Raw genomic sequence first — 144,179 nt, 5'->3', positions numbered from 1 at the left:
TTGTATTTCTTTGGCTTAATGTGGTTATGTAATGGGTTATTGTACTGTATCATTTTAACAACAGTTCATATACACTGCTGGCCAAAAGTATTGGCACCCCTGCAATTCTCTCAGATAATGTTAAATTTCTCCCAGAAAATGACTGCAATTACAAATGCTTTGGTAGTTATATCTTCATTTTTTTTTTTTTTGCTTGCAATAAAAAAACACAAAAGAGAATGAAAAAACTTTTAAATCATTATCATTTTACACAAAACACCAAAAGTATTGGCACCCTCAGCCTAATATTTGGCAGCAAAGACAAAATAGACAAATAGGCAAAATAACTGCGAACAACCGCTTCCGGTATCCATCAATGAGTTTCTTACAATGCTCTGCTGGAATTTTAGACCATTCTTTTTTGGCCAACTCCTCCAGATCTCTGAGGTTTGATGGGTGCCTTCTCCAAACTGCCATTTTCAGATCTCTCCATAGGTGTTCTACGGGATTCAGGGCCGGACTCATTGCTGGCCACTTTAGAAGTCTCCAGTGCTTTTTCTCAAACCATTTTCTAGTGCTTTTGGAAGCTTGTTTTGGGTCATTGGCCTGCTGGAAGACCTATGACCCCTAAGGGAGACCCAGCTTTCTTACACTGGGCCCTACATTATGCTGCAAAAATGCGTTGGTTGTCTTCAGACCTCATAATGCCATGCACACGGTCAAGCAGTCCAGTGCCAGAGGAAGCGAAGCAACCCCAAAACATCAGGGAATCTCCGCCATGTTTCACTGTGGGGACCGTGTTCTTTTCTTTCAAGTTATTACCACCACCTGTTATGTGCCACAGGTAAGTAACAGGTGCTGTTAATTACACAAATTAGAGAAGCATCACTAGATTTTTCAAAGGGTGCCAATACTTTTGTCCAGCCCATTTTTGGAATTTCGTGTAAAATGATAAGGATTTCTTTTTTTCCATTCTCTTTTGCAAGCAAAATAAATGAATATATTACTAGCAAAGCATTTGTAATTGCAATCATTTTCTGGGAGAAATTGAGCATTATCTGACAGAATTGCGGGGGTGCCAATACTTTTGGCCAGCAGTGGAGACAGAGTTTTGCTCAGAAAAAAAAAAAAAAAAAAAAAAAAAAAAAATTTTTAAAGAAAGAAAAAAAAATCCTACAAAAATATCAGCAGTTACTCACAATGTTACTCATTACTTGAGTACTCTTTTTACCAAATACATTTTTACATGTAATTGAGTACGTTTTTTGGACGACTACTTTTACTTTTACTTGATTAATATTATTTTGAAGTAACACCACTCTTACTTGAGTAAAATTTTTGGCTACTCTACCCACCTCTTATCAAAATGAAACAGTTTTCAAACTAGAGGAGCACTCTGATAGAGCAGACCTCTGCCTAAGCAGCCAAATTCATAGCATCGCCATATTTCTGATATCTGTGACCTCTTCCGTTTCATATTGCAAACAAATCCTGCAAGTTTGATAATAATGCCTTTATTTGTTTTTGAGATATCGTGGACATACAGATATATGGAACCAAATACATAACCTCAACCTACTATAGGTTTCCTTAGCGATCATTCACTGCCACCCTCTCTCAGTCAAAATGGATTGGACATCTAGTGCCATCAGTGGCAGCCGATGACTTACCGATGCCTAATAATGATTTAACATTCCTAACATTTATTTGATTGATTATTAGTGTGACACTGGAAATTACAGGATGTATTTTCCTAAACTTGCTGTAACCCGCATGTGTTTGTGTTTTGGCTTTGTAATCAAATAACATGGAGTATTTTGGATATATTCGTATTTGTCCTAATTATTCCACAGGATTCCAGACGGATGTCCTTTCCTCAACAGCTTGTCCAAGTCCACCTTCGTTCTGTTGCTTTGATTCTGCCTGTTGTTGAAAATGTTCCAATCTTGTTTTATTTCTATCTGTGCTGTGTATACATATTTGATAGTGGAATGCAGTCAGCAGTACACACAGTAAGGCATTCCCATTCAGGACACCTGCTCATGACTTCTTTACTAGAATCTGTTCAAAGCGTGAAATGCCTAATGCCAAAATAAATCCAGCACCACTGAATAATTTAATTGATGCTTATTATAGATAGTGCTCGACTCACCCAGATTTTGCCGGCTGGCTAATCCTAACCCAAGGCATTTGGAATATGCTCGTCTGAGTAAGTCTGTGATGGGCTGCCTCGTGTATGAGTAACCAGCCTTTTCCTACGCTCACATTACTCCTTTCACAGTTAGGATGTTATACTAGAGGCAGAATGGGAAGCCTGTACTGTATAGAAGTGATTTTTTTTTTAAGTCATAGAAGTTAAAACTGTATGATCTGACAGGAGAAAATTAAACTTTGTCATTTCTAGCCCTAAAATAATTATGAATTATTCAGCTAAAAAAACAATATTACTCACTTCAATCATTTATAATTATTAATTTAAACAATGCCTCTAATTTATAATAAATCAACAATCTGAGACTTTAGAGCAGTGGTTTTTAACCTTGCTATAGGTACCAAACCCCTTGAGTTTCACGCTTGCATTAACTCAACTTTTTGGAATTGGAATTTTTTTTTTTTTTTCAAATTCAAATTCGATTTATCTAAACTAGCAAGCTAAAACCTAAGTGAATTTCCCTTCAAATTACCGCATTGGCCCGAATATGAGACAGACCTGATTATAAGACGACCTCCTCTTTTTCAAGACTCAAGTTTGAAAAAAGACTTTTTGAACACCAAATTTAATTTTTATACATAAAATAATTACAGTACATCCAAAACAAATGATTATAACGATATATTTGAGAGAAAAAGCATGATATTTTGCTTCATTCAAATCTTAATATCTGAACATTTAAATATGTAAACTAAAGTGCAATCACATTCGTAAATGAATGGCTTCTGGTTTTTGAAATGTAAATAAACCAATCTATTGTGATAAAACAACAAAATAGCAATAACTGTATTAACCATCAAAGTGAAGTCTAACTAACTGTAGTCTTGAAACAAATCTGAAAAAGGAAAAACGTTGCAATAAAATAATGCAAACTGGTTAAACTTCAGAGTAGCTGAGATCTGTCATGACAGAACATCGCTTCAATGATACCTGGCACCATCTAGCGTCGTGAATGGGGAGAGTAGCTGAGACCTCTCATGACAGAACATCGCTTCAATGATATCTGGCGCCATCTAGCGTCGTGAATGGGTATAACGTCTATACCGCGAATATAAGACGACCCCCTCTTTTTCAGTGTTATTTCAATGCAAAAAACACTGTCTTATAGTCGAGCCAATACGGTACTTCACATTTAGACCGCATGTCTTTAAACAGGCCATTATTTTGTTTAACATTAAACCTGTTTGGTTGCATTAACCTTGACCGTGCCATTTCTGTCATGTTTACATCTAAAAAAAAAATCAAATGTAATGAAAAACCCTGCACAAAATGATTGCCAAGTTTGTACAGAAAGTCATTGTTAAAAAAAATTAAGTAAACATTAATCTTCTCACGAATCCAATAAACAGTGTGAATTCACTAACAAATAATTTTGCCTTTTGATTTGCTTTTCACATTAGAAAATGAAAATAAACTCGATTTATTGCTTGTGTTTCATGTCGACATTCTCATTCTATCACATCCTTGCCGCTAATGTTTTTATTTATTTATTTATTTATTTTTCTTTTTATGTATACGCAGTATACGTAGGTCTGTTGTCATACCAAGTGAAAGTTTACCTCCCACTGAGCAAACCAGTTTTTCCTCCCGTCACAAAGAGGACTAGCAGTTGAAAGAATTGGAATAAAGCCTGTAAATTAGGGACTAACCAGTCCAAAACCTGGTCTAAAATGGCACTTTGCCTAGATTTAGTCAGTGTCCAAAAATAGGGCCCTGCGTGTCTTAACCTTCACCGAAACCCTGGGCTTCGATCGAACCCAGGTTAAGAACCACTGCTTTAGAGTATCAAGGCATGACTGATGGCTGTTTTCAAGGATTTGTCATGCAAAAATAGGCTCTCTAAAACTGTAGAGAAACAAAGTTTGACGAAGAGGTGTGTCAATTATTTTCTGTATGTGCAGCCTGCGCGGAAGTGGTGAGTCACATCCTTAAGAGTGAGGTGAAACCATACTCAAATTTTGCTAGCAGCTTGAAAACTGCATCATCCACCTTTAAAATTCATAGATTCAGAAAACCCAAAAACCGCTTGCATGAGCAATAGATTGACACTCTGGTAAACTAAAAATAGCCCCAAAAAATCGTGGAGGTCTTAAATAAGAGAAATGGATTTTATAAAGTCTTGTGCTTTGTGATCTTATTAAAATTCCAGCAGAATTTTCAGAAGTATTTAAAGATATCAAAATGGTTTTAATAGATGTCTTTCAGTACTTCTAAATGCATTTTCAATCGAGTGATCATGAAGCTCAAAATGCTACAAAATCCATTGTAAGACATGATGATCATTTGCATGTTTCTGAACCTCGTTCTTCTTTTGTTTTTTTCCTGCACAGCGATCCAAAATAGCGGTATATGAGAAGATGTGGTCATACATGAAATCGGCCGAACCATCAGTGTTTGTTAAGACCACACCCGATGGCGTGGCCCGGGTACGAAAGTCAAAGGGCAAGTTTGCCTTTCTCCTCGAGTCTACCATGAACGAGTACATCGAGCAGCGGAAGCCCTGCGACACCATGAAAGTGGGCGGGAACCTCGACTCAAAAGGCTACGGAGTGGCGACGCCCAAAGGCTCAGCATTAAGGTGGGTGGAATAATATAACAATATCCTCCATGTTGTTATAATATTCCACCTACCCTGATGTCCCCTGTTGTCATTCTCTTCTCATCCTCTCCTTGTTTTTTTATGGACACAGAGGTAACGGTAGTATGCTTTTCAATGCACTTGGATACAAAGGTTAAATTCTATAGAGGTACTCCCCGGGTTGCGACGTACCAGACTTACGGGATTTCGACTTTACGATGCCTGTGAGTCCGGCATTTTGTCTCCAGTCGTTTTATTTATTTCTTTTTTTTCCAAGTCGCGTAAACAGTACCTAGTTCCCGTTGCCGTTCTTCACATCAGGATCCCATCCTCCCCCAAGCAGCGTCGCCGTTGTCCTGCAGTTGCTATCGACCAGGAGATCCGCCTTCAGATTCCATTTCCTTGTTCTTCTGAGGCTGCTGCTGCTTCCCCACCGGCGCAGACTCCTCTTGCGAGTCTCAATCCGGATTTTCGAGTTTGGACAGCAGGCTCGCGTTGAGAGAGGCGACGCTGGTGACCTGAGCGGCCATGATATCCCCCTTCCCTCGCCTCCCCTTTTTCCTACAGCGCCCTTTTCTCTCAGCACGGCGACTCACTCGCGAGTAAAGCCCGAATAGTCATTGAATATAACGGGATTTAACGCAATGTACCTCTATCTTATTAATATGACATATACTTTATTGGCCCGAATATAAGACGGTGTTTTTTTGTACTGAAATAAGACTGAAAAAGTTGGGGTCGTCTTATATTCACGGTCTAGACATTATACCCATTCACGACGCTAGATGGCACCAGATATAATTGAATCGATGTTCTGTCATGACAGATCTCAGCTACTCTCAAGTTTAACCAGTTTGCATTATTTTATTGTAATGTTTTTCCTTATTCAGATTTGTTTCAAGACTACAGTTACAGTTAGACTTCACTTTGATGGTTAATGCAGTTATTGCAATTTTGTTGTTTTATCACAATAGATTGATTTATTTACATTTCAAAAACCAGAAGCCATTCATTTACGAATGTGATTGCACTTTAGTTTACATATTTAAATGTTCAGATATTAAGATTTGAATGAGGCAAAATATCATGCTTTTTTCTCTCAAATATATTGTTATAATCATTTGTTTCAGATGTACTGTAATTATTTTTTACATAAAATTTAATTTTTTCAGACTTGAGTCTTGAAAAAGAGGGGGGTCGTCTTATAATCAGGGCTGTCTTATATTCGGGCCAATACAGTAATACATGTTTTTGGATAGTTATTTTGAGATTTCGAGGTACTTACTATACCTACTTATATATATATATATATATATATATATATATATATATATATATATATATTTTTTTTTTTGTGATACTTAAAGGTAGAGCCGTGCGAAATTTCTGATTCTTAGATTATTCGCGATTCAGCCGTGGAAGATTCGAGAACGATTCACAAACATCCAAATTCCGATTATTGAATTATACCAGGTAAAGCAGAAGTAAAACACAGCGCGGTCTTCGGGACCCAATGAGGAACGGACCGAGAGTAAATATCATGTTCAACTAATGCTGCTAGATTAAAAAAAAACTATAATACCTGCATGCGGCCGACAGCTGCTTCAAACAACGCCTAGTTGCTAGTTGCTACAAACACATAGCCACATACGGCTACGGTAGACATGACATATATGTAGAACTAGAGGTGAAATGACAGACGACGGCGGCGTTCAAACATCTAAAGAGAACTAGATGCGAAATGACAGACTTGCCGTTTAGTAGTTGTTGCGTTAGTAAACAGCCGCCATCTTAAAGCAGTTGACTTCTCTGGAAGGCTCTGTTGTAGCGAACCTAATTAACTTTTTATCTAAAATACTCCTAAATCGGCAAAATCTTGACTTGAATCTATCTTTATATGATGAAACCGTTTCAAAACTTTCACATGTCGAAAGTAGACAGAAGGGAAATTATGGAATAACGGGAGCAATTTTAACAACTTTAACGGTTGATTCACATTCATTAAATTAATTGAATATAGTTTAAAGCTGCTGATACAGAATGGTGACTTGACTATTTTATTTACTTTTTTTAACTGTTAACTTGATGCTGTAATTTTAGTTTGGTTTAGCCTGAGAGGATTTTTGAACAATTTTGGAACAAATGTATAAAACATTATAAGCGGTTGGGGGGCATTTGGGTTATCATTAATTGATTTATAATCCAATCGGAGCCTCTGAATCGTAATCGAATCATTAGGTACCCCAAAGATTCCCGCCTCTACTCAAAGGGTTAATTCCGACTTAAGCAGAAATTTCAGGTAATTCAGGTTACGTCTCCAGTGCAGGAACAGAACTCGTTCGTAACCTGGGGACTACCCGTAATTGTCTTTCATAGGATTTTTCTTTTACGTGTTAGGGTTGCTTTATTTACTTATTTATATATTTCAACCAAATCCGTATAATACGGCTAAAGCTAAAAATCATTTCATTTGTCTTTGTCTTCCTGTTGCTCTTCTCTCCCCCTCCATCCCTCCTTCCGTCCTACCTGACTGTTGTGTTGTCATTTTTAATTTAACGGTTCAATGCTTTTTCAATTTAGCTTTTTAAAAGCTGTGCTGTCACTTGTGACAAATGTTAATTGCATGATGTTTGTTGTTGTTACTTCTCTTCTCAATGACAAGTGTCCCCATCCCGCACACTTCAGTTCTAAACTACGTAACCCCTCATGCCACCTTTTCCAAGATTGAACACTGTCTTTACCTTAAGTAAGCCTCTATTATCACTCCGCATTCCTAAAATTCTTAAACCGCAATTTGTCCTTTCCCAGAACATTCTGATTAAGTGATTCTGTGCGTAAGCCCCTGCTACAGTGGTAGCCTCTCTACCCTGACCTATCTTAATGATGCTTGGTACACCCATTACTTTGCATTAGATTTCTCACGGACCTGTGCATTTTCTTACAAGTTATGTTTTATCGTTTCAAGAAATGCTGTTAACCTGGCAGTTTTAAAACTGAATGAGCAAGGCCTCTTGGACAAATTGAAAAACAAATGGTGGTACGACAAGGGAGAGTGCGGCAGCGGGGGAGGTGACTCCAAGGTCAGCCTCGATGTCACCACAATCGGGTACTACAGTGCAGAGTAATCGGCAAGGCTGTTATAGCAACCCAACCAGAACCGAACCAAATGTCCACTTCGGACAACCTGCCGCTGCTCTACGGCACATCACCAAATTGACTGATGGTCTGACCAGACGGTTTAACACATCAGCTCAAACAAAGGAGCCCTGCTTAGCAAACAGGAGATTAGTGACAACAAGTGCACATGAATCAAATCAAGAGGTGAATATGCTGCCCTGCAGTCATGAAAGTTTGGCGGTCTTTATTCATGCTTACAGATCTGCATGGCAGCTCATCTCATTTGGGATTGTAGTCTATCAAGCTTTCTGGAAATAAAATTAGTAATCTGATAGGCATTCATCAACCTAAGCCAATGCTAAAATATTTTTCCTGGAAGTTGTTAACATTTCTAGCATATGCTTTCAAATCCAGGGGAAAAATGGTTCATCTTTGATTGAACCGGCAGCTGCTCTGTACACATCCAGGCCCAGAATCCATGTGTTCTGAAGCCAACGGGATCAGTCATTCCCAGTGGCTAAACAGTTTCGTGGAGGCTGTCAGAAAAGCAAGGGGAACAGCGGCGTCTTGAGGGGACTAAGCATTGCACATTGCAACGTGAGAATTCTAATAAACATTTCAAGGATCATGATTTGTATTTAATGGATCAAATGATAAAATACCTTCGGTCCGATTCCTCGATTGAGCTCATTAATAACCCAACGTTGACCCTTTTGATCATCCCTCCCCTCTTCTTCTGTGGCTAAATGAGGAATGATTTTCCCATTATGGAAGCTAATGGTGCAAGTGCTAGCACCTCCCTCAACCATGACAACTAAGTATAACATTACTGAGATGATGTGCAATCGCATGGGGCTATTTTCACTGCATACGTATGAGACAGCTGCATTATAGTCTTTACATTGCAGGTCACAGTCAAGACAAATGATGCTGTCACCTCAAATGTGATGATGTAGGTCAGGTAATTGGTTAAATATATACAACCTGCAAACGTCTGTGGACCGCAGTTGTATTATTGCGCCCTTAACATTATTTGTCACCATTGGCCTTGACCACAATTAGCAATAAAGCAGGAGTGAACCTGTCTCGTAGACAGTGATATGCCTTTACCGACTCTCTGCCTGGACCACAGAAATGATGTCAATGGAAAGTCAATTGAGATTCGAAGTCATTGACAACACACACATTCTCGATTTAATGATGTCACACAATGTGTAGTGTGTTTGGGATATTGAAACAACAAGAGAAAGTCATTCAGCATCACGTTTAGAAAAAGAAATGTCAAATTGTGACTGATTAGAACGCAGTTGCATTTTACAATGTAGCATAAGAAACGATACAGCGTTATTGTAATACTATTAGTGCCACAAAGATTAATCGATTAGCTCGAGCAATTGAATTTGAAAAAAGCTTGCTGCTTCAAGTATTCGTTTAATTAGAGTAACGTTATGATGGTTTGTTTTGAAAGTGTTTGCATTTAGTTTTATTGATTTCAGTAGATACACTGCCCTCTGGTGGCAACAGTGAATATGACATACCTCATTTAACATAGCTGAGTCCAGCTGCTCCCTGTTACGACCAATATAAGCTAATGTTTTTTTATGCATTTGTAATTTAGTATATAGGTATATTTTGCTGTTTTTTGAGGGAACATATATTTGAACAATTTGTAAGCGTAATGTAAAAAAAAAAAAAAAAAATGTGTCTTATAGCATTTAAGCAAGCAGACTTTTGCTATGCAGGTTGTCTAATTGTTCTTTTTTTGTACTTAGATCCTCATCCATTTATTTTTTTTGTTAATACCGTTTGAGGCTAGATTCAGGTATTTTCTTTTATTTTTAAATGAAAGTGCAATTCTGCATCGTTTGAAGAAACACTCGGGAATTTAATTTCGTGTCCATATTTAATGTTCTTTTGAAAGTACAATCTTTGTAAGCCTTTGTTTTACATCTCCTAAAATTGATTTTGCAACGCATTAAATGTTTCTAATCCGATTACTCGATTATTCGAACTAACTAGCTGATAATCGACTACTAAAATAATCGATAGCTGCAACCCTAAATATTATTCGAACAAGAATTTCTAATTAATCATGGCATGATAAAATATGAATTGAAAAATATGTCAATAATGCATTTAAAATCGAATTCAATTAGAAAAAAAAAAAATTATACTTTCCCATAGTTTGCTGGGACGGACTCTACCACAATAGTTTAAACTATGGAAAATGAAAAAAAGAAAACATGACCTATCAGAAATCATGTGTATATGTTTAATTGTGTTCAGTCCTATGCCTAAAGTTTAATTAGTTTATTTTACACTTAAATCAAGGAGTGATGTTGCATGATATCAGTGCAGGATTTTGTCCTGTATCTTAATTCCATTATACTGTATATGTATTTACATATAAATATATTAGTCAAGTCAAGACAAAGAAAAGGCTTAAAAAACACAGTCTAGATAAAAATATCATACACAAATACATGAATAAGTAACTAAGCAATAATAATAACAATCCTAAACATAAAAGAAAAATAAGTGAGTGTTGTGCATGGAAGCTGTCATAAACTAAATAGTTCATCAACCAAAGATTTTTTTCCCTCCTTTTTTTTAATGATGTTTGTTAATCAGTTTGCTCGTTTAACTAGAGTTGGACTATAATGGCACAGCAAGAATCACTACATTACCCATTGCAGTCTATTATAGGACCAAACGTTATTCTTTACACCACTGTAAAGAATCGTTGCTCACTATTAAAAGTATTACTTACCTTCCATTGACAGTTTGCACAGAGCAGGCACCCGTTATGACTCGGCTGCATAACATTGTGTTAATAGGTTGTTTCTTTCAGATAATGCTACTGAAACAATAGATGTGGAAAAGGTGACGAAAAGATAAATGGAAGAATTCTTGAATAGATAATCATGAAAAGAAGCTTTCGTATGGCTGCAAATATGCATAATGAGTACCCAAGCAGCACTATTAGTCTGCACAAGGGATAGATTAAATATTGTCCTCCTAAGGTTCCCTCTTGAGTTTTGCACTATTTGCATTGCTGCTATGTCGCTAAACTCATTAAGTGCCGTTATTTTATTACTGAAAGCATACTCAGGAGCCATCATGCCATTGTCGAGTTTTTATAATGCTCAGGTATGTGCTCTGTATTTGTTTGCCAGATTGTTTAGCGTCTTCAGGAGTCATCAGAGAGGCCCGATTAAGTGTGGCCCGGAGCGCACACTTCCAAACAGTGCAGTGCTTGCATCATTCTTACAGCTTGCACTTTCAACAGACGTCACACACACAATTTTATACACACACTTCTTTCTTGCCCTTCAGCACAATACAGCGTAACGTGGATTGAGTTTCAGACACAGAGCATGTTATGGGGTAATTGCATTGTTAATCAATGTCTCCGCAAGCCAAAACGATGCTCAGGTCATCAGAAACTATTTCACAGGCGTGTCTTTGAGGCATACAGTGGTCTATTCTTCTCCCTTTGCATTATGCACTGCCTCGAATTGCTCAGGGGACATTGTTCCTTCAGGGGGTAGTTATTGTAAGTCACTCATTTATCGATGCACATTATTTTATACTTCCTATCCATTTGCTTTCCATGGTTCACCGAAAGATAGAGCGGAACCACGTATGACCCTTACTTGTGTGTATGGATAAAAATGTCATTTTGACAATACACTGCACTGCAGATATTAATTTGGTTCTATTGCATACTGTATATTAATGCAATAGTAAGTAGAATTGTAACTTTATGTAGTACAAGTGATAGCGCAACTTTGCTCTGTTCTTATGTGGTGATGAAAGCAAAGAGGAAGTTATTTAGCATACACTATTCTTTTGTTATTATTTTCGACACATTGCTGAGTCAGCCATATTGCATCTGGATGATGTATGTCCTCAACGACTGATAGTGTGGCTAATTTATTTTAGAGAAAAGTCGACTATGCACTGAGGGCACCAGTGAGGCAGATGTTGATTTGCCTTCAGAACTCACTAAAAGTGCTATTTGTTTTCTTTTATTATTAGCAGTATTGCACTGAGCAAGGACAAAATTATGTGTATATTTCTTTCCCACAAAGTACAGTGGTACCACTACATACGAAGTTAATTCGTTCCAGGACCTTGTTTGTAAGTACAAATGGTGATATTTTGAGCAGGATTTTCCCATAAGAATACATTATAATTCAATTATTTTCGTTCCAGAGCCCAAAAACTTACACTGAATCGTTAATAAATGCTGCTGGTATTATTGCAAATAGCAATTATACAGAGCAAAACAAATAACTTATTAATAACATTTACAATAACAATATAATAGTAATAATAATAGGGCTGTCAAAATTATCGCGTTAACAGGCCGTAATGAATTTTTAAAAATTAATCACGTTAAAATATTTGAGTTGGAATGTATTTATTCAGATTTGCCGATTTGACAAAGAACAAAAATTACAGGAAGATCCATAAATGACTCCCCCCCCCCCTCCCAACAGAAAAAGAACCCCCCCCCAAAAAAACACATTTCCCCACTGTCACAGGCGTATACATCAAACAAATATTTCAAGACCATAGGCATATGTCACGTTAAAATATTTGACGCAATTAACGCACATGCCCCGCTCAGACAGATGAAAATGACAGCACAGTGTCATGTCCACTTGTTATTTGTGTTTTTTGGTGTTTTGTCGCCCTCTGCTGGCTCTTGGGTGCGACTGATTTTATGGGTTACAGCACCATGAGCATTGTGTAATTATTGACACCAACAATGGCGAGCTACTAGTTTATTTTTTGATTAAAAATTTTACGAATTTTATTAAAACGAAAACATTACGAGGGGTTTTAATATAAAATTTCTATAACTTGTCCTAAAATTTATCTTTTAAGAATTACAAGTCTTTCTATCCATGGATCACTTTAACAGAATGTTAATGCCATCTTGTTGATTTATTGTTATAATAAACTAGGGCTGTCAAAATTATCGCGTTAACGGGCGGTAATTAATTTTTTAAATTAATCGCGTTAAAATATTTGACGCAATTAACGCACATGCCCCGCTCAAACAGATTGAAATGACAGCACAGGGTCATGTGCACTTGTTACTTGTGTTTTTTGGAGTTTTGTCGCCCTCTGCTGGCGCTTGGGTGCGACTGATTTTATGACCATGAGAATTGTGTAATTATTGACATCAACAATGGAGACCTACTATATTTTTTGATTGAGAATTTTACAAATTTTCTTAAAACGAAAACATTAAGAGGGGTTTAATATAAAATTTCTATAACTTGTACTAACATTTATCTTTTAAGAATTACAAGTCTTTCTATCCATGGATCGCTTTCACAGAATGTTAATGTTAATGCCATTTTGTTGATTTATTGTTATAATAAACAAATACAGTTCTTATGTACAGTATGTTGAATGTATATTTCCGTCTTGTGTCTTATCTTTCCATTCCAACAATAATTTACAGAAAAATATGGCATATTTTATAGCTGGTTTGAACTGCGATTAATTACGATTAATTAATTTTTAAGCTGTGATTAACTCGATTTAAAATTTTAATCGTTTGACAGCCCTAAATAATAATAATAATACCTGTAATAATGTAACGAATCGCGTTCTAATGTGGCGGATGTGTTTCGCGTGGTGTACCTGAACGTGGCTGACTTGACTTGACTCGTGAAAGAGGGACTTTTTACTTTCACTTTGTTCAGCTGCAACGGACAGTAGGCATGTTGTGTTGCACAAGTTCTGAAATAAATGATTAAAAACCTCACGAAGCTGGGGATTTTTTTGGCGATGTTACCACAATAATAATTGTCACCTTAACTTATAAAGACTGGCGAACTGAGGTCGGAGTAGTACCGTTGAGATCGTAGACATTCTACGAGCGTGTTGTCGAGCCACTTCACGGATGCGAGCACCACGCTCATATTTTTCTATCATTTCCATCTTCATTTCAATGGTAAGCCCCATCTTTTTCCTTTTTTCACCACCTGCAATGACATTCTTAGAACCAATGTTGATTTCTTTCACAAGAAAATACGCCATGCGTCCGTCTTGCAGGAAAACAAAGAAAGTGCGGCGCTGTCATAAATCGTCGTATATCAAGCATATATCAAACATCTCGTCGGATGTAGAAACAAATGGCGAGTCAAATTTTCTGTCGGATGTCGAAAAGATCTTGTGTCGAATGATCGTATCGTGTCGTATGTCGAGGTACCACTGTATGCCCCTTTCTGATAGAGTTCTGGTAGAGTGTCATTAAAAACTCTTATCCACCTTGGAAATATGTTGGGGGGGGAGGGGTCATCAAATAACGGCGTTATTTGTTTCAGTAGTGAGTAATCTAATTACTTTTCTCATCTTGTCAACACCTTTACCGTTACTGAATATGTAAAGGTGTGCATTACTATGTGTTACTACGTTGGTTGAATGATGCGGGAAAAGTCTGAGAGACACGGACTCATGGAGATGAGAGAGCAGAGCGAGAGTGGGGAGGAGGGAAAGGAGTAGTGACGCCGTTGCAAATGCGATGCTAGGTGGCTCCAATAATAACTGTAGCCGATATCCGACAAACTATGCCAACATAATGCTACGGTAGATATCCCATGTATATAGAACTAGATGCGAAATGACAGACATGGCGGGGTTAGCACAAGTATGGAGAACTAGATGTGAAATGATAGACTCGCCAGCGTTAGTAAACAGCCGCCATCTTAAAGCAGTAGACTTGTCAGGAAGGCTCTGTTGTAGAGAACCTTCCTAGTGAACCTAAGTAATTTTTTATCTAAAATACTCCTAAATCGGCAAAATCTTGACTTGAATCTATCTTTAAATGATGAAACAGATTTTAAACTTTCACATGTCGAAAGTAGACGGAAGTGAACTAATGCAATAACAGGAGCAATTTTAACAACTTACACAACATTAAATGACTTCAAAACATAGCAAAGGTTACTATGTTTTTTTTTTTTTTTTTTTTTGGGGGGGGGGTAAAATACATGAAAGGAACACCAGTTACTTTGCCAAGTAACTAATTACTGTTACATTCAGGTAACTGTGCTACTAACTCAATTACTTTTTGGGAGAAGTAATTTGTAACTGCAATTAATTGCTTTTTTAAAGTAAGATTAACAACACTGCCTGTGATGTCTAACTGAAAATTTCCCGCTCTGTTTGTATGTAACTTTCAACATTCGAATTTCAAGTTATAAATTATTTGTGTTGGTTTTGGTGGTCAAAAGTATCCATAAAAGTCATAATTTTGGCAACAACACTTATATTTGGCTCACATTTTTGCACTCGAGTCCCTGTTACCTGATTTTGCTAATCTCCCAATACGATTCTACAACAATGTATTTTAGGGAAAGACCAGATTTAGTATAAATCACCTTCATGCAAGAAAGTGTTGCGCTCCAGAAATCTAAATATGCATATAATGAATTTCTTCGAACTTTGATGTTAATACTATGCGTTTGTACTATAATGTTTAAACACACAAAATGACACAGCTCATAGACGCTGACATTTTGGAACAAATGTGACGTCAGTTAAGCCCCACGGTCTTTTGTGCTTGGTGGTGACCACAGAATGTAAGCTAGGAAGTGTCCATACGCCAAAGAGGGCTGCGAGGTTTTCGGTTTTTAGGCTGTGAGGCAAAATAAAATAGTGGATGAAGTTCCTAACTCAGTATCTAATCGTGTGAGCGGTTCAGGGTGGAGATCTTACTGTGGCTGGTGAGTGTACAAACAAAGAGAGCTGTTAAACTATAATTAAAATTAAATTTGTACATTTCAGACAAATCTGACCATTATTTAATGCTTTCTCTTTTGTTTTAATAAAAGTAATGGTTAATATACTGTATCAGTCTCCAGAGGGAAATTATTTACTTTTCTATTCACATCCATTCCACTTGACACCAAACCATGCATGGATTCATTCGTTCTCCAACAGCATGGAAATTGGTTTTGACAGACTCAATCGATAATACCCGATGACTTGCGTTTTGTTTTCCTCATATGCGGAGGAGAAAGAAGCTCACTGTTTGACACGGACAATTCTCAAGCATTACAAATTATAGAAATGTGCACAATGTCTGTTTAAAGATACAATTATTCTTCTTTGTTAAGACAAAGCTCCTTTTGAACTGATCTTGTTGAACGCTGTTCGGAGGTTCTTTTAAATGCATCTCCTGCCCCCCAAATCACCCAAGTACAGACTGGCTGATCGTACTTTAAGTACCTGCTCGTCGCCATGGTAACAGCGTCTGCCGATTACTCGAAGCGATATGGGTAGGTCCTGGCTCTGTAGGTAAGGGTTTATAAAGGTGATAGGTAGAATGCCTGCTCTCTGACATGTTGCCGTGGCCAGGAACCCTGCTTTATCGCTTTGTAAAATATGTAAGTAGAAAACAAGTTGAATAACATAAAATAACATATTATAATGTTATTTATGTTATTTCCCACGTGAAGAACTCCTGTAAACCTTGCAGTATTGAAACTCAGTGAACAAGGCATCTTAGACAAGCTGAAAAACAAATGGTGGTACGATAAGGGTGAATGTGGAACCAAGGACTCTGGAAGTAAGGTCAGTCGCTGCAGGTCTTTTGTACTGATTCCAAATTGCATTTTGACGTACTGTTCATATGCAAAACAAACCTATCCAAACATTAGTAGCTCACATTGTGTTAATACGCTGCACATAATTCATTTCTTTTGACCTACCACCAACCGTAACATGGTTTGTGGCTGTACAAGGCACTCCTTCCCCTAATTCATTTCCCATATGACATTTTGTACACCATATGAACCTATTGAAAGAATCTGTAATGATAATCCAGTGGGGAAATGCCTGACAATTTCAACTGATTCACAGCAGTTGTTGAGAAATGCTACTTATGTTCATTCTCACTTCATGACACTTTAACCATTTTGCTGCCGTTTCTATTTGCCAAACTGTTAATGAAAATTTGATTTATTTGCGTTATTACTACTTTGCAAAAGAGCTGTGTCTTTTAGATTTGTTGGCCTCCTGTGGTGTGAAGAACAGCCAAAGCCTCTCAAAATTTAATAACTTTGACAAATGCAACTTAGGCGTACGATTTAACTCATGCCACAAGAAGTCAGGGAATGTAACACACTCACAACTTAACCCTCTGAGATACTGTTTATAGATTGTTACAGAGCCGCCTAATCCGCCCACGCTCAAGGGGTTAAACTGCAAATAGTAAAACTCTGATGAACAAATTTTTAATGAATAAGTTCGGTAAGTAAGCAGCAGCAAAATGGTTTGATTTGATCATCTCTGACTGTACTGTATGACAATGTTGCCATAAGAGTTATACGTACATGTCGCTAAGGAGACAGGGATGGTTAGAGCTGTCGACCGAAGCGATGCTGACCAGCTTCCTGACATAGTCAAGAGTAGCGCTAGAATGTAAATGTAAAGAAAGGAAGCATTAACCATCAGATATAACTTCAATAGTCAGTTTTTTTGTCTAAGGGTCTGAAATTGATGTTTTTAACTTTAAGGAAAATATATCTGTAAAGACTAGCAAAGTTTCTAGGGTAGTTACTTGTAGCTGTTAGTATTAAAAAACTATTTACAGTTGCTCTAGGTTTACCAGTTCAGGTTTATTGGCCAGGCTGAATTTTGTTCTGCTGCATTCGCTCCACTCCGAAATGCTTAACTGTGTTGTTCACTTTCCCGCAGGACAAGACAAGCGCTCTCAGCCTAAGCAATGTGGCTGGAGTCTTCTATATTCTGGTTGGAGGGCTGGGGCTTGCCATGATGGTGGCCCTCATAGAGTTCTGTTATAAGTCACGGCAAGAAACAAAACGGCTGAAATTGGCAAAGAGTGCTCACAATTTTAAGCCAACTCCCCCAACCAACACCCAGAACTTTGCCACATACAGAGAAGGCTACAATGTATACGGAACAGAGAGTGTTAAGATTTAGAGGTACGTCACCTCTCCTTAATGTCCTCTATCCACTTGAGTGTTGCATCATTTTGCTTCCTTTCATATCTGTTTGACTAAATTATTCATTCGTAGAATATGTAGTTCTGTGCTACTGCTGTTTATGGAGTTGTTTTCAGATGTCATGTCGGAAGAATTCCAACACAAAAGCTTACTTAGATATAAATCGCATAGCCGTTGCTTATGACTTGTAACATGGAGCCTTGGGGATGCAATGGCGAGCAAACAACTCAAATTCTGGAACATAAATTGAGTGAATAATTTACATTACAGGATAAGGGTGGCATACTTGCCTGTTGTTTTTCAAAAGTGTAAATAGGCAAAATATCCTTTTTTCTCTTTTAACTACGTATATCGTTGCGCCCACTGCACAGCTGAATTATGAAATCACATAAAAATTACAATAGGTGACTCAAACCTATTTATCAGACATTCCAACATTAACACCCTAGTTTTCCCAGAAGTACCCATTATCCAGACAAATCATTGACAACATTGATACATTCAAAACAAAAAGTAACCTTCTTTGCCCTGTACAGTGGAGAAAATGAGTATTTGAACACCCTGCTATTTTACAAGTTCTCCCACTTAGAAATCATGGAGGGGTCTGAAATATTAATCGTAGGTGCATGTCCACTGTGAAAGAGATAATCTAAAAAGAGAAATCCAGAAATCACACTATATGATTTTTTTTTTTAATCGATATATTTGTGTGATACAGCTGCAAATAAGTATTTGAACACCCGGGAAAACGAATGTTAATATTTGTTACAGGAGCCTTTGTTTGCAATTACAGAGGTCAAACGTTTTCTGTAATTTTTCACCAGGTTTGCACACACTGCAGGAGGGATCTTGGCCCACCCATCAGTCAGGTTTCTGGGCTGTCGCTGAGAAACACGGAGTTTGAGCCCCCTCTAAAGGTTTTCTATTGGGTTTAGGTCTGGAGACCAGCTAGACCATGCTCAAACCTTGTTATGCTTTTCCAGGCTGTGTGCTTTGGGTCATGGTCATGTTGGAAGACCCAGCCACGACCCATCTTCAATGTTCTGACTGAAGGAAGGAGGTTGTTTCCCAAAATCTCACAAAACAGGCCCCCAGTCATCCTCTCTTTAATACTCTGCACTCGTCATGCGCAGAAAAACACCCCCAAAGCATGTTGCTACCACTCCCATGCTTCACAGTAGGGATGGTGTTCTTGAGATAGCACTCATCATTCTTCTTCCTCCAAACACGGTTAGTGGAATTATGACCAAAAAGTTCTATTTTACTATCGTCTGACCGCAAAACTTGCTCCCATGACTCCTCTGCATCATCAAAATGGTCATAGGAACTTAAGACAGGCCTTGGCATGTGCTGGTTTAAGCAGGGGAACCTTCCGTGCCATGCATGATTTCAAACTATGACGTCTTAAGTGCATTGCCAACAGTAACGTGGAAACGTTGGTCCCAGCTCTTTTCAGGTCATTGACCAACTGTTGTCCTGTAGTTCTGGGCTGATATATCACCTTTCTTAGGATCTTTGAGAACCCACCAGGTGATATCTTAAATGCGGATCAACTCCAATTGAGATTTACACTCATGTTTAGCTTCTTCCATTTTCAAATGATTGCTCCAACAGCGGACCTTTTTTCACCAAGCTGCTAGGCAATTGCTCCGTAGCCCTTTCCAGCCTTGTGGAGGTGAACAATTTTGTCCCTGGTGTCTTTGGACAGCTCTATGGCCTTGACCATGTTACAAGTTGCTACCATGACTCCTCTGCATCTTCCAAATGGTCATAAGAAAACTTAAGACGGGCCTTGACATGTGTTGGTTTAAGCAGGGAAAACTTCCGTGTCATGCAAGATTTGAAACCATGACATCCAGTGTATTACCAACAGTAACCTTGGAAACGGTGGTCCCAGCTCTTTTCAGGTCATTGACCAACTCCTCTCGTGTAGTTCTGGTCTGGGCTGATTCATTACATTTCTTATGATCACTAAGACCCCACAAGGTGGTATCTTACATGGGGCTCCACTCCGATTGAGATTGACCGTCATGTTTAGCTTCTTTCATTTTCCAATGATTGCGCCAACAGTGGACCTTTTTTCACCAAGCTGCTTGGCAATTGCTCCGTAGCTCTTTCCAGCCTTGTGGAGGTGAACAAATTTGTCTTTGGTGTCTATGGGCAGCTCTTTGGTCTTGACCATGTTACAAGTTTGAGTCTTACTGATTGTATGGGATGGACAGGTGTCTTTGTGCTGCTATCGACCTCTAACAAGTCCATCTGATTCAGGATAATACATGAAGAGTGGACTTTTATTAGGCAGACTAACAGGTCTTTCAGGGTCAGAATTCTAGCTAATGGACAGGTGTTCAAATACGTATTTGCAACTGTATCGTACAAATAAGTTCTTAATAAAATCATACATTGTGATTTCTGGATTTTTCTTTTGAGATTATCTCTCACATTGGACATGCACCTACGATGATTCAGACTCCTCCATGACTTCTAAGTGGGAGAACTTGCAAAATACCAGGGTGTTCAAATACTTATTGTCTTCACTGTATGTCCAAAACATTGTTTTCCCAATATTCCAACAATTAACACATTCCCCAACTTTGGCATTTTACAATAAAATTCCTACATTAAGAGGTATTTTATACTTGTACATTCCTCTATCGCATTTTTAAACAGTTAAAGACAGCCAACTTAGGAAATACAGGGAGTCCCATTCTCCAAATTTTCCAAACCTTCACTATAAAAATTACTATACTCCACTTAATAGAAATTTAAGTTTAAGTATTAATGATTAACTGCTCCCAAAGAGACTCTGTAGATAGCACAGTCTGGCCTCCCATGAAACTACTAGACATAAATCAATCATCCCACTGCACAAACTGTGGTAAACACTGTTAAATACACAGTTTCAAGTGTTAGTTTAGCTTTTAATTAGCTTGTTTACATGTGTTTTGTCCAGTCAAACATGAATGTACACCAAAGCCCTGTAAATATTGTTTTTACCCCCATCCTCATTCGCATTGCACGCAGTGAACTATCAAGAGACTACTTGAGCCTTTAGAATGATAGCTGCTTTTCAGTCTAAATATTCACATAATGTTTTATTTGATCAAGAATTGAGATTGGGCAACTAAAGCATAATGAAGCCCATTGAGATAAGAAGTAAATGTGTGCTGATTATTGGATAACAGACAGCTCTTCACTTTCTTTTTTTTGGATTAATTGTAATTGCAAACAGTGCCGAGGGCCCCCAAAATTCTGCGTATTAATTATATCTTGTTCATGTAAGATCTGTATCACACAAAGATAATAAATTAGCATACACAAGAAATTTGATCCATCTTGTTTGCACAAGTGAATATTTTAGGAACCTAGGAGCTCCCCTGTTCGTGTTTGCTCACTGTGATTTATATAAAAGATCATCTGACAATCATACAAAGTCATTCATGTTCATGTTTGCTTTTGCTTTGTATCCTGACACAGGTTTAAAATGTTTCCATCGTCCCGTACAAATGTGATTAAGTATCTCTGAAAGGACAAGGATTACGAAAATTGAGCCAAATCCTTTTGGGTCGGACACTGGTGTAATAATCTGCAATGACGACACGACTGGACTGGTCATGGGAAGAGACGATTTCCCTCCTCTCAGTGCCTTATGGAAAGTCCAATCAATGCAACGCATTCTCAATGATATTGCTTTTTGCTTGAAACTCACACAAAAGAGAAGAATTGAGGATCAGTGGGGTAGAATTATACAGTATATACAGTACATATTGAATACATGTGATGTGAGAGAAATAAAGCCATCATTTTGCAACCCTAAGCACATTAGGAAGTGCCAAAAGACGAGGGTCTAATTGGTTTCTTGTAAAAGCAGATTATGCCTCATTCTCCTGCTGCCAGGTTTTCACTAGTTATATGTATTCAAATGTGTTCTTTCTATCTTGTCAGTGCCAGCCAGACACTGACTATTACACAATTAGCTTTTATACTAACCTTGCCACTCCCTCTCTTAATTGATTCGTTTTCATGAAATGCCATTCAAAGCAATTCAGAGTGTGTTGTATGTACTCCTTGGTGCTGCCGACACACTCCACTTCCAATACTGCCAAGTGTGCGTGTGCGCGTATGACTGAGTGTGTAAAATATTGTCCTAAGTTTGCTCATCTCCCGAAAGACCTCCACATTCTCTATGATGGAAGTACAACCAAAACAATAGAGGCTAATTCAATTGTAGATGAACTGCTTAATCTTACAAAGACATACCAGTAATGGCTTTCAAACTGTACTATGTGGACTATCTTACCATTTTCTTCACATTTTAAAATGAGCTGTGCTTTTCATTTTGGTTTCCTGTCAAGAGCATTGCATTGTTTGGTGATTTCACACTGTAAACTAATTAAATTGATTAAAAATGAATTAAAGGTTGCATTGGGGCGGGTCTGCAAGCTTAGCACATGTCCATATTGCTGTAATAATTACTTTCCCAAAAAGGCTGTGATTCCATAGGGTTTTTAGGAAGATACTTAAATTACCTGAAGCTGTGGGAAAATAGTTTTATATGTTAAAAAAAAAATAAAATAATGTGAAGACAAATGTTGAAATGTGTACATTTAGATAAATACGAACTATTTATAATACATGATGAACGATTTTCCTGTTTTTTAAACAAAAAATAAATGCATGTGATGCTTGATGAGCCCTACAACTCACAAAATGACTTTAGATTAGATCTCAAGAACTGTTTCTATTTTTTATTTTACTTTTTTTGTAAATGAGTTCCACTCTTCTTTTTGGTTAGGCTCACCCTTTGGGAGATCACCAGGTGTTGTAGTGGGTACAAAAGAGCAAGAGATGCATGAATAATTTACTGAACCTCATTAGAGAGGCGCTGTACAGAGAATTTTAATACATTTTGTAAATAAAATGTACAGAAAGGTTTTGGTGTGCGTGTCCATGTGATTAAATAATATGTCTTCATCAAAGTGCAGCCAGCCATTCTAATTTGGTACATGGATTCGCAAACTTTAGAGGTAAATCTGTATCATACCACTGCCTATTTACAATTGGACTGCTATTGTTGCTTATATTATGAATTCAGCACATGCAGTAGGTATTAAGGCTGCTACCACTTAGCCTATTCATCTACTTCCTTGCATGAACCAAGGACAAACCTATTCAGCATTTATCTCCAAAGTCAGAGCACACTGTCTACCAACAATTGAGACACCCATCCTCCAAATCAAAAGTGTCGCAAAATCAACCATTATGTAGACCAGGTGTGTCAAAAGGTCATCTTTGCCGCTGGCAACATGCTATGGTTTCAGAGGTGGATGCTTGTCTTTCAATAAGGGGGGCTCAGCGCACCAGCTGTTTGGTAGAGAAAGAAACTAGAGTGCCAGAAGTCAAGTCTCCAAACACAAGTACAGTGGGGCAAATAAGTATTTAGTCAACCACTAATTGTGCACGTTCTCCCACTTGAAAATATTAGAGAGGCCTGTAATTGTCAACATGGGTAAACTTTCAACCATGAGAGACAGTATGTGGAAAAAAAACCTGAAAATCACATTGTTTGATTTTTAATGAATGTATTTGCAAATCATGCTGGAAAGTAAGTATTTGGTCAATATCAAAAGGTCATCTCAATACTTTGTTATGTACCCTTTGTTGGCAATAACGGAGGCCAAACGTTTTCTGTAAGTCTTCACAAGCTTTTCACACAGTACTGCTGGTATTTTGGCCCATTCCTCCATGCAGATCTCCTCTAGAGCAGTGATGTTTTGGGGCGGTCGTTGGGCAACACAGACTTTCAACTACCGCCACAGATTTTCTATGGGGTTGAGATCTGAAGACTGACTAGGCCATTCCAGGACCTTGAAATGCTTCTTACGAAGCCACTCCTTTGTTGCCCTGGCTGTGTGTTTGGGATCATTGTCATGCTGAAAGACCCAGCCACGTCTCATCTTCAATGCCCTTGCTGACGGAAGGAGATTTTCACGCAACATCTTTCAATACAGGGCCTCATTCATTCTTTTCTCTACACAGAGCAGTCGTCTTGGTGCCTTTGCAGAAAAACAGCCCCAAAACATGTATCCACCCCTATGGTTCACAGTGTGTATGGTGTTCTTCGGATGCAATTCAGTATTCCTTCTCCTCCAAACAGGAGAACCTGTGTTTCTACCAAAAAGTTATATTTTGTTTTCATCTGACCATAACACATTCTCCCAGTCCTCTTCTGGATCATCCAAATGTTCTCTAGCAAACCGCAGACAGGCCTGGACGTGTACTGGCTTCAGCAGGCGGACACGTCTGGCAGTGCAGGATTTGAGTCCCTGGCGGCGCATCGTGTTACTGATAGTAGCCTTTGTTACTGTGGTCCCAGCTCTCTGTAGGTCATTCACTAGGTCCCCCCGTGTGGTTCTGGGATTTTTGCTCACCGTTCTTGTTATCGTTTTGACGCCACGGGATGAGATCTTGCATGGAGCCCCAGATCGAGAGAGATTATCAGTGCTCTTGTATGTCTTCCATTTTCTAATAATTGTTCCAACAGTTGATTTCTTTACACCAAGTGTTTTACCTATTGCAGATTCAGTCTACCCAGCCTGGTGCAGGTCTACAATTTTGTCTCTGGTGTCCTTCGACAGCTCTTTGGTCTTGGCCATAGTGGAGTTTGGAGTGTGACTGACTGAGGTTGTGGACAGGGGTCTTTTATACCGATAATGAGTTAAAACAGGTGCCATTAATACAGGTAACGAGTGAAGCCTCGTTAGAAGAAGTTAGACCTCTTTGACAGCCAGAAATCTTGCTTGTTTGTAGGTGACCAAATACTTATTTTCCACTCTGATTTTCTTTTTTTCCACATTCTGTCTTTCATAGATGAGGTTTACCCATGTTGACAGTTACAGGCCTCTCTAATCTTTTCAAGTAGGAGAACTTGCACAATTGGTGGTTGACTAAATACTTATTTGCCCCAATGTAGCCGCAATAGAAAAAAAAATCAACAGTAATAAGCTTGACTTTTTTTTTTTTTTGCTAGTTGTTTTTAACAAAGCAAGTGTCACTAGGATGATTATGACTTAGAACAACGGAATGAAAATTGAAAAATGCCTCCCGCGGATGTTAATACGAAAAGATTACGGATTTGCTCATTTCCTTGTCAATCAAAAAGGGATTCAGCCTCGGTTAGAGCATACAATCATCATAAAAAGAAGCCCCACACATTGCTCATGGACTCCCTTAAACTCAACCTTTAGTCAATGGCATACCTGTCAAGTTGTACGTTTTCAGCGTAATTCTTACAAGTGAGCACTAATTTTTAAATGTGTACGCAGTACGTTCAAAATCTGTACTTTTTTCGTGCATTACGTTTTTTTTTCTCCGTTCGGATTTTGTCACCGTTTCGGCAACGAGACAGTGTGCGTCACTATGCGTTACGTTGGTTGAATGACGCGAGAAAAGTCAGAGACACGGAAAGAGAATTGTTCGTTGTGATGCTGCAGCAAACGCGATGGTAGGCTAGGTGGCGCCAATATTTCCTGACTGTAGCCGACAGACTACAATCTACGCCTAGATATCACATGCATATATAACTACATTCATAACAGAGTTACTAACTCAATAACTTTTTGGGAGAAGTCATTTGTAACTGTAATTATTTTTTTAAAAGTAAGATTAACAACACTGGTCATAAAGAGGAAGTCTGCAGAATGAAAAGTGACAATAGCGGAGATTGTATTCTGCCAATTTGTTACCGAACACGTTTTTTGTTCTCCGTTCGGATTTCGTCACCATTTCGGCAACGAGACAGTGTGTTACTATGCGTTACGTTGGTTGAATGACGCGAGAAAAGTCAGAGACACGGAGAGAGAAGTCATTGTAACTGTAATTATTATTATTTTTTTTTTTTAAGTAAGATTAACAACACTGGTCATAAAGATGAAGTCTGCAGAATGAAAAGTGACAAAAGCGAGATTGTATTCTGCCAATTTGTTACCGAACACAATTTGCCCGCAACTATTGCTGATCACGTCTCAGAATTAGCAAAAGAAATATTCCCTGACTCAAAGATTCCATCGGTAAGTTAATTTCATTAATTGACCTTTTTAATTTATAATTGGACACACTCACGAACTACCATCAAGTCAAACTGAGTCGAGCTGAAGTGCCATGAAGTGCAGCCATCAAAAGATGTGATAGAAATTGCCCAAAGTGATACATACAAATTATAACAAAAGTCACTGTTAAATTTTAGTAATCATTATGTAGCTGAAGATATTGATTGTTCATTCATTGGTAATATTGTAACATATAACCTGGTCCAATGAATTCATATTATTTTAAAAATTGAGTTTTTTGTTTCATATTGCACACTATATACGACGTAAGATTAGTCACCAATTTGTAAGGGCATACGTGACTATTTGTAAGGTTGGCAACGGCCTCGGGTTGACAGGTATGGCCAATGGCCCGTCTTGTTTTGCTGCAGTGGAACAAAATACTCTCAAATTTGGAGAAGCACAGCTTCCACACTTGTTCAAAGGACTGTATAGCTGTGCGAATGACTGAAAAGCAAACCACATCGTGACCAGTGTTAAGAATCCAAGTCTGAACAAAAGCTGAGCGCGTTGTAGCGCATATTTAGTCAGTCACCAGCCCCTTCACAGTAAAAATGTGCCTTTTGGGAAAAATACCTGCAAAGTCCATGTGATTTCACTAGTCGTTGGTCGTTGTGTTGAAATAAATTCCTATATGCATGGATCCATTTTGTCAATGCACAAGCACCAAACACACCAAACCTGAAAAAAGATCAGTGCCTTTATTGGATGAGAGTATTCTCTGCAATAGGTTAACTCTCCAATCAAAGCTGTAAGTGCCTTAGCAGTTGAAGCAACAAAACAGGACAGAACAGAATCCAGACAGCGATTTGAAGAACGCGACACACAAGAGAAGAGAGTAAACACATAATGAAAAGCTTGTTTTCGACTACCAGATGACGACTAATCATTCACTTTTTGCATGTCTTGTACGATAGGACAGCTGATGCAATAGGGGCAAGCCATTGTGGGCAGGGAATAGTTATAGAAAGTGTGAGACAGGAAAGTTCAGTGGTTGAAAGGTTACATACTTTGATTAGCATCACAAGAAAACAAGTTTTAGCTCTGCTAATTCCTTCAATTTTCAACGTACTGCAATCACTCCAGTCATGTTCTCCTCAAGGAACACAATATATAAATCAGATTCCCGGTCACTTGTTCCGTTTCCTTCCAACTATTCAGCTATTTTTAATTCACCCAAAGAAATGCTATTGGTGTCTGTCAAAATAAAAATAAAATAAAAAAATTCCAAATGAACTATGAAAACCTATACAAGCTGAAAATACTGCACTCTTTTTAATGACTGGAGTAACTACATAACAGGTATGCAATTAATCAATCCGTAATTAATTAATTGATCATCTTTGAGAGGAAAAACATAAAAAAAATCAGGCTCCAAAGATTGATGTGTATGCATCCCTACACTGTAAAAAACAACCAATAGAATTTACTCAATAAAATTGAGGTAACAATTTACACTCAGTTTGATAATGTAAAGTTTAGCCAATTTTATCAAGTAAATATTACCTAAATATGTCAACAATAATATACTCAAATCATTTGGGTAAGGTTTACTTAACCTTTTGAAACAGATCATATCACTTAATACCTATTAAAAGTGAGTATTATTTACTCATGGTTGTAGTGTTTTGTATTGTATATTTTACTAAAGGTTTTTTAATAAATATTAATTTAACTATCAACTTAATTATTACTATTGTAGATTAGGTTTGTTTTACTCTAAAGTCATTGTACGCAAGAAACACATTTGATTGTCACCTATTTTTTATTGACAATTTGCTCATTAGATTTAGCATTTAACAAACTTTCTGCCCAACATTAATTGCATGCAAACATTTTTTTCCTTATAGTATAAGTTTAAGTACAGTTTTAACTGATGAGTGAAAAACATGAGGGAATCTGTCCAACATAAGTAATATGCAAACAACGTGAGTTTAAGAAAAATTTTAATTGAACAGTAAACAACACGATTGCATCAAGCATCTTTCAGTTTTAGATACAAATAAGGCAAAAATGATGTACTATAGATGTTTGAACCCCACAGGAGTGCTATGTTGTAGCATGTTATACATGTTAAAGCAGGGTTCACCAACTCCAATCCTCGAGGGCACCTTTCCAATCTGTTTTCCACGTCTCCCTCCTCCAACACACCTGAATCAAATAATCAGGACCATTATCAGACTATTGGATAGATTGCTGATGATGTGTTCCTTAACACATGTCGACTAATCCAAGTTGTGGTAGCCTCTAGTGGTTGCCTTCATTACTGCCATTCATACACAGTAGCAGCCCAGCGTCACTCAATTATACTGAAGGGCGAAACATTTGATAATACCGTACGCCGTAACTGAAAAGCTAATTAGAAAATAAGGTTACTGGTTCAAAGAGAGCCACATTATTACCAGCAACTCATGTTGCTAATCTCTGAAAAACCGCTAGCTTTTAGGTACCGTAGCTATCAGGAATGATTGTTGAAAGGCAGGAATATAAAAAAATATTTTTACTATAGGGGCTTTCTAATTTAACACCCAGTGTACAAGGCTTGTTCATGTTTTTGCATTGTCAGTATTAAAATAAACAGTAACTTCACACTTACCTGTTACTGTACGATGCCATCCAAGCACGAGCACACACCAAATATTTTTGGGTAGATATTATCTTGTTTGTACACCTAATATTTTTGTGTAGGTATTACCTTGTTTGTTCAAGTTGATGTTTTTATTGATTAAAATTAGGTAGAGAGTTAATTTTAACCAAATATTTCAGTTCACTTGCTTACTTAAATAATTTTAGAATACTTTATACAATTTATATGGATCATAATTACCACCCACAAAAATCGTTTTTTTATAGTGTATAGAATATACGCACTAAAATTAATTCTGATCCCTCCATTAATAACGGAAGTTTAGCCATTTTAGTGTCCTCACCAAAAAAAAGAACAAGGTGAGTGACTTTTTGAGCCCTCCCTCCAGGCAGTCTGACAAACAAATCTTGCAACACTTGAACAGTTATTTAGTTGTACAAGTCTACAGCGTTCTTCTGCTCTGTTAAAGATTTTATGATGATGAAAAGCAGAAGAATAATTTATTTTTCTTTTTTATTCTAAGGAAAATCGGGGTTTCAGATTGAAGGTCGAACCACCATCCCGAACATATATTTTTAACTGCGAGGTTTTACTTAAACATTGAAGCAGAGAAGAACGCAAGTTCACAAGGCTCTTCTCCACCTTTTTTTGTAGCTCCCTGTATTTTCTAAACATTTAATTCATTTTAAACAAAATGTCGTGGTAATTTATGCAACAAAACATTGAGAAGCCAATTAGGAGTTGAAAAAGCCATCTCTATTTAGAGAGTAAATTCAATTTTTTGCCTAAACTCTCATCACTCACTCTGTGAGGGGAAGCCCAGGAACAAAGACAATAAATTTTTCTTATTGCCGCTTTAAATGTCTTAAGACTTCAGCATGTTGGTACCTTTGGGAATTCAGGTTTGGAGTCTTTGAAGCACCTTTTAATGACTTCACAGATGATAAAGTTGTAGAAAGAGGACACATGGAGATCATCTATAAACCCTCTGACAAGGAATGGGATGGCAGAATGAGATATAAAAAACAAATATTGGCACAAAGCCACCTTTGTGCACTCCACACAGACATTCTTCAGACAGTGAGTAATACAGGTATAAGTAAAATCCCATGCAGATTGTAGGATGATCATTTTCAGTGCACCATAATGGGCAAGAACGTGAGGAGACATCAATGTGCTCATTTCAGAGGGATAGATCAAGACTACATTCATATTATAACCGTTTATGAGGAACAACTCCTTCCCAGATTCCCAAAATATTTGGAATATGACATTTTTTACTGTATAACTTTAAAAGTGAACCACTGTCATATACGGTTTCATGGAAATGGATCATTCATGCATAGTCTGAAGCACTGACAGATTCCAGAAGTACTATGAGTAATTGAGCCTCTGATCAAAAGTTTTTTTTTTCCCAGGTTTAACGAAGAGAATGCTAGTGTAAAATATTTTCCTTGTATCAGTTCCTTCCATCCCTGCTTTTGTGGTTTTCATAAATTCGCGTGAAGGATAATCAATGAAACTGAACCTGTCATGCTATTAAATATCCCATTCACCCCATATAGGAATTCAGTCTGAATTTCCACATAAACATTGCACCTCTTCATTACCATCCACGTCAGCTAGGTAAACGCAGTTAATATAGCAAAATGCAAATCGAGAAATGATCATAAATCAGGAATTTTATTTCCCACTAGAAATGCTGTATTGGCTTGGCGTGTTTTTGGAATCTCTCACTAGCAAACCTTCACGGATAATGAATGATGAATTCAAATATCATACTTCATCTGTGATGTCAAAAACACTCACCGCTACTACGAGGATGAAAAGCAGATCTGTACAAGTCGTTTTCATTTATAACAACTGATCTTTTCATACAAATATCACCACATTATGTTGACTCAGCTGTGTCATCATGTCTGAAAAATAGTTGAACTGTGTTCAGACTGACCACAAATACCATGCAGTCGTACTGAAGTGGATTATCATGCCTTTTTAAAGAACTCATAATGTTTTTTTATTCATTCACCTGCTATAAAACACTCTTCGGCCACCACATATAATAATGATATCCAGATGTGAGTTAACATGATCACCTTAATCTGTAAAATAGGTTTTAGATCAGTGTTTCCCAACCTTTATGGAGTCAAGACATCCATTTTAGAATTTGAAACCACTGCTACGCTACACACAAAAAAATGTCTCAAAAAGTATGAATACTTACGTAAATAATGTGTGAATATAGTATTTAAAAAAAAAAAAAAAAAAAAGTGATAGTATCAACGGTAGAGGATTATATGCCGTAATTTTCTGACTATATAGCACACCTGACTATAGGCCACCACCCACCAAATTCAACATGAAAATGGCATTTGTTGATAGATAAGCCACACTGGGTTGTATGCCACAGCTGTCCTCACTGTATTATAGGGTTTATTAACACCAAAACCTATTAACCAGCAACACTATTTGACAGCGGCGTCATAAGACTGTCATGAGACCAAATGAACCACCATGAAGCTTTGAACCAATAGCAAAATGCAAATCTTCATTGCTTCAAAAAGCTTCATTTGGCCATCACAGCTCCCTTGAGGGAGACAGTCAACTTCTGCTGCCACCTGCTGTCAACACTGTTGTCGTCCAACATGCGTCCTAGCATGCATTACGGCGCTACAGATGTAAATAACAAGCAAACTGCATGTTCTGTACTAATTATGTCTTTAGTTACTGTTCCAGTTAATTAATTGCTAGTTATGGTATTTGGTAACACTTTATTTGACAATAGTGCCATAAGACTGTCATAAGACCAAATGAACCACCATGAAGCTCTGATCCAATTGCAGAAAGCAAAAAATGCAAAGCTTAATTGCTTCAAGAAGCTTAATTTGGCCATCACTGCTCCCTTGGGGGAGGGAGTCAACCTCTGCTGCCACCTGCTGTCAACACTGTTGTCATCCAACATGCCTCATAGCATGCATTGCTGCGCTACAGATGTAAATAACAATCAAACTTCATGTTCTGTGCTAATTATTTCTTCAGTTATTGTTCCAGTTGTTTCCTTAATTGCTAGTTATAAAATCATTGAGTTACTTCAAAAAGATGTACAGAGAAACCATTATAAAACTTTACATGGACCAAAGTGAGTCATAGCTGCACTGCACACACACATCCGCACAGATTGTTCCCACAACAAAATGGCAAGCAAAGGATGATTAAATGTCAGGGACAGAGAATAAAACATAACATTGCCCTCCAGTAAAATCAGATTACTGATCTGCCATTGCAACACGAGTGCTGTGTTTAACCTGCTGTAAGATGGAGCTTATCGACTGGACACTCAGCTCTTTGGACAAAATATTTTCTACAATGAGACCTCCACCAAGCCAACGGCCATGTCCGGCCAACACCTTCACATCTATGGCAATCAATGACTTTTGAATGATATGTGAGTAAAAAAAAAAAAAAAAGAAAAAAAAAAAAAAAAACTGATAATAACTGGACTGTAACACAAACATGCTTGACTGTGCTTCCCGGGCTGTTGGGGGACGGGTAAGCATTTGCTTTTTCCCCGTCTTTCCTTTGTCTGTCATTGTCTTTCTTTCGGGCAAATTCCACACTCTGAAATTGTCAATGATTATGATGACAATGACAAGAAATTCATTCATTCATTCAAATTCATTCATTATATAATGAGACATTTGTGGAATTGGTATAAACAGGTGTAATTTAATGGGATAACTTGTCACACCTTGTATGGAATTGATAAAACCTAAATAAATGTTCCTAACTGCATGATGGCGAATTTCGTTTGACATAACATTCTCTTCATAGATGAACTTTTTTGTCAAGATATAGTGGAAATCGACACTTGGTACTAAGACACAGCATGATTAAAATTGTGTATTGCTGAGTTTTTAGAAGTGTGGTCGAGTGATGTGTCAACTCCTAATTAGTTACTATAAAATAGGAGGACAGAGGTACTGCGCTCGATATGAAAAAAAGAAATAGTAATACAGAATGGTACTGCACTCGATATGAAAAAAAGAAATAGTAATACAGAATGATACTAACTCCAGAATAAATCAGTGCAGTTATTTGATCAAACAATGATAGTACTGAAGCTAACCATTGTCAAGAGCCTAATTAGAGCTTTGAGAATATATTATTTACTGTCATCCAGGAATGTGATGGGAATGAACCATACACACCTCCTCTGGGCAACCACGAGAAGAACAATCGCTGCTTCCTTATTTTAAAAAGCTTTGTTCCATTTTAATGAGCTACAGCAAAGTTCATTTCAGAGGACATTGGGGTTGCCTGCAGTAGTAATCTTAAGTCTTAAAAGAAAAATAGATCATAATTAAAAGAAACAGCATAATAGCAGCATTAGTTTTATATCAATTTATCCTATTTATGTCTGGTCAAAATACATTTTTCATAACTAAATCTCTGATGCATTAATAAAACACATAACAAAATCAGGCAGTGTATACTTTTTTTGCTTGTGTTTTGGGGGTTTCAATATAAAAAGTGCATGTCTAAGTGTCATGAATACATTGTATGTCCCCGCTCTAGTCAAAGAACAGCCATCTGTCATAGAATAATATACAAGAGCAGAATAAACAGGTAAGCAAAGAAAAAGTGGCCAGCCATAGATGTAAATAGTGCATTTCAAAGCTGAATACTGTGTTGGTTTGAGTTAGTATCTATTCACTATGGTGTGGTGAAAGATATACATATACAATACTGTAAATATTGATAAATAAATGTGAAATATATGAATAACTTTGACCTCAAAAATTGAAAAGTGGGCGTAAAACAACAAAATATGTGTATATGCCCACATTGAATCAGAGTAAGAACATTTCAAATTAATTTAAGGAATACTTGATAACACTATCAAAAACTCGACGTTAGAGCATGAGACAGCATAATTAAAGACACCATGATTTTAACGAGATATTATCGCGTACTTACCTTGTCTCAATCCAAAACCTCCGAGTAGCATGTCTCACAGACTGTCAAGACACAGCTGTGAATGGCTACAGACAGACTTTTGGGGGATTTTATGAGTTAAACACGGTAATATAACAAGGGTCTAGCAGTGGGAACCTCAGGGCACCTCACGATATGATACGATTTGCGATACAAGGCTCACTATAAAGATTATCTCTAGAGATGCCGATCACGTCATTTTCAAAGTATCGGACTCGGCAAAAAAATATCGGACGTGCCTTTTTTTAATATATATATATATATTTTTTTTAATTAAATCGTTTTCTAATTGTGTTTAGCGTTACAGACATAATATGTTACACTCATCCAGAGTCTTCAGTTTAGGCTTAAGGTAGGGTTATCAAATTTATCCCGTTAACGGCCGTAATTAATTTTTTAAAAATGTATCACGTTAGGCGGCACGGTGGCTGAGTGGTTAGCACGTCTGCCTCACAGTTCTGAGATCAAGGGTTCAATCCCGGGCTTCGACCTTCCTGTGTGGAGTTTGCATGTTCTCCCCGTGCCTGCGTGGGTTTCCTCCGGGAACTCCGGTTTCCTCCCACATCCCAAAAACATGCATGGTAGGCTGACTGAACACTCTAAATTGTCCATAGGTGTGAGTGTGTGCGTGAATGGTTGTGTGTCTCCTTGTGCCCTGCGATTGGCTGGCAACCAATTCAGGGTGTCCCCTGCCTACTGCCTGAAGTTAGCTGGGATAGGCTCCAGCAACTCCGCGACCCTCGTGAGGAATAAGCGGCATGGAAAATGAATGAATGAATGAATGTATCACGTTAAAATATTTAAAGCAATTAACGCATGCGCTGCACGACCCACTCACGAATGGTCGTGTTCCATCTGTAATGGCGCCGTTTTACCTATATATAGAGCTAAAAGGCAGCATAAAATGAGTAGAGTGAATTTTGCCAGCCTTTGGAGCGTTTTATTTAATTGGCTAAAGCCTTACAACCCCTCTCCCTACGATTAGAAATATCGTGGGAAGCAATGTGGGGAAGAAAGGTGGTAATTGATATTTTTCTTAACACCCTATGTTATTTCCCAAAGCAGAGAAGATATATCAACTAGTACCACTATGCACAGTCATGGTTGCACTTCCCATCATGCACTTGGGCAGAACAGTTAAATGGCTACAGTATAATTTACTGAAAGCTCAACAAATACACTAGATGGCAATATTTAGTCAAAATATACAAAGTCACATTTATCCTTTAAGAATTACAAGTCTTTCTATCCGTGGATCCCTCTCACAGAAAGAATGTTAATAATGTAAATTCCATCTTGAGGATTTATTGTCATAATACACAAACACAATACTTATGTACTGTATGTTGAATGTATATATTCGTCCGAGTTTTATTCATTTTTTTCTTCATGCATTGCCAAAATGAATATGATCGGGAAAAATTATCGGGAATGATTGGAATTGAATCGGGAGCAAAAAAAAAAAGCAATCGGATCGGGAAATATCAGGATCGGCAGATACTCAAACTAAAACGATCGGGATCGGATCGGGAGCAAAAAACATGATCGGAACAACCCTAATTATCTCACGATATCAGCGATTATGGATATATTGGTCAGAAATTTGATACATCATATTCTACGATACAACTGTTGAAACGAAAAAAAGAAAAAAATATATATATTTCAAAATAGAAAAAATATATAGTTTGTCATTTATTAAACAGTGACATCTTTTCTGTGCAACATTGCTGTAAAATATAAATCTACTGCAAATTGTGTACCTGCACATATAGAGGAAACAAACCACAACCACTGATATTTCTTGGAGAGATCATGATGAATTTCCTTACTTTCTTTAAAGTTTTAAATCTTTTAAGATTTTTAACAGTGCTTTAGGTGTCAGTCAGCAGTTGAGCTTGGAGTGCGGCACTGATAGAATTGGTGGGTCTCTTTTCTTTATATTTGACCTTGGTTGCCAAAAGCATTGGTTTGAGCTAGAGCTGTCCCGACTAGTCGACATTGTCGACGTCATCGATGACGTAAATCCGTTGACGAGCACAACATCCCGTCGACGGTTAATGAAGGGTTAAAAAAATATATGTGTGGAAAGTTCAGAATGTCGGACGCTTGGTATGCAAGCGGGGAAATCGGCACAAAGCCAAAAAAGCGCACCAGAGAGTCCAAAACAAAGGAGGGTAAACTGTTGTGTCCTGCCTCTTCAATGCCAAGCTTGGCTGCACGTCGGCCGTGAATGATAACGACAGGAGATTGTAAGTCCATCTAACTAACTAATGACATGTTTTATTGAAGTTGCTAAGCCTGTCGCGATATGCAATGATTCCATTTATCGCATGGTAAATAAAAATGAGGGCGGTCATTTTCACGGCTGCGTTTTATCGCTGCGTGCGTGTGCGTGCGTACATTTGTGCGTGCGTGCTGATGACATATGAGACTCCAGTCCTTTTCTGTCATCAACACGCTGTAGAATTACAGTTCAGATATACAAAATAAGAAAACACATCTATATTAAACACTATATACATTAGCATTGCTACATTGAGGTGAATGGGAAAAAAGACAACCTACTTTAGCCGGCTATAAAACAGGCAGCCTTGTCCAAAACTTGCAGTTAAAAGGTGACACTTCAAACATGAAAAATCGTTGGTTAACAGCATTTGCAAAAGGACAAAAAATCTAATACTCACACCACATGCAATGACAAAAAGTGTTTTGAATGTAAAGTACAAATTAGCGGTTTAGCGAACGTACTTCCGGTGAACATTTCAAAATAAAAGCATGTCATGTTCGTCATATAAATAACAATTTCTGGAGTTAATCCCACATACTTCAGATTCTACACTAAGAATACCTTTAAAATGACACCCTTTATGAAAAGTCTGATTGGCAATGAATAATTATTATAATACTATTATATATAGTACTACAGTATACTATAATATTAATGCTAGGTATTTTTTTAAGAATTGTTTTGAATCATGTTGGAAAGGTGAAGTCAGTGTTCTCAATCTGTTTACATTCCATTCTTTTGCACAAGTTAATTCTATCAGCATTTGAACTCATTGTTTGTGATTTATTATTGTTATTTATCTGTTTATTTGTACTTTAATAAACAATTTCAGTGTTCCAAAATGTTTTTGTGAATTGATAATTGTCAACAAAAATTTCATTGCTAAATTAGTAAAAAAAAAAAAAAGTTTTTGTGAATTGATAAGCGTCAACAAAAATTTAATTGCTAAATTAGTTTTTTTTAAAAATTAAAAATTAAAAGATTAGTCGACTAATTGTAAAAATAGTCGGCTGATTAATTGGGAGAAAATTAGTCGTTTGGGACAGCCCTAGTTTGAGCACTTCCACCCTCTGCTTCAGCATTTGAGATGTCAGACTGTCAGTCACATTCTTCCTCACCTTAAAAACAACAAAATAAAACAAGAAATACTAGCTACCTAATAGCTTTTGAGTTGAAATCCTGATTTTTTTGTGTGTTGGAAGTATTGAGTGAATTAAAAAAATATGAACTGAATGTATAGAAATTAAAAATGCAATATTTACCTATTTTTAATATGTAAACCATTTTTATCACTTATTGTCTCAAAATGGCAGTAATATGTGGTAAACTAGATGGAAAGTGTTCTCAAATAATATAAAATAAATCAGTCAATTCATCTAGACTTGTTTGATATTAATTTTCATTCAGTTTAGGGTCCTGGTTTGTTTTATATCATTCAACACCAAATGTCATCGAAATGATACATGTAAATTCAATAATCAATGACATTGCAAAACTTTCTTACCTCAAGTGATATAGCAAAGCGGTGAAGAAATCCGGTGTCCACTTCGTCACCAGCTGGAAGTAGCTATGTTTTTCCCAGTGAACCTTATTTTTGTTAGACAATTCTTGCATACAACAAGTCCTTGTTCACCTTACTTCCTTTCTTGTTGGTGTAAATCTAAAGTGTGTCCACACCTGTGATTTGTAGCAATATTTTCCTCACTTTTTCCTCCACCGTTCTCACGAATTTTTTTTTTTTTTTTTTTCAACCCATTTGGAGCTTCCTGTCTTCTTCTCTAGACGACTTGTGCGCACTTTACCTTCACCACCGCTCTTGAGAGCCGCTAGTGGACTGCCAAGGAGTTACTCAACAAACATTAAGCAGTTTACAGCATCCATACTCCATTGTATGGCCAATATGTCAAATAAAAGTATCGATACTTGGCGGGAGCATATCGATAACAGATCGGGTTGCAAAATATCACGATATATCACCGTATTGAGATATTGTCACACTCTTACAAGGGTCGCAATGCAGAAATCGCAGATATCAAGGAGTGGTCGAGATTTTCTTTTTCAAATATTTACCCTTTTTACTCATTCAGTCCCAGCCATTTTAACCGGAGCAACCCCCTTCGCTCCCGGCCGTTTTACTGGATTTTGACTGATTTTGCAAAGCCCACAGAAAATTCTGTTCTATTGCTATATAAACATGGAACCCACCAAAAGAAAGATTAAACTCTCTTCTTTCAGCAAGAAAAAAAAGTAAATTCTTTTTTTTTTTCATTCTTTAGATATCAGCGTAGGAAAATAGCTTAGTTTGAGCAATTTTCCAATTTCTGAATAAAAAAGAGAAATTGAGCTTTTTGTAAAAGCATACATTTTATAAAGACGCTTATGAAAAAAAACAACAACAAAAAAACTAAATATTAGACATCAATTAATGATTCAAAGCTAAAAATGAAAGACATTTTGAATAATAAATATAATTACTTTCTTTTTTATGGCTAGGTTGAAACATAAGCGGTTGTGGGGTGTCTGTAAACGAGGGTCTCCAGGGTAAAACGTAAAAATTAAAAATAGTTTGGGGGCTTAATGTGCCATGGAAATGCTATGGCAGCATATAGACATATTGTTCTGTGAAGCACAATAGTTCTTTTGGCTCAAAATACAGCAGTTTATTTTAAAGAGGGGTGCAAGAGCAGAAACTGCTTTTTCAGCCTTGTCTGTGTTTTCCACCATAGACATACATATATATACACATACATACATATATACATATATATACATATATATATATATATATACACACACATATATATATACATTATATATATATATATATATATATATATATATATATATATATATATATATATATATATATATATATATAAAAACAATAATCAATCTGATATTTAGGATGTTGATAAACATGATGGAAACACAAAGGAGATTTGCACAGTTGGGTCTTGGTGGACTTTTAAATCAATAAAAGTGAAATTATGATATAATGATTAACTGTAAATTCCCAATGAGCCTAGAGGAAAAAGAATATGTTTTGTATTGTCTAATTAGTAGACGTTTTCTATCTTTTGTGCAGAAAGGCTTTGTATATCAAAAACAATACCTAGGTTGTCACTCTGTGCAATAGCCTGGTTTAATAGAACAGTTACCAGGCTACAAGCATAGATTACAGTTCAAATTGATTAAGCACTTAAAGATGACAGCAGGCATGGAGAAAGGGCTGATTTGTTTGTCAGAAGGCTTGAAATAATAATCCTCTTCTAAATGTTTGTAGGCTTTCGACTAAAACTTTTAATAACGCTGTCAGAGATATGAGTCAACAAAAATTTCAACTACCCTGCTGAATAGATTTTGTTCTTGCTTCCTGACGTCTTGTTTGGCCTGGAAGCCTATCAGGAATGTGCCCTTAAAAGTCAAGTGCATTTGGACAGAAAGTAACATTAATGTTTGTCGTGGTTGTAAGGACCATAACTGTAAGAATTAAGGAGTGATTAGCTTAGCTGTCTGAAAAGGACAAACCAAGAGAGAATAGCAGTTACATGCTTCACAGACTACAACCAAATGCTATTTATGAAATGCTGGGGGGGGGGGGGGGGGGGGGGTTCAGGGAACAGAACAGAGACCGTGATACAAACAAACTAAAATTGTTTCCAACCCCCTTTAGGGCTTGTGAAAATATTAAATAGATTCTCTGCTATTAGTGAATTATTAAGAAAGAAAAAGAAAAAGCAAGAAAGAAAATAATAAATTACATATTTAACATTTTCTGGTTATCACATGCTTTTACAAACAACTTTCAGGAATTATAGCGAGCTAGCTATAGACATACAGCTTGGCCTGCATATTTGACATTTATAACAACCGTGTGAAAATCACTTAACAACAAAAAAGAAAAAATGAGATTATGGATGTAGATGCCTCTGGCATGGCCAATCCAATGAGGCGTCTAGTTTTCACTATGTTTGCCACGTCGTTATATGTCGAGACAAATGATGAGTCAAATTTCACGTCAGATATTGAAAGGATCGTATGTCAAGGTTTCAGTGTAATTGCAGTGGATTCCCAAAAGCTGTTCTGCGTCTAGATCAAGGGTGCATTTATGGTGCTGATGCTGATGATTTCATGCTATATAAAGAACTTGACATCTGCCTTAGTGCAGTTACCAGAACCGTGCTTATTTGGCAGCTCAACAAAGAAAAGGCTCACATCATAAAACTAAAATAAAATCTGATTAAGCAAATATTATTTGACACTTTGAGTTAGTGAAAACCAGCTGGATAAAAAATGACCCCAGCATTTTAGTATTAATCTAAAGCAGTTGTTTAGACGTAGTGATGCTGTGTATTTGTAATAACTAGAAAATACCCATTTAAAACTGATAAGGAATTTTCAAATCAGTAAAGACAACTTTTGGATGCTCAAGGTTCACAAAATACAAAATAGCAACACTGGCAATAAATAGTGAATAACAATTTACTGTACCTGTAAAAGTCCCCATTCAGTGACCGGTGATCGGGATGGGAATTTGATGGTATTTTTGTGAGTGATTATTAACATCATAATCTAATTTGGATGGAATTAGATAGGTGTCAGGCTTTACACTACCATCAGATGAAGAGCTGCCGCATATTTCTCTAAGCCACAAAAGCTCATTACAATTGATAAAAGATAGCATGACTTAATCACTGCAGGACAAAGACTTTGACCATCCCAAGCAGTGCCCCAATTGAATTAATGGTATTCATTTAGCCCCAGTGTGGCCCTTTAACCTTATCCTGCCAATTCATCTTCTTGGCGATTGACTGAGGTAGAACATGAACTGAGAGGAAAGAGGGAGGGAAAAAGACGGTCCAACTCAGATAAGTAGAAAATGAGAAAAGAAGCCCCCTGAGGAAAGAAAAGAGGACCCAAAGAAGAAACAATTTACAAAGTTGATTGAAACATTTCCACTTGGTGAGACATGGTGCAAAATGAAGATTATTTAGCATCTCATAGCCGACTGATTTCACCACAACCCAATGGAAACATACAGTACGTATGTTAAGACCAAAACAGAGAGGGCACAATCTCTTCGTCGGCATTAATAGAAAAACCCAGAGGCTTAATGTGTGCTCAGAGACCTCGGACTGTGATTTAGAGGACATCATTCAGCGTTAAAAGCCTTGCTCACTTCAGATTTTGCCGACTCTATATTACTGCAAAACAGTGGCGGGAAGTGGATTTGGTACCCAAGGCCTTCAGTGGGGATTTACCAGGCTTAATCCACCTCTTAATACCACCGCTATCACGTCACAATTATAGGCACAATAATTACTATACAAATACAAAAAACAGAGCATAAAACTGCTTTGCATATTATCTGGAGCAGTTCATAGTCTACTACTTTTAATACGTACTGTATGTGATAACATGACAAATATATTTTATTAACAGTCCCTAAGTGGTGATGTCGTTCCATTAAATGTTTAATTTTTCAATTTTTGTTTGAAGAAACCCGCAAGTTTTTATTTATCAATCAAAATTGGGTGGGCACTAGTTGAAGACTACAGAACAATGCCTTCACGCTACCTGCACCACTAGCTGCAGTCTAACAAAAGTTACTCGATTTGGCCCTTGCTCTGTGATTTGAAGTTAAAGAAACAATTATATTCACAAAAATATGCATGTCTTATTTCGGGCTGTCAAAATTATCGCGTTAAAGGGCGGTAATTATTTTCTTTAATTAATCACGTTAAAATATTTGACGCAATTAACGCACATGCCCCGCTCAAACAGATTAAAATGACAGCCCAGTGTCATGTCCACTTGTTACTTGTGTCCCTCTGCTGGCGCTTTGGTGCGACTGATTTTGTGGGTTTAAGCACCATGTGTAATTATTGACATCAACAATGGCGAGCTACTAGTTTATTTTTTGATTGAAAATTTTACAAATTTTATTAAAATGAAAACATTAAGAGGGGTTTTAATATAAAATTTCTATAACTTGTACTAACATTTATCTTTTAAGAACTAAAAGTCTTTCCATCCATGGATCGCTTTAACAGAATGTTAATGCCATCTTGTTGATTCATTGTTATGATAAACAAATACAGTACTTATGTACAGTGTGTTGAATGTATATATTCGTTTTGTGTCTTATCTTTCAATTCCAACAATAATTTACAGAAAAATATGGCATACTTTATCGATGGTTTGAATTACGATTAATTACGTTTAATTTTTAAGCTGTGATTAACTCGATTAAAAATTGTAATCGTTTGACAGCCCGAGTTTTATTTTGTCATATTGCATTGGGAGTCATGTTGGAATTGTTATACTATATAATTGCAAGGTTTGGACTACCAATTACTTTGATGGTGATTTTGATATGAGCATCATACTAAAATAATTTGGATGAATTGCTATCACATGTTGCTATCACATGCAACGTGCATTTAGTACAATGCCATATCATGAATATTGATGAAGGATTAAGATTGTTGATGTAATCTACGCGGAAAAACTTTGAAGATGTTGAGGATAAACGATTGCTTTGTAATGTGAGTCAGCTCAGTAATCAGTCTCACTAATTACCGTACATGAACTCATATGGAACAGAACCGCTTTAAACTAGAGCAATATGTCCATTGGGTGCAACACTCTCAAAAAAAAAAAAAAACACACAGACACAAACTTTCCACAATGTGCAACTTCTGAAATGACTCACGGACTAGCTGATGGGAAAGTCATCTGTGCTGCTGACTGCACACTAAAACCCAACACATGCCTTAATTTGGATTGCGTGAGTTTATGACATTACCGTAATTTTCGGACTAAAAGACGCACCTGACTATAAGCTGCCCCCAACCAAATTTGACACGAAAACGGCATTTGTTCATAGATAAGCCGCACTCGACAAGCATGCATTGCAGCACTACAGATCTAAACAAACAACAATAACAATTCATGTTCTGTGCTAATTGTTTCTTCAGTTACTGTTTCAGTTCTTTCATTAATTGCTAGTTATGGTATTTAGTTACACTTTATTTGACAGTTGTGGCATATGACCGTCATGGGACCATCATAATTATGACATGACACTGTCATGAGCATTAATGAATGCTTATGACAGATGTCATCTACTGTCATTCGGCAAATGATCTCACTTTTGAATGGTTGTAAAAGATCCGAGCTGGACCTAAATGTAGTTAGTGACAAAATTTGCCGGATGACACTTGATGACAACTGTCATAACCATTCATTAATGCCCATGACAATGTCATGTCATAATTATGACTGTCTTATGAAAGTCTTATGATGCCGCTGTCAAATAAAGTGTTACGTATTAACCCAAATAAATCAACAAATAAGCCTAACTGGACTATAAACGACATGATTCAAAATCAGGGAAAAAAGCGGTTTATAGTCCGAAAATTACGGTTGTGTAAAACACAGTTGTGACTCAACAGAGAGCAGATAAGGCAAAGATATATTTTACGTTTTCAATTTATTTCAGTGGGAAAACACTATTTGATAAAGAAGAGTTCGAGCAATAAGTATGGCCACAAATTAAACACAAATGGAAAAAAATGAACTTCTCAAGCCACTCGTGCCGTTAGTTATTCAAGCACCCAGTTTATTATACGTAGAGTACGTGTCAAACCTGGCAGTCTCTCCCCATTGATCACCATTAAAAAAAAAAAAAAAAAAAAAGTTTTAAAATTTAATTTATTTATTTATTTTTTTTTAATTTAATATAAAAAATACAAAAGAGTACAACATCCTGAATTAGTGTACAGTGTACAGTGCATGAACAACGAAATGTGAATATACTGTCCTCACCAGGACGCTACGGCTCGGTCCTGGCTATACAGCGAGCTAAACTCCCAAATGACGATGCTGGACGTCCGTATAATTTGCTGAATCAATTTCGTCCTCGATACCAAACAGGTTCGCATCACCGTAAATAAATGATAATTAGCTGCAATTACAGCCACGACACAAATGGTTAGCATGCGTTCGCTAGCATTAGCACATCGTTCAAACAACCACACAACTGGCTCTAAGTGACCCATCACGGGTGGAAAACACACAACAACAACAGAAAAGATGATACACAGGCGTTGCCTCTGTAGAGATATTTTACAAGCATAAACAATGAACGTAGGTTCGCAGCCGTGTTTCTCTCTCGCTAACTCGCCCACTCATTCAGACCTGCGTTGCTGTCCGTCTTCATCTGGCGTGTGAGCGCTCTTCTTCGCGTAAAAAAGTGCAAGTGCGCCCCCACGTGGGCGTGAAAGCGCCACAAACTAAAAGCATGCATTTCAATATGAAAAAGTCAATAATACAATTGAACACACATTGCCAAAGGCAGAACGTGAACGTGGCCATAGCTATTAAGAGTTATTCAGATAACTAAAGCATAAAGAACATGCTAACAAGTTAACCAAACCATCAGTTTCACTCCAAAACACCAAAATAACATGTGAAATGATATCATAATGTGTTAATAATTTCACACATAAGTCGCTCCTGAGTATAAGTCGCACCCCCAACCAAACTATGAAAAAAACTGCAACTTATAGTCTGAAAAATAGGGTATACGTATGTTGACACCAGGCAAACACTTTCTGATAGCCATCATATGCTGAAAACACAAATTTCTTTCAAAATAAGTCACAGCAGTCAAACCTCTGCTCATTTCCAGAGCTTTACTGGGTCATCTGCAGACAGAAGGAAATGAAGAGATCCACTCGGGGTATTACATTTTTATATAGCAGCAGGGGATACACTAGACAAATTTAAAACATGTGCAAGTCTGGAACATCTAAAAATATATCATGGGTTCAGAAAGGCCATCTCCAGCTCAGCTGATCGAAGCCAACCCACATCAGCTGAATACCTAGTTGTTCGCTCTTTTCATCCATGTCTATTTGCATTGATTGTCATTTAGGTTGCCTTGTCATGCAAGCTGGTCCAGTCGTGTGCTGCTGCTTCCTTTCACATCCAAATTACAATTGCTACACTTGTGAGATCAGTCACTGCTGCTCTGCATACTTCAAAATTTCCTTCTGTGTTTGAAGCAGAGGAAGACAATTATTAAAGAAGTGTGTAACTTTAATTTAAATTTCCTGGGTCATGGAAACATTCTGGAATGTGAAAAAGCATTCAGTTGCTACAGATTCGTTACACTCCTCTAGAGCTGAAACGAATACTCGAGCAACTCGAGTAACTCGAGTTTAAAAACTGATCCGAGCAATTTTATTCACCTCGAGGAATCGTTTAATTTTGCCAGCTCTAAGCATCACGTTTTGCCCTGACTACTTTTAATGCAGGACAACGCGCTGACATCACGTGCGTACCTTACTGCTACCTTAATACCTTACTGCAGCCGACAGCTGTTACAAACTGCGCTGACGTTGCTAAAAACTACGCCCTTATGTTGCTACGGTGGTAGCAAGTAGCGTCTGATGCGTGTCATAGATATCACATGTACATAGAACTAGATGCTAAATGACCGACTCGGCGGCATTAATAAAACAGCCGCCATCTTTAAGCAGTACACTTCTCAGCGCTCATAAATAAGATTGACGTTACTGTTACTCGCTCGTGTAACGTTATCCCTGCAGAGGGCTAGGTTTCTATTCATTATGACCACTGTCGATGCGTGGCTAACTCTTACATACAGGCTTTATTTAATCTGTGAAAACAGCGCTGTAGAGTGATTAGGGTGTAAAATAAAAACTTAATAATGCTAACTGTCAATTTTAGCTCAGTAGTTATTGCTGGATAAAACACCAAGAAGCACTGGTGCCTAATGTGCTCCAATACAGCACAGAATTTATTTTGAACACTGCAAAAACTCAAAATCCTATCAGGACTTACAATTTAGACCAACTTAAAACTTAACTAGAACTTATAGCTTGACACAAGTGGAAATTCAATTGAAACGTGGGGAAAACACCTAACCTTTAAGTGATGTGTGTTATCAAGCGTAATGACGTGATAATCTTTAGGTAAGAAATATATATATTTTTTAAACGATCTAAAAGTTTTTTTTTAAAGTTAAAGCAGTGAATTAGTCCTTTTTTTAGTCACATTTGAGATGCAATAAGGTTGTTGGCTGTTTCAACAATGTACATCGAAAATAAAGACATTGATTGACTGAAAATGGTTCAATATTAGATGAAATGTCTTTTTTCTCATCTACAGTATATTTATAATTGCTCTTTATCTAAAAAAAATGTATGTTTAATCCGATTACTCGATTAATCGATAGAATTTTCAGTCGATTACTCGATTACTAAAATATTCAATAGCTGCAGCCCTACACTCCTCTAAAAACTAGCGAAAAAAACTAACCTTCTTAACTGAAGGTACAATAATAAAAACATACAATAGCAAGTCTACATTCCCTTTTTTCATTCCATACAACGGTGTCTCTAAAGCAGACATGTCCAAAGTCCGGCCCGGGGGCCAAATGAGGCCCGTGGACAAATTTCATCCGGCCCCCAGCATCTGTCATAAAATCAATAACGTCTGGCCCACACACAGACTTAATAAAATGGTCAGCAGTACTGCTACCAGCATATAAAGTATCTTACACACTAAATGCTGCTCCTCATTTACCCACAAAAAGGCAACAGCAATCTAAGCAACATTACCCCGAGTGGCTTATATTCCCAATTTCCGAAAAAGGCGACAATCAACAACAACAACAAAATGTTGACTGCGACAGTCGACGCTTCAAGGATAGGTGGATATTGGACTGTTTCTTCACTAAAATACGCAACAACTGTCTGCGTCATTTGCAAAAAGACAGTTTCTGTTTTTAAAGACTTCAATGTGAGGCGATATTACCAAACAAGACACGCTGACGACAAGATTCCATGTACGACAAATTACAAGGAAGATCCGTAGCGAGAAATTGAAGCAACTTGAAGCTAGTTTAATTTCACAGCAGCAGTATTTCGCAAGAGCCCGAGAGTCGAAAGAGAACGCCACAAAGGTCAGTTGCGAGATTGTTGAAATTATTAATTAAAAAATAATAATAAAGCAAATGTGACACACAGAATGGCTTGCTAAAATTTGCTTGAATATATTGTTCGACATAAAGGACGTCAGCCAAGGTCGGCCCCCCAAATTTTTACCAAAATATTGAAAATGAAAATGAAATGATGCACATTGTCATTCCTAGAAAGAGGAGTGATTTATTGAAGTTGTGCTAGAACAAATATAACACCATGCCATTAAGCAAAACTACAACTGGTGAGGCAAAAGAGAGGTCAATGTAAAGGTGAGGCTTCTATGGCATAGGATAGAAAAATGTTGATCATCGCTTGGCTGAAAGCTGTCTATCGCTGCACTAGGAGAGAGTACAGTGTTTTATTTCAGGCGTGATGTCAGTAACTGTGACTGTGTGTGCCCAAGATGTTAAGCAAAGGGATATTGACATTTTTTTCTCTTAAAAGATTTATTGTAACACCTGTTTTTTAAATGCTTGTGCACATACGTAATAGTATATACAGGTAGTCCCCGGGTTACGAACGAATGACCTTCCTAAGGTGGCGACGTGACACAAATTTCCGCGTAAGTCGGAATGAACCCTTTAGGTACCCATAAATACCTCCCAAATCTCAAAATAACTATCCAAACACATGTATTACATGTAATTGTACCGTCCTCTCCAAGACGTTGGAGCTAAGTCCTAGGTAGACAGCGAGCTAAGCTCCGAAATGAAGATGACAGACGTCCGTGTGGTTTGCTGACTTTATTCTGCTGCTCATGACATTAACACTTGCTGAACCTAAAAAATAAATATAAAATGAAAAATATAAAATAAAAATGAAATGAAATCCGTTTCGTATTCAATAACAGCAATTCAGCAATTTGTGTTTATGACTAGCTGCTGATACAGCAATAAAAATCCACACAAACGATTAGCATGTATCAGTTAGCGTCTGCACATTATCAAAAACAATCACATAAACTCACCCTAAGCATTCAACTACAATTGAAAACGTACAATAATCGGTATAAAATGTGTTATATACAGGTGTTGCCTCTTTGGATGCGTCACAAGCAACAAATTTGCAGGTTGCAGGCTTTCCCCCCTCTTTCTCTCTCACTTGGCTGCGGGACTTCTTTGTTGGAAACAATGTGCTCTTCCTCGTGTGTGCCTCTGTGCCCAAATACGTTCTTCTTCATGTGTACATGTGCTATTACTCGCATGCCATTATTACTACCTGCTCTACGCTTCCTGCGCCAAGATAAAAGCGTGCGTCACAAAAAAAAAAGTCAATATTAATTTAAAAAAAATTTTAAATAAAAAAACGAGACTCTGACGTCGTAAAGTCAAAATCACTTAAGTCAGGTATGTCATAACCCGGGGACTACCTGTATTCAGAATGCCAATTAACTAGATCAGAACACATAATTTATAGCAAGTTTATTTTACCGGGCTAAATATACATATGTATTTATTTCATTTAAATAATAATAATAATAATACAAAAATCTTTAGGGTGTGTTATAGATCATGACAATATCATGAAGTTCACACAGAAGAACACTGACAGACAAGCAATCCAAAAAATACTCACAGGCATAAAGTTAACGTGCTTCAAATATCAAGTTATATTCTAGAAGCGCTATAGTGATTTTCTTGCTTTTCTCACTTTTACTGTCAAAGTCCTTTTGATTTTTTTTATTTATTGGTGTACATTACTTTATCAAACCAATCTATCACTCAAGACTCCTGAGTCAAAGGGATTTGGAGGAACGCAGAGTCAGCATACAGGTATGAAGGGATAACACCCTGCTTCGTAAAAGTTAGTACAGAAAAGAGCATCGAATCAGTCACACAATGTTCACATGTGATGATAAAGGTTTATTGTGACAAACTCACTCCTCGTTGTTGAGACGACTTAAAAGCCTTTTCACACTAGTGCAAGCAAAGCCATTCATTGTGTGGTGCGAAGGGGGCGTCACAATGGAGAGTTGTTGGAAGTTTTTAGGTGGCAATGCACCTGCATCAGAAAGCGCCTCTGATATCATGCTATTTTGGCGGATATATTCACTACTGCAGGCATAAGGGCAACAGAGGAAACCTTGATAACAGTGCTTTCGAGATCTTTCAGGCACTCAAAAAGGAGCTTTCAAACGTCTCCCTGCTTAACGTAAATGATATATCAAACAGTGGAACTATAGACAAGTTTCCTGAGCAAAACATGGGCAGCGCCATCTTGGAACATTTCTGCTCCGAATTTCATCATAAGTTGCGGTTGAAGTTAGCAGTGTGTTGACAAAGTCAAAATCAAATCAAAGGAACCCACTGATTCTCCAAAAATGGATTTAGCACAGCGTAAACGAGGGTCCGAGACTTTCTGTGGTGTGCGTGGCTGTGCGAACTCCTGGAAGCGCCTAAATATATGGATTGAAAGGGAATGTTTGTATCACCGACCAGCTACAAAGCGCCAGTGTGGAAGTACACTGCCATATGCCTTACATCCGAAACTAGCAGACAATATTTCAAGAATGTGGATCGCTTCTCAAAACTTAAAGGTTTCACTTAAATATAATATGTTTGTTCTATTGGTCTAGTTCGTTGATAAGAAACCAACCGGAGAACATCCTTTTCCGGAACTTTGGTTGTGTTGCTGTAGCAGAAAGTAAAGCGGAACTACCAGGGAAACTTGTCTATAACTTACGAATAGCATTAAACTCCATGTTCCCGCCAAAACCAGTACAACACTTTTTGGACAACTATTTTTTCCTTTTCCTCCAAAAAAAATAGCAAAGCCATGGCTTTTTTTTGCAACAAGGATAAATATATCAACTTGAGAGACGAATCGCCGACAAAAAGCCTCGTTGTTTACTCCCTGTTATGTCAACATTTACAAATTTGGCCTCCAGAACCATTCATGCCTAACTTCCACTAGCATGATCAGTGTTGGGAATAACGCCATTGTCCCGCGAGCCAGACCTGCTTCCAATATGGTTGCGTTGTTGTCAGATCTCACGTCATCCCCCATTTTGTGACGTAAACGCTCGAGCCTAATCACGCACATACTTTAGAGCCGGTTGTTTATATGTGAATTGTCTCGCCCTATGTTTGTATATGTGTATTTTTTGTTTGTAAAGTTTGTTTAGAAAAAAAAAAAAATTCAGAGCCGGTGTTTTCACACACAAACCGGAACAGCACGTGCGGCAAACACACACACGCAAAACAGATGCAGAGCGATATGATGGCAGAGCATTCAGAGGAAAATTTGTCCTTTACGAGGTGGAGATATAAACACTATTTCAAGATGGTCGAAATTAAAGGAAAGAACATGCATGTAAAGAGTAATTTATGTCCAGGGGCAAAGCTTTTGTCGACATCCGTGGTAAGCAATTCAAATCCGTTTATTTTTGTTGCACTTCAAGTGTAGGATAAATCTGTTGCTGGAGAGGTGCAATAAATATTACAAGGTTCTATAACACAACTACCTGTCTGTTCTTCTCTATTCAACTGACTCGAATACTGCTCAGAAAATTTCAAATTCTTTGACATACAACAACTTCTTTTTAAAGTAACGGAAATAGTTACTTTCCCTGGTAACTAGTTACTTTTATTATAGAGTAATTCAGTTACGAACTCATTTATTTTTTGGAAGAATTAGTGAGTAACTATAAATAATTACTTTTTTAAAGTAACGTGCCCAACACTGAGCATGATAACACCTTCAGAGGAAGGAGATAGAGTCTCCTGCAGTATACCTCCCCCAAATGCAGTCAGGTAATTAATCTGACTGTATGCAATTAGCATTCAAATATGCTAGGTTATCCCGTATGGGACTCATCTAGCAGATTCAAAGGTGAAGTGCTTCAAACCAAGCCCATCTGGAAGCTACCCTCCCTGGGACTTAGTCTCCCATGGTTGAGAGGGGCAAAACACATTCTGCAGTTCCACAGCTGCCACATCCTCAGCCCAGCCGTCCAGGTGCTTGTTAAATAAGCCCCAGCCTGGGGAGTCAAAAGGATATGGAAGCCGTCTGGTGCCGCAGAGGGAGAGGAGAGAGAGCAGGGAGAGAATAAAGTTGGTGAGCAAAGTGAGAGTGGGAGGGGATAATTGGGCATCTGGTAAACTACATGTCTGTGGTGAGAGGTGAGAGTGTTGCTATGCAAACAAACATCAAAGGCAGGTTTAATTGAGTTGATCCTTTTTGTGTTGCAATTGCCGCTTCTTAAGGGGAATGGAAAACTACTGAAAATCAAGAGTGATCCGATCATGTATTGCAATGTTAGGAAAACCACAATGTCTCATTCATCAAGTTTATCTTTCAGTTGACATGGATGTACAGTGGGGAATGCAATATATATATTGTTCCTCAGCCTCTAGTAGTTCTAGATCGGGGGTCAGCAACCTAGGGCTCGAGAGTCGCATGCGGCTCTTTAGCACTGCCCTAGTGGCTCCCTGGAGCTTTTTCAAAAATGTATGAAAATGGAAAAAGAGGGTGGATGGAAATATATTTTTGTTTTAATAAGGTTTCTGTAGGACAAACGTGACATAAACAATCTTCAAATTCATTAATATTGCAAAGAAGTTAAACTTGAGGTGGCATTATACAACAGAGTCGTCACATGATGCGTCATTTTCTTTCAGATGCACTGCAGGAAAAATAAACATTTAATCATGAAGGCTGATTATCTATTTGCAGCCAACTTAAGCCCCTTTCACACAAATATCCCCGTAAATTCCCGTGTATAGTGACAGATTTACACACGTCGTGGCTTTCCTGCAGGGAGAGATGTCCCAGGAATGACGCAGGTTGGACACTTTCACAGACCTGTCCCGTGTTGCCCACTGGCGCTCTCTGTGCGGGGTGGGCTGCTGACGTGATTTTATAATCTGGACATTACGTCATTTTTTTGGTCGGCATCAGCTGTCACAATGTTGGTCAAATCATGTTTTTTTACAGAGCTGTTTGTGGGAGCGTTCACGACGTCATAACTGCAGCCAATTCAAGCTAATCAAGACTGTATTTAAGCCCACGCGATCCAAGAGAAGGGTGTTATGGAAATCCCCTACGTGGTGCTGGTATTTGAGTGTATTTGTTTTGTTGTCTTATCGGCTCTCTGCCTACCATTTAGGTTAGTATTATTGATCCCTGTCGACCTACTGTCATGGATCCATTGTGTTATTCCCCCTTTTACGCGATCGCATGTACTTTTGTTCGCATCCCTCCATTGTTTTCTGATTTGAGGTACAACCTTGTTTCCGCAGTAGCAGACCCTAACATCAGCAACAAAATAAACCACACATTTCCAAAGATGGACGATGGACTCTCTTCCTCGGCTCTACGATCCAGTAGCAATTTAATATCATTATGCTTTCAGTTTAATTTAGCTAGTTACTGCCGCAATTTCTCCGATATGTTAGATGATAAATAATCGATCCAAACGAAGAAAAATTGAAAAAAAAAAAAAAAACGTTTACAGGGGTAAATATATAAAAAAACAAAAATCTTGACCACTGTAAGACAAGGCCCCAAAGCCTTATATAAAGGAATGTTGTTTTTAACCTCATCAACTAACATCAAGCTGCAAGGTAACATAAATCGGAATGTGTTGTTTTCAACCTATCAAGCTGACTCCGCAAAATAGTGAACATAACATGTTTTCTCGTCAAACCGTGCGAAGGGAATGTGTTATTCTCAACCTTATCAAGCTGCAAGGTACAGCCTGACCGCAAAATCAAAAAGGGAGTAAGGATTCTCGAAGGCCGTAGGCCGTGCGAAACGTCTAAGGGAGATCCAAACATTCTCCGAAGCCGTGTGAAACTCGAACGGGAGGGGAAGTTACGAGGCGCGGTACTTGCTATAAAGAAGCGACGGCGACAAGTACAATCAGAGTCTGCTGAGAGTTCACGCGCGCGGACGTCCAGTTTTGGTGTTTCCTTGCTCGCTTTACCGAGGACGCCCGGCTCTCCGTCCTTCCAGCACACGGTAATGAGATTTATGTTATTGCATGTAGTCTATGAGCTGAAATACAATTGTTGCTTGCTTGCTTGTACACTTTATACTGTGGGTTAAATAAAATGTGCCGCTTGTTTAACGCAGTGAAGTGTTATTGTTTGCTTGCTTGTACACTTTATACTGTGGGTTAAATAAAATGTGCCGCTTGTTTAACGCAGTGAAGTGTTATTGTTTGCTGTCCATGTAAGTCGCCGACGATCCGCGATCCTGAGGTTAATAATAAGTCATAGCAATTGATTATGAGTTGTGACTATTACATTATTTGATACTGTAATTGATTATAAGCAGTGTCTACTGGTTAATAATAAGTCATAGCAATTGATTATGAGTTGTGACTATTATATTATTTGATACTGTAATTGATTATAAGCAGTGTCTACTGGTTAATAATAAGTCATAGCAATTGATTATGAGTTGTGACTATTATATTATTTGATACTGTAATTGATTATAAACAGTGTCTACTCAAAGAATGCTTGTCTGATTGGATATAACAGACAAATTAACTCGTTGTAGCCTTGTGATTGGGTATCAGCCTCGCTACTATTCATTTTCATTGATACTGTGATTGATCATAAGCAGTATCAGAATTGTTTCAAAACAACCACTCCTTGATGTCTGCAATTTCTGCATGGTGACCCTTGTTATATTGCCATGTTTCACCCATAAAATCCCAAAAGAATCTAGCTGTGGGCATTCACAACTGAGTCTTGACACTCAGTGATACATGCTACATGGAGTTTTTGGATCGAAACAAGGTAAGTACGCGATAATATCTCGTTAAAGTCATGGCGTCTATAATTCTGCTCTCGCGTGCTCTCACCTTCATATAGTGTTTTGTTGTTTGCAAAACATTAAAAAAAAAAAAAAAATGCACTCCCGTTCAAAAATTTTCTTCCCCCAGAAAATGGAGATTTTAAGCTTTCCAATGATGTATCATACATGCATATCGGACAATTTTGAAATTTGACCAAATTGGGGGTCTCAGAGTTAATCTTCAAGTCACCTGAGTGTTTTACGCGATATATGTGTATACATATATATATATATATATATATATATATATATATATATATATATATATAAATATATAAAGACAGATTTTTTTTTTTTAATCGACACGGCCATGTTGTGTTGAAGAAAACGTATGTGGCGATCCGTTGCGTCACCATTTTGTTTCGGTAATTCTTCACTCTGATTGGTCGAATGATTTCGTCTGTGTTAAATTCTGCTTTTTTCACTCTTCACAAAGCACAGAATTTAGTTTCTTGGACTAATTTGAGTCAACATTTATTGCAACTCGGGAACTCAGACCATAACAAACGTAACATAACACAGACTTCCTGTGTCCGTCAACTATATCTGTCCCTCAGGAAACTCAAACCCAAATAAAAATAGTTCCTATTGTTACAGTCTACAGCAATGTGCTCTTTCCAATTTCTGACTTCAGTCCTCACTTTTATTTTACCGTATCAATCCATGGAAGAAAAACTTATTCATCATGGTGAAACGGGCAAAGTATACAACAGCCTTTAAAAGAAAACTCATATCTGTTTTGTTTTCTCCTGGATTCTGGTAAGTTGGAGAACTTGACAAATCATATTATTACCGTATATCTTGTCAGTTTATGGTAACGTTTTGAACTACCAATGTGGAATGTTTTTGCTGTGTTTCACCAGTCAGTAAAATTACATTTCTGTATCTGTACACGAGCTCTGTTTTCTTGTATTCTTCTATTTATTGGAGCTAAAATTAGGGTGCGCATTATACACGGGTACAATAATTTTACCTAGATTTTACAAGTAAATTTGGGGTGCCCGTTATACACTGGTGCACCTTATATTCGGGAAATTACGGTAGCTAATATATATACAGTATGTACACAGCATGTGTTGCCTTCATTATAAGGCATATATAAGTGTTAATTTTTTGCGGCTCCAGACATATTATTTGGGTCCAATATGGCTCTTTCAACATTTTGGGTTGACGACCCCTGTTCAAGATCATTAGCCTCCGTACAATCACAAAGCTGATTCTGTACGTGGTGTGCTGGTTGTTGCTTGAATATACTGTAGTTGTTTATGTGTGTAGCAGGGGTCGCTTTAACCGAATATTTTCCGTCGTTGACCGATTTTTTAAAACGGTGACGGAAAAAACTGAAGTCCATCTGTCATTTTGACAGGTTGCAATTCACACCCCAGACCACAGGGTGGCGAGTGAGCATATTAATTAGCTTTTGTCTCTCTTGATGCATGACGTCGTTGGCCTTACTCTGAAAAATGTCAAGGCAACTGAGTGTCCGAAGTTTCTTCAAAAAGCCCCAAAACGACGATGGTGTTGATAAAAGAGGTGAAAAAACAGGGACTGCACAAGCGGGCACGCAATTCAAGTCCATGCGCACCAGGAGGAAGGTGTAAGACTCCGTTCAGGCCACAGCAGGTGAACTGTTAATTTCATTGTTCCATATGTAGCCTACCTACAGTCAGCTGTTTTTGTCACTGCGGAGAAAAAGTTACATATTCATCTGCTTGATGTGTGATGGCACGGTGTGGATTCTCTGTTAAGCTTGTTCGGACAGAATATTAATTTAAAATGAATGAAAACTAAATACTATTGAATATGTTGAAGCGGTATGCAATGTTAAGAGTCTTGTTAGCTCGAATTGCTGTGTCCAGCCGCTGTAGCTCTGCTGCTCTCTGTGAACTCTCTATTCAAGCTGGAACGCGCGCGGCTCTTAAGTGTCTCTGTCACGTGACTGTGTCGTAGCCGGTAACGCGCTCGGCCAAATGGACACACAAGTACGGAAGGTGAATTATGCCAAACAAAGGGTCACCACAATGTCATTATCATCATTTTAAAAATTTAATTGATGGGTAAAAATAGATTATGACCAGATTTTTATGACCCTGTCAGTCAAAATGACAGACAACGAAAAAGTCTAGCGCAACCTCTGGTGTGTAGCCATAATAGCACGGGCTGGCAACCTACCTACGTAACTTGGAGGTAGGAGCTAGTGCTACCTACCTACCTTGTAGCTAGTGCTAATTGCTGGCATTGCACAGATGTGTGCACCGATTTGACTTTCGGCTTCAGCCACTTTGACTATAGTGTCTCTAATACAACTGGAAAAGTAAATTCCCCTCCTACACTTATAAACAACAAGACGAAGGTTTCATAAGCATCATGATTTTATTATCTGACATAAGCTCCCTGAAACACTGTATTGAGGAAACTTGAAATAAAAAAAAAATTTCAATACTTGTTACACAAATTTAATTGGAAAATGTACATATAGTTTTTTGACTACTAAACACTTCATAATAACATGAAGTGTATATGAAAATAAGCCACAGGAGAGTGAACACAGTCAAATCAGTAAACAGAGTACGGCAGCTGCATCATCTATCAGGCCTAAGAACAACTCTAGGGCGCAAATGTCACAATGGAAACACACAGACTGTCCTGGGAGGCTTGAATGTGTTTACTGAAGGGTCAACACTCACAAGAGACAAACATACAGAAAGGTCAAGTGCACACTCTTGTCCGGCAATTCTCATATAACCATGTTCTTAATTCAAATATATTGTTGGCTAGTCAGGCAATTATGCCAGTCCGATTACAATTAATGTCAGTAAAAGCTTAAATCACGTCGAGACATGCAATGAAATGAACACTGAATCAATTCAGACAGAAACATGACATTTACAGCATGTTTTGCACTGGCTTTATACAACAACTTGGTAAATATTGAAACAAATGCAATAACGTTGCGATTTTAAATTAAAATGCTGAAGTAAGGCCAAGTGAGCTACAAAGACCCACAAATAAAACAAACATTGTTTTTAAAAGTCTGATAAAAGTAGTAATTTCTGAATTTTAAAGACTTCTTTTGGTGGGGAAAATCATGTAGCGCCATAATGCTCATGCATAAATCATGCAATCATCATCAATGCATATTCAGGGAGGTGGCATCAATCTGCTTCTCAATGGGAGGTAAGAAGGAGCCAGTGACAAAAACCTGATGATTGCATCTTTTTGGGGGCGTCTACTGCAGTAACAAAACAAAATGAACTAAATGAATCCATGTTATCACCCTCCTACAGTGGTGAGGAAGTGTAAAGTTCCATTCGATCCTAAATTGGACTGTAATATGGGAAATTTTCTGATGCAATGTGAAGGAATTCAAAGGTAATGGATGAAGCGTGTTTTCAGTAATTGGCTTCCCACCATTAAATATGACTAAGCCGGTTTAATACACCATCACCATTGGAAAGGGTTATATAAGTCAGAGGAAGGAGGGAACAAACACTGGAACATAAATTATCTTTCAACCTTGAGCAAAAATCATATGCTTACGGTAAAATAAGTGGGCAGAGATTACCCGTAATAATTATAAGATTTTGCGCAGAACTTTATCAGCTTCCATTCATGGTGGAAAATCCATTACTTCAGGATAGAGGCTGTTTTTGAAGTGGTAGGTTGCAAATTCAATCAAGAAATCCTTCTATCATAAAAGGAAAGTATTTGTTTTACATTGTAACATTAAACAGCTGTTTGTTGCACTGACCTTGGTGACCCCTTGAAGAGCTTTGAGCACTCTAATGGTTGAGATAAAAGTGCAATAGAAGTTTAGCCCCAAAAAATTGACGACCAGATGAGCTTCGCTGTTCCGAGGTTGAGAAGAGCATAAACTTAAATTTCTTCCACCACGGCAAAAATATGCAATAATTGGGCAGATCTCATTCTCACCATATACCTCAAAGTCATGCTTGCTGGGGTTTCTCATTTTAAGGCTCAGGTTTTTCTTTTTTGCAAATTCAACATTTTGTGATAATAGAAACTGGGTCAACCTAGCACTTTTTTATTCCACTCACATCATTTCCACGGTAAGAGTGAACTTTTGAACATCTCCATTGAAGTCTAGAGTGCTGGAAAGAAGAGATGACTTCAACTCAGTAAGTTAACTTTGGTGCATTTTTTTGTTTTTGTTTTGTTTTTTTAGCATGAAGGTGAAGGAACGTGGGATTAATCCTGTCCCATTACTCACCTTAAAGTCAGGTTAAATAAAGGAAAATTTAAAAATGACAACAAAACTGTTCTGTGCTCAACACTGAAGAAAAATAAAAGAATTCAATAACTCGTTCAATATGAGATCAGGGATGCCCTAAAGTAATTTACTTATAATGACCCACCATATGAATAATGTACAAAGGACATGAAATGGTGAAGAAAGAACTTAAACGGTTTTACTGCAGCTTCTACAAACTATCCCAAGAGATGTGGCATTTCAGAAGCGCCATATGGAACATGCAGCTCGTAGAGCAATAAAAGCCCTAATAAACTGCTGACAGCAGTAAATATTACATGAAGTTAAGCTGGTGCTGAAAGACACCGGTGACACAGTGACTTTGCTAAGGAACTTGGAAAACAATTTTAAAAATGAAAAACCTATTGGGACATCTCTGGCTAGAATGGAATTTTGCTTCAAATAGAAGAATGAATAAAATTAACATCGATCGCGGCTACTGGAGCGAAGGAGCTGAAAATGATCAGACAAGATGCAGCAGTTCCAAGAGAATTTAAGCTTCCCTTGTCTTAGGCTAGGTTCATACTACAGGTCTTAACGCACAAATCCGATTTTTTTGCCATATCTGTTTTTTGGCGTGCCCATTCAGACTGCCTTTGTCCATTGAGACCGTTCAAGTATCACGCATGCGCACTAATTCGCAGTCCGAGACGCGCTCAGCAAAGAGACCCGCATGCACAGAAGCATCAAAACAAATTACACATGCTAGCTGTCTGTCATTCCAGTGTGATCATATTTTGATTTCCAAAAAGAGAACCCACATAACAGACATTAATAATCCCCTTTTAGTCTTATATTCAAAGTTTATATGGACTGATAGAACGCATACACGCACACATATGAGCTTTGACGTGTGTGCGTGAAATGACGTGGGTGCGTCAGTTTGCCCCGACACGGCCATGTGTGCAATAATGAAATATTGCTCATCCGGCGCACATAATGAAAATCGAAAATTGTAAGGCTAATTCTTTTCTTCATTTTATTTTTTTATGACTGTGGTCAAGCCCGCTTCGTGCTTAAAAGCAGAGTTCAAGCTAGGCCCTAATGCCTACAAGGCTGCTGTCCTCTGTGCCTCTTGCTCTTTGCTGACGTAATTGCTGCATGAATTCCGATTTGGGAGTCTTGACAGTTCAGACCGCCAGTCACGTTCTGAAAAAAATGTGGCCCAGATCAGATTTCAACCACATACGAAAGTGACTCAGATCAGATTTGAAATGGTCCACTTATATGCGACTTGTCCCGTTCAGACCGTCAAGTTAGTGCCTGACTCGAGTCGGAAAAACACGAAAAAGTCGGATTCGTGCATTAAGACCTGTAGTAAGTTTTTGCAGTGTGCAAGTCCTCAAGAGCTGGTACGTTGACACTTTCCTAAGCAATAGGAATACTTGCGCGGAAGTACTGCATATGACCATTTGACAGGAATTGAAATCACGTTTTGTTTTTGTTTTTTTTGTTTTTTTAAAAACAATAATAATCATCTGCTTTTACAATTTTCAATTTACGAAAGCTAACAATGCAGTTGTTTCTGAAAACTACACCTGCCTCCCCAGGGTGCTGAGTAGACTATCAGAGAGACTGGTGTTTTCTTTGTCTCAACACATAGCGCCAAGGGGCCAACTAACAATGCATGTATCAAATGTGGGTAAAACCAAAAATGAGATGCCGCTGCTGCAGTCTTTTCACATCAGATCTGACTAGCTGAGAAACACTTCAAATTTGCTCTTCGCAAATTTATTAAAGCGTAGCTTGTCGTCTTGATCTGTGCTTTGGTTGGCTGAATCCCTTCCTAGTATCAGCTCTAATAACAGCAAGTTAATCAAGAGAACAGACCAACACAGAGTCCCCCTGAGAGAAGCAAAGCAGGGCGACTGACTGTGGTGCTGACAGCCAGAGAGCATTAAGCACACTGCAGCCCAGTGCAAGGACTCACTGAACCATGACGGTGTCATTCCTTTAATAGGGCTTCTTTCTCTCTAGCAGTCTATTTCCTCTTTCTATGCTCTACTTTGGGAGTTATTTTTTCTCTTTTATTGCATTGCCACCAAATGCCTTCTTATCAAGAGTTCAATTCCTTTATTCCTTAAATTCCAGACCTTGTTGAGCTGTTTTAAAAGCTATACATATAGATGCAATAATAGAACCTCAACGGAGAGCATGGATTTAATAGGGTTCCTTAACCTTCAAAACACAATGAGCAGGCTGAAATGAAGGCTCATGATTTGAGGCTATGTAATAAATCTGAAGCTGGTACTTCATCCAGTAGTACACATGCACATACCTTGAGACGCGCTGAAGAACACAAGTGCGTATGAGATTTAACACAACATCAGGAGAATGTTGACAGGACAGTCAGGTCCTTAATAAAGAGTTGAGCTATTATACTTGCAGGCATGAAAATGGATCAGGGGTTAAAAAGGTGAGAAAGGTGTGGAGGAAATATGTTCCGGCGTTCTGCCAAAATGTCCTCTGTCGGCGAAACGTCCTACATGTGGCGAATTTGACCATTTTAATTTTTCACATAAGGCTTAATATTCGAGCGGGGGTTTAGTTAGTTGAAGGAGTTGATTTCAACCACCATTGACTCGCACTAGCTTAGCCACTCCAGACCCCTGAAACTAACAAATAACTGGCAAACTGCACAGAATTTGTTCAAATCAACTCCAACGACTAATTAAACCCCGGCTAACTCAAAGATTAAGCCTAATGTAAAAAATTATGCTTCCCCTTTAAAATAAAGACCATTGAATATGGCCATTAAAATGTTGTCTATAAAAGTTTTAAAGCAATTAAATAAACAACAAAAATGAATGAAATGAACAAGAATCCTTCAAACTATTTCATAATGGGTCCAAATTATTTTTTGAACAGATCATGTGACGATAGCACCTTAGAGACAGCCGTTTGCATTGCTTAGCCAAAACTACAGCTGAGGAGGCAAGATGGATATTTAGAATTTCTTTAAACCTAAGCTTTCAAAACCTTCAACAACAACTGAGCTTGAACCGAGGATTGAGCACGAGCAGTATCAAAAAGTCCTGGCTTTCGTGTTACCTGTTGTGCTGTAATTCCAAGTGGTGCTTGAATTGGATGCTTATAGCGGTCGACAGTCTTTTTGAGCCAGCGCAAAGTTCGCAGCGCACTGAGATATTTTTGTCATCTTTACTGGACAAAAATGTGACGTAATGGCTGTGTTTCCAGTGTGCAAATGCAGCCGTTTGTAGTATATCTCCTGCCTATTTCATTGCATCCTGGAGGGGAAGCAAGGCTGTGTTGTTTTGGCCGCAAACTCCCAGCGCTCACGGCTCACGCATCATGGTAATACACGTGACCCTTTTTTTTCCATCCTTGATTAGAAAATGTGACATGTGATGTCACTCCCATGACTACAGTATTCTTCATTCTACATACATTATGGGGCAATAACAAAATAGTAACGCACAGGCATCAAGGAAAGTAATTTTACTCAGATTACTGATTTAGAAAAATGAACGCGTGTTTTTCTTTACTGAAATAAAGTAATCAGATTACAGCTACGCATTACTCACATAACGCGTTACTGACAACACTGCTTTTATATTACCGTTAAATACACAAGCTTGACGCTATCTTAACGGGAGCTATTTTTTCACCGGACGCTCTGGCAGTGTTCAACGCAAGCGGCGACAAACGGCAGTAACTTTGTCATACCGCAAAATATGAAAACGATTCAAACCATTACTCACCAAATTCAATATGCTGGCGAATGCATTCATCTAAAAAAAAAAATTGGGAGTGAGACCTCACCTCGTCCAGCGAACGTCAATTTGTTCTTAGGACAAGATCATCTGTCGCATTTAGCGATCTTTGACGCTCTTTTTCTCCTCCCCACATACAAACTTGATTCTCTCTCAGCGGCTGTGATTAACCTCAATGAAGTTGCTCTCCTAACTAAGCCTTGCCTATCATTCGTCTTTGTAAGTTTTTAGTAACTTTGTGTATTGAATTTGAAAGGAAAATGTGTGTTTTGTTTTTGGCGAACTTTTTCATGAAGCTAAACTGTTGAAGCGACTCACACGTGGAAAAATACGATTGTACAACGTTTTTAATGTATTCATTTGGTATATTTCAATTACCACCATTTGAGAGATCAATAAATTGAAGAATTTACGCCTTGCGTTTGGAGTGTTTCTTTTTGGGTTTGCTGGAATAGCGTCACTTACACTCGCACCATCAAACAGAGGAAGGGGTAAGTGCTGCCGCGCCAAGCCACTTCTGGCTGCATTTTCGACACATGAAAAATAACGAATACGTACTACTGTATGACGGAAAATTTTAGTGGTTTTGTAACCGCCACGTTTTCATAGCATGGTAAACCGTGAAGGTAACCGGCACATGCCTACACCCGAACCTCCCCACCCCCCTTAAAAGTTTTCTCCTCGGATCTACACGATTCACGTAGGTCATCCTTTTTGACTTCAAAACGGCGAATTTCGCCGAAAGGTGAGAGATTTTCATGCCTGACTTGAGAGAAAAGCATTCTTTTCTGGCAGGTGACTTTCATCAAAACATGCCTACAATTTGGTGACTTGGTGTTAAACATTTCAATCTTGCATCCCAAAAGGGAAATTTATATGGGCATGTGACATTTGGAAACACTTGCAGTCAGCAGGTTCTTAACACAAAATCTTGTATTTCAAATTATTCACCTGTGGCCTAAAGCCTAGTTAAATTCCATGCATGTTGTTCTGACAAAAGGCTTTCAGAAAGACAACATATCTTGTTCCCTGATAAGACACGACATTGGACTAAAGGAAACTTATCAGCACCACAGGGGCGACTTTTTCCCAGAAAGCTGAATTAGCTTGTGTGAGTATGCGGGAGAGTGTGCCTATGTTTGTGTTGTGCATCTTTGATGACTATTTTTAATGAACCGGCACACTTCTCGGATATTGCTGTGTCAGGGTATAGTCTGGAGCCTTTTGAGGGCTTCTGAATAAGTTATGATATTTGGAGAGATAATGAGATCGAGGGAAAGGGACAGAAGATGAGAAAGAAGCTGAGATTGTCAGCAGGAAAGTCTCAGCACAAAGTGACAGGTGGAAGTTTGACACACTTTTCAAGGTCAGTTAGGGTTTTATAAAAAATAAAATAGAATACAATTTAAGGGAATAATTCTTTAATTGCAGCTTCAATGTTCAAACTGTACACAGTATGATAGTGACTTACAAAATTAATGGGCCACCCTGTTAAAGCAACAATAAGTGAACCACCTGGGATCTAAGGAGCTCAGGGAAAAATACAAACGTTCTCTGGCGTTCTCTGGCTATACATGTACATCATGTTAGGCTTTTTTTTTTAAGGGTATGAACTGAAATGAAAATTATTAGCCGAAACCGAAAGACGAAGAATGTGAGTAAACTAATATCTAAAAACCTAAACTAATTACTATTCAAAACATCTATTATACAGCTTTAAATTCATATACACAGTGAAGATAATTATTTGAACACCCTGCTATTTTGCAAGTTCTCCCACTTAGAAATCATGGAGGGGTTTGACATTTTCATCGTAGGTGCATGTCAACTGTGAGAGACATCATCTACAAAAAAAAAAATCCAGAAATCACAATGTATGATTTTTTTTAAGGATTTATATTTGTGTGATACAGCTGCAAATAAGTATTTGAACACCTGAAAAATGTATGTTAATATTTGGTACAGTAGCCTTTGTTTGCAATTACAGAGGTCAAACGTTTCCTGTAGTTTTTCACTAGGTTTGCACACACTGCAGGAGGGATCTTGGCCCACCGATCAGTCAGGTTTCTGAGCTGTCGGTGTGAAACACGGACTTTGAGCTCCCTGCAAAGGTTTTCTTTTGGGTTTAGGCCTGGAGACCAGCTAGGCCATGCTAGAACCTTGTTAAAGAGCCACTCCTTGGTTTTCCTGGCTTTGTGCTTCAGGTCATTTTCATGTTGGAAGACCAAGTAATGGCCTATTTTCAATGCTATGACTGAAGGAAGGAGGTTGTTCCCCAAAATCGCACAAAACAGGCCCCCAGTTATCCTCTCTTAAATACTGTGCACTCGTCCTGTCTCAAGTGCAGAAAAACAGCCCAAAGCATGATGCTACCACCCCCATGCTTCACAGAAGGGATGGTGTTCTTGAGATAGTACTCATCATTCTTCTTCCTCCAAACACGGTTAGAGTAATTATGACCAAAAAGTTATATTTTACTCTCGTCTGACCACAGAACTTGCTCCCATGACTCCTCTGGATCATCGAAATGGTCATATTCAAACTTAAGACGGGCCTTGACGTGTTGGTTTAAGCAGGGAAACTTTCCGTGTCATGTAAGATTTCAAACCATGGCATCTAGTGTATTACCAACAGTAATCTTGGAAACGGTGGTCCCAGCTCTTTTCAGGTCATTGACCAACTCCTGTCGTGTAGTTCTGGGCTGATTCGTCACCGTTCTTAGAATCATTGAGACCCCACAAGGTGATATCTTACATGGGGCTCCACTCCGACTGAGATTGATCGTCATGTTTAGCTTTTTCCATTTTCTAATGATTGCTCCAACAGTGGACATTTTTTCACCAAACTACTTGGCAGTTGCTCCGTAGCTCTTTCCAGTCTTGTGGAGGTGAACAATTTTGTGTCTGGTGTCTTTGGACACCTATTTGGTCTTGACCATGTTACAAGTTTGAGTCTTACTGATTGTATGGGTGGACATGTGTCTTTATGTTGTCATCAACCTCAAACAAGTGCATCTGATTTAGGATAATACATAGAGTGGAGGTGGAATTTTAACAGGCGGACTAACAGGTCTTTCAGGGTCAGAATTCTAGCTAATAGACAGGTGTTCAAATACTTATTTGCAGTTGTATCACACAAATATAAATCCTTAAAAAAAAAAATCATGTGAAAAAAATTAATGCGTTGTGATTTCTAGATTTTTCTTTTTAGATTCTCTCTCTCACATGCACCTACGATGAAAATTTCAGACTCCTTCATGATTTCTAAGTGGAAAGACTATCAAAATAGCAGGGTGTTCAAATACTTATTTTCTTTACTTTAATAACTAATATTAATGATTTTTTTAATGCTTAGTACATTAGTACATACTGTACATACATGTATATGACCTGCCGAATAGCTAATTCTACATCTTGACGTTTTTTTGTATGAAAAGTAGTTTCTCTCCTTTATCACACTGATATCTGTTCCTCCTCTCATTGAGAACATTAGCTGCAGCACTGTCTCTCACTGGTAAGGCTGCTTTCTTATTACCACATCATCCAAGTAATGCGCTTTATAACACAAAATACACAGGCTCTGAATTGAAGTCAGTGATACGTACGCTGACAGACTCCAAAATAGTTTTGTTTTCATCGTTTTTACTCTGTGGTCTGTCAGCTTATTTGCTTGGAAGATGTCGAGTGAGTGTAATGATTAGAGATGTACCAGGGGTACTTACAGTAGTATCTTCTTAGTTAGATGCTCAAAAGGGACATGAAGAGAGAACTACTTGTGGGAAGTGAATAAGTGTAAATAGCTGTGCCAAGCCAACATCTACTCTTAAAAGTATGAATGACTGCAGTGCCACATTTTACTTGGGACCAAAGTGATGGAATAACACAGTGCCTTTTGCATTGTTATTGTAAGATGGAATAAACATATGCTTGCCTGGTGTTGAGCCTTTGAACTGTGCAATCACTTCAGTGTGAAATGTGGTGGTGGGATAGGGGGGGTTGAATAAGAGCATATCTGATGAGTTTTTCTTTTCCACTCTCACTTTTGGCTGTGCCCAGTCACAAGGATTTACATTTTGATAGAGTTTAAATGCTGCGCCAAATCGCACTCAATATGACCCTTTCCCATCATAGGCCTAAAGCTGACTGATTTCAACCATGTCTCACGATCAGTAACCAACCATGACGATTTACCATCAATAAAACTTAAAAGGACTTTTCATTTTGTTGCAACCGCATTCCAAATAATAGAATTATGAAATAGGTTTTCTTTAGCGTTTTTGTTTGATACTCTGCTAAGCAAGTGTACCTGATTGTTGCACAAGTGTGGAATTTGGTGTGCAGGAATTGTTGCACAAGTGTGGAATTTGGTGTGCAGGAATATTATTTCTCTAAACAATTGACAAAACAATCCACACATTCATTAGAATAAATCTGAAAACACAATGTTGATTTGCTTTATATTTTAGTCACTGCAAGGAAACAGCTTTCTTGAGAACACAAAGTTACACCTTCAAAGAAGATATCCAGGCCCAGGGTGTAATTTTGGAATAATGATACTATCAACTTGTGTAACGTCACCTTGTTGGATGATTATACATTCATTCAATAAAGATATTTTTTAATCCTCAGCTAAATACGAATGTGTATTGACTGCAGTGCACTGTAAAATTTGAAGTGTACACATTGAAAACAGGTGAAAATTGTCAATTTCAAAGAAACTTGATCGGGGAAATATTGATTTACCAATGTTTGTTCGCTTACCTTTTGTAGCTTTTTGTAGAACGTGTCCCAGGTGCCCTGAGAGCTTTGTGTAGTCTATGTAATTTCTGACACACAATGGTCCTCACAGTGAGAGAGGCAGTCTAAGAGCCCGTTTTACAAATGAATTATTTCATTTCCAGTGATTGAACCCATGCCCTACTGCCCGCATGAGCAATTTAATATGTTGCTCGTTTGCTGCAAACAACATATTTGACGTTATTTCCTCTCTCTGTTGAACACAGCAGCAATTATTTTCTTTGGCTAGCCCTTTCATACTACCATTCACAGTTTTTGTGCCTGTCCATTCAGCTGTGCAGAAGAAGCTTGATTGTTAGATTTAACGCACTGCAGCCATTTCTCAGCCTGAAAGCTCGAGTCATTCATCTTGTAGAGTCCAGGTGAACACACACAATATAATGTGCACACTGACCCCAACAAAAAGTTTTTTCTCCAGTAAGGACTGCTGGAATGCTGATATAGCCAAGCTGAATATGAGGGACACTGAGGGCCAAAGAACAAAGTGTGTGACAAAGTTCTTTGATCAAATTAATCACAAATCGACTTAAATTACTTGGGTTTGTGGAAACAATCGTATTTGAGGGAGGGACTTATGATGAAATAATACTGCTCAAGAATTCCGAAGTTACATAAGGAAGATGACATGTAATTGCAATTTATTCCATGAGAAAAAGAGCTAAATGAAGGCAAAAAGATGATGGGAGCAAACAGGCTGAAGGCTACTTTACCTCTGGGTTCACCTCAGGTGCTCCTCTCGAGTTGGCTGTGACTTAGCAGCTCTGATATGTGAAGTGACTGTTTATTGGAGCTGGCAGAGAGGATGTGACAGCCCAATACAAGCACCAAAAGCATCATGGCAAACACCCTAGAAACAAAGAGAGCATAACAATCATCCTGGCATATCCAGGCTCATATAAACATGCATCACACTCATATTTTATCTCGTTACTATACTTGGTTTTAGGCTGTACTATTCAAGTGCTGTTTTATTTGGTTTATTTCACAAATACTTGATTTGATGACCTAAAATGTTTAGTGACACATTTAAATACAAATTGGAAATACCAGAGTTCTAAACAATATTACAGTGCGCTGGTGTCTTTTCTGGAGTGGAATTTAGAAAATACAAAATAAAATAAAAAAAGCAGTGGGTAATATTAGGGTTAGGGGTACCAAATTACTTTACACTTTAGGGGGCAGTTTACATGGCGACCCTGCGACACAAAGACGCAATGACTGAGTAGCGGAATGGCCTCGCGTGCACATGGTGTTGGCGAAGACGGAAGGCGAAGACGAAAAATTCTGAATCCTGCCTCTTAAGTGGAAGAATTCGATTGCGGGGGATTGAGGGGGACTTTCTCTGCATGGATATCAAAGGCTCCCGCGGCGCGAGACGGCGCCGATAACGTCAGCACTCGTACACATCACATTGGGCGTGCGCAGCGGTGCTACTAAACATTAAAAACAGCAAATATGGAGGAATGTCGGCTTTAATTTACTGTTTTAATAATATTTTTAAATTAAATATGTTGAATGTTTCCATTTTTGTGCCTTTTTGAACAAAAGAAAAATGCCATTGCTTCGAGTGGGCGGGCATATTTTTTTCCGGGTTGAAGAGCTTGGCATCATTCGCTGTCACCTTGTAAATCTGCACTGCCCCCTAGGGATTGGCATGAATACTACATCGTTTTCATGCCAAATTGCGACACTGTTCGAATGGAGGCCCATATGAATGCAAATTTGAAGTTTTTCGTATTCTCGGAAGGTCACCATGTAAACGGCCCCTAAGTCACCCAAAGGGGTTGCAGTCGCCCTGGTTATACAGTACATACACAAACAATAATGAGGAAATAGGAAAGTTGTGTGCTGCCAGTTATAGAAATTCAGTAATGAGCTAGATCAGAGTAAGATGTGATGACAAGTGATAAGTGGAATAACAAGTGGGCGGAAGCAATGGGGGAGCTGCTTTCATCCACAAATACTCATGAATTGACTGCTTTAATTCATTGCAGAATTACATGCATTTATTCACTACATTGGTTTGATAGCATCAAGAAGTCAAATACATGTTTCGTTTATGTCATTAGTTTTTTTTTTTTTTAGTTTCTGGATTAAGTCTACAAAACTTCAAAGCATTGTTAGGGTGTTGTTGGCAGTTTTCCAAGACAAGGGTGCATTTACAGGAAAAATAGATAAAAATCGAAAGCAACCTCTACAATCTACTATACAGAAACAAAAGATAAACAGTCATGGATCATTTCGCTTGTAACTGTTCTGATTATAATTATATATATCCCTAATTAACACAAGACAATTCTAGTTCTTCTTGGACACATTTCACAAAAGAGGATGATATACAGCACTTCATAGCTAGGACTAAGGCATGCATCATCTTTCATTAGTGAGCTTTGGCCCATTCCAAAACCCTTCATGGCAGGATGTAACATATCTATTCTGCAAACCTCATCTGGCAGGGAAAGCTTCTAAATCTTGTTATAAGCTCAGAGAGGATCGTGGCACACCATTTATAAACTCTGCATAGGAGCCCTGCGGATGGAAAAGGAATTACTCCTGCTTGCTATTGCCTCAGAAAAGAAAAAATCTAATTGTTATACTTTGCTATATTTTTTGCTTGTGTGCCATCTCTGGGCCAACTACAGAAAACATAAGTTGATTGATCCCAAAAGTGCCACAATTTTACACATTGACTTGCCTAAATATGTTGACATCAAATTGGAAATGCATGTGCGGTCTGTTGATAATGTACTACTCCCTATAATTGTGCGTAAGGCCCAGATGAAGAGCATAACAAACAGGCTTTGGCTGAAACCTCACCCACTCATAGTCGCAATGAGGGTCACATTTCTCTACCCTTGATTCCAATTTTTCTGCCTTAAAAAGAAAAACAAGGGCTGATGCACAAGTAGAGTTTCAAAGAGGAGCAGGACGTAACTGTACTGTACAATGCATATAAAGCACCATGCTATTTTCATATAAATCTTGCATTAATTAAGTGGTTATTCAAAGTTCTGTTAAACATGAAACTGGTATGCAATTTAATTGATTTATGGCTTGGCAATGCTGCCCTTCAGTGGCAGCTGACGAGAATCACTTTTAAGGAGACAACATAAAGATGAGAACCAGACAGCGATGCAATGACAGGCTGAAGAAAATGAACCACAATACATTTACTCCAGAGACTGTAGCATTCTTAAAGTAATCAATTCCATGTTGAGAACATATCCCACAAGGAGATGGACATGGAATGGCCTTTCATCCCCAATCATCATATCCCTATTTTTTTTCCCAACGCACAATTACTCAGTGTCGGCTGTGTAAGTTGTTTCATGGTTCAGTCCAAATGACATAAATATTTTGCATCAGTTTTCAGACGAGTAACCCATAGTGGTGATCCATCATGGGCCAAACGTGAGTTCTTCTTTATTCATTGTTTTTTATGTCATGAATGGATTGATGTGCAGTGCCTTTCATTTCCAAAATAAATCTGACCAGAACAAAGCTCTCTTGTAGTTGTTTTTTAAAAAAAAAAAGTGCAATTTATCACGTTAAAACAGTGATTCCTAATCAAGAAGTCATGGGAATTCATCAATGGTGCTTTAACGAATTGCTTTTTGAAAAATAACAATACTAATAATAATACTCTAATTAAACTGTACAGTGTGGTGATAGGTGCATCTCATATAATAAAAAAAAAAAAAAAACAGTGGAAAAAGTTCAATGTTTAAAAAAAAATAAAACTCATAAATTATATTGAATAATTACACATAGATTGAAATGGCGAGCACGTCCACCTCTTAAATGGTTGGCGGCTGCTACAGATCACATAGCCTTGATTGTACAGGGTGTTCCAAAATGTTTGACCCCATTTCGTAGGCCAATAATTTGACAATTTTCGTTGGAATTACCTCAAAATTTCACAGCTTGTGTGGAAACGTTTCAAGATTTTGTGTGTAACTTTTGGCATTTCTATCTTTTCAGGTTAAGGATTGTCGTCCACTTCTAAAGAAAAGGCATTTTTATGTGTCAGATTATGCTCGGACTCAGTCACCAAAGACAGTGCAGCGTGGCTTCTTCACAAGTTTTGGAAAGAAGGCACCAACTAAACAACAAAACAGAATTACAGCTACACTGGAAACTGTTACCGAAGACATGCTACAGTAAGTTGGCACAACCTCGAATACCAACTCATGTTGAACATTTATGAAAATCTGTCATAGAACATACAAATATTTGTACTTTTCTTTGTAAATTTAACCAATAAAACTTATGACCTTCAACATAACGTGTATTTAGTTTCATTAAGATACATCAAGTAGTTTCCGAGATATGGGCATTTAGAATGGGGTCAACCATTTTGGAACATCCTGTAGATCAGACATGTCCAAAGTCTGGCCCGGGGGCCAAATGCGGCCCGTTGTCAAATTTCATTCGGCCCCCAGCCTCTGTTATAAAATTAATAACGTCTGGCCCGCACACAGACTTGATAAATTGGTCAGCAGTACTGCTACCAGCATATGAAGTAGCTTACACACTAAATGCTGCTCCTCATTTACCCACTAAAAGGCAGCAGCACTCTGAGCAACATCACCCAGTGTGACCCTCTACTTCCAATTTTCTGAAATGGCGACAATCAACATGAAAAAGTAAGTCGACTGCGACGGCCGACGCTTCAAGGACAGGTGTAAATTGGACTATTTCTTCACTAAAATACACAACAACTGTATCTGCCTCATTTACAAAAAAGGCAGTCGCTGTTTTTAAAGAGTTCAATGTGAGGCGATATTACTAAACAAGACACGCTGACAAGCACGACAAGATTATAGGGAAGATATGCAAAGATAAATTGAAAAACTTCACAACAGCATTATTTTGCAAGAGCCCGAGAGTCGAAAGAGAACGCCACAAAGGCTAGTTGCGAGATTGTTAAAATTATTAATTAATATAAATAATAAAGCAAATGTAACAACCAGAATGGCTTGCTAAAATTTGCTTAAATATATTGTTCTACGTAAAGGACGTCAGCCAAGGTCAGCCCCCCACATTTTTACTGCACCAAATCTGGTCCCCTTTGCAAAACGTTTGGACACCCCTGCTGTACATAGATGCCCTGATGTTTTTAGTTGTTTTAATCATCTATTAATTGTCCTTTATGTTAAATCACATGTGAATGGTCATGTCTTGCGTTACTGTTCTTCTCTCTCTGCAAATGAAGTTCCTAACAAATGAATAAAGTAAATTCAGGCATTGTTTCTTGTAATTCAGAGGAGAATGATTTACAGCTCATGAAATTCCAGATTCCATTGTCTCAAAAAATTTGAATATTCTGGGATGGTTAAATATTACAACTGATAGTGTCACATCCAAATCAGATAAACAACTCAAAGCAGCTCCAAAGGTTCCCTGAGTTTAGAAACTCTCTGTATCAGTTTACTAATCATGGGGAGGGTAACCCACAAAAGTTCTTTGCTAAAAAAGCTACTCCAGCGTGCTGACACTCAATGAATAGAAAATAGAGAATGAATGTTGTTGCTGATCATTTTTTTTCACGTCACAATAACAGCCTGTCAAATCTCACCATCTAAAGTTACAAAGTCGCTTTGGAATTTTGTTCCACACAGTGTACAGTATTTAGAATTTTGGGTGGTTTAGATTTTCTTTTGAAATGCAATTTTGATGTGGCTAAATTACCTGTAAAATTGTCGAAATTTTATCAGCAAGCTCTGTTAGCTAGGAAATTGTGTCATGTACATAACTTTTCACCACATAATGAAATCATTTGGAATAGTAACAATAAAAATGTTACTATTCGGTGCAAAACACTTTACAATGAAGGTTGGATGGATAGGGGTATAATTTATATATCAGATTTGTTTGATAGTAAGGGTAATGTTACATACATATGAACATTTATGAAGGAGAAATTGTTTCCCGTAAAATTCAAAGAATTCAATTCTGTTGTGAAGGCTATCCCTCAAGGTATACTTGAGTTGATGAACGCTACCTTACATATCAAATAAATGAGGTTAAAATCCCGTCCCTCACAATTGGAGGAATTGTTATTCTAGATAAAAAATGTACGAACAAGCATATTAGAAATACTCCACATAGTTATAACAAAATTTATCCTCAAGGGAATTATTTTTGGAATTCACTTTTCGATGTGGTTAACTGGCGTAAAGCTTGGTTGTGCCCCTTTCAATTTTGCATTTCAAATAAAATAAAAGAACTCCAATTCAAAAAAACTTCACAATATCTATCCCTGCAGTGGAATGATTGCCAAGTTCATGGACAATGATGACAAATGCACTTTCTGTAAATCTGAACCAGATACTAGTATACATCTTTTTTTCTCTTGTCCTGTGATAGCTGCATTTTGGAGATTTGGGGTGAAAAAACTAAACATACAGTTGTCATTGAACAACAGGTGATAATTGTTGTATTTAGGTCTGATGTTAAAATATTATCTTTTGTAGTTAATTTGATGTTGCTGCTTGGTAAATTTTACCTGCACAAGGTGAGAATTTTGAGGTACATGCCATATTTCCGGCTATTTCTTTTGGAATTTAATTCTTACATACACTGAAGCTCACAAAGAACAAGAAGAGTATCTGTACACTTCAGTATCTCAGGGATTTGTTTTGGATCTGCTCTTAGTGTTGTGTATATTTTCTTTTGTTCTTTATAAGTGTGACTATTGAAGTGCCTTATATTTTGAAAGACTTCTGCCACGTATGGTACAGTATGTACAAGGTGCCTGCTTTGTGGTTTATATTTTTTTAATATGTATGTTTTATGTTTCTCTGCATTGCACAGTTTTGTATTTGTTGTGCTGTTGTATTTGTGTGATTGTTTGAATAAAAACAAAATAAAACATCTAAAGCAGACATGCCCAAAGTCCGGCCCAGGCGCCAAATGCGGCCCTTGGTCAAATTTCATCCGGCCCCCAGCCTCTGTCATAAAATCAATAACGTCTGGCCTGCACATAGACTTAATAAATTGGTCAGCAGTAATGCTACCAGCATATGAAGCAGATTACACACTAAATGCTGCTCCTCATTTACCCACTAAAAGGCAGCAGCACTCTAAGCATTATTACCCCATGTGACCCTTGACTTCCAATTTTCTAAAATGGATAGGTGGAAATTGGACTATTTCTTCACTAAAAAATACGCAACAACTGTGTCTGCCTCATTTGCAAAGAGACAGTCACTGTTTTTAAAGAGTTCAATTTGAGGTGATATTATCAAACAAGAAACACTGACATGTACGACAAGATAAGAGGGAAGATACGTGCGAGAAAGTGAAGCAACTTGAAGCTAGTTTAATTTAACAGCAGCAGTATTTCACAAGAGCCCGAGAGAACACCACAAAGGCTAGTTGTGAGATTGTTGAAATTTTTCATTTAAAACAATAATAAAGCAAATGTGAGACAAGGAATGGCTTGCTAAAATTTGCTTAAAAATATTGTTCTACGTAAAGAACGTCAGCCGAGGTCGGCCCCCCACATTTTTACCACACCAAATCTGGCCCCCTTTACAAAAAGTTTGGACACCCCTGATCTAAAGTTATCACAATAGTCCCAAACGTTGCAGTAACACAATCTGTCCATCTGATGTCGCCCCATCACTGGCTCAGACAAACTCAGCATTTCAAGCTCTGCTCTGATCTATTGACCAATCAGATATTAGATGGGCGGGTCCTCTAATGTCACTACAGACACTGGAAGCAATCCGCACTGACCTGTCGCCGCCGCCGCAGCAGCAGCATCTATGAGTTGCCACGTAAATAAATAGCAGCGGCTGATTATGCCGAGTTAAAGAGCATCTGACTCGCGCCCCGTCCAATAATGGCACACGATGCTCTACCCGTGGACGATTTCACGGGCAAAACGATGTCCAGAGGCGAGCCATGTACATGCAGCGCCAACTGCTGGAGTCGGAGCGGCAGTGTTGTCTTCCTTGGATTATTTCTAATGTCACTCTTACTGCATGCGGTAACCCTTGTCTGCTACTTGGACCTGCGCTCTGAGATCAAAAGGGAAATAATCCACCAGAAACGAGACTCTATGTTGTCACTAGCTGGGAGTGACACAGACAACACGATGTCTGCGGTATTCCCGCCCGACCCCCCGCGGTTCGACCCCGGCAGCAGCCGCTCCTCAGATGATCTCGAGGTAAATAATGGCAAGCAGAAGTAATAAAAAAGCAACGCCATACAGAAGCAATTTATACATACAGTAGTTAATATGTCTCATGTGGGAACGGTTTGATAGCATGTTTGATGATAACTGTTTGTTTCGAATTTTAAAAAGTTGTGTGCATGCTTAAATCACTCGGTGAGACATTATTTCGAGTAAGTGGGGCTTTAAAACACCTTGCACATATGACAATTTGTCCTTTGATGGCATTGACAAAAGGTTACAGTTATAGGGTGCAGCAATGAACCTTTGAGTCAGGTTATGTCTCTCAGTTTGCTCAAGATGGCACTTATTCATGCACATAACGTGAAACTACAGTGAAACCTTCCAAATCAAACACCAGCCATTATATCAAGGCAAAAAAAAAAAAAGTTGTCCATATAATTTAAACACTATCAGCTGCAGTGGCAAACTGTCACTGTCTAACATAATCATTGACAGGCATATATACTTGTATGTACAGAATATATTTTCTAGGACTGGCTAGCAACTGGTTAAGGGTGTACCCTACCCTGCATCCTGCCAGTTGTCAGCTGGGATAAGCTCCAGCACCCCCGCGATCCTCGTGAAGATAAGCAGTTAAGAAGATGAATGAATGAATATATTTTGCCCACTGAAAGGGGAAAAATAACTGTGTACCCTTTTTATATAAGGAAAGGCATAGGGAATGTGTGATTAAAATACAGGCACAAATAATGTTTGACAGAGAATGTTTAAAATAGGGCTGTCAAAATTATCGCATTAACGGGCGGTAATTTATTTTTTTCTAATTAATCACGTTAAAATATTTGAGGCATTTAACGCACATGCCCCACTCAAACAGATTAAAATGACAGCACAGTGTCATGTCCACTTGTTACTTTTGTTTTTTGGTGTTTTGTCGCCCTCTGCTGGCGCTTGGGTGCGACTGATTTTATGGGTTTCTGCATCATGAGCATTGTGTAATTATTGACATCAACTATGGCGAGCAACTAGTTTATTTTTTGATTGAAAATTTTACGAATTTTATGAAAATGAAAACATTAAGAGGGGTTTTAATATAAAATTTCTATAACTTGTACAAACATTTATCTTTTAAGAACTACAAGTCTATCTATCCATGGCTCGCTTTAACAGAATGTTAATGTTAATGCCATCTTGTTGATTTATTGTTATAATAAACAAATACAGTACTTATGTACAGTATGTTGAATGTATATATCCGTCTTATCTTTCCATTCCAACAATAATTTACAGAAAATTATGGCATATTTTATAGATAGTTTGAATTGCGATTAATTACGATTAATTAATTTTTAAGCTGTGATTAACTCGATTAAAAATTTAAATCGTTTGACAGCCCTAGTTTAAAATAATGTTTCATGAAGCCTGAATAGGAAAGCATTTTGACATTTGTTTCTTTCTTTCTGTATCTACTGTGACATTGATATTGAACATTGTTACACATGATACACATTATCAACACTCTTAAAATTTGCCTTCAGGCTAGTTTTAATCTTTGATTTCATTAAGATTTCGGTTACAATTGGGCTCAAATCCAAAATCGTCGCTGGGGTGTTCAACATTATTGGCTTTGTGGTTGCTAAGTCCAGTCTCTCTTATGCTGCTTTCAACGCTCCTCCCTAACTAAATGGATTGATACACAAGCCGTTAGTTGGGTTTGCAATGAAGGTGAAGTCAAAAGATAGGAGCAGGTGGTCAACCAAGTAAACATATCACCTATGAGCAGGTGGGGTGCCTAAGGCTTGATGAGCATTCTGTTGCACTTAAATGGGCCACTTGGGACTTAAGCCTCACCTTACATTTTGTTTATAAGGAGCAATCAATTTAATGTTGGTTTTATTTATTTAATTTTACTGTACAAGGCTCATCAGATCAATTTCAAACCGGTCTTTAAATATACCGTCCCAATAAAATGGCATCAGTGACTCACATATTGTTATGTGACTATGTGTGCCTGCATGTTGCACCGTATCACTTTGTTTTTTGACCATAACAAGATAGAGTTACAGTCAAGCAAGAAGCAGGTTACTATTGAAAAAGGATGTGGGCAAGAATTAAAGCAAGGCATTGAGGCAACAGTGACTGCAAGTGTTGCCAATTCATGCTCAGGTAAATTATAAATTGAGTTAAGTATTATAGCTCTAAAATGAAAAAATAAAAAAGTAATCTTCATTTGTTTGGCTTGGCAGCAACCATCTGGGTCTTACTTGATTAAAACCTACTGTATAAATGTATTTATAATCAGTGTGAAACATGTACATTTAGACTGGCTGCAATCTGCCACATAATGGCATAGCGCAACTGCAGTTTACAGTAACTAAGAAAACCAGTGGCACAATGATCAGCAATTCATTAAAACTGTTGATAATCTACAGACAGAGATGGGCGATAGGAACTGTGGTTGTACGCTTGTCGGTGCTTATGGTCACAGCAATCCCCAAACCTGTTGGTGGATATCAGCGACAAGGGAGGCAGTCAAGCTGAAGCAAGAGACCTATTGGGCCTTTTTTGCATGTGGGACTCAAGGCAGCTAAAGGCTGAGTAAAACACAACTTTGGTGGTCACTGAGGCAACACAGTTACGGGAGGAATTTAGTGAGTCATTGAGAATTAGATGGCGGATGGCTTTTCAGAAACTTCTGGCATCTCAGGAGAGGAAAGCAGTGTACAGTCAACACTGTCTAGGAATGTCCCGATCGCATATTTTTGCACCAGAGTCCGAGTCCGTGTAACCTGATTTTGAGAATCTGCCAATACTGAGTCCCAATCTGATACCGGAAGAAAAAAAAAAGGTTTTAAACATGTTACCTTCCTACCATGCCGCCTTCATAATGTGAAATATTTTTAAACAAGCATGACGTAGAAAAATGCTTGTCTTTATTAAATGCTTAATTGAGTGAATCCACTCACTTACACAATGAGTTGGCATAGCACATTACACTAGTGTTTAACAAGCTAAACGATGAGTGACAGATGTGCACCTTTGATGGTAGAGCTACCAAGCTTCTCTGGAAAGATCAAAGCTACACCCCTGTCAATCATCGTTAACTTTAAATTGCTAACTCCAGGGCACTGCTGACCAAGAAAAGCAGCAGGAGGGAGAGTGAGAGCTGGATGTACGAGCATGAAGCAGAAAAACATCAATATATTTTTTAAATTATGATCATATCGGGACATCCCTAACACTGTCTATAGTGGGGATGGGGTACTGCAGACCTCGACTCTGGAATTTGGGAGTCATTGAGCCGAATACTTCGAAGACCTCCTCAGTTCCACAAACACGCATTCTCATGAGGAAGATGAGTGTGGGCATGTGGATGCAGGCTCTCCAATCTCTGGGGTAGAAGTCATCGAAGTGGTCAACAGTCAGCCCTTGGTGGTAGATGAGATGGACTTCCTAAAGGCTCTGGATGTTGTGGGACTGTGCTGGTTGACAAGCCTCAGCAACATTACATGGACATTGGGGACGGTGTGTCTGAATCGGCAGATGGGGCTGGTGGTTCACCTTTTGAAGGCGTGGGACCGTAAGGTGTGTTCCAATTACACAGGGATTACACTCCTCAGCCTCCCCTATTCAGGGGCACTGGAGAGGATGTTCATTTGGAAAGTGAAATATATGTATTCAGGAGGAGCAGAATAAATTTTGTTATGGCCTTGGAATAGTTTTTGCACTGTATGATTAGGAATTAAAACGTCACTAGGTCTTCAAGGGTGTTTGGGAGTCCTACCATGTTTCTCAGGGAGTCCTTACGGGTGTTCTCCAAGTGTATGACATATCAGATGCCCTGATGCAGGGTATTTGACCCCTGTACAACTGATGTCAGAGTTTGGTCAGCATTAATGCCAGTAAGTTGTTTTTATTTAAAATTAAATATATAGTATTATAAAGGGTAAACCCCCCCTTCCATAAAAAAAAATAAAAATAAAATAAAATAAAAAAAAGGGAACTTTTTAACACTCCGTACTACGTACGTAAAACATGCCTTTTAAGAACAAATTATGGAATTTAATTTGTTTTCAAAATTAAGTCCTTCAAAATGTATCCTCCTGTACGAATGGATTCTTGAAATCTGCTGTGGACCACTGTTGAAAAAAAACGGGAATTTTTGAAGTGCGGACATCAGCAAGTGGCAGCACTGCAGGACGGTGACTTTAAACTCTCTGCAATTTTAGCATCCATAGTGAATTCAGGATGAAATTCACAGTATCCCAGCTGAGATGTTATAACGGTCATTGAGGAATCTCAACTGTAGATTTCAATTTTTTTTTTTTTTTTTGGGGGGGGGGGTGACCCTGTATATCTAATACCACATAATACTTTCAGTAATAAAGACAGTTTGGAAGAAAAAGTCAGCAAGTGGGTGAATTTGTCCACCGTACGCTTATGCTGTATTTAACAGCCCAGGGTTGAATAGACATTTGACTGGAGTTTTGACTGACAATGGGGAATATTAAATACCAACTATTGTTCAATAACTATTGTTTTTAAGAAGCTGAAAGAATATCTGAATGTTATAAAGCCGTCCTTAAATGCCAGTGCCAACTACAGTACAGTACAGTATGCCAATGGCAACTACAGTACACATTGGGTAAATTCATGTCAATGTGGGTGTTTGTTTTCTAACATTTTCCTTAAAGAAAACATAAACCACAAAACAGACTATTCAATGAGTCTCCCGCGTCCTTCGCTATATCTATTTTAGATGCTAGCGATTTCCCTGACTGAATCCGAGGAGATGGTCTTGGTATTCAGACCAGATGGTGATGCTTCATGAGGTGAAAGACTGTGTCCCAGCTGTAAATATTTAACCGTGCTATGATGCTGTTCCCTCCAGATGTCTGCATTAAACAACTCTGATTACACATCCCACAGTTTACATAGTTGGAGAAACAGGAGCATGTGGAGTTTGGACACAGCTGCCGCACTTGTTAGCTTTTGAGATTTTTCCTTTGAAGACTTTTTTTGGACGTTGAAACGTTTTTCATTGAAATTTTCACTTACTGCAAGTCTTTGTCAAAGGCACTTTAGTATCATCTTAACAATTTAAAGTGTACAACAATGTGCAACAAAGGATAGAAAATACCTATTAAACGGAAATATACATAACATTTGCAAAACTGGAGTATATTTAAAAACATACAGTACATACCAGAGATTATCCATGTTGGATTTTACTCTGTTTGGAAGTGCTTTGTGATCGACTAGAATTAAGTTTTGAGTGGACCCCACCTCATGTTTACTGTCATCTGAGAACAGCTGTCATTTACCCACGACCTTATTCAGAACAAACAGTACTGGAAAATGGATAGTTAGGATTCACATTATAAGCAGTGGTATGGCACTTTTTGGCTAGCAATATACAGTATATCAAACTTTGGATGAATAGTTAGCACGTCCCCTTTCCACCAATAGCTCTGAGGGTTATTTCATTGCTTAAACCACAAATCACAAAAGAGTTGGTATAGTGTACCCAACTGGCTCATCAAGACTGATCAAGAATCTGATACAGATGGAGACTCTATGAGCTATACTGTAATAATTTTCACATCACTTATCTAACAAGCCATGAAAAAGTATACATCACCGTTTACAAATTATTATCAATATTCTATTACTACTAGCTACTTCGCGCTACAAACTTCGTGCCCTTAGTCCATCGCGGATTTTTTTTTCCAAGTTAAAAATAAATAAATAAATAAATAAATGCAGTATTTTATAGCGCTGTCCCGATCCGATCACGTAGTCTCTCACTCTCCCTCTTGCTGCTTTTCTTGGTCAGGCAGTGCACTGGAGTTGCTTGTTAAAGTTAATGACGATTGACAGGCATTAAGGTCTGATCTTGCCAGAGGCGTGTGGAGGCCGAAACTTCAAGGCGCCACATGTGTCAATCATAATTTCGCTTGTTAAACATTCGCTGTGGCAACTCATTGTGTGTAAGTGAGCAGCATGAATGGATTTGAGTGGACTCACTCAATGAAAGATTTTATAGAGACAAAAAATGTTCGATGTTATTCTTGTTTAAAAATAATTCGGTGTGACAGTAACATGTTGAAAACTTTATAATCATATCATCGTAATCATAATTATTACATTTGAAGTGCTTAAAAAACATGTATTAAAAGTATGCATGTATACATTGTTTTTTCTTTTTACTTATACTTGAAAAAAGTGAAAAAACGTCTTATATGTATCTCTTTCCAATGCTAAATCTGAATAAATACATTGAACACACACAATATATATAATTTTTAAAATATATATTTTTGCGCTACTTCGCGGTTTTTAACTTAACGCGGGGGGTTCTGGTCTTCATTAACCGGTGAAAAATGAGTGATCACTGTATTCCACAGTTACGTCCACTTTATTCGATTTAAGATCCTCAAACAAATATACATATAAGACAGAAATAACTCAAGTTAACATAAAATGCCTTATTTTTTTCATTGTTGATTTTATTTTTCAAAGGATAACATACAGTACTTCAAAGCTATTGAGAACTGTGTGTAATAAAGTAAATGCCCCCTGAACCTAATAACTGGTTGGGCCAACCTCCACAACAACTGAAATCAAGCATTTTCTAAACTGGTGAGTTTTCATATCTCTGAGGAGATGCAGTAATTTTGCTCACTTTTCATTGGACTATTATTTTAATTCAAGAACACCAGAGGGTTATTGAGCATGACTGGCCTTGTCATGAGACACAATTTCAAACAGATTCAAATCTGTACTTTTACTAAGCCACTCAAAAACCTATTTTTGTTGTTTTTAAGCCATTAAGAAGTTGACTTGTGTTTTAGATCATCCTGCAGCAGAACCTAAGTGCATGTCAGCTATCGTATAGAATTGTAGTAAAGCAACTTCAGATTACCACACTACTACCACCACCACGACCACCTTTGACTTAGTTTTTCTCGAATGTTAAAAGACAAACCTTCAAAAATATTGAATTTTTATCTAGTCAGTCCATTGAATAGTTACCCTAAGGCAGGGGTGTCCAAACTTTTTGCAAAGGGGGCCAGATTTGGTGTGGTAAAAAATGTGGGGGGCCGACCTTGGCTGACGTCCTTTACACGGAACAATATATTTAAGCAAATTTGAGCAAGCCATTCTCTGTGTCACATTTGCTTTATTAATTTTTTTTTTTTAATTAATAATTTCAACAATCTCGCAACTCGCGTTCTTTTTCGACTCTCGGGCTCAGCTACTGCTGCTGTGAAATTAAACTAGCTTTAAAAGTTGCTTTAATTTCTCGCCGCGTATCTTCCCTGTAATCTTGTTGTACATGTCAGGGTGTCTTGTTTGTTTCTTGTTGCGTATTTTATTGAAGAAATAGTCCAATTTCCACCTATCCTTGAAGCGTCAGCCGTCACAGTCAAGTTTTGTTGTTGTTGATTGTCGCCATTTTAGAAAATTGGAAGTCAAGGATCACACGGGGTAATGTTGCTTAGAGTGCTGCTGCCTTTTAGTGGGTAAATGAGGAGCAGAATTTAGTGTATAAGCTACTTCATATGCTGGTAGCAGTACTGCTGACCAATTGATTAAGTCTGTGTGCGGGCCAGATGTTACTGATCTTATGACAGAGGCTGGGGGCCGGATGAAATATGACCACGGGCCACATTTGGCCCCCGGGCCGCACTTTGGAAATGCCTGCCCTAAGGTCTTCAGATAATTTGTCATAGAACAAGGGCCATTATTTTTTTTTTGTCAGCTGTACTTTTCACCGCATCATATGTTTACTTTGGTTGTCTTTATCTGATATTTAAATTTGTTTAATGATAATGTAGGGGTACTTTTTTAGGTGTTTTTGAAGGAAGCAAATACATTTTTGCATATCAGGCTTGTATTTTTATTTCATTGGATCATTCCATGCAAACAGAATCCGATAAGTCTATTTTGACAGGAAAAGTTGGCGTCACTCCGATTTTTAATAAAGCCCTTTTTATCTTTTGATCATGTGAAAAACATTACACACATGACCCAATCAGTTGATTCATCATGAAAGCAGATGATTTTGGTCCTATGATCTCATTACAAGTACGAGCACCATACTCCCCTCAACGTACCCAGGTAATATACCCTCTGGTAATGATGTAAATCCCAGCTGTCCAACAGAAAGACCCGATTCAAAACAGTAAAATGTTTCTCCTGGCTGTGTGTTACTCTCAAATTTAGGCATAAGTGTGATTCTACTTTTAATCAAAATATTCTGCATTCTATTGAACATTATGACCCTTTTACTCTTGAGATATTTTATTTGTAGGGCATATAGTACTGTGTGAGTTTTCGGCAAGAGTCTTGTGCAATTCCGACAACAATTACATGCAATATTTTCCTGTAAAATAATTTTCTGTTCAGAGTTTTGCCTTCAAAGTCCTGCACACACCAGATGTTAAAACATCTGGAGTCCTGTTAACAGCTATCGAAAAGTCAGCTTGATGGGGCACCAAGTCCAACATACATGCTGGGGAGTCACCAGGGTGGGCTGTCACCAGCATCTAACTTAAAGGAGCCTCTAATATCAGGAATAAATCAGTAGACTCATAAAAGTACTTGGCTTCTTACATGAAGCTGCAACTTGTGGGAAAGATGGTCTACCTAAAGCTGAGCCCTTTATTATTATTTACTGCAACTGTTTATATTGTTCAACGACATCATGTAGTAAAGTAAGAGAAAGGGGCTGTAAACTTAAAAATGACTTAATTTAGCTCTAACTTTGCGACAGCATCATGCCGGCTAAACAATTTTGGTCACAGCTCAGATTTGGTTAAGGTCATAAGATCAGGAGTCACAACACATGATGAGAAAATTCAAATTTAATCCATTGACAGAATATTTCATCCGTCCGTGTCTTCCCAGCTTTGTGCCTCCTATGACACAATTTTAGTATTAGAATGTTGAAATGATAGAACACTTTTAGCATATCTGGCACACATATGTAGCAATAACTGAGACTGACCACTGTATGTCTTTTTATTTTATTTTATTTTTTGGGAGGGGGGGGGGGTCTTAATGATCTTGATCACAATCAAATTCACCATTATAAATACAGTGGTACCTCTACATACGATCACTTCGACACACGATCTTTTCGACATCCGACGTAAAATTTGAGCCGCCATTTGTTTCTACATCCGATGAGTTGCTCGAAATACGACGACATGACAGCACTGCAAACGAACGCACGGTGGATTTTCTTGTGTGAGAAATCAACACAGTTTTCAAAAAAAGTTGATACAGTTGGAGAAACAAGGAAAAAAGTGATGCTTACCTTTGAAATGAAGATGCAAGTTATAGAAAAATATGAGCTTGGTGTGCGCGTCCCTGAACTGGCTCAACAATACAGCTCCATGGTCCTCTTCCGACCACCGTTCGCCACTATTTATAAGTTAAGGTGACAATTATTATTGTGGTAACATTGCCAAGGAAATCGCCAGCTTCGTCACGTTTTTATCATTTATTTAAGAACTTATCCAACACAAAACGCCCATTGTCTTAAGCAGTTGACTGCTCTCAAGAAAACGAAAGTATTATCTCTACCGCACCGACCTATCTCACCGTGACGTCAGCTTCGCGGTGCGTTCAGGGACAGTAAAAAGTGTCCGCCATATTAGAATCCAATTCGTTACATTATTTACAGGAATAATTATTAATTATTCTTCTTATTATTATATTATTCTGACTTATTTATTTATAACTTATTTGTTTTTCTATGTTTAATTGCCATTTGTAACAGTGCCAGCAGTATTTATTAAGAATTTAGTGTATGTTTTTAGGCTTTGGAACGAATTAATGGAATTATAATGTATTCCTATGGGAAAATCCTGCTCGACATACGACCATTTCGACTTACAAACAAGGTCCTGGAACGAATTAAATTCGTATGTAGAGGTACCACTGTATGTGCATGCTGCCAAATTGCCAATGCAACACTGATGGTCATGCACTGGTTTTCACCATGCATCTGGCATCCTTAACTTCATCCTCAGTTTTACCTTGACTTTCCAACTGCAATTATGCGGTTGGGTTTCTCCACTATTCTGCAGTTTTGGGTAATTACGCCGGAATTCAATGTAAGGGCATCATGAGTGATACCACATTGAGGATATCATAGTTTAATGGTTGTGTTTCACTCTCATTATCAACTTAAAACATTTATGAATTCCAGTTGTTTAAGTACAGAAATGAAGGGAAAACACAAGCAGTTGATTTACTCTTCTTTATTAAAAAAAATCTACACATCCCCAGGGTGACTGAAATTTAGTCATATCCGCACAGAACAACAGGGAATCGTGTCCTCGACCCACACTGGCACTCCCCTCACTTTGAAGATTTGAAAGCCCTCTAATTATTAACATTTTCTCCTCGTGTTGAAAAAGAATAGTTTACTTAATAGTTGGCACTTGGCATTCATACCAGTACATTGTCATCCTGATTTACTGTAACATCACATTCCTTTGAAGCGTACGATGGCTATAAATGTCCTAATGAAGTTGTTCTCATGAAATCATTTCTTGTTACTTTATCGAACACACCAGTCTTACCTTAGTAGCTGCCGAGCGGATACTGGAGCCGCTTTGTTTTTTGGCATTCAGCTGCAGCTTCATCTCGGGCCAAAACCGGCATGTGGAATGATGATGTTTGGCTGTCAGAACAGACGAAAGTTTAATGCCATATGCCTGAATGTACACCCACAATTCTTTGAGAGGTAACAGGCACTTATGCCAACAGCTGTAGTGGAGATGGGGAGACACCTGCGCACCAAATGAAAAGCAAACATCTGGAGGTCTGTCTGACAATAAACCATAGTAGCCATACTCTTTCATCAGCCTGAAATGTTCAGAAGGTCAGACATGTACAGTATGTCAGCTGGTCGAGACATATACAGATTCCTTGTTAGGAGGTTCTGTGTCGGCAGCAACAGGGAAAGATTTTGTCCTAGATTTCACAGGCATGAAAAGGTCATACAGTGGGGCAAATAAGTATTTAGTCAACCACCAATTGTGCAAGTTCTCCAACTTGAAAAGATTAGAGAGGCCTGTAATTGTCAACATGGGTAAACCTCAACCATGAGACAGAATGTGGAAAAAAAAAAACAGAAAATCACATTGTTTTATTTTTAAATAATTTTTTTCCAAATTAGAGTGGAAAATATTTATTTGGTCACCTACAAACAAGCAAGATTTCTGGCTGTCAAAGAGGTCTAACTTCTTCTAACGAGGCTCCACTCGTTACCTCTGTTAATGGCACCTGTTTTAACTCATTATCGGTATAAAAGACACCTGTCCACAAGCTCAGTCAGTCACACTCCAAACTCCACTATTGCCAAGACCAAAGAGCTGTCGAAGGATACCAGAGACAAAATCGTAGACCTGCACCAGGCTGGGAAGACTGAATCTGCAATACGTAAAACGCTTGGTGTAAAGAAATCAACTGTGGGAGCAATTATTAGAAAATGGAAGATGAATGAATGAATGAATGAATGAATTTTTTTTATTGTCACTGTCATCATCATCATAATCATTGACAGTTTCAGAGTGTGGAATTTGCCCGAAAGAAAGACGATGACAGACAAAGGAAAGACGGGAAAAAGCAAATGCTTATCCATACCCGTCCCCCAACAGCCCGGGACGCACAGTCAAACATGTTTGTGTTACAGTCCAGTTATTATCAGTTTTTTTGTTGTTTTTTTTTTTTTCACATATCATTCAAAAGTCATCGATTGCCATGGAATTTCACATATTGTCAATTAGAGTGGGTTTATTGTATCAGTTGATGTCCAAGTTGGTGTAGAGAGTTTAGCTTATTTCTATATTTCTTATAGGAGCGTGCTTTCAGGAGCTCAGAAATGTGCATCTGTACACTTTGAGCGGTTAGACAACAATGATCACTGATAATCTCCCTCGATCTGGGGCTCCATGCAAGATCTCACCCCGTGGCGTCAAAATGATAACAAGAACGCTGAGCAAAAATCCCAGAACCACACGGGGAGACCTAGTGAATGACCAACAGAGAGCTGGGACCACAGTAACAAAGGCTACCATCAGTAACACAATGCGCCGCCAGGGACTCAAATCCTGCACTGCCATTCGTGTCCCCCTGCTGAAGAAAGTACACGTCCAGGCCCGTCTGCGGTTCGCTAGAGAGTATTTGGATGATCCAGAAGAACACTGGGAGAATGTGTTATGGTCAGATTAAACCAAAATAGAACTTTTGGGTAGAAACACAGGTTCTCGTGTTTGGAGGAGAAAGAATACTGAATTGCATCCGAAGAACACCATACCCACTGTGACGCGTGGGGGTGGAAGCATCATGCTTTGAGGCTGTTTTTCTGCAAAGGGACTCCGGATGACTGATCTGTGTAAAGGAAAGAATGAATGGGGCCACGTATCGAGAAATTTTGAGTGAAAATCTCCTTCCATCAGCAAGGGCATTGAAGATGAGACATGGCTGGTTCTTTCAGCATGACAATGTTCCCAAACACACAGCCAGGGCAACAAAGGAGTGGCTTCGTAAGAAGCATTTTAAGGTCCTGGAGTGGCCTAGGCAGTCTCAAGATCTCAACCCCATAGAAAATCTGTGGAGGGAGTTGAAAGTCCGTGTTGCCCAACGACAGCCCCAAAACATCACTGCTCTAGAGGAGATCTGCATGGAGGAATGGGCCAAAATACCAGCAATTGTGTGTGAAAAGCTTGTGAAGTGTTACAGAAAACGTTTGGCCTCCGTTATTGCCAACAAAGGGTACATAACAAAGTATTGAGATCAACTTTTGGTATCGACCAAATACTTATTTTCCACCTTGATTTGCAAATAAATTCTTTTAAAAATCAAACAATGTGATTTTCTGTTTTTTTTTCCACATTCCGTCTCTCATGGTTGAGGTTTACCCATGTTGACAATTACAGGCCTCTCTAATATTTTCAAGTGGGAGAACTTGCACAATTAGTGGTTGATTAAACACTTATTTGCCCCACTGTATCTGATCTGTAAAATTATTTTACAAAGAGTGGTTTACTCAATGTATTTATTTTTACATCAGAACTTTTCCCTGTATTAATATTATTTAAGTTAAATTATATAAGACCTTGAAGCATGGGATGCATTTTTGTTTTCACTACTACTACACTACTGAAGAACAGCAGAGGGCGCAATGAATTCAGGGCCAACTAATTACTGTCCGAATGGCTAACAAAATGAAGGATGTCAAAGTGGCATAGCAGTCTGTCTGATGTTTTTACTACTCCACCTTCATAGTTATGTTGACAAGCACCTTTAAAAAAATTTAGAAAATAAATTATTTGGCTGTCGGTTTTTGCGTTGAACTGTTAAGAGGCTTTGTTTTCCAAATCTGCTCTGCTTTTTTTGTTTTGCAATTTTTTTAAATGAATGTCCCTAAACTAAATAACTACCATTTGAAAAGTTTTATGATAGCATAATTAGGGGTGTGACAAAATATCGAAATGTTGATATATCGTGATACTTTGTATCCCAAAAGGTTATCGGTATGCTCCTGCCAAGAATCGAGATGTCGTTTTAAAAAGGTCTCAATATCTAAAATAAAATAAAAAGGAACAAACAAGTTGCTACCAAAATCTTCTACCATAATACCCAGATAGCAGACCGACATTGAACAAACGTTGATTTTCCATCAAAATCATCAGTATGGTTGACATAAAAATTTTCGACGTCAAGTGACGTTGTTCTATAGTATCTCAGGCGATGGTTGGGTTAACATTCTTTTATAGTTGATGAACTAATGTTGGCAAATAGCTGATTTATGATTGACCGGGAAATATGATTGAAAAGTCATTGAATTATGGATGAGCGGGCATTTTGGTCGAAAACATAACATTGATTCAGCGTTGTTCCAATATTATTAATAATCGAAATGACGTTTAGGTTTTGTAAGGATTTTAACTTTGAAACATTAATTGAGGGTGCAAAAGTGACGTTGATTCAATGATATAAGATCAACAGCGGAATGTTGATCCAACATCTTTTCAACGTCGGTCTGTTATCTGGGTAGTGTCTGTTAACTCTAAGGCTGCATTAACAGTGCTCGACGCCCAATCCATTTAGACTGGGAACGTTCGTTAATTCTAAACCAGAGCATTCAGTCATTCTGCCCGATTTTCAGGGCATTTACAGGTCACTTGCTGTTTATTTTAGGGCATTTACAGGTCATTTCCTGTTGAGTTTGAGTCACTGCCTATTCATATCAGGCATGAAAATGGGTCAGGGGTTAAAAAGGTGAGAAGGGTGTGGAGGAAATATGTTCCAGTACACTGTACACCCCAACAAAATATTGAGCTCTGTCGACCCACACTGTGTTTCAGCAGGGCCATGCAGAGACCGGTGGTTAGGGCGGGTGCTCGTAGATCAAAAGGAGCACATGAACAAGTATTTAATACACCTTAAAACAACAGAACTTCAATTTTAACCAGCTTTAGATAATAATTGGCTGCGACTGTGACATACTTTAATTGGGAGGGGGCAACAGTGAATAGAAATCAAAACTGTCATCAACACTTTCTGGCTGTGACTCAGTCAGTCTGCCTCTTTTCTTCCTTCAACCTCTGCATCAAAACTTCCTTCCTCAACGTGTTCATCTGAGAACAAACCACATCAGATGGTCACTGAGCCACCAACAGCACAGTTTTCTTAAAACTATTATTTCATTATTATCCATACTTAACAACTCTAGCACCTAATGATTAATAAAGCAATGACATAAAAATCTTATAGAAAAATAACATTGTAATTGTGTTTATAATTGTATTTAATACCCAACTATCCTTGCAAACTTGTTCTTACCAGGTCTGCTATTCACCCAGCTGATGAGGTATCCACTGCCTTTAGCAGCCTCATCTAACTCCTTTCTTTATCCCTCAATCTCCCTTCCCTACGACGCATGTCTATGTAATGAAATATAAATATTTAAAAAAAACAAAAAAACAGACTCCCCAGTGGCTTTTAGTTTTAAAGCTTTCTTAATGTCTTTCTCTCTCAATAACGATGGAGGAAGATTTGTGTTTTTATTATTCAATCAAAAACAAAGTTACTTCTATCAAAAACAAAGTTGCTTCAATCAAAATACAGTATATACTTTTAATCCCCAAAAAGTCACTTCAATAAAAAAAATTGTTTTTGATTGCAAAAATAAATTTGAGACAAAAAAAGCATTTGAAAACTATTTTTCTTGATTGAAACAAATTTTTCCATTGAAGTAATGTTGTTTTGCGTTTGGGCCACATTTTGGCTAGGACATTTGTGTCTTTATTATTCAATCAAATAAGATGCTTCAAACAAAAAAATATATATAAAAAGAAAAACTTTGCACATGTGTCAATCACCGTTTACCAAAGCCTGAGAGGGTTTGAGTAGACTCACTATGAAGCATTTAATAAAGCCAAGCATTTTCTTACTACTTTATTCTTGTTTGAAAATAATTCAGTGGGGCAGTAACATGTTTAAAACTTATCATAATTCTTACATTTTGAAGTGCTTAAAAACCATTTATAATTGATACTTTGGTGAAAAAAGTGAAAAAACATGTCTTATATATATGTATCTTTTTTCCAATGTAAGATCTGAATAAATGCATTGAACACGCACAAAAAAAAAAAAGGGGGGGGGGGGGCGCTACTTCGCGGTTTTCACTTATTGCGGCGGGTTCTGGTCCCCATTAACCGCGAAAAACGAGGGATCCCTGTATTTCTGAAGAGCTTGAAGAAGCAGGACTCATTCCCACCACTCGTCGGGCCGGTGTTGTGCCGACACCGGCCGTCAGCTCAAATCCAAGCCGAAAATGACGCGTCTCCGGCGGACGACGGGAGCGTTGTGAGGCGCCCCCTCCACCCGAGAGCATGCCGCTTAATTTGACTCAACAGTGTGTTTCTTCGTTCATATTACCGCTAAATACACAAGCTTGACGCCAATTAAACGGGAGCTATTTTTTTTCATGGGAGATTTGGCTAGCTCTGGCAGTGTTCAACGCAAGCTGCAACGAATGGCAGTAACTTTTTTGTATCGCAAAATGTGAAAACGATTGAAACCATTACTCACCAAATTCTGCTGGCAAATACAGGCAAGTGTGTATGCTGCGCTCTGGTCTGCCCCGGTGTGGATAAGGCCTGCTTTTTCTTTTCGCAGCTAATGCAACCAAAGGCTCTCCGAGCACTCCATGTACAGTAAGGAGTGCGCGCGTTTGGAATAATGGAACGCAGCTTGGGCCGATGATTGGTTCTCGTCAGCGAAGCATCTAGAAGGATTTGCTGTGTTCTTAAGTGCTCAGTTTACGTACTAAGTTAATCACATGATGATAATAATAATAATAATTAAATAAAACCTCCCGACCCCCCCCCCCCTCCCAAAAAGAATTTCTCCTCGGATCTACGCAATTCACGTAGGTTTTTTGACTTCAAAACGGCGAATTTCGCCGAAAGGTGAGAGATTTTCATGCCTGTCATATGAGTGATTCCCAGGTCACTTCCTGTTCTGGAACTCAAAATAAACAGGAAGTGACCCATAAAATACCCCAAAATCAACAGGTAAATGACCTTAAATGGCCCAAAATTACCTCATTGCCTGGCATTGGCTGCCACTGACGGCCAAAGACGGCCATAGACATTCAATCCGTTTGAAGTGGGAGGGGTGGCAGCGCCCTCCCAGTTCAAATGGATTGGACGTCTACTAGTGTTAAACTCATTCCAATTCACAGCAGAAGGTTTCTTTTTTTGTTTTTTAGTTATTTGTATAATATCCTAGAATAATTTCCTGACCAATGTTTCGATCATCATTGTATCGCCATATCGTGTCGGATCATCGTTATCGTAAGTATTGTATCGCAAATCATATCGTATCGTGAGGTACCAAGAGGTTCCCACTCCTAGGCATAATACTGTTAGTTAGCGTTTGACTATTTCAGAAAAGATCACATTCTGCTACATTTTGAAGGATCCGGAAATTCATTTTGCAGGATTAAATTAGGTAACATCATCATCTAAATTATTCAGTTCTGGGACACTTCCTCTACATGGACCGTTTAACTACTGTGAGGTTTTTCCTTTTTTGCGTATTATAGCGTTCCGTGTAAAACTACAAAAAAGAAAGGAAAAAAAAGAGGTTCTGGGAGTTCATCCAACTTTGAGGAGACATTTCTCTCCATTGGGAAATTGTGTTAACTTGAGTTATGTTAACTTCACTCAGAGCCAAATGAGTAAATGATGCAGAGTTATGCCCAGCCTTTTGAACCAAGTGAAGAAGATGCTGCACGTGTCCCTGCTTTGAGAATGTCCATTGAATACCCTCCAAGCAGATGTTCAGCCTCTCTTGCTTGGACTATCATTTATGTTGATAAAGTGTAACTGAACTTTTGGCTGATCATTGGGTGGTCTTGTTGTGTTTCAAGTGTCTAGTCTACTTTACTTTTTTAAGGATTTCCAGTAGGCTATTGCAGCTTAATGTGTTAAGACTGAACTTTTTTGAATATAGATTTTGGAACAAAATGCTGAATGACCTTTTGAAAACTGTAGCCAGTGCCAGCTTGCCTCTCAACAATCCTATTTTAAGGATTGGTCTTTTCTTGCTCTGGAAAAATGCAATCACAAAGTGGTTTGTTTTTCACAGATAGAATGCTCTGTGTTTGGACCTGAACTCCATATTTAAACTTGAAAGATTCTGCTATGTGGCATAAGTCTGAGAGTGTCAACACTCAGGTCACTACGTCATCTAGAGTTTACGTGACCTTAGGTTGCATAGAAAAAAAAAAAACAATGAATATTCACTTCTGAGAACACATTCCCCACTGGATTTCCTCTCATAAAAGATAGACTCAAACCAGCTACGTTAGTCCTTTCACTGACTCACATTTGACCACTCATCCTTTATCTGTGAAGGGATTGGACCAGGTGCTATATGAATGGCAAAGACACTTAATGTCCTCCTTTTGTAAATCAAGGTTCCGCAGCATTTGTGACGAAGCGGATGTCGGGAGTATCTAAAGAATAGACAAAGGTGTATTAAGTTACAGATTAGGTTACATACACAGGAGAGTAGACAATGACTTTGTACAGTATTACGCAAATGTTCTTGAACTCACATCTTTTCTTTACAGACCGTAAATTTTAATGAGGCTTATAATGCTAAAATTAACAAATGTATACATTCAGCAAGTTGGTCAATAGTCATTATTGGCCCTCTTTGACTGGTGCCATAGCAATAAATGTTGACCGTATCAAAAAAAGAAGTGGAAATTATAGGTGACTTTTTTTCTTTGCCTAGGAACAATCACTGGACACAAATAGAGACATGCTTGCCACAGAAGATAATAGAGGCATAACTCAAAGGGAGAAAAGAAGCCCTGGCAAGCAACCAGAAACAGGTAAGTGCTGTGGATATTCCACATTTAAAGTTGTACTGAAGTTTTTGTTTTTTAATTTTTTAACAACATTTTTTTTTTTTTTACCTTGGATGCCGTTATACCAGGTTTGCGCGACAATTTGCTTTGAAAGTCCCAAGAATATGATTTTTTTTTTGTAATTTCAGTTTCACATTAATATTCAGCTGACTAGATTAATTAAAATATTCTATTTAAGTTTCAACTCTTTGCTCTGATTGACCATTGGTAGTGTAGAAGCTTGAGTTGCGAATGCGGAAACACAAGCTACAATGTTCCTCAACAACACCAAGTTTCCCTATTTCACAATTATACAAAAAAAAAAAAATATATATATATATATATATATATATATTCACTCACTTGATACAGTTCCTTGTAGGCCTGCGCGCAGTCTGAGTCAGGAGGCAAGTTTTTGCTATGACTTCCTGGTTCCAAAATCTTTTTTTCTACTTATTCCTACATAAATAAAAAATTCCCTCACTTGATGCCATGCCATTACAATAGACATCCGGAGGTGACGCACTAGAGTTAGGGAAAAAGAAGTTGATTGAGAACCAGGCAACCAAGCCGAGTAAAGTCCCTTTTGGGCAGCTAGGTGGCAGTAGGTGGTTTAGGTCGCCGCGGGGGTGGAATGACAAAGACAGGAGCTGCTCATGGGACTAAAATTTTATACTACACTACAGCAAATGCACATGTACTAGTATAGGTTTAAATTAGGGCTGTTTGAGTTTGTCTAACAAGAAAATCACGATTATTTTCTCTCAAACCCGATTTTCAGATATCAATTGCAATTTCTTGGCAAATTACATTTCGGAATTTCTTCTATTTAAATGTATGTTGTCCTTATTAGAACTGAAAGTGCTTGTTAACTCCATTAATGCACACAGAACAATTACCGTATTTTTCGGACTATAAGTCGCACCTATCAGGGAAGCTCAAGTTTGAACTCCAAGACAAGTGTTACCTAGATGGCTCGATTAGAGAAATGAATCAGACCAACCAAAGCTTGCCTGCTTCGAAGACTTTATATAAAGACTTGATATATCAAGGATACAATGGTGTGACCCGGCAAGGAGCCGTGAACACGCAAGAGTACAAAGAAGTACAATAGAGACTGGACATTTATACTGTTGAAAGGGCGTTACCTAAGGATGCTTACTGTGAAACGATACCTATGAAAGCAAAAGTGAAACTTAAGTATCAACTCTGTGAAACGATACCTATGAAAATGAAAGTGAAACTTAAGTATCAACTCTGGTGGTTTTCCACAGAAAAACATCGTGACTTACAACCTTGAGAACCTGGCCGTGGCTGGCACCAAAGGGAGTGAAAATTAGATAAGAAAGTCCACAGGAACCCTTTTGTATAATGTTCAAAGAAATACAGCACACAAACATGGATGACTACAGTCTTACAAATGACTATAGTATCACAGCAGTTATGTGGTTTATGAGCATGAATAAAATTTCTTTCACAGCACCTAAGTATAAGTCGCACCCGCCCAAAATTGCGGAATGAAGAGTGAAAAAAATATAAGTCGCACCGGAGTATAAGTCGCATTTTTGGGGGAAATTTACTTGATAAAATCCAACACATAGAACAGATATGTCATCTTGAAAAGCAATTTAAAATAAAAATACAATAGAGAACAAAATACTGAATAAGTGTACGGTATGATAATGTTACATGAAGCATGAACAACGAAATGCAAACGTGATCGGTACGTAACACAGCTATTAAGAGTTATTCAGATAACTATAGCATAAAGAACATGCTAACAAGTTTACCAAACCATCAGTGTCACTCGAAAACACCAAAATAACATGTGAAATGATATAATAATGTGTTAATAATTTCACACATACATAAGTCGCTCCAGAGTGTAAGTCGCACCCCCAGCCAAACTATAAAAAAAACTGCGACTTATAGTCCGAAAAATACAGTAAGAGCATTTTATTTATACAACAGACTCTTGCTCTGTTCTTAATTTAAAACAACAATGAAAGAAGAAAGTGCATATACCATTTGAAACAAAATCAAACATGAGAAAAGGTAATCAATCAGTCTGTAAATCAAATACTCTGTCAGCAAGTCAGTCTGCCAACCAGCTAGCCAGCCAATCAATCGAGTCAGTCAGGTGGAGTAGATAAGCAGCCAGGGTCAGGGTGATAAGCTGTCACATTTCTCTCTGGTCTTATTACAGTAATCGATGATTAGTGGAAAACTGTCACTCAGTAATCACAATATGCAAGGTGGCAATCACCTTCTCTAAAGAAATATGCACCCGTAAACTAATGCCAGTAAAGGTAACAAACAGAATGATCCCTTAAGTTTATGAGCACCTCATCTTTACAAAAGACGTCATCTGCAACACATTAATGGGCCAATGAACAATGTGCATATAGCTTAAATTTTCAAATGTAGACCTACTAATATGTTATTATATTCAAACAAAAACAACATGGCATGCTTTTAGTAATTTTAATCTAGTAGCAGCAATCTTGACAGGAAAACGAGACAGAGGGACAGTCAGACACACACACACATCAAGACAGACACAAACACACACACATCAACGCATATACTTTTCTAATTTAAGTACATCATGAGATAATACAGTTACTCATGGGATTATGCAATTTTATGTCCCAAATTGGTTTGGCAAAAGTAGCAGAATCGGCAGTAGCCATGGTTTTTATTGTTCTTGTTCTTGTTATTTAAGATGGCTGCTCTCGTGGGAGGATGCGAAAATGCAGAGGAAACTACGGCAGCTTAAACCCAAATGGTGCAGTTTTGAAAATCTAACGTTCATTTAATACGTTGCTAACATCGTTTTAACCAGAAAAGTTGATTTCGGTTCAAAATCGATTAATCGAACAGCCTTAGTTTAAATACTGCATAATTTATATATTGTATGCTTAGTGTGGCTCAGTTACATGGCCAGAGCATGGAGACGAGCGTGCCTAGCTCCTCAGCGCTCCTCATATTGGTGGGTGTGGACGAATAACAAAGAGGGCAGGTACCTGCATGATAAGGGTTTCAAATTCAAAATCTATCGTTTGCAAAACAATTTACTTTGCAAATGTATTGCATGTAAATAAAAAATTTACACAGATAACACACTTCAACCAGGGAAAACTCCTACTTCGACCTATGTATGAAACAGCTGAAAATATTGGGAAACTACTTTTGTGTCTTTTTAAGCTCTATTTTTTCCCAAGATCCGAAACTCTGAAATATTTAAATAAATTAAATAAAAAACAGCGAATGCATCTGAAACCTTCAGCTGTCAAGAAATGGGCTGTTCCTTGACAATGGTTATCTCTAGCCTAATGTTTCGCTGACAGAGATTCAGTACAGTGTAACTAGAAGTCTTAAGGACAGGTTTAGGGCTTTTAAATATTAAGAACAGATTGTTATTGGAGTCTGACATTTGGTCCTTATTTATGCTTAATAAAGCTGCTGCACCACGTTAAGTTACAGAGTTTCTGCAGCATGCAATCAAATAGAATGGGACTGATTATTACTTGGATTATAAACCAGTGTTTTCATTCAGGGATTTCACTGCACAGAAAAGCCAGTGTTGATATCACCCTTCTAAAAATACCACATCCCTGAAACCTAGTTTTAAGGTTTCTATTCAGCACCATGTTATCGATCAATCCCCGCTTTTAGTAAACAGGGTACCGTATTTTAAAAAACAGATTTAAAAAACTGTTTCGAAGAGCCTGCACTTTTCCAATCATCCATGCAATTTTTTTTTAAGGCGGTCACCATCTGAGACGAGTTGGTTTTGTAAATCCAGTGAGACTGATTCATCATAATCGATGGCTTGACAGCAAACCACATGGCCTGATATGTTCAAATTAGCTTTTTTTCATTTAGAATGTTCGCTATGCAAATAAAAAAAAAATACAGAGGCCTTTGAAGTTTTAGTGAGGGAGCAACAAGTGCCACATGATCACAAGGCATTCCGACGTCTGTGGCGTGACACTGAATACTTGGTAGGAGGGGAGTTGGTGATTGTGTTTAATTTAGAAGAAAAAAAAACTCACCTTTCTGGCTTTATATATAAATCAGTAAAGTCCCAAGCCTCTAAACACTAATCATTCCCAGCTCTCTCCTCTGCTCGTATTATACAGACAAAGGCTTTTCCTAATCCCAGCCTTAGATGTGTGTTTTGTGTGTATATTTATATGTGTGTATGTGTGCTTCAATGTGTGTTAGCTGCCCTTCTAACGGGCACCAGATTTCAGATAGAGCTGCTCGTTAAGAAAAATCTATGTGGATGCATCCAGTCATGTAGCCAGAGGAGAAACTTTGGCCATATGTTTGCTGGGGACTCAAACTGTGAGGTTTTAAGGTTAAATGGCCTTTGTAGTTGTAATGACATGGTAAACACAAGAGCAGCGAGACAGCATGTTTAACAGAATTCTTTATCTACACACAAAAAAGCATGCACATGGGATTTTCACACACTGACATATATGCCTTACCATCATCTCCATGCACACGTATCCGCATTACTGTAAAATAAGGTCGCAAATGCTCATCCACATTCGCAGTTTCTAGTGAATTCTCCATCTGGGCTTAATTCAAAGAAGAGGATTTTGGCAGGGTGAAGTATCTCTCTAATGATCTTCTCCAGTTCCACTTCCTGTGAATGCTTAAAGCACTTGTTCATACAGATGAGGTGAAACCACACTTACAAATTGCTACACTAGACAAACCCACAGGACTAACATCAGTGCTCACTGCTCACTGGCCAATATGTCAGCACAGAGACGATACCTGCCGGTAAATTGAATAAAATGGACTCTTGAGATGAAATCCAAGAAAATGATTGGACTGAAGACGGTTTCATTCTTAGTCATTTTGGTTTTCTTTCCTTCCAGAATCAACAGGAAAGGAGAAAAGGAAAGAGAAGAAGAAAGGTAATAAGATGTACAGCTATTTTTTTTTTTTTTACGGGTTGCTCATCTGGGTTACTTAGGGAGGTTTGAGTCGAGGGGGACCATATTGCAGGGTGACTCAGCTGCACCAGGTCCAGTTTGTCTAAGGTTGATTCTTAGTTTTCAAGGCCACAGTAATCAACAAAAGCCTTCTGGATGAACCATCTTCAGTTCCTAAAAAGTGTAGTTACAGTATTGATGATCCAACTTCCTTGGCTAAAGATTGTCATTTTGATCATTGTTTTCCAAAACTAACATTGGTAATAAAATTCAGTGGTTCAGATTCCACACATTTATGTATGCATTCTTAATTCTCACCAGTTTCGTTTTTCAAAGCCATTTTGTGTGGATGTTGCACGGATTGTCCTATCATTGTGAGATCATCACTTATAAAAATGGACTTGCAACATTTGCTTACCATTTTGCATTTTTTTCCTAGGCAAGAAACGACCAATACCAGGCCCACCTGGTCCTCCCGGACCTCCAGGCCCCCAGGGGCCACCGGGAATCCCTGGAATCCCAGGGATTCCTGGCAGCAATGCTGTGGGTCCTGTTGGACCTCCTGGGCCCCCAGGGGCACAAGGGCCTCCCGGCGCTCAAGGCCCAGCAGGTACAAGATTCATAAGAGAAGATGAGTGGTTGCTATACTACAATAGCCCGAACTCAACTCTTGGGGGCCATTCTTGAATTACACAGCATGAGCCTGCATGTAGCCATGTTCCCACGCTTGTTGGAGGCTCAAGTTGTCAAAATGAATAAACACATCGCCTCAAAAGTGAGGTTTTCCAATATAGTGGTACCTCGACATACAATCGCTTCGACACACGATCTTTTCGACATCCGACGTAAAATTTGACATGCCATTTGTTTCTACATCTGACGAAATGCTCTAAATACAATTCATGACAGCGTCGCAATGTCATTGTTTTCCCGCAAGACTAACGCATGGCGGATTTTCTTGTGAGAGAAATCAACATGGGTTCCAAGAATGTTGAAGCAGGTGGTGAAAAAAGAAAAAAGGTGGATAGAAAGAAAAATATGAGCGTGGGGTGCGCGTCCGTGAACTGCTTGACAATACTGCTCCGACCTCTGTTGTGAACTCTTTATAAGTTAAGGTGACTATTATTCTGGTACCATCGCCAACGAGAACGCCAGCTTCGTCAGGTTTTTAATAATTTATTTCAGAACTTGTGCAACACAACACGCCAACTGATAGCAACAACAGGACGTGAAAAGAGAAAGTAAACTGCACTCTCTCTCACTCTCACTCTGCCGTCAGCCCCGAGGTGCGTTCAGGTACACCACGCAAATACACCCGCCACATTAGGACCCGATTTGTTACATTATTACAGGTATTATTTTTATTATGTATTATTATATTAATATTCCCATTTTTATTCATAATGTATTCTTTTTGCTCTTTGTAAATGCTTTTTGCAATAGTAACAGCAGGATTTATTTAGGATTTTGTAAAATAGCGCTGGGCTGGTGTGACTAGAAGAATGGATTCCACTGCCGGTTAAAGCAATAATGATGCCCGTCCCGAATTAATTAGACCAAAACTTTCTCTTCCTCAACACGTTACCTTTAAATTTTCAATGAGAACGTAGGTCTTAGCTTTCTTTAGGTGGTGAAAATATGCCTGAGAGATCAGAAAAACAACAAATTGCAACTTGCTACCAGGGGGATCCAAAAAACGTAACATTCAAACAACCTGGCATTTTTAACAGATTTAGTGAAGGTTTTCGGGCTGTGGAACGAATTAATGGAAATATATTCCATATATGTATTCTTATGGGAAAATCCTGCTCAACATACGATCATTTCGACTTACAAACAAGGTATTGGAACGAATTAACTTCATATGTAGAGGTACCACTGTACTGGATGTCAGCACTGTGTAGGATGACATGGAACTCGATGTAGTCTATGGCCAGTGTTGTTAATAACGGAGTTTTTTTTTTCTTTTTTTCAGCAATGAGTAATCAAATTACTGTTCCCATCTTTGCAACGCCATTACCATTACTGAGGATGTGAATGGGCGCGATACTACAATTTGGTTGAGCGAGTTGTCTAATCTTGTCACAGCTGCCTGGGAGAGATCAGAGCGGGAGGGGAGAGGAAGGAAGGGGGTGGTGATGCTGTTGCAAATGCGATGATGATTGGCTTGGTGACGCAGACCGTTAGCATAGCATTCGCGTTCTCATTAGCATTCAGCGTGGCGAGCGTCATCTTAAACTGTTGGGTTGGTACAATTAATTGAATATAATGTACTGTTTTCCTCCTGAGTGTACATTATCATCACCAAGTTAGCATTGTCCTTGTAGATGCTACAAAATATTAATAATTTGTGTTTTGTTTTTTTTTTTATTACCAAAAATAGTCACTAAACCCTAAACTTGATTGACATTCCCAAAAACGTTGCGTGATGTTTTTTAATTAAAACAACTAGTGCAGGGACTAGAGAGGCAGGAAATTCAGTGCTTCACCTGCATATTGAAAAATATATCTAAATATATATATATTAAAGGTGTAACGGTAAACACAAGTCACGGTTCAGTACGTACCTTGGTATAGGGGTCACGGTTCAGTGCATCTTCAGTACAACACGAAAAAAACAAGGCTTTTTCCCCCCCTCACAGCATTTGAAAGTTAAAAGTTTGTATACCCCTACACTGTCATATAGCTGAAATTAAAAAATAATGTAAAAAGTGTAACCTACTCTTACAATGAGGTAACTGAGTTACTAACTCAATTACCTTTTGGGTGAATTTCATTTTTAAAGTAACACTGTCTATGGCATTGCTTGTTCTGATTTAGTCACAGTCGTGTCAGTTTTTTTTTCCTTTTTAACAGTAGAAGTATGGGCTAGAATCCCATTATGTTTTCTGTCTTTCTTTCTGTTGCAGGAGTTCCTGACAGGACGAAAACAAAAGAATTCCAGGTAGATTGTGTCACCTATAAAAGCAGGGCTGATATGAACACAAACGTATTGCTGTCAATTACATGCCATCTTTACTTTTCAGCCTGCAGTGGTTCATTTGCAAGGGCAGGAAACAACAATCCAAGTGAGAGAAGGTGGGTTGAACTTCTCAGCACGTCATCATTCTCTCCCCAATTAATGCCTCACAGTGAATTTATACTGTGCTGTATAAGGTTTGAGAATGCCTACCAGAGATGTTTAAAGTAACATTGGCCCTAACCTCTGTTTTTGTTTTTTTTCTTGGCTTGAAAACATGTTTAGATCTTTCTGAAGGTATCCTCAGGAACTGGAAGATGGTGTCTATACATCACCGTGTGTTTAAAATGCACTCTCGCTCTGGAGAGCTGGAGGTGCTGTTGGACGGTGTCTACTTCATATATAGTCAGGTAGAAGTGAGTACGGTCCCAGACGTAACTCTTATAATTTAATGTTAGTTATTTAATGTTCACATAGCTATACTTTATGAAACCTATTTGTGTAATGTAAGCCCATGTCAGATACTTAAATACCGAACATTTGAGCTGGACACAATATATCTTATTCAGCTGAGCCTTCACAGTCTTAAATTGAATCTCTCCCCTTGTCGGCAGGTGTACTACCTAAACTTCACAGACATTGCCAGCTATGAGGTAATGGTGGACTCCACCCCATTTCTCCGCTGCACCTGCAGCATTGAGACAGGCCAGCGCAAGTTCAACACCTGTTACACAGCTGGGGTGAGTCTGCTGCGTGCAGGCCAGAGAATATCTATACGCATAGTGTATGAGGATACGCTCATTAGTATGACCAACCATACCACTTTCCTGGGAAGTGTCAGACTTGGAGAGGTTCCATCTGCTGGACAGAACTAATAACTACACAAGTCAGCCCTTGTGATTTAAAGATTTCTGGAGATCCTGCATGATGACAAGCGTGATAAAGAATCGAACTATCAACACCGCGCAGTAAAAAGCACATGAACTGTTCTGCTTGTGCTTTCAGAGATTCAGTGTCTTGATGAGCTGAATGTCTGTTTGCTCATCAAAATCATGTCATTATTTATAGTCACCACCTTCTCTTCTCTTTCTTTGTAACAAAAAACAGTACTGCTAAAGCAGGTATTTTAACTTTTTTCTCCATCTGCCACAAATTGATTCCAAACAGTGATACTTCGTTTATTTAACTACATTTAATTTTACAACAGTAATACATACCTGTGGTTTACAGTAAGATTCAATACGGTTTGCCACACGGAGAAGAAAACTGAGCAATGAGTTTGTAACTTTTCCAGTCTTCCTCTCCTTCAGAGGCAACAAAAATGTTTTTTAAAATCATGAATAATGAAATATCATTAATGAAATAAAAGAGGGAACATTAAAAACATAACGCACATTAAAAAAATAACGATTGTAAATATGAATAATTAAATATCATTATTGAAATAAAAGAGGGAATCAACATTATTCGCGCATTAAAAAAATTAAGATTGTGTATTTGAGTTTGGCATGAGCAAAGAAGACCTCCAAGAGGAAAGGAAAAAATGAGAAACTCCAGTCAAGAGGGATTCCCAGAGCAACAGCACTATATATTTTGCACACATTTTGCACTACAATATCCCTGCAGAAAATCCATGGTATTTTTTTTTACTTGCAGTGCTATTGTTGACTTACAGTCTTACCGAGTGAATGCATACATGTTGAAAAAAAATTGTTTATATGTCTATGTACATATTGTATATAAAAATGGGATATACTTTTGTAAATTGAGTTGATTGATCGATTAAAATGTTTTGTTCTATCTAAATGCAAGTGTGTGATGTAATTTATGCTTCAATGGCCTCTGGTTAGTTTTCCTACTTTCATGTGGAACTTAGATGGCGCGGGCACTCAAGGATCTGCCCGTCTTTATCCCTAAAATATTGTGTTCACCAACTTAATTGCACACTGGAGAGTTCTTTTCAGAAGTCAGTGCCCTAATAAACAATTCTAAGCAAGTATCAATGTGACTGGCTCTATTTAAAAAAGAACTAAATAACATGCTTGGGTTTGTCTTGATGTTTCCGGGTACATAGTTTGGAAATCACTTCATCTATTTTGATAACTGGAGCGAAAGGAAACCACCAAAGATATTGTGGAAAAAGTCAAGGGAGCGTATGAACAATAATTTACGTATGATAAGGACAATGGAATGGGAGAGAATACAATAAGGGTAATAGAAACATGTATTGCATGTCTCTGAGTCAAGAAAAATGCTACATAAATGAGAGTTAAATTTGTTAGTAAAGAGCCAACGAGTGAGGTAATAAAAATATTCTCTAATATTTTTATTTGGGAATTAATGCTTTCAAACTGCTGTCTGACTAATCCTCAGACAGCAAATTACCATATAACACTGCATTAATAAAATTAATAGTGAGATGCTAATGTAGTTAGGATTGGGAAAAAAATGGTGTCACAAAAACTCAAGTATAGTGAATAATCACTGCCCACCTAGTTCATATGGATTGGACGTCTATCGCTGTCAATGCAGCCAGAGGGTTACTGTACTACTTGCAACAGATGTGGAATGCACATAAGACACAGTCTCCCCTGAAAGAAGTTAGATGAAAAATCAACATTAAGAATATCATTGGATATCTATTCATGAGAACTGAATTTCTGTTCCAAAGAGGTGTCAATGCAACTGAAAAGGCTCATTCAGCTCTGAAACGGACCCAAAACAAGCAGAAACTTGATGACACAATCTATAACCAGGGAGGAATGCACTGGCCAGCACCAGAATAGCTGGAAAACCACTGATGACAACTGAAGAATAAAGTGGATAATCACAGAACTTTACTGAACGGGAAACATTTCAAAATATATAACCAAGTCAAGAATTCTACCAAGATGATTGGTGTATTATATTCTATCTCTACAAGAACAGATTCCAGAGGGTGAACATCAGGTCAAAATCACTTGGAAAAAAAACACAAATCTGACCATGCCTTCATGTGTGCAATCAGGTTCTTTATGTGGTGTCCGAGACAAATACAGTATACAGCAGTGTATGAACTGAATTCACCTTCAAGGGGGTATAATACGTACTTCAAACCACTCTTTTATATCGCCTATTCTCATTAGTTGAACCCACAGTATCTCAGCTGATATTAAGTGAGAATGCGAAAATCCTAGACAAGGGTCAGCAACCCATGGCTTGCAAGCTACATGTGGCTATTTCCTTCCTCTGCTGTGGTTTCCTGTGGTTATTGTTTGCCATTGAGTTATATTACTTTTTGCGAGGGAGCTGTAGTACGGACCAGGACTAATGGTTCTTAAATGACGGATGTGCGTGATTAGTCATTTAACCGCCTACTCATAATTAAACACTAAACATTTTACTAGTCGGTTAAAAGCAAGATCATACATCTTGAACCCCTTTCAGACATACTCTGAAAACCGGTTAAGTCCCGGGACTTAAATCAACTGACACGGAGATGACACGGACGTTAACCGGGTCACGTCCTAGTATAGTGTCCGTGACTTCACCGGGATGCGGCATGCATGAAAGCAGCCAGTTAATTCCCCGGTCACAGTGCGTAAGCTGAGGACATAAATATCATGGCGGGCCGATCGTAATTTACTCTTTCTTCGCGGTAACACGAAAAGCAGTAAAAAAGATCGCAATTATCAACAAGGCAAACTGAAAAGATAGCAAAAATAAACTGGAAACATAGCGAAATTAATTTGCTATTGAATCTTAGAGTCGAGGAAGAGACAGCCCATCGTCCATCTTTGGAAATATGTGCTTTACTTTGTTGCCGATGCCGACAAAAAAATGATGTAATGTCCGGGTTGTAAAATTCCTTCCCTCGCCCTCCACGTACGGAGAGCGCCAAGTCGCCAACACAGGACAAGTCTTTTTTTTTTTTTTCTTTTTAGTAACCTGTCCTGTTCAGCTGTTTGACATGGAGAATTGAAGTCTAAGTGTCCGGTTCGTCTGAACAGTTTGAACACCGCCCCACCGGCAGTCCCAGTACCGGGACTCCCCACCCAAGCGGGAATTTTTGGAGTGTTACATTGATCCCGAAATCAGAGATGTAAATTACATCACTACCGGTTAAGAGCACTTCAGTTTTTAAGTCAGAAAACAAGATTGGGATTATTGTGAAAGCTATTCTTGCACCTGCCTTGCCCTGATAGCAACCATTTCTGTACTTACTGCATTTAAAGACCGCAGGAAGAGAGGGTGAACATAGATATGAAGAGGAAACACCAGCGCATTGTTGTGGTTTACAGACATGTCTATGTAGTGGACATGTTGGTGAATTTGATGTTTAAATTTGAAAATAAGACGTAACTTTTACATTCTTCAACCAATTTGCATCAGGCTTTTTAATTGTCAATGCCAAAGCATGTGCTATCAGCATAAAATTCAAGATGTTGCATGTAGAACTGTAATTTCATTTTCTTTGCAGGAGTTCATTGATTACATAAAGAAAATATATTATTGTTTGTTTACTTGCTAAACAATATTAAACTAAACCTAAGTATGAAGGCAAAAAAAACATTATATGGAGAGTTATGTAATTTTAAATAGGGGTTTGTTAATGTTTACAATGTAGTTGTAGTGCAGGTTTGGTTAGCAGCAATTTGCCACCAGATATTTGAATTGATGTTCCCAGGTCTTGATAAAGTGTAAGGTGATGTCAGTAATAGCCTCTTGAGTTCAAACTAATACAAAACAAAGAATTCTGAACAGTTAAAACAAAATTGTCATTCCTGAACGGTAAATCTAAAAGTAAAGACATCAATCAACTAATGTTGATACTTTGCAGTATTTTAAGCACAACAAATATTTTTTGTTTATTTGTATCCTTTGAGACATTCGAGCGGATCTAAAAATGTCAAATTAAAACGAAGGAGAAAATACTCAAAACCCTTCTTCTCGGTCAATATCTGGTAAGTTTTTTGTTTTCATATAGCCAGCAGATAAAGATGTGGGAAGTGGAGCTGTGTAGGGGATGATAACAAACTGATGACAGGAACAGGAAACTTGCGGCTTCTGGGATGGTTTTATATTGATCAGTATTTATACGAATTATACTCATTCAAAAAACACTCAAAGAAAGCATTAATGTTTTTTGCTCTTGGTTCATGTGCTCTGCATCACTGTTTACCAATACTAACACCTGGGCTTTTTTTTTTTTATGCCTCTTTATACGACGTCAGTTGCTTCCCAACTCCTCCACGATGTGCATAGTCATTTTTCCTCAAGGATTTAATCCCCCCACATACATTTCCTTATGAATATCACATTCATATTTGTCTTCAAATAAAACTCACAAAAGTGAGCTAAAACCTAATATCTGAAGTCAGGATAAAATATTGTTCTTGAATCTATAAAACGGATTCAGCATGTCATGAAAGATTAAAACAAACATTTTGTTTGTGTAAAAGCCTACAAGGCCATTTTTAGTCAAAAAGATTATTTACTCTCCATGAATTAATTGTCTAAAAATAGCATGCCAAAGGCTATCTGGTGTCCACAGCTGTTTTCTTCCTCCCTTTTTAATGAAGTGTAGCAGTAAAAGGGTGTGGAAGAGAATGACAGAACCAACAGCAGAAACATGGTTAAACATATGTTTGCTTATCTCCTTCTATGGTCACTAAGCCACGAGCTTTATGGAGCAGGAAAAATGGATGATGGTCTAAAGGTAAGATCCTCGTTAATTCTATTATATATAAATTTCTTGTTTGATCTTAAAACTTTATAATAATGATGACTATTTAATTTCAAGCCAAAATCTTGGAGTAACCAGAACCTCGCTTCGGTTCCTTTGGATTTGAATGTACATCTGAGAAACCTCGATCTATCCAACAATTTAATCAGACGGTTGCACAAACTTGATTTGCCATACTTGGAGCAGCTGGACTTGAGCAGCAACCAGCTGGAGCTCATCTCTGATGGAGCTTTAGTAGACCTGACTCATCTTAAGGAGTTGAATTTGTCCATGAACTCACTGAACAACAACTATGACAGAAACAGCAAAGCACTACAATCCATTGGTGGCCTGAAGAGTTTGGACATATCACTTAACAGTTTGGGCTATGAAGCTGTGAAACTGTATCTACAAAACAAATCTTCACTTGAGCTACTTAAGATGAGTGGCAATTCTTTAACATGGCTCACACACGACTTGTTCAAAGAGAGTGAGGGTATAATGAACCTTAGTATTGATGACAATATAATATCAGCGATTGATCCAGGAACATTTGAACCGCTGAAAAACCTAGAAAATCTTAACCTAGCCAAAAATAACCTCCCTCACATATGTGATTTCAAACTACAGCAAGTTAAATATTTAAATATAAGTAGAAATTCTATTGAGTTCTTTGTTACTACAGAGGATAATCACATGTACAGTCTTGAAATACTTGACCTTAGTCATAACAGACTACTATATTTCCCAATTCTTCCCACCTTCAACCAATTGAAATACCTTTATTTACATCACAATATAATGGGGACCTTAATGTCCGAAGCATCAATGGTATCAGACGCCAATTCCCTTTATAATGAAGTTGTCAGAAAGGGTGCTGTTGGAATTATAAAAAATTATCTTCACTCAAACTGGAGACTCATGCCAATAATCTTTATTGACCTCAGCTATAACTACTTCACATCTTTCCCAATGGAAACATTAAGCCTTCTCCCATCTTTGGAAGGGCTCAATTTCAGTTTTAACTGCGTGCAAAATCTCACATGGAATGTCCGGCACGACAGTGCATTTGAATACTATAGGCAGCTTTATTTTCCCTCCTTAAAGTACCTCAACATGCAAAGCAATGGACTAGTATCTGTTTCGCCACTCTTTCTCCAGGCCCTCACACAAGTTGAGACAATAAATCTCCAAGACAACTCACTGCAGCCTTGTGCTCCCGTGGGCCAAGTGCACAGCTCCTCATCACCACAGCAACTAAACGTGAACTCATCCTGTGTTGCCTTTGGAAATGTGAGAACGCTCAAACATCTGAACCTTGAAGACAACAACATAAAGATTCTTTATGTGAAAGCATTCCAGAAAAGCTCTTTACTGTCCCTAAACCTGGCAAGGAATTCGCACATGGTCATGCAAATTGGTTCACTGGATGACATTAAGGAAACTCTTCAGTCATTGACTATTAGTGAACTGAACATCACCAATAATGATCTGTTCTTGCCTTGCATGCCAATGTTAATGCATCTGAATATGTCCAACAATAATCTAAATGTTTTACCGCAAAGTTTGAATTGCTCTCCTCTGAGGGAACTCAGCATAAAGAATAACGCTTTTGTGTCTTTAAACTACTCATTGATTCAGGCGTTATCAGCAAACCTTCAAGTTATATACATTAGTCAAAACTACTTTACTTGTTGTGATAGTCAGTGGCTGGACATCCTCAATAACTCAAGGATTAAAATGCCGGACATCAGCCACACCAAATGCGTTCTCGGTGGCAGAACAGTACTAATTGAAGAGTATTTGAAAAATCCTTCATTGCTTTGTACAAGTAGAATCAAAGGGATTCAATTGGGACAAACAATTATAGTTGTTTTGTTTGTAGGTGTACTGATAACAGTGCTGATTATGTTCACCTGGAAAGTGTGCACCTAAAAAATACTTCCAACCATTGCACACTGAATAACTCGAAGCAGCTATACATTATTTTTATTTTTATTTTTTTTTCCAGATTTAAATATCCGTTTAGTAAATGTTTATGACTGCATGACGTCAGAAACTCAAGTCCAATTGGACTTTTTGTATTTTCAAATTATGTCTCTCATAGTTAAATTGTACCTATCAAGACAATTACAGATCTCTGCCATCATTTTAAGTGGGAGAACTTGCACAATCTGATGCTGTCTAAGTACTTTTTTTTTTTTTGCCCCAGTGTAATTAGTACCGACATTTCCAACACTAAAAACACTGTTGTTAAGGAGAATATCTTATGTTATCGATTGATGAAATCTACCACCTAGCCATCCAAGTTTTTTGTTTTCCCTGAACGCATCTGTTTTTACAAGCATTGTACACAAATTGCCCCCTGCAGGCCATTAGTAAGAATGCTAGACACATTTGGACAGTAATGACTTCATTTTTGTCTGTTACTAAAAACACATCTTCCAGAAAATACACACGTTATGACTACTGTTGATGAAATCAGAAGTGTTCCTTTTGTGTCAAATCAATGTGAAATTGTAATTTCTTTGCATTATAAAACTTACCAGTAAACATGTATTCTGGAGCACATTGAGGTCAATCGCTCAAGTATTCAAAAAAGGTAATAAATGATAAAGGGAATTTACTTTTACTTCAATAGTCTAACCGCAAATGCATGCATGATCCATTCGGTGAGAGATGGGAAAAGTATGGTCACTTGTTGCAAATCAGTAAACCATTTTATGTTTTTTTAGAGATTGTTTCACCATCTCAGTCAGGAAACACAATAAAACAGTGGTCAGCTATTATGCCCTTGTTTTTGGAGACATGTGCATCTCATGATCAGTGATACTGAAACCCATTACGCATGATTCCAGTATTGTAGTCAAAAAGTACCACAATGGTCTTGAGCATTCACAACAGCCTCAACCAAACTGTGGATCCTTATCAGATAGCATCTTGCAAGTGTGTGGATTCTTATTAGATAGCATCTTGCAGGTCTGTACGCGAAAGAGATTATACTGGATGTAGGTGTAAGATAAGAATTACATTGTTTTCTCCTTCTGTCGTGGGGAATAACAGAGGCTGAAACTAAAATATAACTGTATATTTCGCGAGCGGCAAATTTGCAAAGACTAACATATGTAGCTTAATGCTCTGAATAGAATCTTGAACACAGTCAGCTATTGTATTTAGTGTTTCCTTATTTATGGTAAATTCAGGTGTATGTTGCTGAACTACTTCTCTTACTTGTACACCAGTCACATTCTTTAATTGCTCCTTATTATACATAGTACATTGTATTCCTATCCAGATAATTTTTTAATATTTCTCCATTTGTCATATTTTCTTGCTATACAGTATGTGTAACAATGAAAAAATGACAATTTAATATGTGGACATATTTAAAACAATCAGCCGATTTTATTGTCTGCCATAATCCAATTTAGTCCAAGGGCTTTCAATTGATTTAATACAAAATTATCAACACATTTAACACTACTGCTGTCAATGTCACTGACCCATAAGAATTCACTGTTATTCCTCCCAGTTTAAATGAATTGGGCATCCATCGTTGTGCAAGCATGACCCAGTTTAGGAAGTGGTACAAGCACATGGTTTTCACAGGGTATAGTGAAGAAGAAGGGGTTCAATTATAGGGGGTTTTCACATATCTGTTATTGGCTAAGTCCAGTTTATTTTTGTTTATCTTGCATCTTATGCATATGGTTATTTAGTTTATTTCTTTGTGAATATGAGGACTAGTTCCATAGGGTGGACAGATATAATTAAGGAATAGAAATGGGGGTAGGTTTTAATAAGCAAATGCTTCATCCTACTCCTTTTTGGACACAATGAATAAATTCTGACCTTGTTTAGTATTATCATTATTATTATTATTGTCTTAACTATTGTTGCTGTTATCTTGAGAATATAATTGGTTCTGTCTAATTTTTTGTTTTTCGTTTTTTTTTTTTTTTGTCTATTATTTTTATTTTCTCATGTCCAAATAAAGCATTCATTCATTCATTCATTCATTCAATGGCAGACAATGAGTTGATAGTAAAGAGCTTAGTTTTTAACACTTTATTAATTTATAGAATATTTTTTTCTGATTAATAATTAAAATACAGTACATTATGTTTGAGGACTGGCATCACAAATATGTGGAGATTACCATAAGCCAGGGGTGGGCAAACCAGTCCTCGAGGGCCGCAGTGGGTCCTGGTCTTTGTTCCAACTGATTCAGCACAGACAGTTTAACCAATGAGGTTTCAGTGGAAACAAGAAGCACCTGACGGCAATCAACTGATTGCACTTGTAAGAAACCAGATTGGTGAAAGGCTGTCCTCATGATGGGTATGAACAAAAACCTGCACCCACTGCGGCCCTTTGTGGAATAGTTTGCCCACCCCTGCCATAAGCGGAGTTTAAGGGGGGCCAGGAGGTCCAGACCCCCCTGGTGGCCGAAAAGTGTCATTGCATGTAATTGACTTTCCTATATGTTGTAAAGCAATAAAACAAATAAAATGAATGAAATGAACAACAAACGATATTTTTATAATGGGTCAAAAAAAAAATTGAACAGATCATGTGACGAGCACCTTAGACTTTCATTTGATTTGAATATTAATTTTTTTTTTTAAATAGGGGAGGGCAATTTTATTTTTCAAACGATTTTTTTCTTTGTTTGAATTTTTTTTTTTTTTTTTTTTTTGATTGAAGCAACTTTTTGGGGGATTGAATGATTTAGACACAAATGTCACACAAAAAGGATTGCCAAAATCAAAGAAAACTTTTTTAATGAAAAATTAAGTGTTCAAATGCAAATATTTGAGTGATTTTTTTTCTCTGATTGAAATGTGTTTTGTTTTATTTAAGTGATTTTTCTTTTGAATTTTTTTTTTTTTTTGTTTAAAGCAGCTTGTTTTTTGATTGCATAATAAAGATACAAATGTCCCAGCCAAAATGTAGCCTAAACGCAAAACAACATTACTTCAATCTAAAAACTTGCTTCAACCAAAAAAATTGACTTCAGTCAAAAAAAAAAAAAAAAATTCAAAGAAGAATAGCTTTCAAATGCATTTTTTGAGTTTCAAATTTATTTTTGCATTCAAAGACATTTTTTTGATTGAAATGACTTTTTTTAATTGAAAATATATATTTTGATTGAAGCAACTTTTTTTGGATCGAATAATGACGACACAAATCTACCTCCATATGGCTCCGCCCAGGGGATACAATTTTTGACTGGGGTAACTACATTGGCACGACATCAGCGGGCGTACCATATTCAATGGATGACGATCTTGGCGAAAAGTAGAACTGCCCTAAGCAGCCCGATTTAGAATTCCCCTCAAGAATGACAGGAAACAAAAAAAATGCTCGTTTTCAACTTATTATTATAAATATTCTTGTACGTTAATTTTATTGCTGACACTACGTTTTGGGGTCATCAACATGTTGTGCCCCCCCAGCCCCAAAAGTCAAACTCTGCCTATGGATATTACATTTGGGGTAATGCAAAGGCTAGGTTTTTTTCATTTACCAAATATAGTCACTTGGTCTATAAGAGTGAACCAATCGATATAAATATCCAAATCAATTAATTGTTACATCCCTGGAAAACCATTATTTTTACAAAGTAATATTAAACAAAATATATATATTTTTTTTAAATACATACTTAAAACTCCCCAACGCAAAGGAAAATGTATAATCTAATGAAACAGAAAATTTACAATTTTGCACTAATGCAACACCAGTTATCAACCAAAGAAAACAATACCTCCAGGGAAGCGTAGTGTTGGCATCACAGGTTGGGGCTGTTTTCTCTATTTGGAACCAGTGCCTCAGTCAATGTGGATAGCGGTTTCACAAAATTGGCTTCCTTTAGAGAAAAAAAACAAAGTCTGGTGGAACAACATTTCATTTCGGATGATTGCTACAACGCATGACAACGTGCAAAGCAACCTTGCTGCTAGTAAGTAGATGTGTGCTAACTAAGTAGCTGGTTGTCATGTTTGTGTAAATCTTAAAATATCATCTTTGGAAGACCCACCAGCTAAGTTCTATAAAAACGTTGCATTTAATGCGCTTTCCTGTTGACGAACGATACCGACCAACAGCCTGTAACAGTTGTTTTAGTTGAAATTACTTCATGCGGGAATAACGTTTACGGCAGAACACCGGGTATTACGTCATTACCGTAACTGGGGCCTATTTTGGGTACGTCAATTCTGTTCTTGATTTTAAAAAAATCTATTCCTGATAAACAAGCGAAAGAAAAAAAACGAATTTTAACTGAACTGCGTTAAAAAAAAAAAAAAGAAGAAGAAGTGGGCGCATTTTACAAGGGTTCCTCCTGCATCACTAGACTAGTTTAATAAATGCTTGAAAGAACAGAATGTAGCTGAATGCTAACTGGTTTCAGCCGAGCTAACACGTACAGCGTTCATTCGACGTGGTCGGCAGGCCCTGGAAAGATAATAGGTGTCGACTTTGATGGCATGTTTTTATACAGAATTAACCTGTAAGGAGAGTGAAGAATGGTGAGATAATGTTCTTTTTCAAAACATTAGCAAACAGCGGTGTTGCTTCGTCGAGTGGTAATATATCTGGTGTGTTTGATATATTTACTGTAGTTGGCCTACCTGAAACATCGTGTACACAGTGCGAACTCCTCACCGACAATGACGCCTCAGCGACCGGTACTCATCCACAGGCAGCTGCAGCATTCCCACGCTGCCTACAACCTACAAGTACTTTTGAAAGTTTTGCTACTGGAAGATGCTCGGAACAAGCTGGAAAAAGAGCTACACATCATTACAAATCAGGTACACTGAAGAAAGAATGTCGCAACCCAATGTGGGTACCGACAGGATGCGAGTCTATTAGATTTTGCTTGCATGTATGAGATTATGAACATGTTCTTGAATAATATAAACAATTGAGTAGGGCTGCAGTTATCAAATATTTTAGTAGTCGAGTAATCCATGGACTAGTTAGTTTGAATAATCTAGTAATCTGATAAGGAACATGAACAATTAAAATACCAGAGCTGAGCCTCAAACGGTATGATTTTATTTTTTTTTAAATGAGGATCTATGTACAACAAAAGAACAGTTGGCCAATTTACATAGAAAAAGTCCGCTACATTAAATGCTATAAAATGGTAGTTGTTTTTTTTTTTTTTTTTTTTTTTTTTTTTTTTTTACAATGCTCTTAACAAATGGTTCAGACAAATATTCCCAGAAAAAACTGCTAAATATACCTATAAACTAAATTATGAATGCATTAAAAAACATTAGCTCAAACAAAAACTTAGCTTACGTTGGACTTAACAGGGAGCAGTTGGATTCAGCATTGTGAAAAGAGACAGACCAGAGGGCAGTGTATCCGCTCTAATCAATAAAACTAAATGCAAACACTTCCAAAGTAAACCATTACAACGCCACTTTAACTAAACAAATACTCGTAGCAACAACATTTAATTCGATTTTTTTTTTTTTTTTTTCAAATCAAATACTCGAGTTAATCGATTAAATCATTGCAGCACTACAATTGAGTACACCCCTTATATTTCCGTAAGTATTCATTATATTTTTTCATTGGACCTCAATGAAGATATGACTCTCACGCAACTAAAAGTAGTCAGTGTACAGTTTATATAGCAGCGTAAATTTATTGTTCCCTCAAAATCCAGCCATTATTATTAGTATTAGTATTGTTATCAAGTATTAATAAACACTGATTAAGAAAAAAAAAAAAAATCCACGAAACAGATTACATACCCAAACTGTCGTAAAAAGGTAAAAATCAACGCATGAGCCACTCACATCCTGTCGGTACTCACATTGGGTTGCGACAAAGACTCCTCCGAGCAAAACGACCTGGAGTACCTTGTCCGCCATTGCTGAGGTGAGCCGCCCGCAGCACACAATCAACAGCAGCTCACATTACTGTTTACGTTGACTCATGTTAGGCCTGCACAATGTATCGTTTGAACATCGCAATATGCGGATGCCCAAGTCACATTGCAGAATGTGCAATTGTTTTTTTTTTTTTGTTTTTTTTTAATATGTTAACTTTTGTTACACTTCATAAAAGCAGTAAGTTTGCAGATTCTGGGTCCCTTTTATGAACAGCAAACCTGGATAAACAGCATGATATAAATTAGGGATGTCCCCGATCTGATCACGTGATCGGAAATCAGGCCAATTGCGCCATTTTTCAGATGATCGGAATCAGGTTAAAAGGATCAAATTTGCAATTTTAAAAATATACAGGTAGTCCCCGGATTTCGACGTACTCGACTTGCGCGATTTCGACTTTACAACGACAGTCTCTCCCGCCATTTTGTCTCTAGTTGTTTTTTTTTGTTTGTTTGTTTGTTTTTTGCATAAACAGTACCTTATTGTACCTCACACAGGGGTGGCGTTAACCGAATATTTTCCGTCGTTGACCGATTTTTTAAAACGTTGATGGAAAAAACTGAAGTCCACCTGTCATTTTGACAGGTTGCAATTCACACCCCAGACCACAGGGTGGCGAGTGAGCATATTAATTAGCTATAGTCTCTCTTGATGCATGACGTCGTTGGCCTTACTCTGAAAAATGTCAAGGCAACTGAGTGTCCGAAGTTTCTTCAAAAAGCCCCAAAACGACGATGGTGTTGATAAAAGAGGTGAAAAAACAGGGACTGCACAAGCGGGCACGCAATTCAAGTCCATGCGCACCAGGAGGAAGGTGTAAGACTCCGTTCAGGCTACAGCAGGTGAACTGTTAATTTCATTGTTCCATACGTAGCCTAGCTACTGGGGCCACAGTCAGCTGTTTTTGTCACTGCGGGGAAAAAAGTTACATATTCATCTGCTTGATGTGTGATGGCACGGTGTGGATTCTCTGTTAAGCTTGTTCGGACAGAATATTAATTTAAAATGAATGAAAACTAAATACTATTGAATATGTTGAAGCGGTATGCAATGTTAAGAGTCTTGTTAGCTCGAATGGCGTACCGCAAGCAACACGTCACTTCCGCTCATTAATATTCATGGCATTAGCTACTGTTGCTATGCAAGGACAAGCCACCGTTTGTCCCTAATAGGAAATGAATGGAAATCGTGTACGAAGGAGATGTTTACAGCGCTAAACCTACCAATTCTCTCCGAAAATGATGTGCCTGGTGCCAAATTGACTGGCATAGATGTGGAAGAATATAAAAATGTTCAGTTAAAGCAGACATGTCCAAAGTCCGGCCCGGGGGCCAAATGCGGCCCGTGGTCAAATTTCATCCGGCCCCCAGCCTCTGTCATAAAATCAATAACGTCTGGCCCGAACACAGGCTTAATGAATTGGTCAGCAGTACTGCAATCAGCATATGAAGTAGCTTACACACAAAATGCTGCCCCTCATTTACCCACCAAATGGCAGCAGCAAATTTAACCCTTTATTGCCAAATGTATCACGTCTGATACAACTAAAATTTCATGATTTTGAGATTAATTTAGAATTTTGACATTTCTTTTTGGAAAAAAAAAAAAGTGATGGATGCAAGTCATCACATGCATCTGCAGGTTCCATGAGAAAAAAAACACATGATTTAGCATGGGTTATAGATATAGAGCGCTTATTACACATATTCATTTTGACTTTTCTTTTTAGAAATTTGAAAAAAAGGTTTCATTAGGACCTTATTTTTCAAATTTAGGGATTCTCTGACAATTGCTTCATGTTGGAGGTATAAGGGCTAAGCAACATTACTCAGTGTGACCCATTACTTCCATTTGCTAAAATGGTGACAATCAATCAACAACAAAAAAAAGAAAGTTGACTGTGACAGCCGACGCTTCAAGGATAGGTGGAAATTAGACTATTCCTTCACTAAAATACGCAAAAACTGTGTCTGCCTCATTTGCAAAGAGATGTCGCTGTTTTTAAAGATTTCAATGTGAGGCGATATTATCAAACAAGACACGCTGACATGTACGACAAGATTACAGGGAAGATACGCAGCGAGAATTTGAAGCAACTTGAAGCTAGCTTAATGTCACAGCAGCAGTATTTCGCAAGAGCCACAGAGTCGAAAGAGAAAAAAACAATTAAGCAAATGTGGCACACTGAATGGCTTGCTAAAATTTGCTTAAATATATTGTTCTACGTAAAAGACGTCAGCCAAGGTCGGCCCTCCACATTTTTACCACACCAAATCTGGCCCCCATTGCAAAAAGTTTGGACACCCCTGAGTTAAAGAGATGGCTTTAGTGTCGAAGGCTGAAAAAGACGAAAAAAACGAGCCGACCTAAGCATAGCTTTAGCTGTTTTTTATCGACGCAACTTGTTTCAACAAGCTATCCTTTACCATCAGCCCTGTCTTTCTTATATATCCTCTGGTTGTCCTACGTCTCTTACCGTTCTTGGGGGTAATTTAGTTAGCTTTGTGTAGCGGTCGCAAATGCTACTCAGTGACAGCCAACGAACACTTTTAATTTTTTTATTGATAACACATCTTAATCCTATAATTTATTTACACTTCCCCCTTACTAAAGTTGTTTTTTTATATATATATATATATATATATAACAGAAACTGTAACAATGGCAGTCAGATACCATTGTAATTTTTTTCAGGTCATTCATCGTCAGACAGAAGCAGTACGGCACAACGTTACGCTAAAAAAATTAAGTAAAAATATTAAAATGGCTTACCTCTTTGTCCTCTGAAAGACCATGCCAACCCGACATAATGTTTACTGCATATGAAACGTGAATGGATTCGCCGAGCTGGTGTTAAAGTCCGCGCAAGTTGATTCGGTTTTCACATTTTTTTCCTCCCGAGTTTTTGGTTTCCGGGAACTTATGAAGAAAACATGCTTCATGGTCGTAATGTCTAGAGTCTTTCTACAAGTTCCAAAAAAGCAATGCGTGATCGGCATGTTCGTTTTTGAAAGATTACCGGCAAAAAGTAGCACTTTTTACGTTGGGTCTATGCGAGGTCGGGTCTATAATGTCCCACTTCGACTTTACTTCCGCTTTACGATGCGACGTCACGGTCTAAAAATAGCCTGCGTGCGGTACGCCATTGCTGTGTCCAGACGCTGTAGCTCTGCTGCTCTCTGTGAACTCTCTATTCAAGCCGGAACGCGCGCGGCTCTTAAGTGTCTCTGTCACGTGATTGTGTCGTAGCCGCTAACGCGCTCGGCCAAATGGACACACAAGTACGGAAGGTGAATTATGCCAAACGAAGGGTCACCACAATGTCGTTATCATCATTTTAAAAATTTAAGTGACGGGTAAAAATAGATTATGACCGGATTTTTATGACCCTGTCAGTCAAAATGACAGACAACGAAAAAGTCTAGCGCAACCTCTGACCTCACAGTATCTTATTTTTTAATTTACTTCATTAATATGACGTATTCTGTCCTCATTAAACGTGAAGTTGTTCAGCTTTACAGACAGCAAATAAGGCAACTGTTGCTTTTGAAGCTTTTTACTTCCTCCACTGTTGACAATTTGTAAAGCTGTAACACACATATGTACACTTATGTTCAAAACAACACGCATTTTAAAAACAAAACACTTGACACAAAACAACTGGTGTTCAAACATCCATTAGTCAACTCAATATGGAAATTTAGTAGATTAAATTAGCCTAATATGGCTAACAAAAGTCATCGAGCTTAAATGCTACGAAAGCTAACGTATTTACAATTCTCGTAGCAAATTGCTCACACGTAACTCCAGAAACTGTAGCTGTAAACTTAGTTACAAATGCATACACAAACATGTATTAGCAGAAACAACTTCTAGCCAGCCTTATGTGGCCCAAACCACATGCGTCGTGACCCAGGGACCACCTTTTACATGTTGATTCTTTCCAATCGTTCCAATATCGTTCAGGTCTATCCCAAACATGGCTATTCAAGTTATATGTTGAAAATTCTTCTAGTTTTAATTTCGCAAAATGATATCGCAATACATAGCAAGCCCCCCAAAAATCGCAATGATGTTTTTTTCCAATATTGTTCAGGCCTAACTCACGTTACTGTTTACCTTGACTGACACTAGCAAACACCCCTGTAATGGCGGCCAAACCCTAGAGGGCGACGTACAGAAATCTCTACTCGGATGAGTCGGTAGCGAACAATCAAGTAGAAACTGAACCATGACATTGAACATAAATGATGTAGGTATGTGACAAAAAATAAACGCAGACTTAATGGGTGTAATATGAATCTCAATGAGAGCATGATTTCAATGATTATAAGATCATGATTCTTTTACAAGAATTATAGATATGGTCATTTAAAGGTCGGAAAAGTAGGGAGTTAGTGAAATAGAAATTCAACAAATCTCCGGATCTGACTTTGTGAATCATTTTGCTGTTACACTAGTGTGATGTAAAGGCCTCTAAATTGCTTATTTTCTGACAAATTGAAATAAACAAGGAGTAAAAGGCAACCAAACGTGTTGAAGGTCAGGTGTTTGTGAAAGAGTAAAACTTGTGACAACCAACCTCATTTTACACCACTCCACATCAGACTTATTGCCACACCTCACGGTAACACGGGAATAGTGATGAGTCAAATGACAAAGGGCTTCAAAGCTTGCGTCAAGCAAAAATGGGCATGTAAAATGATCATATCGAGGTGTGTATTGGTGAGGGGGGGGGGGGGGGGGGAATCACGTGACCTGTAACAAAGGAAACCTTGTTTTGGGAGGCACGTGTTGCAACAACGAAAACTGACCGTTCATTTTCATTGGCGTGTCAATGATGTGTTTTTGTTCCCCAGAGTCATTTGTGCCGTGCAAACAGATTTTTTTTCATAGGTGGGAGAGATCATCTCAAAAAAGAAGAACACACCAAGTGCCACAGCCATTGAAGAAATTGTTTTCTTGAATAAGAATCAATGAATGACACAACACAGCTGTCTTTATTGTGTCATAACATGAATGTAGAGTATGACTGTTGAGTAAAAATCTGGACATCTGCTATACTTTTAACTGTACAGCAGATGTCAGCATAGAGCTAACATGAATGAAGCTTTGAGTCATGAACCTTTATCTGAAGCAGATAGAACCAGTGGTTCATGAGACTTCGTTTTGCCCATTACTACATTGGAGTCATTTAAACTGCCCCAAAAATAAGAATATCAACGAGGAGAAAGTGTATATCATGGTTGCCTTACTATATATCAGGGATCAGAACATCACTTTTAAAGTTGATCGATCTTATAAATTTGAAAACTAGGGATAATATGGAAGTTCCCTTGCATGTTTGTGTACAGCCATGGTCATGTTTTGAGACTTTGCCATTCAGTTGAGTGGGAAAGGGTGTACAAAGGGTGTACTTTTAAACTTTGTAAAAAAAAATAAAATAAAAATAATTACAGAGGCAAATAATGGAGTTTCTGTATGTGTTTACTCATCCCAGTGCATGGAAATGTACACATACCTTAATGCTGACACTGTAAAATTTTAAAGGGGTTTTACCATTATTTAGAAAATTGTTATTCTTAATCTCCATTTAGTTTTATACTGTCAAACAAGGCAAATTCTGTAGTCTCTGTTCAAGTGGGGACTTTAAAATTTAATTGTGATTGCTAAAATCATTGGAAATAATTTAATTTTGAATAATTGTTCACCTATTTAATAAAAGTGCAATCAGCTATTTGTTTGTTTTTTATGCAGGTATATGACGACAACAAAGTGGTCCTGATGTCCTCTTTTTCAACAAGTGGCTTCAATGAACTTACCAAGGCTTTAGATGAGACACGTCAATCAATAGACAAAGTCTCAATCCTGTTAAAGGGCTTAAAACATGGTAAGTAGAGAAGAAGGCAAGTCATATGGAGTATTTTTTCTTTAAGACAATATTTATGCCACAATTTGGTTGAATATGTTTTTCCCTACCTTCATTTAGATTCCAAAGTTTGTCTGCTACCTTTTCAGAAAAATGTAGTAAAGACAATCCAGTGCCAACCACCAGATGCCAAAGGAGTCTTCTATGCTGATGCTCTTAGGTTTGGATATCAGCCGCACAACTCCAATAAGAATAACATTGTCGAAACAGTCCAGATGCTGAGAGCAAAATATACCTTTCAATGGCTGACAGGATTCCTCAATGCCAATCCCGTAGTGGTGCAAATGGATAAACTGGCTGCTCAAACCAGCACTGCTGGGTCTGTAAACTCCACATTAAGTTCTAATGCTGAAAAACAAAGAATACAAAAATGTTTCGATGATAAATGCCAACCAGAGGCTGCGATAGTTCCCTCTGCCATCATTAGGAGCCCTCAGGTCAACTCTGAGTCAACACCAAAGTTTATGCGGGAACCTGGGGATGTTGTGCTTGTACAACACGCAAAACAAAGTTCCGGCCGGCAGCCACACTTCCTCGGGCCTGAAGACCAAATTATGTGTGAACCAGAGGTGTCTGTGGACCAGAGCAAATGTTCGGAGCACAGCAAATGTTCGTCACAGCTTGCGCAGCCCTCTGTGGAAACTCAAGATAAATCTATTAATGAAACAACACAAGAGACGACTGATTGCAAACTCCCAGAGACAGCTAGTAGACCAAACCAAGTACCTATTTTCAAGATCAAGCAGGGGGATTCAGATGGCACGCTAACATTTGCTTGTGTAATTGCAACAAAGGCTGAATTGTGGGATTTTGGATTTGTTAAGACCGACGACAATGCACGACATACCCAGGCCCATGGAAAAGCTGAGGAATGCTTCTCTGACGTCAGAGAATGCCGAAGTGAAAAGTCGGGAGATGACAATGCTTGCGTGGCTAAAACTGTAATAATGCCCTGCGATAATGTTGAAAATGACAAATACTCAGATTCTCCAAAAAAGGCCCAAACTGTGTTGGCAAACATTCCAGAGTTCCAAGTGCAAAGGTTTGAGGAACATGAGGTTATTGTGTCTCATATTGTGAGTCCAGGCAACTTCTATATCCAGCATGCTGACTCCATCTCGAAATTGCAGGCAATTGTTGCTGGGTAAGATTTTTTTCATTCTCATATGCTTAATCTGTTTTTTTAATGATCTCACTAAAGCCGCAATCACACTTTCAGCACTTAAGGGGCACTTAAACTTATTTTTCATGACTGTTATTTGTAGGTTCCCCCTCCCCCTTTTTTATTGTATTCCACGTGTTTCTGATCAGTATTAATACTTTTTTTCTACTCATGGTTAAGCAGCTGCGAACCCAGTAGTTCACGTGCTGAGCAGATCTGCATTCCTGTTATCGGAGCCTGTGTAATAGCCTGGTTCCCTAAGGAAGAACAATGGTGCCGGGCTCAGGTGGCAAAGATATGTGGTATAAGCAAAGGTAAGTCTCAGTATTTGTGTTGAATTTCAGTAGCGGTAACCCCACCCTTACTCAGTTCAAAACAATGGCGCCACCAAGGGGTGGCCACAGCCCCTCCATAAATTTCTTGGCCACCCTACTGGCCAGTATTACCGTATTGGCCCGAATGTAAGATGGCCCTGATTATAAGACGACCCCCTCTTTTTCAAGACTCAAGTTTGGCAAAAAAACTTTTTTAACACCAAACTAATGTTTATACAGAAAATAATAACAGTACATCTGAATCAAATGATTATAACAATATATTTGACAGAAAAAGAATGTTATTTTGCCTCATTCAGATCTTAATATCTGATCATTTAAATATGTAAACTAAAGTGCAATCACATTCGTAAACGAATGGCTTCTGGTTTTTGAAATGTAAATAAACCGATCTATTGTGATAAAACAACAAAATTGCAATAATTGCATTAACCATCAAAGTGAAGTCGAACTGTAACTGTAGTCTTGAAACAAATCTGAATAAGGAAAAACATTGAAATAAAGCAAACTGGTTAAACTCGTAGCTGAAATCTGTCATGACAGAACATCGCTTCAACGATATCTGGCGCCATCTAGCGTCGTGAACGGGGAGAGTAGCTTAGATCTGTCATAACAGAACATCGCTTCAATGATATCTGGCGTCATCTAGCGTCGTGAATGGGTACAATGTCTAGACCGCAAATATAAGACGACCCCCTGTTTTTCAATCTTACTTCAATGCAGAAAACACGTCTTATATTCGGGCCAATACGGTATGTCAGATTGTCATTGCTCTGGAACTTAAAATGTTGAGTGGGCTGAACAAACCTGTCACTGCTTTCTGCCATTGCACTTAATTGCATTGTATTTTTGGTTCTTTGCTTAAAAAGTTTTTCTTTTTGTAATGCTCTACATTTAAGTATTCGTAATAAATGACTTATGATAACACGATATTAATCATAATTTCAAAATGTGACAATTTAACATGTTTATTTTATCTATTTATTATTGTATTTTTTCCCAAAACACAGTGGGCTTCTCTAATACCAGGATTTGCAATTATCATACACAAATATGTCAACTTGCTTAGTGCTGGCATTAATGTTATATTTTAGAAGTGTTTTCAACTTAACCAAAAAAAAGAATAAACGGAGCCAGCTACTCAAATGCATAATTGTAGTTCATTGACAGTTTTCTTTGTTTGTACCACCCTCCCTCCACACACACTGTTAATGTAATTTTATGGGGGGGGTAATTTTTCCAAGGAACTGCTTACATTGTATTATTGCTGGAATAATATGCACTGTACATGAATTCAATTTTGTACACTAGATCTGCTTATGATCATATTGCTAAAACGTAGCTTTCATGTTGGATTAGTTGCCCACCCCTGCTCTCTGTGGTAGCACGGTCATATTCTAACAGAGTGTGGTTTCTGGATGAAGACTCATGCATTTTTGTTTTGTCTTAAGCTGAAGCCACTGAGGAAGCCAGGGTTGACAAATCCATCATGGTGGAGGTAAGGAGACTGGATTACGGTGACATCGCATGTGTTACGCTTTTCAATTTAAAGGAGCTGAGTCCAGAAATGTGCAATTTACCACTCCAGGCATTGCAAGTCTCAATGGCAAATGTGAGTAGGTTTGTTTGACTCACTTGTAGAGCACTATCACCTCTATGATGTTCCCCGTGCATGGAAAATAATCAAAAGCGTTAAGAATGTTTTGAGGGCACATATGTAAACTGAGCCGAAGGCTGTTATTTTTACATATGGTTCTATCAACAGCACTGAGGCGTAAAATAAGGCTGCAATCGCTTTCTGTGACTGTGTTCTCACATAAAAGGAAATTTTGTAATATTCAGTCTTTCCTGCTTTCTGTTCCACTTTTTGGTGGCAGAGACTCAACAGACATAACAGCTCATAAAACGATAGCGTCAACATCATCTATCGATTAAGCCTAGAGTCCTCTTCATGCTTCAGATCTTTGGGTTCGTGCCGTTTTATTTTGGGGAAAAAAGGGGGAAAAATGACTCCTGAGGAAGTAGTTTAGGGTGTCTCAGAGACTAATGCTCTGCAGACTATATGATAGGAAACACTTAGTGATATTAGCATTTTGTCAACATGATTAGTCATGGTTATCTTTCGCCACAGTTTCCTTTTTTATTTTTCTATCCCATGACTTTTGTATATGTTTCTTTCAGGTGTTTCCCATAAACGGGACTGACTGGTCCGAGGAAGCAGTTGATTGGTTTAAAGAGATGGTGTATAACCGGACGTTGTATGCCCGAATTTTCACGCAGGCACCCAACGTGTCAGTCGAGCTTTTCTTGGAAAGGGGGAAATTGGGAGCTATGAGGTACTTGCTTGTAAAAGTAGGCAGTTAATCAATTAAAAGCATGAATATTCAGGTTTGAAACGGAGGAGAAAAGATGAAAACCTCACAAAGTTATGGTGTATTGACACAGTCTCAGTTGTTTTACTCAAATTTGTAAATGTCTTTTATTTTTTAATCCTATTCCAACAGACCAACAGTGAAAAACCTTTTTTAAACTGTGAGCTACTACTTTTTTTAAAATTCTGAAAAATGTTTAATGGTTGAGTCACTTGTGTATTGCAGGAGGGGACCGTCATTGTCTTTGCGGCTAGCCCAAAACGGACACGCCAACCACAGCAAACTGAAGAACATTGGTGCTAACTTACGAAAAAAAAGTAAGATAAACTCAAAATTCACTCCTACTTCTAGTAGCCGTCTGCATGCAACTAAAATAATTATGATGTGTTATGAATGTTATGGTTGTGATGTCACAAGCCTCTCTTGCATGGATATGAATGGTTTCATATTTTTTAAGTCTATACAAGGAGAATATTGGAGTTAAAATGTTGAAATTAGAGTTGACGTCAACTGGTCACTGATGCCGACATTGGTATTTTGTTATTTACGCTGCTGGCCAAAAGTATTGGCACCCCAGCAGTTCTGTCAGATAATGCTCAATTTTTCCCAGAAAAAGATTGCAATTACAAATCCTTTGGTAGTAATATCTTCATTTATTTTGCTTGCAATGAAAAAACACAAAAGAGAGTGAAAAAAAATTGAATCATTATCATTTAACACAAAACTCCAAAAATGGGCCGGACAAAAGTATAGACCCTACTCACGTGACGTCACAGCCACGCCCCCACGCCATGTTGTCCGTCTACTCGTCATGTTAATTCATTAGCGCTTCGTAAATTCCTCCTATTATAGCGTGTTTTTCTGCTCGTTAACATTAATAATCAAAATGGTGAAGTCGTGTGTGGCGGTCGGTTGCAAAAACAGAGAAGATAGACGGAGAGACTTGAAGTTTTACCGTATTCCGAGAGACCCGGAGAGGAGAGCGAGATTGACTGCTGCAATTCGACGAGAAAACTGGGCTCCAAACGACTACCACAGATTATGTAGTAGTCATTTTATATCTGGTAAGATGCATTTAATATATATTTAGAGGGTTTTGGGCTGACAACCACAATTAAGATCATTGCTAGGCTAATCGCCGGCAACATACACTCAGACGTTGTGAATGAACTACCTGAAAATATATAATTATAAGGGGATAATAAGACAGTTGTCATACAATTAATTTACAATTTCACTATTGAGGTCAAAAGCCAGAAAAAAAATTCAACTAGGGACAATCTGGAGTAGTGCTATCGCACTTCATATTTATTACATATTATATATGTATGTAGTGAGAGTGCTATCGCTAAACCATATAAACATTAAAAGCCGTAGCTCCATTGACAAATGACATGAAATACATTAGACTTGACAGTGGATGTAAGCAAGAACAAAAGATTTTGAATTGGAAATTTCGTAACTCACCTTCCGAGCACAAGATTCCTGCCGAATTTTCGTGTACGAGGACCTGTTTCACCCAACCAGCAACGTAGAATTTATAAGCCTCCAAGCTCTTAAAGTTTTTCAAACTTTCGTGAGAATGGGCTGATTTTGTGTGGACAAGATAATTGTAAATATCAGGGTCAGGCAAAGACGGCGAAGACAGCGGGTCGAAAAACATCGATTTAGGCATCAAATATGGATCTGGCGAATGGATAAACTGAAGCTTTTCCACATAACGCCTTTTATGCAACGCATCCAATGAGTTTACGGTGTCAGATAACACCGGGGCTTCCATGAAACGCATTATAAATTGCTCGATCAATTGAGACCATTGATAATACAGACACAAAATGACGGACAATGGGGCGGAACAATACAGCGATCACGTGATTTTGTGACGTCGGTGGGTAGGGTCTATTGGTCCCCCTCAACCTAATACTTGGTAGCTCAACCCTTAGACAATATACAGTAACTGCGAACAAACGCTTCCAGATTCCATCAATGAGTTTCTCACAATGGTCTGCTGGAATTTTACACCATTCTTCTTTCACCAACTGCTCCAGGTCTCTGAGATTTGAAGAGTGCCTTCTCCAAACTGCCATTTTCAGATCCCTCCACAGGTGTTCTATGGTATTCAGGTCTGGACTCATTTCTGGCCACTTTAGAAGTCTCTAGTGCTTCCTCTCAAACCATTTTCTAGTGCTTTTTGAAGTGTGTTTTGGGTCACTGTCCTGCTGGAAGACGCATGACCTCTGAGGGAGACCCAGCTTTCTCACAGTGGGCCCTGCATTATCCTGCAAAATGTGTTGGTAGTCTTTAGACTTCATAATGCCATTAACACGGTCAAGCAGTCCAGTGCCAAAGGGAGCAATGCAACCCCAAAAAAATCAAGGAACCTCCGCCATGTTTGACGATGGGGACTGTATTCTTTTCTTTGAATGCCTCATTTTTTCCCCTGTAAACTCTATTTTGATGCTTTCTCCCAAAAAGCTCTACTTTTGTCTCATCTGACCATAGAGCATTCTGCCAAAACATTTTTGGCTTTCTCAGGTAAGTTTTGGCAAACTCCAGCCTGGCTTTTTTATGTCTTTGGGTCAGAAGTGGGGTCTTCCTGGGTATCCTACCAGTCCCTAATCATTCAGACGCCGATGAATAGTACAGGTTGACACTGTTGTAACCTCGGACTGCAGGACAGCTTGAACTTGTTTGGATGTTAAGCAAGGTTCTTTATCCACCATCCGCACAATCTTTCGTTGAAATCTCTTGTCTATTTTTCTTTTCCGTTTACATCTAGGGAGGTTAGCCACAGTGCCATGTGATTTACACATATTAATGACACTGCGCACGGTAGACACAGGAACATTCAGGTCTTTGGAGATGGACTTTTAGCCTTGAGATTGCCCATGCTTCCTCACAATTTTGCTTCTCAAGTCCTCAGACAATTCTTTGGTCTTCTTTCTTTTCTCCATGCTAAATGTGGTACACACAAGGACACAGGACAGAGGTTGAGTCAACCTTAAACCACTTTAACTGGCTGCAAATGTGATTTAGTTATTGCCACCACCTGTTATGTGCCACAGGTAAGTAACAGGTGCTGTTAATTACACAAATCAGATAAGCATCACTTGATTTTTAAAAGTGTGCCAATACTTTTGTCCGACCCATTTTTAGAGTTTTGTGTAAAATTATAATGATTTAATTTTTTATTCTCATTGCTAGCTAAATTAATGAAGGTATTACTACCGAAGCATTTGTAATTGCAATCATTTTCTGAGAGAAATTGAGCATTATCTGAGAGAATTGCAAGGGTGCCAATACTTTTGGCCAGCACTGTATTGTACTACGCTATGATTTGGGGGGGAAAACCACAACTGATCACTGATGCCGACATTGGTATTTTGTAATGTGTTGTACTACGCTATGATCGTGGGGGAACACTACAAAGCTTTAAAATATATTTAACAAGATTGAATAGCAGAGCCACCATATTAATGAGGATCAGACATTAAAGCACAGGCGCATCAACATGGGCTGGGTAACTGTAGCATGATGCTATTTCCAGTCAGAGAGAAATCTCTATCTTTGAGTATTTGGGAAAAAATACTGGTACTCCAACTTCCGTTTACACTTAGTGACTTGTCAACCCTATATTGGAAATGTCAATGCGGAGTAGTAAAGTCAACTAGTTTGTACTAATATAACCCCTACCAATGCAACTAGTATGTTGTGACATTCCCTAACCATCTCATTTACTTTTCAGATAATGTTCAACTGCAACTGAGAAAGCAGGATTTAGAGTGGGAGAAGTACCTCATCTCGTGCTACACTCAGCAGATCAATAAGCACACAGAAAAGACGGACCATTCCAATGTTTTTTATTAGGTAGCATAAATCATAAAATAAGTGTTAATAGTGCTTTACATAAGATTGTCCTTAAATGTGTGTAACTTACTTCAGTGTGTGTAATTCTGTTCTATTGCCAGAAATTAAAGTGCCTAAGACAGAATTTAAAAAAAAAAAAAAAAGGTCTTAAATAGCATTATTGTGTGAATTAGAATCATATTTTGAGACGATTCGACTATGTACAACAATTTGGCAAAGCGCAGATGACGAGAAATTAGTCTTTTAATCTGCCGTTTAGCCACGCCGACCATTATAGGGCTCTGGCATCCCCAACAGGAGGATGACGTTTGCAGGCTCATGGTTTCATCTAACTTAGAATTCAGCCCATTAAGGGGGAATTACTCAGAACGAGGAAAATGCGACGAATAAAGCCGCAAAATGTCATTGTTTCAGTCTCTCTACTCCAGGGGTAGCCAACGTCTGTCCTCGAGGGCCCCTATCCAGCTTGTTTTCCATGTCTCCCTCCTCCAACACACCTGACTCAAATAATCAGGATCGTTCTCAGGCTCCTGCAGAGCTTACTGATGAGCTGATCATTTGATTCAGGTGTTTTAAAAGAGGGAGACATGGAAAACCAGTTGGATAGGGGCCCTTGAGGACCGGAGTTGGCTACCCATGCTCTACTCCAATATTTTTACAGGATATTGTTTTTATTGAGTATTTTTCCCCATTGCTAAATAAATGGTATGGTCATGGCAAATAAGTCTTGATCTAAATGGAATATGACATATTAAAAATGCATTTATTCGGTACAACATGGCAAAATTACTCCATCATGGTCAAAACTGTCCACTTCTTGCACCTCCCAAACTATATTTTATGCCGCCGGAGTAAGTCCGGCTTTTGTCATTCCCCTGCCCCGGCTTCGGAAAGCATAAGAAAACCAGGAGCTAGCCGACATGCTAACCGGAACCTAGTGGTGTTTCAAAGTCTATTCTTAGCTTTCGAAGGTAAAAGTCACTCAAAACTACCCGGGAACATGTCACACGACGGCGAGGGGGGGGCTGTCGATTGTCTTCACCGATCGGCAACCCGCCCGGCGGCGAGCAAGTTACAGCTCGTCTGACTCGTTCCCCTGCTGCGGGCAGGAGAGATCGTTTGCCAGGGAAGCAGCTGGAAAATGACAGCGGGACAAACTGGTCAACGTCGAAGGAGCTGCCACATGGTCAACACGAATATGGCGTAAATTAATGCTTAAAAACGCGGCAAAGATGTAAACCGTGAGAGAGTGGTGTGCAGTTGTTTTGTACAGCTAACAAAGCAGGATGTGTCTGAAGAGAACTTTTCTACATGTCCGTCCATGATCAAACGTAAGTAAATATTCCTTAAAGTTTGTAGTGTTTACTTTGTAATCGCTGTATTCGCGGCCATTTTTAACACAAAATTGCAATTTCTGATGAGGTGGAAAATTTGACAGCTGAATCCGCAGTCCATCTGCATGCTATAAAGCAATGCTGTATTTTCAGATACTGACTCGGGTGATGTCACATTCGCATTCGTCCTAAACCCGAGATCGGAGCCGGAAATCACTCATTTTCATGGCACGGGATTAAAAAATTGAATATATAAAAGGATCGCTTCCACACACATCCAAGCTGTCCATTTCATTCGGGAGCATAAAACCCCACGTGAAATATGAAATAAACATGCTTTTTGGTGTCATATGCATTTTAAAGCCAATATCTGATTCTATTCACTCAAATGAACTGGCCCATAACCAGGCCAGAGCGCTATAGGTACAGTGAATTAGTGGGTTAGTTAGGAGTCAATTGCGGCTGGAATTAAATATCACACAGAACAGTGCACTGAAACAAAAATAAACATTAACTCAATACAATGCAACACAATCGAAAATACAGATCGTTTCCACCGTCAGTCCAACTTAAGAATTAAAGAGTTCATCATTTTGTCTTGTGCAACCTGACAGTCACAGCAGTTCAGGTCAAAGGCTAACTTCAGCCTTCGAACCTCCCTAGCACAATAAATAATGAGGCACGGTCTGGGCCCTTTGTGTCCACACAGATTCCTTCTTAAGCCCGGGGGTAGGCGGAAATCGAGGCATTTGATGTGAAAGAGTCTTGTTGCGGTGCAATAAAGGATACCATTGTATGGAAATGATTTCGACAAGGCCATATGACCGCTATGGTGCAGGGCACTGGCTTGTGGCAGTGGAATGATTAGCATTTTCCAAACACATAGTGTTCTCCACAGAGCCCTTTTGGAAAAACTTTTTAATTCTTTTCTCTCTGCTTTGTACACTTTGTGTGTACCATCACAGCTGAAGGTAAAATGCATGCACTTTTCTTCTTTTGTTATAGGCTAGTAGAGATTAGAACTGATGTGACAACCAACATCCCACAGATGGTCATTTTTAAATTGAATTTGATTGCAACTGTATTTACATTCGGGCAACTTTGCAATAGCAAAGTCAGCAAATTAAAGCCTTTAAAAGCAATAGCAGTGACCTTTCTTCCTTGGAGGAATTTGTCAGTATTGTGCCTGTAATTGGGCAGTAGATCTGAGCGAGACTTGGGTATTAATACAGGCAAAGTGTATCACGTGGCTCGGCAGATGTTTCACAATTGGCTTCAACCTTTTGCGTCTTGTGACGGGGCTAGGCCATCGCCCCTGCTTTTATAGACCAACGCATAACTCAGCACTTCCTGTTGTGTTTACTGACACTGTCCTAGTCAAGTCATTGATCAGGATGGTCGTCTTTGGGCCAGGGACTTCGTACGCCGCTTGCACAGCCGGCTAAGCCTGGTAAAGATCTAAAGCTAATGTGTTAAATTTAAAGGTGAAATGATTTTTCTGCTAATTGTATGATTTTAAGAGATGACCTTACACTCGAGATCTACGGACGTGAATATTTACATTGTTGTTTTATTTCTCTTTTAGCTCTGGAGTCAAAAATGAACTGGGGGTCCTTTTATGCCGTGATCAGCGGCGTAAACAGGCACTCAACAGGTATTGGACGTATATGGCTCTCCGTCATCTTCATTTTCCGAATTCTGGTCTTGGTGGTTGCGGCAGAGAGCGTTTGGGGAGACGAGAAGTCCGGATTTACCTGCAACACCCAACAGCCAGGCTGCAACAGTGTCTGCTATGATCAGTTCTTTCCCATCTCACACATCCGCCTTTGGGCACTTCAGCTAATCCTGGTCTCCACCCCAGCGCTTCTTGTGGGTATGCATGTGGCCCATCGCCGCCACATTGAAAAGAAGATCCTAAAGCGGGCGGGACGTAACAGTCCTAAGGAGCTGGATCACATCAAGAGCCAAAGATTTCACATCACGGGAGCTCTGTGGTGGACTTATATGATCAGCATCTTCTTCCGAATCCTTTTTGAAGTCGTTTTTCTCTACATTTTTTACATGATCTACCCAGGCTTTAGGATGGTACGCTTGGTCAAGTGTGACTCTTACCCATGTCCCAACACAGTGGACTGTTTTGTGTCCAGGCCAACAGAGAAGACCATATTTACTGTCTTCATGCTGGCCGTGTCTGGAGTTTGCGTGTTGCTCAACATGGCTGAGATGGTCTACCTCATAGGCAGGGCTTGCAAACGATGTTTTCATCGCTCTGAGGAAGAGTCCAAAGTTGACTGGATGAGTCAAAAATTGTCTTCCTACAAAGTGAGATCAATCAGCTGATGGCTGACTATTTTCACAGTGAGATGAAAGAATGAAAGGCAAGAGATGTCAGACAGCTTGGCCTTCATCTCCTTTTAAACGATTTAACTTTCATTGAACATGCTGCTCAATATTCCTGTTACAGTATTATTTAGGTGTAGGTGTGTAATAAATAAGTAAATAAGTCTATGTATCCTATTATATTCTATGTCATGTGTTGATGATAGGTAAAGGTCCATGTACCCTATCAGTCCTCATCCATGTTTTGAATTAATACCAACTTAATCAGTTTGCATTGCTGTCATCGAGTGGCTTCGGTATAAATCTGAAATGGCATGTTGAAATTTTCTTTAAGAGCTGTATGAGAAAAAAAAAAGTCTTAAGAAAAATACAGTGCCTCGGTTACGCAGTTCTAATTAAAAGACATTGTTTATTAATATTGTAGATGGCAATTGTGTTAAATATTACTGCATAGTACTGACAGCAAATGACTCGTTCCACAATAAGTTTCAAATGCCAAATGTATGTTGTTAGTAAGCAAAGTAGCTTTCCCCCGGAGTTTGATCATTATTGTAATTTACTCATACAATATACAGAAAACATTAAGGTCCTACTGTTGTTACTTGATCAAACTGCTACAAATGTTGCATGCGTGTGCTTATGATTGAAATGTTTCATGTTTTAAGTCGTGCCAGAAGACATCATACAGCACTTCCACGAATGCTGTATTTCATGCTTTCGTTTGTTATAAACTCGACTACTGGTGAAACCACTAATTAGGTTCAGCTGCATAGTTCAGTCACACATTTGGGACATTTGTTAGTTGATGTTATTCTACTTTCATGTGAAGTCAGAATAAATATGACTGCATATTTCTAGCTTTGTCATTTATATGGACAGGGTCACATTTCAGCTGCCATCTGTTGTAATGTGAATATAGTCGGCTCAGTACATAAAAAGTAGGTAGTTCCACCCTATTTAGTTGAAACTGTATTAATAATGGGACTGTTTCTTTAACCTATCAGAAATCAAATTTGTCTAAGTTTAGCTTGCTGGATGAGGTACGGGGCCAACAAGTTGACACCCATAGTGATATTAGCATTTTTCTATGTTCTGATTGGTTGGTCAGCGAAAAAACTTGTTACAACCAAATTCAACTAGTGATCTGCACACAGAATTATCAGCATATGTGATAAGTATGACTGTTTTTATCCTGTTAGATAAGTTTTAAGAAATGTCAATCGATATGGGAGTTATTTACTGTTTATACTTTTTCTATTACAGTATATACAGTATTGATGGTTCTATAGCTGCAATGTGAACAGTTTGGGCATAGCTCAGCACGGATTAAACTTACTCACTCACTTATTGTTTGAATTTTTACACTACAACATTCATTTTGAGGTGAAGACCCTTCGGGAGACGTTCAGTTTTGAGCTGCCGCCGCATTTTCATGCATATTCAAAATAAAACACGATTTAAAAGTCTCCACCATAGTGATTAACAGAGGTGGGTAGAGTAGCCAAAAATTCTACTCAAGTGAGAGTAGCGTTACTTCAAAATAATACTAATAAAGTAAAAGTAGTCTTCCAAAAAATGTACTCAAGCAAAAAAGTATCCAGTGAAAAGAATACTCAAGTAATGAGTAACATTGTGAGTAACTGCTTTTTTTTTTTTTTTTATTAAACAGGTATTTTTTTCTCTCAGCACAAACTTATCTATATGAACTGTTATTATAATGATACTGCACAATAACCTATTACATAACCACATTAAGGCAAATAAAAAGAAAAATATATATATATATAATAACTGAATTCCGGCAAGAGGGGAAAAAAAAGAAATAAAGCATTATTCATCCAAAGAGCATGTGTGCCCTCTTGTGGAGAAAATAGTTCCTAGTTTTGAATTGTGAATGGTTCATTCATAGTTACTATTATAATATCAAAAATGATCATATCTCCAGTTTTCCGTGGTCAATCGGTGCCAAATAAAATCTGGCAGAGAGGTTTAAATCCGCTTTTTCAAATCATGTTGAGGGGAGCACGTGATTGAACAGGCTGGCGTGATGGTAAAACGGCAAGCTTGCGTCTGGTGTAATGCAGTCGTATTTATTGTTGCGACGTCTCATTGGGGAAATCAGTAGCGCTACTCTTGGCATCGCTGGCAAAAAATGAAAATTAATATGGAGAATCAAGAGGAAAAATGTAACGACTTGGGTAGCTCAAAGTAGCGGAGTAAGAGTAGCGTTTTTTTCTTCACAAATCTATTCAAGTAAAAAGTACTAGTAAAACTACTCTTAGAAGTACATTTTTCTCAAAAAGTTACTCAAGTAAATGCAACTGAGTACATGTAACGAGTCACGACCCACCACTAGTGATTACTGTACCGTAACTAAGGATGTTAACTTCCAATTTGATTCTCTGAGTCAGTCATCAAAGAGTAGATTTGTATTATTGCAGATCATTATTCTGGCTCCTTTTCATTCCACTGTGAGGATGCAAAGTCCTACTCATCTTCAAATCATGCCCCCCATGATAGGAGAGACCCCTGCACTATATTTAGCCACCAGGACCACTTGTGGCCGGAACAAAACGCAGTAGAGCGCATCATTGGCCAGCTGTACTGCCAGTCACTCAAACAGCCAAGTGGACAGGCTGTAATAGTTTACATTGGAGTACACTGTGCCAAATTTAACCACGGGGGGAGGGGGCAGGCCGGACATGGTTGAGAGTTTGTCCATTAGTGTGTTATGGTCAGTGGCAGAAACTCAGCTGGGGAGGTCCTGGTTCCTGCCTGCCTGACTTGGTATAGAACTGACGCTGTGGCTGGTAAGAGCCAACTTTTCCTATCCATTCAAGGGCATTGCTAAGAGGCCCCGAAGAACACGCTTGTTCCGAGACCTGCCAACACAATGGTCGAAATGATGGATCCTCAAAGGCACATAGGAGTTCAATACAACCAATATAGAAGGTGACGAGGTGGGTGTGTTAATATTTACTGTGTGAAATCTGTCCAGACAAAAGGTGTGACGACATTTCTTTAGAGAATCTTTTTTTTTTTTTTTTTTTAAAGATCACCTGTCTTTGCCCCATGCACAACATTATTTGAGGTGTGCCAATATGAACTTCAACCTTGTATAGCTGGTGTTCCCTTTCACTCCGAGCACTGATCACGTTGCCACCAATGGGGCCACGAGGGCCATGACTTGCAGGCTCATGACTAGAAGCCGACTTTCCCTGTCCACACATGCCAAATATATACCCTCTTAAAGTAAATATAATCCTGTTGTGGTCTACGTGGAATATTCCAGTAGTCACCGAGTTATATACTTGATTTAACAGCCTGACTCTTGAGACTCATTTGCTGTAAGCTCTGTTGAACTTGGAAAGGCATTTTAGAGGAGGAGAATACTGACTGCAACTGTGTGATTGTGTTATTTTAGTCATGTAACATATACTGCAGTGTATGTATGCACAAAAGGATTTGGACACCTCGGCATTACATCAGCATAACTTTGAAATGGAAGAAAATATGGAGTTGATCACCCTCTCGCAGCTCTAACGGCCCACTCTTCTGGGAGGAATTTCAGCAAGATGTTTGAGAGTGTCTGTGGGATCTGATTTTCATTCCTCTGAGGGGAGCAATGTTGAGGTCAAGGATTTGTTCAGGTTGTTTCTTGCTAAACTCACCCATGTCTGAATTACTATTATTATGTTACATTAACAGACAACTTTTTAGCTTGTTGTTCTCCATTTTATTTTTATTAGTACAATGTATAATGTTTGTTTTTGGTCCCTGATATAGTAAAATTATCTTTAAAATGTGATTTATACTCAAGTGCGACTATGTTTTTTTCCTCTTTGTTGTGCATTTTTGGCTGGTGCAACTTGTAGTCCAGAAAATACGGTAAACACACCCAGCTGTAATGTAGCCTCTTATTGAGGATGATTTTTTTTTTTTTTCAGCAGCAGTAGTAGTAGTAATGACAGTAATTGGAGAAGTCATAGCAGCAATACCAGAAGTAGTTCTAGTCATATCTGTATTGCTGTTGTTGTTGTTCATAGTATTCATCATATTTTGGGAATTCTTTAAGTCTGTATTGAAATCCCACCTGGTTTCTAAATGTTTTAGAGATTTTTTTTATTTATTACAACGAACTAAACATTTTCCCAATGCTTGTATTTCCAGCTGTGTGATTTACATAGACAATGGGGGACTGGAATCTACTGGGAAAGCTTCTGGAAAATGCCCAGGAGCATTCCACCGTGGTAGGTAAGGTGTGGCTCACAGTCCTGTTCATCTTCCGCATCCTGATCCTGAGCGCCGCCACGGAGAAGGTGTGGGGCGACGAGCAGTCGGGCTTCACCTGCGACACGAAGCAGCCCGGTTGCGAAAACGTGTGCTACGACATCACTTTTCCAATCTCCCATGTTCGCTTCTGGGTGCTGCAGATCATTTTTGTGTCCACTCCTACACTGATCTACCTGGGTCACATCCTGCACCTGGTGCGCATGGAGGAGAAGCAGAAGGAGAAAGCGAAAAATCTAGAGCATCCTCTAGAGAAGCCAGCCCTCCTTGTTGCTGCACACAAGCACAAAAAGGTCCTCATGAGGGATGAGAAAGGACATGTCCGCCTGCAGGGGGAGCTCTTGCGCACATATGTCTTCAATGTCATATTTAAGACCCTCTTTGAGGTGGGCTTTATTGTGGCGCAGTACCTGTTGTACGGGTTCGAGCTGAAGCCCATGTACACATGCGACAGGCCGCCGTGCCCCAATGTAGTCAACTGCTACATCTCCCGTCCCACCGAGAAAACCATCTTCATCATCTTTATGCTTGGCGTGGCCAGCGTTTCCCTATTCCTCAACCTCATTGAGATTTATCACCTTGGTTTCACCAAATGCCGGCAGGGCATCACCTTCAGGAGAGGCAACCAGTCACCCGACACAATCTCCAAGGGACACAGTGACCCCGAAGTGCCATTTGGCCCGACATATGACGACTACTTTCATGAGCATCGCCCTCCCAGCTACAACCTCTCGCCTCTTTCCGATGGCACCGACTCATCCTTTCACCCCTGTAATAGCAAAGCGGCCTACAAACAGAATAAAGACAATTTAGCTGTGGAAAGGAGTGGTAGCAAGACTGAGGAATGTGACCTGAAAGGGAAGAAGCGAACGGGAGCTGCCCCCGGGTCACCCACGCAAAGCAGGCAAGGCCGCAGTGCCAAGCACAGCAACAACAAGTCTAGAATAGACGATCTGAAGATATGAGACGTTGCTCTTTCTGAGTGGTCTTACATTTCCTTGAAGGGACTTAATGCAGTTTGGGAACATGTACTCATGGTGTAGGTTGGACTCATTCCATATAAGACTTTCAAGGTCCACTGGGCTGCTTTGCTTTTGTGAACTTCTATTTCCACAATAGATGCTGGAAGTGGCAAAACCTTACAGTGGAAGCTCCAAAATTGTGGACATGATCCTAAACGTTTCATAAAGCCGGTGGTCCTCAAAGTTGAGGGCACATGTGCTTTTTTTTCTTCATCCTTTTATCAACTGTTAAAAACAAGTCAAATTATACAGCCCTAATTCATTAAAAGAACTCAAAAGGCTTAACAGACAGATAGTATGAGATATTAAATGCTGAGTAATAAAACTAAGTAAATCGAAATTGCTGTTAAGAAGTGCACTTAATGGGAATGGCAATATTATTTGGAGAGCGACACTGTGATCCTGCGGCATGTTGCTGAAATTAATCCGTTGTGCTATTGAAAGTGGTTTATTTAATTTAAAATGGTGAATTTAATTTAAATCTGTTAATTTTTTGCTTATTTTGGACTGACCAGCCAGTTCCTTTCCATTTGTGGCTCTGTTCATGACACCTTTCTGGTACCTGTCAGGTGGTTTGACAAAGACAAAAAAAAAAAAAAAACATGGATCATCTCAATGTTCATATGGCACAGCTGTGGGCGTCAAATTTTTTTAATATATATATATATATATATATATATATATATATATATATTTAAACCTTACAACTTTTGAGGTTGTACTCTAGTGAGTTTTCCTAAGCTTGTTGTGTCCCTGTAAGGTGAAAATGAATGTTTTCTACATTTCGTACACCACAGATAAGTGTATTTTTGACAGCCCTTTAGAATTTGTATAACGTAATTGAAAAAAGCAAACACTTCATGTACAAGTATATGTGCCTGCTCAATGTGCTGATATCATGTCCTGCTCATCTGTCAATATTTGTGTCGCATCCTTGAATTGCAAAAAATACGTATATTCGCTAAAAGTCTCCAGCGGCTGGAATGTACTGTATGGACCAGTGTGTCAATGGGCAGTGTTTGAACCGAGTCCAGAAAAATTTGAAAATTCAAAATGATGTTAAACAGTTCAAATTTCAGTACTATACTTTTTCAGTCTATGCACTTGTTTTCAAATATTATCTTTAAATGAGTAAAATGCATTTGAAACAAATCTCTTTACAATGGCTTTAACTGATTTGTGAGCACTTTTTCACCACTGACTGGGATCATTTGAGCTAAGGAGAATTACAATGAAGTAGGGGTTTACTCGAGTTTAAATATTTAAATATTTGATGTTTCAATTCCATTTAAGAAGTTCCCATTGCTACTGCCACAAGAGGAGACATGTTTGTTTCAGACCAGTACTTATTTGATGAAATAAAACAGGATGAACTTTGTCAACTATCAGCATCCATCGGTGACAAGTTGCATTCTGTGTATTGTTGTGAAATTATTAGCAGGAGTCAAAACACTGCAATTCCAGGGTGTACAGTGCCTTGCAAAAGTATTCGGCCCCCTTGAATCTTGCAACCTTTCGCCACATTTCAGGCTTCAAACATAAAGATATGAAATTTAATTTTTTTGTCAAGAATCAACAACAAGTGGGACACAATCGTGAAATGGAACAACATTTATTGGATAATTTAAACTTTTTTAACAAATAAAAAACTGAAAAGTGGGGCGTGCAATATTATTCGGCCCCTTTACTTTCAGTGCAGCAAACTCACTCCAGAAGTTCAGTGAGGATCTCTGAATGATCCAATGTTGTCCTAAATGACCGATGATGACAAATAGAATCCAAATGTATGTAATCAAGTCTCCGTATAAATGCACCTGCTCTGTGATAGTCTCAGGGTTCTGTTTAAAGTGCAGAGAGCATTATGAAAACCAAGCAACACACCAGGCAGGTCCGAGATACTGTTGTGGAGAAGTTTAAAGCCGGATTTGGATACGAAAAGATTTCCCAAGCTTTAAACATCTCAAGGAGCACTGTGCAAGCCATCATATTGAAATGGAAGGAGCATCAGACCACTGCAAATCTACCAAGACCCGGCCGTCCTTCCAAACTTTCTTCTCAAACAAGGAGAAAACTGATCAGAGATGCAGCCAAGAGGCCCATGATCACTCTGGATGAACTGCAGAAATCTGCAGCTGAGGTGGGAGAGTCTGTCCATAGGACAACAATCAGTCGTACACTGCACAAATCTGGCCTTTATGGAAGAGTGGCAAGAAGAAAGCCATTTCTCAAAGATAGCCATAAAAAGTCTCGTTTAAAGTTTGCCACAAGCCACCTGGGAGACACACCAAACATGTGGAAGAAGGTGCTCTGGTCAGATGAAACCAAAATTGAACTTTTTGGCCACAATGCAAAACGATATGTTTGGCGTAAAAGCAACACAGCTCATCACCCTGAACACACCATCCCCACTGTCAAACATGGTGGTGGCAGCATCATGGTTTGGGCCTGCTTTTCTTCAGCAGGGACAGGGAAGATGGTTAAAATTGACGGGAAGATGGATGCAGCCAAATACAGGAACATTCTGGAAGAAAACCTGTTGGTATCTGCACAAGATCTGAGACTGGGACGGAGATTTATCTTCCAACAGGACAATGATCCAAAACATAAAGCCAAATCTACAATGGAATGGTTAAAAAATAAACGTATCCAGGTGTTAGAATGGCCAAGTCAAAGTCCAGACCTGAATCCAATCGAGAATCTGTGGAAAGAGCTGAAGACTGCTGTTCACAAACACTCTCCATCCAACCTCACTGAGCTCGAGCTGTTTTGCAAGGAAGAATGGACAAGAATGTCAGTCTCTCGATGTGCAAAACTGATGGAAACATACCCCAAGCGACTTGCAGCTGTAATTGGAGCAAAAGGTGGCGCTACAAAGTATTAACGCAAGGGGGCCGGATAATATTGCACGCCCCACTTTTCAGTTTTTTATTTGTTAAAAAAGTTTAAATTATCCAATAAATTTTGTTCCACTTCACAATTGTGTCCCACTTGTTGTTGATTCTTGACAAAAAATTAAAATTTTATATTTTTATGTTTGAAGCCTGAAATGTGGCAAAAGGTTGCAAGTTTCAAGGGGGCCGAATACTTTTGCAAGGCACTGTACCTTAGTGGGGATTGTGTCAGTCTCAGGAGTTTTAAATACCGTAATTTTTGGACTATAAACCGCTATTTTTTTCACCTCATTCTGAATCCTGCGGCTTATTTGTTGATTTATTTGGGTTAATAGGTAACACTATTTGACAGCGGCATAATAAGACCGTCTTAATTATGACATAACACTATGATGGGCATTAATGAATGCTTATAACATGTCATTAAGTGTCATCTGGCAAATTATGTCACTAACTCCATTTATGTCCAGCTCGGATCTTTTACATTCATTCAAAAGTGAGATAATTTGCCCGATAACACAAAATGACATCTGTCATAAGCATTCATTAATGCCCATGGCAAGTGTCATGTCATAATTATGATGGTCTTATCACAGTTTTATGGTGCCACTGTCAAATTAAGTGATACCAAATACCATAACTAGATATTAGTGAAACAACTGGAACAGTAACTGAAGAAATAATTGGCACAGAACATGAATTTTGATTGTTATTTACTTCTGTACCGCTGGAATGCATGCTAGGAGGCATGTTGGACAACAACCGCACTGACAGCAGAGGTTGACTGACTCCCCCAAGGAGCAATGGTGGCCAAATGAAGCTTCTTGAAGCAATGAAGCTTTGCAGCCAAATGGTTCAAAGTTCATAGTGGTTCATTTGGACTTATGACAGTCTTATGAAGCCACTGTCAAACTGTTACTGGTTATTATTGTTTGGTGTATATACCCCATACAACAGTGAGTACAGCTGCGGCTTATAGTCCGGTGCGGCATGTCTATGAAAAAAATGCCGTTTTTGTGTCAAATTTGGTGGGTGGGGGCTTATAGTCAGGTGTGCCCTTATAGTCCGAAAATTACGGTGGATATAATGAATCATTATATTATCACCGAGCAAAAACATCAACCAAAGCTGAATGATTTGTATATCAGATTTTGTTATTAGATGGCTGTTAATAGCTTGGTCACTGTCTTAAATTTGTCACCAAGAACTCAGTGTCATGAAAGCTAATAAACTTGTTATCTACTTTGAGTAGAGTACAGGACGGTAAAAATTAATGATTTGGGGTGTGCAAGGATTACTTGTCGACTGATATTTGTAATTAGGTTTCATCAGTGTTTTCACACCCAAACCCTCCAAACAAAATGGATGGTGTGTATACTCACACAGGTACACATTGAGCTCATCCAGGAAATCATGTTGGGGCCTCTGGTGTAAAAGAACAACTTGTAAATAGCATGTTCATGACGACAAAGCCACCTGCCTGGTGTGATAATATTCCTGTTAACACTTGATTTCAAGGGAAGAGGAAATGTTTGTTTGCTCTAATATAAATCCACTAAAAAAAAGAGATCATTTGATGTCTGGGCATATACTTGTTTTTTCTTGTTCGACCAAGTGCTTCTTCAATAAGAAACACATTTTTGGCTCAAATGCAGGGGTGCACATATTTGTTTTGCCCAGGTTCTCGGAGGAGGACCTGGAAATGTGACTTGGTCCTCATGGAGCTTGAGAGCCGACCCACCTGATGCGATAAAGTTATGACAAGCTCTACTTAGAGCCAATTACCTCAAATTAATTACATTAACAATAAATGCTTGATTACCATCAACTGGCACAACAAAATTGCCATTACTTTGAAGCGATATGTAAAGAAATAAAGATAAAAGCACTAATTCAAAATAAAGGGCATTATGCGGCTCCCACATTAACTCCAAGCCTTTGTAAAAGTGGGATGTCCTCCTCATAAGAGCTCATTGAACGTGCATGTTTAGCTTTGTGAAATGCGAGCAAAAACACGTTTGTCAGTGCATGGCGCTGTTCTTCATTAACTTTATTCCGCCACTTGTCCATAGGGCGAGTGGGGTCCTGTCTGACATCGATAGTTTACTTAATTGCCAAATGCTCTGTTTTTTTCGCTCATTTCAAAGTGGGGATGGCTGAAATTCTTTGACCCTACATAAAATGCGCAGCTCTTATCACCGAAATTGGGATTCTCACGGCAAATTTTGTACCACATTTCCGTGCAAGCATCATTTGCTTCTAGCCATGGTACCTCCTGCAGCCACTTTTCAGCAAAAGTCCTTTTTATCGGTAGCTCCCGTGACGTCTCTGTCGTCTGTCTGTCTTTTGACGGAGGTGGGAGAACAGGGAAAGAATTACTCAGTGGGGCCTGCCTCTTTGACATTTTGAGAAGTGATTATCTCGTGTCCGCCGCAAATACAGTGGTCAGCCATCGGTACGCAAAAGCGTATGGAAGCCGTCGAGGGCCAGCGCGTTTGTCTACATCCAGTACGCATGCACGCATGCGGACCACTTATGTGCACCCCTGCTCATATGTTTTCAGTCAAAATAATGGATTTCCAAACAAAGAAAAACTGTGAGAGTAGGCTTATTATCTGTGTGTTGCCTCTATAAATTTACAGTAATGTGGTATTTCATAAAACAATTTTAATCGCATTTTGCAAATGGAACCGCTAACCAGGTTTTCGACATACAAAATTATTGTATGTAATTCAGTAGTTTATTAAATAGCTGTTAGAGCAAATGAAATAAATGTACTATATCTCGCATCTTGCGCCTTCATGAAAACACTTCAGACATAATTATCCTGTTATTATCCTCAGTATGTTATGTTAATGGCTCACCGTTTTTTTTTTTTTTTTTTTTTTTTTTTTGTTAAGACAAACCTTCAATTAGTTTTGCTTCAGGTGAAGCTGCGTGAATAAAAAAATCGGTCAGCCCCAGTTTCCTTCCCCAAAACAGGCCCTTCGCTTTTCTACCCCCTGGCTCCAATGATGCGAGTGAGAAATTTTTAATGTGTAATAATCATCGGTGCAGCGGTTACTTAAAATGAGCCCACGGGGACACCCACTGATTTGGTTCTAAACACCAGACCCCAAAGAAACACCTGATGAGAATTTCATGGGAAATAACATCTTATTGTTGCAATAAAAATTAGGAAATTACTGTAGATGTCCACGTAAGGAATTGTGTCACATTACTCACACACACAATGTAATGAAAGCAGATTTAAGGTATTTTTACACAACATGAGTGAGTTCCTATACATTTGTGCCGTTATATTTGGGTTTGTCATTTTCTTCCAGAATAGCTCATGAATTGTGTCTTGGGACAACATTAAAAAAAAAACCACCAGCGAACCAGTAAAAATAAATTGGACGTCTAGCGCCATAAATGGCATTGAAAGATGAGCATTCACAGCCATTCCTCCGAGTTTAAATTAATTGGACGTCTATCATTCTCAGTGGCAGGCAATTAGTAAGATCAGTGGTTCTTACCGAACCCCACAAGTTTCACATGTGGATTCACCGAACCTTTCAGAATGAGATAATAAAGCAAATTTTTCAAATTCAAAAATAATATTTAAGCTAGCACGCTAATTAGCAACTAGCAAATTCCCGTTAAAAATGCCTCTCATTTTGACAGCATGTTTTATAAACAGGTCAAAATTTGAGACCACACTGCCCGTTGGTCTGTTGTATTCCCTCTTACCAAGGGCGAGTCAACGATCCACTGAGCAAACCAGTTTCTCATCCCATCAGATCGAGGACTAGCAGTTAAAAGAACTGGATTAAGCCTGTAAATTGGCAGCAAACCAGTCCAAAACCTGGTCTAAAAAGCCACCTTGGCTAGATTTAATCAGCATACAAAAATAGGGCTCTGCATTTCTTTACCTGCGCCGAACCCCATAGACTTACTCACCGAATCCCTGGGATTCAATTGAACCCAGGTTGAAAATCACTCAGTCAGTTACTATAAAATATTTTTTAATAAATGTTATTA

The 144,179-nt window shown here is 38.3% G+C and overlaps 6 protein-coding genes and 1 long non-coding RNA gene across 19 annotated transcripts in view; 6 read left to right on the top strand and 1 right to left on the bottom strand.

Moving 5' to 3' along the window:
• gria3b (glutamate receptor, ionotropic, AMPA 3b) overlaps nucleotides 1–22,909 on the top strand; it is a 226,308-nt gene extending 203,399 nt beyond the window's left edge. The window contains exons 13-16 of one of the 5 annotated variants that reach the window (XR_009064807.1): nucleotides 4,522–4,769; nucleotides 7,735–7,849; nucleotides 16,373–16,487; nucleotides 17,613–17,760. Coding sequence is in view for 4 of the 5 variants with exons in the window: in XM_057850056.1 (XP_057706039.1) it covers nucleotides 4,522–4,769; nucleotides 16,373–16,487; nucleotides 17,613–17,858 (609 nt within the window). In the remaining variant the exon portion in view is untranslated. Of the gene's footprint in view, nucleotides 1–4,521; nucleotides 4,770–7,734; nucleotides 7,850–16,372; nucleotides 17,861–21,358 lie in introns of those variants that run through there. The other 4 variants (XM_057850056.1, XM_057850055.1, XM_057850058.1 and 1 more) reach the window with 4 other exon arrangements.
• A 43,666-nt stretch (nucleotides 22,910–66,575) lies between these two features.
• LOC130924317 (uncharacterized) lies at nucleotides 66,576–112,887 on the bottom strand. Its single transcript, XR_009064856.1, has 5 exons — nucleotides 112,742–112,887; nucleotides 112,469–112,570; nucleotides 85,228–85,328; nucleotides 67,194–67,330; nucleotides 66,576–66,948 (listed from the first exon to the last, which is right to left on the bottom strand). It is a non-coding gene; the product is annotated as an uncharacterized LOC130924317 (long non-coding RNA).
• On the top strand, nucleotides 74,228–102,758 carry eda (ectodysplasin A). 2 transcript variants are annotated; one of them, XM_057850781.1, is made up of 8 exons: nucleotides 74,228–74,659; nucleotides 92,966–93,065; nucleotides 97,979–98,017; nucleotides 98,475–98,645; nucleotides 100,945–100,979; nucleotides 101,062–101,113; nucleotides 101,280–101,404; nucleotides 101,609–102,758. In XM_057850781.1, exons 1-8 carry the CDS (start codon nucleotides 74,333–74,335, stop codon nucleotides 101,867–101,869), a joined length of 1,110 nt encoding a protein of 369 aa, XP_057706764.1. In that variant the 5' UTR covers nucleotides 74,228–74,332; the 3' UTR covers nucleotides 101,870–102,758. The 2 variants fall into 2 exon arrangements, with proteins under 2 accessions (XP_057706764.1, XP_057706763.1); XM_057850780.1 differs by having other exon boundaries at nucleotides 101,280–101,410.
• Nucleotides 106,591–111,114, top strand: LOC130924313 (transforming growth factor beta activator LRRC33-like). The gene is made up of 2 exons (XM_057850779.1): nucleotides 106,591–106,692; nucleotides 106,777–111,114. Exons 1-2 carry the CDS (start codon nucleotides 106,606–106,608, stop codon nucleotides 108,631–108,633), a joined length of 1,944 nt encoding a protein of 647 aa, XP_057706762.1. The 5' UTR covers nucleotides 106,591–106,605; the 3' UTR covers nucleotides 108,634–111,114.
• Nucleotides 112,468–128,407, top strand: LOC130924312 (uncharacterized). Of its 5 annotated transcripts, none has more exons than XM_057850776.1 (10): nucleotides 112,502–112,663; nucleotides 113,114–113,231; nucleotides 113,325–113,516; nucleotides 120,372–120,504; nucleotides 120,604–121,687; nucleotides 121,889–122,019; nucleotides 123,492–123,652; nucleotides 124,222–124,376; nucleotides 124,638–124,729; nucleotides 128,158–128,406. In XM_057850776.1, exons 2-10 carry the CDS (start codon nucleotides 113,229–113,231, stop codon nucleotides 128,277–128,279), a joined length of 2,073 nt encoding a protein of 690 aa, XP_057706759.1. In that variant the 5' UTR covers nucleotides 112,502–112,663; nucleotides 113,114–113,228; the 3' UTR covers nucleotides 128,280–128,406. The 5 variants fall into 5 exon arrangements, with proteins under 5 accessions (XP_057706757.1, XP_057706759.1, XP_057706760.1 ...); XM_057850777.1 differs by having other exon boundaries at nucleotides 112,531–112,663; nucleotides 113,204–113,231; XM_057850774.1 differs by lacking the exon at nucleotides 113,114–113,231 and having other exon boundaries at nucleotides 112,468–112,663; nucleotides 128,158–128,407.
• LOC130924315 (gap junction beta-1 protein-like) lies at nucleotides 128,158–133,431 on the top strand. 4 transcript variants are annotated; one of them, XM_057850783.1, is made up of 2 exons: nucleotides 128,158–128,279; nucleotides 131,199–133,431. In XM_057850783.1, exon 2 carries the CDS (start codon nucleotides 131,213–131,215, stop codon nucleotides 131,951–131,953), a length of 741 nt encoding a protein of 246 aa, XP_057706766.1. In that variant the 5' UTR covers nucleotides 128,158–128,279; nucleotides 131,199–131,212; the 3' UTR covers nucleotides 131,954–133,431. The 4 variants fall into 4 exon arrangements, with proteins under 4 accessions (XP_057706766.1, XP_057706765.1, XP_057706768.1 ...); XM_057850782.1 differs by lacking the exon at nucleotides 128,158–128,279 and adding an exon at nucleotides 130,146–130,584; XM_057850785.1 differs by lacking the exon at nucleotides 128,158–128,279 and adding an exon at nucleotides 130,995–131,063.
• A 1,264-nt stretch (nucleotides 133,432–134,695) lies between these two features.
• LOC130924026 (gap junction alpha-3 protein-like) lies at nucleotides 134,696–137,833 on the top strand. Its single transcript, XM_057850320.1, has 2 exons — nucleotides 134,696–134,913; nucleotides 136,124–137,833. Exon 2 carries the CDS (start codon nucleotides 136,144–136,146, stop codon nucleotides 137,206–137,208), a length of 1,065 nt encoding a protein of 354 aa, XP_057706303.1. The 5' UTR covers nucleotides 134,696–134,913; nucleotides 136,124–136,143; the 3' UTR covers nucleotides 137,209–137,833.
• Nucleotides 137,834–144,179: the final 6,346 nt, after the last annotated feature.

This window comes from Corythoichthys intestinalis, chromosome 11 (assembly GCF_030265065.1).
Source record: "Corythoichthys intestinalis isolate RoL2023-P3 chromosome 11, ASM3026506v1, whole genome shotgun sequence".
In the NCBI taxonomy this organism is placed as follows: Eukaryota; Metazoa; Chordata; class Actinopteri; order Syngnathiformes; family Syngnathidae; genus Corythoichthys; species Corythoichthys intestinalis.
Note: the sequence above shows the minus strand (reverse complement) of the source record. Positions and strands in the feature narration are given on the sequence as shown.

What these genes read in the sequence shown, in the direction of transcription:
- eda (XM_057850780.1), top strand. Translation starts at nt 74,333, where the DNA reads ATGGCACACGATGCTCTACCCGTGGACGATTTCACGGGCAAAACGATG. An exon ending in AAGGAAAGAGAAGAAGAAAG is followed by an intron (nt 98,018 to 98,474) that starts GTAATAAGATGT and finishes TTTTTTTCCTAG; the next exon opens with GCAAGAAACGACCAATACCA. An exon ending in CGAAAACAAAAGAATTCCAG is followed by an intron (nt 100,980 to 101,061) that starts GTAGATTGTGTC and finishes TTTACTTTTCAG; the next exon opens with CCTGCAGTGGTTCATTTGCA.
- LOC130924313 (XM_057850779.1), top strand. Translation starts at nt 106,606, where the DNA reads ATGGTTAAACATATGTTTGCTTATCTCCTTCTATGGTCACTAAGCCAC. An exon ending in AAATGGATGATGGTCTAAAG is followed by an intron (nt 106,693 to 106,776) that starts GTAAGATCCTCG and finishes TTTAATTTCAAG; the next exon opens with CCAAAATCTTGGAGTAACCA.
- LOC130924312 (XM_057850774.1), top strand. Translation starts at nt 112,634, where the DNA reads ATGACAACGTGCAAAGCAACCTTGCTGCTA. An exon ending in GATATGTGGTATAAGCAAAG is followed by an intron (nt 122,020 to 123,491) that starts GTAAGTCTCAGT and finishes TTTTGTCTTAAG; the next exon opens with CTGAAGCCACTGAGGAAGCC. An exon ending in GGGAAATTGGGAGCTATGAG is followed by an intron (nt 124,377 to 124,637) that starts GTACTTGCTTGT and finishes TGTGTATTGCAG; the next exon opens with GAGGGGACCGTCATTGTCTT.
- LOC130924315 (XM_057850783.1), top strand. Translation starts at nt 131,213, where the DNA reads ATGAACTGGGGGTCCTTTTATGCCGTGATCAGCGGCGTAAACAGGCAC.
- LOC130924026 (XM_057850320.1), top strand. Translation starts at nt 136,144, where the DNA reads ATGGGGGACTGGAATCTACTGGGAAAGCTTCTGGAAAATGCCCAGGAG.